The sequence below is a fragment of the Megalopta genalis genome, chromosome 12, assembly GCF_051020955.1.
Source record: "Megalopta genalis isolate 19385.01 chromosome 12, iyMegGena1_principal, whole genome shotgun sequence".
In the NCBI taxonomy this organism is placed as follows: domain Eukaryota; kingdom Metazoa; phylum Arthropoda; class Insecta; order Hymenoptera; family Halictidae; genus Megalopta; species Megalopta genalis.
Genome location: NC_135024.1, coordinates 13,532,388 through 13,676,566, shown reverse-complemented (window position 1 = coordinate 13,676,566; position 144,179 = coordinate 13,532,388).

Here is a 144,179-nt window from a genome sequence, read left to right as displayed (position 1 = left end):
TTTGTTCAAAACATGGCATTACTGACAAAAGAAATTTTACTGAATTGTAAATCCAGCGAAAATGAATTATCATTAGACAACGATTTAGATGAATTTATGGCAAAAATGGATCGAAGTACATAGCAGGGAAGCCATGAGAAGGATTTAGGGATGTTGCTATATTATTTCAATTTCTTGAAACTAGTAAACAGAGAAATATACTGTGACCTAAAGTTCATATTTTGTCAACAATTTCTGACGATATCGCGTTCGATATTTCAGTGTAACTGTTTTTTACTCCTTTTTCTTTTAAAAGCGAGAATGTAACATCCGCGAATGAAGTAATAGGTAGCAGGTGGTTGGACATAAAATTGCGAACACACCGGGAAGAATCGCCTATACTTTCGGCCCACACAGTAGCACTTTAATTTCGTTCGGCTCGGTCTTGCGCAGAGAGGCAGGCCATGCATGAGGGAACAAGGGTCTACATCGGGTACAGACACCATCACTGTGGGGTTAATCGTCCGAAACGACGCATCCGTCCGTTGATCGAACGGTGAAACGTTCACACAGGACCTCGCGGAATGAGAAAAATCGCGAAAACGCGTGGATCCGCGGCTTGAAAGAAAGAACTCGAGCGTGGCGCATTTCGAACACCAAATGAACAGGATTCGATAAAGCACAATCGACGACTCGGTTAGACCTGCGTGATTCACTTTGGGCACTGATGGCGATGCAGTCCGGCAAAACAGAGTTTCAATCTTTATTAATACGTTTAGTGCCGAAAATCAATCCGAAAAATTCCCACAAAATCAAAGTAATTTGATCAACGAAACTGAGATTGGAAAGTTAAAATTTATTATAGCGGGCGGTATTTTAACCAGAGTTTGACAAAATTTGATTCGGACGACGGATATGAGATAAAGGGTTAACGCATAAAATTTTATTCGCCACTATCGAACAGATACGCAATGGAATAAAAATGTATGCTTGATAAAATTTTATTAGAACAAGAATTTATTCGTGCAGGAATTCGTTCGGAAAATGATCGGTTCGAATGAAAATGATCTAAAGTTTCATAGTTTTATCGATTTATTTCTCCAATATTCCATTTTTGACTAGATTTACTTTTAGGCAGATTGATCATAACTAAATAATCTTTCTACGGATGCAGAGAAAGATGCAGTTTTATAATTGTATAAGTATCTAGTTGAAATTGAACTGTCCCTGAATGTGTATTTGTCTCTATATATTCTTATGAAATTTCATAAAAACAAACACAGTCAACAATTATCAGCATTATATCTATATATTATCGCATTATATATGCTATATATATATAGCAATAATAATATAATATAATATTATAATATTAATAATATAATAATAATAATATAATATTATAATATAGGCTAATATATCGATAACATATATCGATAATAATAATAATTGTAATAATAATAATTTTAATAAATTATAAGTATATGTGTGTATATATATATCGCATTATCGCATTATACATATATATATACACACACACATATACTTATAATTTATATACAAATACAGTAAGAAGGAAAAGTGATCACACCAGTTTTAAAACGGTATAACTTTTTTAAAATTGGCCTAAATGACTTAACTTAATTTTTGTAAATGTTAGAAGAACTAGTTTACTGTAGAATGACTAAAATACTTTTTTTACTAATTTTGCTAGTATTTGGAATAAAAAAATTTAAAAAAGCTCTCGTTAAAAATGCTGTTTCTTCATTAAGAAATATATTAAATCGCCGTATTCCGGACAAGTACATATGAAAAATTTTCGTTAATATCTCGTTAACTATTAGGTTTAGGACGTATAATGTTACATTGCATGTTATCCATACATGTCTATCCAGAATTTGACACTTTATCGATTTATGGTACACATTTAAAAAAGCCATTTAAAAGCCATTCATTTAAAAAAGCCAAGGTGATATTGAAATCTCTGAAACGCCTCCACCTATGAAAAGGGGAGGTAGCTTGTAAAATGTGTCCCTTCGCGCCATTTAACCCTTTGTACTCGGATGTCGCCGATACGGCGACACAATGTATTCATGTCAAAGTGACATCTCTTTTTAATTATTATTTTTCTTCATAGCGTAAGGTAATCACGTGAAATGCATAATTATATACACAAAATCTTTTATTTATTAGTTCTTATAAAATTATAAAACTCCCAGCAGCATAATGATTTTTCTTTTAATTCGACTTTGTGTAACGAAATCGTAATGTTTGCAAAATTTGTTCCGAGTGCAAATGATTAAATTCCATGTCTCAAAATTTTTATAAAGTGTAACATTAAGTCATTAATTAGCTGGAATACCCTGCAGATATAATAAAGAATTATTCGAATATATAGATGGAATAATTTATAAGGAATAATGAATAATTGTCATTCGAATAAAATATTCGACTAAAGTGTATTTATTCGGAGAATTATCTTAGATAAATACTTATTCGAAACAATTCGAATAACTATTTTGCATGCTACACATTCTGGTAAACTTGAATTTGTTCGAATATATTACACTAAAAATGAATTTCGAAAATTAGGCAAAAATTGTCACCCGGCAATAATATGACCGGCAAATGTGTTGAAAGTTCTAACACGTTGGAAAGAAAGCAGGTATCGCAAAATTATACTAATCCTCTGTAATGTGTATCTTTACGGTCAAAACTGGGTAATATTTATAAAGAAAAAATATTTGAAATACTGGTTTAAATAATAGATTCTTCACAATTCAAATCAAACAGTGTACTTCAAGTAGGACATAAAATTTCTGTAGATAAAATATTTTATTTTCATAATCCACAGCTAAAGCATGAAATAAATATTTTATTTCGATAATGTAAAACGTAAAATAAAATTGTTTACTTTGGTAATCTAAAGTTAAATGATGAAAATAAATATTTTATCTCGATAATCTAAAACATAAAATAAAATAATTTTTATTTTAATAACATAAAACATAAAAAAAAACAAATGACATTTATTATCTTTTTAAATACAATTATTCGCATGTAACAAAATGCATTTTTATGTATGTTTATAGCGCAGAGAAAAAGTACCTAGTTTGTTTTAGATTATCAAAATAAATTTTGTACTATGATTTAGTAAAATAAAATTATTTCATTTGTTGATAATAAATTAAATAAATCAATCTATTCCGAACTATGACGCAAATATCTTCAGCGTTTTTCAAATAAAATACTATTCGAGATATTATCTTGAAAATTTATTACAACGAATAAAATATTAGGTCTACCGGAAAGTTCTGTCCGATAATGTCATTGCAAATTTCGATAGATATGCACATATTCATTTGAGACATATATTTTTGAAAAGTGTTGCTCACAAATTGCCATCACGCTGGCAAGAGATCATAAGTAACGACGGAAATTATATTGTACAATAAATATTACGAAATTTATGAAAAATCTATTATCTCGAAAGGACAGAACTTTCCGGTAGACCTAATATTTTATTTTTAGAAGCACATGCATGATCTAAAATAAAATATCTACTTACTATTTGCCATATAATAAACTATTTTCCTAGTTCTGTTTACAATCGCATATGTATTATTTGTATCTTTAAATTTCAATTTGTCCATTGCGATGTTGTACCTCGATCAATTTCATATACGTTATACGATTGTTCAAACCGTTTTCAATTTAAATAGTTCCTGTTGCAACTCGATTCATGGTTAAATAATAGTGGGTAAATACACAAATAATATATTGTGTACAGTTCAGAGACAGGCCAGTACAAATTTAAGTTTGTATATCGCCAGAGCCTGTCGACAAGCGGTTACAGGAAGCGCTCAATTCCGTTACAACAAAACCATCAAAACTTTCAGAATAGTGAAATGATCTCGAAATGTTTACTCGTTCCATGCGAATCCAAACGATGCACCGTCTCACGTTTGCGAATAAAATAAACGGTTCTCGATATCCAGACATTATCATTCCGGTTATTCCGCCATATTTCACGTTTCAAAATATTATATAATTTAATCTTGATAGGTTATTAATCCGTTCGACTCTCTTTGGTTATCGTTACACGGCGGATTTTCCGCATTCATGACGGAAACGAAACTGCGAGAGCATTAAAAGAGTTTCAAAATATTACTAGGCTGCAGGACAAATATGCAGAATGCATGTGACATTTTTGCAGGAAAAATATGCAAAATTTCCACGAAAATATGCGAAATATACACGAAAATACGCGAATTCGCACGATATTAAGTATATACTGCATTAAGTGTTAAGTCTAATATTAACACTATGCCGTTCGCAGATCTTAGATATGATTCTTTTGTTTGACGCCGGCATAATAGTTTGGAAATTTTAGATTTTAAAAAAAGTTTCGAAGATGGCGGTAATATAAATTCCTAGAATTAAGATATGTCATCCAAGAATTTTCGTACTTTATTTAACTAAGAATTATATAAGTACGAAAATTCTTGGATGACATATCTTAATTCTAGGAATTTATATTACCGCCATCTTCGAAATTTTTTTTAAAATCTAAAATTTCCAAACTATTATGCCGGCGTCAAGCAAAAGAATCATATCTAAGATCTGCGAACGGCATAGTGTTAATATTAGACTTAACACTTAATGCTATAGTTAGTTTGCCGCCTTTTAACACCCAAGAAATATAGTTCAAATGTTATTTCAGTTTCTTAAAATGGCACCAAAGTGGTGCCACCGGCATACAACAGATGGTTTTTGCATGGCACCAGCGTGGTGCCACCGGACGGCATAGTGTTAACAGAGTGTTCTTTTCACATTTTTCACATAGAATGAAAAGATGTGCTGGACAAACTGCTTTTCCAGTGTTTTCGCTCTGTCGTTTGCTATTGTTGACATTCGAAGAGCTATAACAAAGTGACTACTGTACTGATTCCGTCCTTTATTGTTGCTCATCGTTCAAGATTTTACTCACTTGTCATCGGTCGCATCCATTCAAAATTCTTTCAAAGTATTAGATTTGAGCTTTTTACAGCTTCTAGGTACAGTAATTTCTCCCCAATTCGCGCTCAGATTGCGCGATTGTGCCACCGGACGGCATAGTGTTAAGTTCAAAGAAACATTTTACAGTTATTCGGACGTATCGTGTTTCGAATTACAGTATATTACATGCATTTTTCCTTTCGATGGTGTTAGTCGATGGCGTTTATCGGTAAATTTGTACGCCGAAAATGGACGCTCCACATCGCGTGACGTTATCAGTAGATATTTAAATTTACTCGGACAGTGTTGCGGCACGTGCATCGGACTAATTGTGATTTTCAATCGCAATCAACGCTCGTATCACATGTTTGACAATAAACACTTTCACCAGTATTTTCATCAATGATGTTGATTTTATTAATGATATTCCATATTTTCGAACATTTGGAATTTTAGAAATATTGAAACGCGCTCGCACAAAATTCACCGTGGCGCCGCTTCAATAATAAAACCGAACCGTTCGAATTCGAAATACTAATAGCTGCGCCGATTGTTCAATCATCAACTCAATGTTTCGAAAACATGGTACATATACTGTGACGTACATTCAGCGTATTCAGCGTGATGTACAATTGCTATCAAACATAATCTGGTTATAACGTAGGTGCTGACTAATGGGCTAAATTAATTTAACAAGATGTACGATTCAGGTGAGCATGATGCATGTATGCAGTATGTGCACGGTAATAATATATTACTGCATATGTTCTTAAACATAGGTACGCAAAATATGCAAAATGAAAAATATATTTTTAGGATCACATAATCATGACATTTTCTGTCCAGGTTCCATCGGTCTGCCTATTTTCGACAAAAATATGCATTTGCATAAACATCCGCGGTACAGTTATTGGATTACTTTCGACAAATGAAGTAATGCATTTATCATTATCCCCAGCTGGAAAATGTTTGCTTTGCTGCTTATTATAAAGGGGAAAACGTTTTATTATCGGAGACTCGAGTTTACGAGAAATCGCAATATCCCACGGAACCTAATTCATTGCGAGTTGGATTTCATTTGAATTTCGGGCTGAATTGAATTCTTAAAACAGATTCTACGTTCCCGTGGTAGTAGATACGTGACTGTCTGGATGTCCTGGTTTAAATATTTCAATGCAATGTATGCTCGTAGCGGTCCTTTGAAAAATTCACGTGCTTCGGACGAAATAAATTGTATTGAGCTTCGGCACGACACAATGTGGGTTTCCTCGAGAAATCTTTAAAGCAACAGACACACACTCCCCTCCAAAGGCATTAGAACATATCTATATAAATTCTAATTTTTCATTCAGTTTAGGTAATGCCTGCGAGTTTTATGGCATCGTATTATCATAACTACATATTAAGTTGTAAGTGTTAGTCACTTATACGTTTAGTTTTCCCATTTATTTTATTCTATTCATTGAAAACGTATGCTGCGTTTATTTCGTACTCCTTGCTCGGCAAGACACGCATCGTTTTCCAATGCGTTTTCCAAATATGTGGAATGTAGTAAAAAATATATGGAACCAAATATATAAATTCTAATTTTTCATTCGGTTTAGGTAATGCCTGCGAGTTTTATGGCATCGTATTATCATAACTACATATTAAGTTGTAAGTGTTAGTCACTTATACGTTTAGTTTTCCCATTTATTTTATTCTGTTCATTGAAAACGCATGAGTTCATTTCATACTTCTCGCTCGTCAAGACACGCATCGTTTCACGATGTGTTTTCTAAATATGTGGAACGTAGTACAAAATGCATGGAACCAAATAGGAACGAAAATAATAGACGCACTAATAATAAGACGAATGCCGAAATTAGTCCAAGAAATAATTAAAAACGCGGTGGATGTATTACCGAAAAGAATTTCTTATTTTCCTGATTATAAGATATCTATTTATAAAATAATATATAATAAATTAATTAATTTATAATCATTTTAATATAATAAATATTTTTATTTATTATATTAATTATATAATTATATTATATTATTAAATATTATATTATAAAATTAAATAAATTTATAATAAAATAATATATAATATATTTATAATATTATTTATAGAATTCTTTATTATCTTAATTTTTTGTAAGTATCCCAATATTTTTGAAGGGATTGTATATGCGATGGCCTCCAAAATGTGATACTAAATCGTTAGGAAATAAACATTAATCTCTGTGCAGTTATTGGTTGTAATACTTGAACTCGGTTGTACAATACAATCCTTAAAAATAATAAAATTCAGGAATCGAGTTAATGTATATGCTCAAAAAATAAGGGCACACCGACCTGGATTATAATATTTTGACTTAACGACATCTATGTAGATAAACTATTGCATTTGCAACGACGATTCTGATGTGAACGTGTTGCTTACTTATTTAAGATTTCTGAAGTACAGTTGTTTTGTTATACATCTTGGAACATCCAAATTATTATCAAGACCATTATTCGAAAAAATTATAATAACACATAAAAAGAGGCAAAATTAGAAATACAGAATGAAAAATTACCACGTCTTTTCTTCATTATTCAGTGTCGCAATTGTGGCAAACATATAAATTATTTTAATCGGTGCAACCCGCATGTGCACTATCTTTGCAATGACAGCAACGGACCAATTTCTCTTTTGGTTTGATTTTGATGTAAGGTCCCTGGCACACAAGACAATAATATTTCTCTTGATTTTTGCATATTTTTCTTTATTCTTTTCCCTTCTGTTGTTACAATCGTTCCTGATTTCACTTTTACGCTTTAGTTATATATTGTCATTAATAACACACTTATGAATGTTAAGTAACAATGAACCTTTCTTGAGGAAAGCTCTAATTAGAGACTGAAAACAAGAAGGAAGGATATATTTGCTAAAAAAGCAGTAACGTCACAATTTTAAAGCGGGAAAATACCTTAACTTTTGGATACCAAAAATTTATTTTTCTTGACTTGCATCTACTTTTCCTATTTCGAAGGTGACGTAATCCTATGTCACTATTTTGTTTGCAAGTGTGCGCTTGGAAGCTCCGCGAAGATAATCTTTATATTCTTTAACATAGTCACACACACACACATATAATTTTTTGTGCACAATTCGCAGCACCTCGGAATTTGAATAAAACTGTATTAACCTATTTATGTCGAGAAATTATTACTTTGAGAGATATTCTAATTTTAATATTGCCAATTTTTTGATGCGGTTTCATGAAATTATGGTAAATTTGATTGTTCAATATTAAAGTTTAGAAACTCCTTTACCGAAAAATACCGCACGAGTGTAAAATCTGTAAAAATTTATCGATTTTACAAAGCGTTCATCATGCATTGAATAAAATGTGGATAAGTAGGAAGGTAAATAAATAGCTTGCAAATCATGTTTCCTTAAAAAATATTCTACTGTTCGTGGAATGGAATATTATTGTATCTTCACTGGTCGTTTGACATATTTTTGAGTAATTCTTATATTACACTTTGAAAAAGAACTACAACTACGACTGCTAAAACTACTACACTGCTAAAACAATGCTCAGGATTGTACCAATTTTGTAATAAAACAGCTTGATCTCGATAATATCGTATCAGAGGATTAAATAACGATTTGTGAATAATCATTTAAACAAACATGCGGCTTGAATGTTCATCTACTGTGCACTCTGCAACTTTTAGAGATAATTACTCCACTTAATCAGTTAGCTGGAGCGACCTCTTTGACAAATATGTACCTAAAATGTGTCGCAATAAAATGCAAATAACTAAACGAATAATTAAATCGCGGATAACTATTTGATCACACTATTTTTTTCATAATAATAACTTATATTTTTTTATTGGACTGTTTCATTTCGTCTTGCCCTCCAAACATTCAAAACACTTGAAAATTTATGTACCTTTTAGTTTTCACAAAAAATTGCAATTTAAACAGCAAATTGTAATTACCATTTACGCATGACGAGCGTACTCGTCAGAAACAAGTAACTGATTAAATAGTACTCAGTACATTGATACACATGTCGTGAAATCAAAATTCTTCGACACGCCGGACTACGAATCGTGAAAAGTAAACAAACCGTTACGTCAAATATTTTGTACGGGATGCAAATTTTTGTAAAACAGTCGGCGTTTTGAACGGTCCGGTAAATAAATTTCCGAAACACCGGATCAATTATCCGCGGTTCCCACGGTCGGTGAAACAGTAAGTTGTCGTTAAAATTCATTTATTCTAGGTGCGTGCAAAAATATCGGGAGCGTAACGCGAATCAGTTTACACTTTCGCCCGACGAAAAACGTTGCCGCGCGAAATGAAAATCAACGACGTTGCATCGAAAACAAATTTGTAACCGGCAATTTTGAGGATCGCGAACTTCGGGCAAATGGTATTCCCGTGTTTTCGATATTTCGCCGGCCGTCAGAAAATGTTGCGCTCTTTCTCCGCCATCCCGGTAAATTTTAGCGTGCGGACTCGCCGGAATACGCGAAGCGTTGCGAGGCTTGGACTTTCGCAAATTAAAACATCCGCAAAAAGCTGCTGTAAACAGCCTGTTTCCGTCGACTGTTAGCTATATAGCGTGCAACCGACACCCCGAATCGACAATACTTAGTCGAACAATTAGTACTCTTCTGAAACGATATGAGCCGTTTATTTTGAAAGTGGCATAAGTCACTTTTATTTTTTAAAATGAAAAGATACCGTTCAACTGTAATTAGTGTTAGCATTAACTCGATTTTTTTGAAAAAGTGACTTATGCCACTTTCAAAATAAACGGCTCATATAATAATAATTTATACCATGAACATATTCAATATAAAGGTTTGAATTAAGTATTTTTTATTTTAATATTCATAAAATAGAAAAATAATTAGTACATTTTGAAACATAAGTATAAGTAATTTACATGAAAATACATCAGTTCAATTTAATTTTCGTCATCAATAGGAGTGATTAAGTCCTCGGAAATCGTGTTCTGTTTCAAATTTTTAAAATAACTGTGGTATATTGGAGGTATATAATTAAGCAAGTCCATCATGTCTTTGTATTTTGCTGAAGAAACAGGACGAGATCCAGCGGATAACGGATCCATTTCTATTTGTGTATAACGCCTAGGTCTTCCTCTTTTTGGTGACAAATCCAAAGTTAGAAATTCATCTTTTTCATCCAAAGTTAGTTTATAAAACATTTTATAGCCATCTGCTGGCGGGTCTGGAGGTAGCCGCCACATCACTGGAATATAATTTACAAAACTGCACTATTCTTTCGCACTTATAAAAATAAGTCCAGTGATCACAACTTTTTTAAAAATACTGAAAATAATTCACAACAATACTTCACACACACTTATCACACGTTTCTATTTCTTTTACACTAAGCCCCGCAATTAATTTCCTGAGTACAGCGACTTACGCCACTTTAAAAATAAACATGTTTGTTATACCGTTAATTAGCAAAACTTCTTTCGAACAAATCTCAATAGTTCTCAACTTATTGATCGCAAATTTTTAAAAAATGAAAAGATACCGTTCAATTGTAATTAGTGTTACCATTACTCGATTTTTTTGAAAAGGTGACTTATGCCACTTTCAAAATAAACAGCTCATACGTCGAATTAGTTTCATCGTAGACTCTCTTGTAAAATTCCAGTCCAAATAAATTGCAAATTTAATTTCGTTTCTGAACCGTAAGCCATTTGTTGGGTGTACAAATAAGTTTCAGTCCTCCATCTTTATCTTTTCATAAATATTATTTTGAATAAAAAAACGACTGTACAGGATGATCCAAAAGTTACTCGCACTCGGGAAATGAGCGGTTCCTGAGGTTATTTGAAGCAACTTTTTCCTTTACAAAAATGTTCTCCGAGGCATCGTTAACGAGTTATTAACGAAAAACAGTAACCAATGAGAGGCGAGCACGACTGGCGCGAAGCCACCGAGCCAATGAACGGAACTGGGCATCGTCCGCTCGTTGGCTCGGCCACCTTGCACCAGTCAAGCTTGCCTCTCATTGGTCAGTATTTTTCGTTAATAACTCGTAAACAAAGTCGCGGATCGCATTTGCGCTAAAGGAAAAGTTACTTCAAATAACCTCGGGAACCTCACATTTCTCGATTGCGAGTGACTTTTAGCATACCCTGCATAATAGTTGAATTGCGTTGCCCTTTAGCTTTCTGGAACGCTACATAAGTGCATCACTGCATGCGTGTCGTCTGTGATAACAGTGAGAGAATGTATGGCGTATACCAAACAGCATATTCGTTATTGCATTTTGCTTTTCAAGAAAACACCGACAAAGCCGTTGAAAAGATTTTTGTGGTGCTTTCCTTTTTTTTTAATGTCGAAATCGATCGAGTAAACTTATTGCTGAATTGGACAGGAAAAGGACATTTACAAGAATTGGACCTCGGGAAGCGGAATTCTCGGCCACATATCGCGAAAGTCACGCAAAATGTAAGTTTGCGGCCTGCAGCATGCGGCTTATTCACCGGATCTGGTACCTACAGATTTTCATCTGTTTCGGTCACTGCAATCTTTCCTAGCGGATACGCATTTCGCCGATGTTGAAAGCATTAAAAAATGTATCGAAGACTTTATCGATTCGAAATCGTCCAGTTCTTTTAACAATGTTATTCGTCAATTGCCCGATAGGTGAAGCATGATCGACCAAAGCAACGAATATCACTTGAATGATTTAAACCATTTGTATATTTCCAGAAATAGAATTTGAGAAATGAATTTTTGAAAAAACTAGGAATGACCTAGAAAAAACTAGAACAGAAGGGCTGATATTTATTTGTATACGAACAGAGACTGTCCTTCGAACGGAGATTGTTTGATACTTAATTTATTGCTTCCTTTCTTTTTATCGAAACATCAAAGTCCCCTTGAGAGAATATATTTTAATAAAGAAGAGAAATAACAGAAAACTAAATGTTGCCTTGTATGCTCCTTTTTATGCCAAACAACTTTCGTTTGAAACATTTTTCTATACAACATGTACAGTGTTCGGACACCATCTAAAACACAATAACTTTGGTCAAACTGAACTAGACGATTTGAATTATTTTTAGATGATAGAGGGACTAGTCTACTAGACAATGAATAAATTACTTTTTCTCTATTTTTCCATTATGTACTTGAAATGACAGAAATGTTCTGAAAAGCTCTCGTTTTTTGACTTTTTTATCTGATTATTATATGTATATTAGGTCATTAAGCATGAAATGTTCGATTAGCTAAAGCATCAAGTTTGATATCCGATGTTTCCGATATTTCACTTCAACCGTTTTTTGTTTTCTTTTTTTGCAGTGAGAAAGGATATGCCATCTGGCTTTCAGACGCACTCTTTTGTTTTTAATATTCTATTGTATTGTCGTCTGAGGGTTAAATATTGTAAGCCATAGATATAATAAACTAAAATAAAAATAAATAATGCAGCGCAGACAAGTCGAAATGTTAACGAGGTGTTCGGCAAGGATGTGGCTAATGAACGTACAGTACGTCGATGGTTTGAAAAATTCCGATCTGGAAATTTTGATATCCAAAATGAACCACGCGGGCGACCTGAGAACAAGGCCCGAGATATAATAAACTCTAAAATGTCTCAAAATCGGACATTTCATACTTAATGACCTAATAGTAATGAGAGAGAATAATATATAATAAGAACTAATTTATTCTCCCGAGATATAATAAACCAAACTTTCAATCTCAAAGTCGGACATTTCATACTTAATGACCTAATCAGTAATGAGGACAATATAAGAATTAATTTATTCTAACAAGAAACAAGCGTTTTTATTTTTTGTTAGTCTATTGTATGCACATGCATAACAGATTTGTCCTGTATAATAAATTAATAATAATAACAATAATTTACGTTCACTTCCCAAAAACGAGTCTTTATTGTACAAATTGCTGAATGATCGTACTTGGAATAGTGATAATGATGAAACAGTGTTACCTAAACACCTCCATTATTGATTCTCCTATGAAAAAAAAACATCTCCAGACGAAGTCACATTATTTTAAAGAACAGAAAAGATGTCACAAGAAAAGACAAACTAATTTCTCAAGGTAATATATTCATATGTTTTTCAGAATTATAAATCTTTTCATAAATTATATTTTATAATAATAAATCTAATTATAAATACTTTCTCCTTTAAAAAAAAAGTCATATACGTATTTATTATTATATGAGCCGTTTATTTTGAAAGTGGCATAAGTCATTTTTTCAAAAAATCGAGTTAATGGTAACACTAATTACAATTGAACGGTATCTTTTCATTTCAAAAAAATTTGCAATCGATAAGTTGAGAACTATTGAGATTTGTTCGAGAGAAGTTTTGTTGATTAACGGTATAACAAACATGTGTATTTTGAAAGTGACGTAAGTCGCTGTACTCAGGAAATTAATTGCGGGGCTTAGTGTAAAAGAAATAGAAACGTGTGATAACTGTGTGTGAAGTATTGTTTTGAATTATTTTCAGTATTTTTAAAAAAGTTGTGATCACTGGACTTATTTTTATAAGTGCGAAAGAATAGTGCATTTTGTAAATTATATTATAGTGATGTGGTGACTACCACCAGACCCGCCAGCAAATTTGATTTGTCACCAAAAAGAGGAAGACCTAGGCGTTATTCACAAATAGAAATGAATCCGTTATACGCTGGATCTCGTCCTGTTTCTTCAGCAAAATACAAAGACATGATGGACTTGCTCAATTATATACCCCCAATATACCACAGTTATTTTAAAAATTTGAAACAAAACACGATTTCCGAGAACTTAATCATTCCTATTGATGACAAAAATTAAATTGAACTGATGTATTTTCATATAAATTACTTATACTTATGTTTCAAAATGTACTAATTATTTTTGTATTTTGTGAATATTAAAATAAAAAATACTTAAATCAAACCTTTATATTAAATATGTTCATGGTATAAATTATTATTATATATGTAATTTATTCAACAATTTTAGTAAATCACTGTCCTTTCAAAACATCACTTCAGTAAAATACGCCGGACAAAATTAATATATGTCAGTCATTTTTCTAAACTATTTATTTTGAAAGTGGCTTAAGTCACTTTACCGTAATGAAAAGTGCTGATTTTTTGATGTTTATACGAAATTATTTATACTGAGAAAAATATCAGTATCCTGAGATAACAAATACAAGTAAATCTTCTCGAAAGTTAGCATCTATATTTTTAAACGTGTTAAAACGCAAACCCTTAAATATATCGACTTAAAAACAAAGTGACTTATGCCACTTTCAAAATGAACGGCTCATATATCATATCAACGTGAATTGCAGTAAGTATCACTAAAAATACCATTTCTTCGTTTTCTGTGAACAAGGACTCGTGTCGTTTGACTTTAAACAGTTTTAAAATTCGAGCAACAGCACGAAGATCCTCGTTTGTTCCGCCACAGTGATTCATCAAAGACGCTAATTTTTCAAGGGAATCATCGCATCATGTCCGTCCGCGTGATAGAAACTTCTTCCACCGGCGACGCCGCGTCGTTCCGCGTCCCGCAATTGCAAGGCTAACGCGCACCGAATAATTACGCGCGAAACAACAGCGTTGTTCTGAAGCACGGATCGTGTTCTCCTTATTCTTTCACCGCGATGCAATTAACACATTCGTGGGCCTAAAGGAACGGAAATCCGGTGTCTTGCTACGGAATAATTTTTTAAACGACCACTGGCCGTTTCTTCCGTTCCGTCGCTCGATTTAACGCGTCACCGTTCGAAATAATCCCGCTGCGCTATCCGCGAATTAACCCTTCGAGGACGATGTCCAATTGTCGATCTCTTTTCACACAATCGTTACTGTAAAATGATGCAAATTTTATAGATGTTACTATAATCTCACGACTTTGACATTCTGATATTCTGATATTCTGACATTCTAAGATTCTGTGATTCTATGATTCTGAGATTCTGAGATTCTGAGACTCTGAGATTCTAAAATTCTGAGCTTCTCTAAAATTCTGAGATTCCGAGATTCTAAAATCCTGAGATTTTGAGATTCTAAAATTCTAAAATTCTAAACTTCTATGATTCTGAAATTCTGAGATTCTAAGATTCTAAGATCCTAAAATTTTGAGATTTTAAAATTTTAAGATTCTGAGATTTTTCGATTCTGTGATTCTGAGATTCTGAGATTTTGAGATTCTAAGATTTTGCGATCCTGAGATTTTGAGATTTTGAGCTCCTGAGATTCTGAGATTCTGAGATTCTAAAGATTCTAACATTCTCACATTTTATCATTTTTATATTGTTCACAGCTGTCCTGAAATTCTCGGAAGCATGCATCATGCACGAGAGTGCGTCGTGTCGTGTCGAATAATCTGACTCTCTGTATGTAATAAATTTTTAAATATATTTCGAAGCCTCGTGAGAATTTGTAGTTTCCAAAATTTCTATCCTATTTATTTGTTATAATCACCGTTAACAATTTTTTTTCGAAATATTCAGATCATTTCGTTTATTTTATTTCCACCCCAAGAAAAACAAAACTGGATCGTTATGCAAAGAATTATTAAAGTGGAGAATTAAAATTAAAGTATTACTGTTATTTATGATAACACTGAGTACATCATATACAAAAGAGTGAAACCATTTGAAGAACTTAGAACTACTGCTGCATCATTTTCATTAAAATCATTGAGAAACCAAATATATGTGTATGTAGCTTCACTATCTCGAAATTAATACAAACCATTTATTTATTTAATTTGTTGCATCAATACTTCAGCAAATTTAAATAAGCTTACTCTTCATACAGAGAGATGATTTTTAATGTCATTCCAACAATTGGATGGCAGTGTTTTATTACTTTTATTTATGCATTCGTCAATATTGTCAATATTGCACACAAAAACTGTGTTTAGAAAAACGAAGGTCTGCAATAATTTCTGCTTCGTTCTCTCTTAAAAATTTTGTTTACCTAAAAGGTACAGAAATCGTTGAGCTCCTCATAATATAATACTCTAAAGTAACTTACGGTCGGTGTAAAAAGTATTCGTACACCTTTTAAAGTGGAACAACTTTTATATAATTGAGCCAAGCGATTTAAATTTTGGTGGAATGTCATAGAGATTTATTTGCTAGAGAATTGCTAAAAAGTTGTTTACAAAAATTGCAATTGGTTGGGATGATAACAAAATTCAGAAATAATGTGTTCTCAACTTTTTTATTCGAGCCTGAAACGAAAATTTTAAAAATACATTTTGCAAACCTTCGCAACTTATATGCATATTGGAAATGTCATCGAAACATAGTCGAGTACATCGGCTGAAACATGTAGAAATTATCCGTTTTTTGGTGGAAATTCGTGGAAAACGAACGAAATTTCCACAAACTTTATATATTAACAGCTCATAACAACGTCAACCGATTTCAATGCAATTTTCAATATGCATGTAAGTTATCGAGATTTGAAAAATGCATTTCTGAAATTTTCGCTGCAGGCTCAGACAAGAGAGTTTTGTAAAAAAAACACTATTTTCGAATTTTTTGATCATCCCAATCAATTGTAATTTCTTAAAACAATTTAGTCGCGTTATTTAGAAAACTAATCCCTCTAACATCCCAAAAAGAATTTAAATCGCTCGGTCCAATTATAAAAAAGTAATTACGGTTTTAAAAAATATACGAATTCTTTTTACACCGACTGTGGGTAATTGTCCAAGTCACAAATGATTTTACAGCCCGAAAGAAACAGTATGTAAACCATGATAAATGCAACTTTGATTACCGCACGAAAATTACAACGTGTCAAAGTGTAGAGAATTATTCAACCATTTATTTCCCATTAACCAAGTAAATGTGAAGAAACGAGCAACCCGCTGTACAGCGATTCGAGGATAAATAAAATGAAACACCTTCAATTTCCGACAGAATACGCCTTCGCCAGAGTGGAAACGGCGGGGAAACACGATCACCGATTAACACTGCGTTTATTGACGTATCGACGAACGGCAGATCAGGAACCGGAAACGGGAGAGGGGGGGGGAAACGTCGGGAGCGTTCTTACAGCCTGGATGGTACGAAGTTAACGAAAAAACGAAGAAAAAGGAACGGAAAAAATGCCACCGCCTCGCCTAATGCGCCATCAGCGAGGGCGTAAAGAGCGCTGGGTGTCCGCAGCATCCCCTCTCGTTTGCAACAGCTGCATCAAATCTAGTTACACCGGCGGCGAATGAAATTTTAGCAGGCCGGGAGATAGTTCAGATATTACGGCGGAATCCTCTTAGTGGCACAATTAGATGTACGAAGACGTTTAAACTTTTCGCTCGTAGAAGTCGTTATGGTTACCCGTAATACACTCATCAAATATTTAACGAGCCAACTTCCACCGGAACGCGAACGCCATTAATTACGGCCATTCCGCGGCATTAACAATGCGAAAACGCCCGCCGGAAATTAGGCGAAACGCTACGGTATCGAGACGTTCGATGCCGCACGTTCGCCGAATTTTTGCGTCTTCGCTGTTTGTCAACGCGGCTTGGACTCGCCGCTGCAGTTCTACGCTATCGATGCAATTGCCGGAGTCAATGAAGCGGGAAATCGAGTGCACCATGCCTCGGACTGAGATTTTAATCTAAATAAGAGGAACACGATAGTCTGCCGGGTTTCCTCCGGTTAATACGGGAAGTTGGAATCTGTTTCCTAGGTGTGCATCGTATATCACGGCTAGCATGTCGGCCGGGTATTGAAACGTGACAGAGAAAAGCTGACATTTGAATACTTTATTGAAAAGTCGACACTTGAATATTTTATTGAAAAATTGTAACGCGAAGAAGCAGCCGACTTTTATTTTTCAATTACAAAGAGCGATCGATACGCGCCGGAAAATTCAATGTTTTCGCTTTATGGGCTACTCGTTTAAGTTTGAAACCGTATCGTTTAATTGTGTGTACTATCATCCGTTTGTAGAAAAAGTATATCGAAATCTTCAACATTTATTTTGTAACGAAACTGTTCACTTTATTCTCGTTGGTATGTCAGCAGACCTGTATCAGGCTAAAGAAAATTGTCTTCGACTCCATTTTCTGAATAAAATATTATATAATATAAAATATAAAAATTATATTTGCATCTATGTGTATTTGTATTTAAAGCAGGGTCGGAATTGACCAGCAGGCAACATAAGAGTTGCGAGAGTTACGCCTCCTGTCGTGCGTCTCGCTCTACGGTGATGGTCTAAATGCTACACACACACATATAAAGCAACAAACTTACGCGCCTGAGGCGACGACGCCCAATAAGAGGCAACGACGGGGGCGAGATGCGCGACAGGAGTCAGGAGGCGTAGCCCTCGCGATCCCTATGTTGCCTGCCGGTTAATTCCGAGCCCTGATTTAGAAAGATTCCTACTTTTATTTGGTTACACACACTTTAGGCTGTACTATAAAATTTCAAACATCTTCAGCAAATTTTGTGGACCCTTAAATAAATATTATCTTAAAGTATTTATAAGATGTGATTCATGGTTAACTTATAAGCACAGTTTATTTAGATTTATTATTTATTTTAGGTGATAGACTTATACGCAAATGTGTATCTACAGTATGATTTATCCCAAAAGTACAATGCAAAGTACAACGTTATACAGTTGGGCCTCGTGTTCGAACATTTACAAATAATGTGATTTTAGATTGAAATTATAAATTCAAATTTGATATTCAAATTTTAAATTCAAATTTTAATTTCAAATTCTAAATAGGATGCTGCGAGTATAACGTTCGATGTTCCCTTAATTATACATTCTTAAACATTGCCTTGATATTGGGATAGCAGGGACAAACACCCTCAGGCAACTCTGAAAGTTAAGAGAACAAGGGTCCTCTCTGTTGTATTGGAACAAAGTAATTATTCAAATTTTAAAAAGCGATTTAGGGAAGACTTTTTCAAAAACTTCGACATTTACGATAATATTGGATTGGCGAAGAAAGTTACGTTACAAAGAAAATTTAAACCGAAGTTCTGATTTAAAAACAATCTCGATTTCTCCTTTTATTAAACACATTTTTTACTTTGTTGCTGATGAAAATTGGTTTTACGGTTTCAGAATGAGCAAATTACGTACTTTGCGCATTTTTATAATAACCGCGATTTTGTAGAACGGCAGAACATTGAATAAAATTCAAGAATCTTAGATGCTTCTATTAAAAAAAAAAATGAATTTTAAAGTCTCAGAATTACTAAATTGCAAATTGTATCCATTTATGATAATTGCGACTCTATAAAGTAGCAAAAGATGCAATAGGATTGATTAACCTTTCATTTTCTTTAACTTGTGACTTACAGTAATCTGTAAAAGGTCTTTATAAACGTCCCTAATTTCATAAAGACTTTCCATAAAACGCCTGCTAACGCTTGTTTCGGTTCCTGTTCTTAACGAATGTAACCATCGTAACCGTAGTTCTCATTTTATTATTGCTATTATTATTATGTCGAAGTTTTGTAGAGAAATTAAAAGAGCATTTGTCCCGTCGCACAGTGTGTCGCATATGTGAGCATTTGGGACAAAACTCGTAAATTATAAACCAATTAATTTTCGATCTAAGGTATACTAATACCTTTTAAAGAGAATACAAAGTTACATCGATTATATGTATAGTTTCGATGTATCTTAACATACATAGAACTTATCTTACATAAGTTTCAACCCTTTCCAAGATAACTTTCATATTATCAAAGTTTAGATTTAAGAAATCTAAATTCAAAGTGTAATTGTTATATGAGTCACAAAACTGAATTTCATATGCATAAAGTGCACTTTGTTATATAAAATAATAATTCTGACTATAAGTCAGAAAAATTATTTTAGATATACAGTTAAAATGGCTTCGAGTGCAAAGGATTAATAAATAAGTTCATTTAAAAAAATTAAACTGATTTTAATTATTCATAAAATAAAAATTCTTTTGGCAATACTGACTATTGTAATGTCTTATATATACTAATTGAATACTGATTAACTTTGGTTCGAAACATTATTTTATCAAATCAGTGAAAATGTCTGAAAAATTGTGGCTGCTATAACAGTAGAACACACGAGCGGTGCACGCCTTAATTACGAATTTTAGAATTTTCCTTATTTGGGGCAAATTCAGACAGCTAAAATTGACGTCAATGTGAAATTCATTGTTTCGCAAATTAATATATCAAAAATTAAGGAGATCATTATTTATAAAGTCTAATCTAAGTTGATGAACGTTTAACTGAACAAATTAATGCAAATTGCCAAAACATTTCCCAAAAACGACTTGGCAGTTTCGAAGACGTTATAGATGAGAGATTATACCAGCTTTGACAAGAAATTGATGAATTTAGCAAAAATTGTGGGCACTATTAAAATCTACGTTCCTTCGTAAACACCTCGCGATACACAATATTGTGAATCAAACATTCCAGTTAGTTGAATTTTATATTTTACGCGATACACTGCGCGTAGACGCTAAACAAACAAATAAATATAAACAAGCTCACAGAAGGATATTGGAAACCGGTAAAATCCGCGACCAATTATTTTACGATCAACAAGATCATTTTCCGCGGGAAACACGAGATAGAAAAAATAGTGGAACCGATCAAGATTTCAATATGGTGGATCGACGAGGTTTCCGGCGTATCGATTCGTTCGCACGGCATGCGGCGGTTCGAAAATAAATTAGCCTCGGTGGCGAGACATGAAGGAATTCCGACGAATCGATAAACTCCGACACAATGGCTGGTCCTAGCCTGTCCCTCGCCGGAGAATAAATGTTTCAGCACCCTCCACACCGGACCCAATTTACCGGGCCACGGTTTCGTTAACATTTATTGGATTCTTACGTGTACTGTTGTCAACGTCGTCCCCCCCGGTAATTTACGACTGTCAATAACTCCCCCGTGAATATGACCGGTGTAGTTAGCTCCCGAATTCGACAAGTAATTGGGACAGACTCTTTCATCCGAGCAAATTTATAGCCGCGTGAGAATGCACCCCCTGCGGCCCCCACCCCGTTTCAAGCAAATAATGGAGCAGGTTTGTCGATGATGGATAGCCGAGCTCGTTGACGATAGAACATGGAACCGAATCAAATATCTTATCAACCGAATGATGAATGTATCATGATCCCCGTGTATTTGGACGGGATCGGATGCTTACTGGCTGTGGACGGGGAAACAAAAGATAACTCTTCTTTCAAAACATAATGGATCGGTGATTGCTACAGAAATTTGTCGATATGAAGAAATCAACGAAAAAGGTTTTATTTTTTTTGTACTATTGCTATATTGCAGAGAAGAAATGATAGTCGGTGGACCTATTTGATAGCGAATTTGATTTTCTGAACAAAAGCGAGCTCTGTACAATCGATGCGGTGGAGAATAAAGGAAGATTTTGTGCATCATCGAGCTAGTTCGAGCAATTTATAGTCCCTCTAACGGGGCAAAAATTGTGATATAATATAATTATTTTAATATAATATAATTTATTTTAATATAATTATTATTTTTTGCTGACATAACTTATGTTTAGTAAGACAGATTTGGGGTATATAGATCGCTAACTTCGGAACCGTTTTGAAAAGGGAAAAAGTTGTCAAAATTTTAAGACGGTCATTTAAAAAAGAAAATTTCATTTGTCAGCCATTAGGGAAAGAAAAAAATCAATTATGTCTAAATTGTAAGACATTCGTTAAAAAGAGAGAAAAATTAAATTTCGTTGAAATTTCAAGACAGCCACTAAAAAGACGAAACATTAAATTTCGTCAAAATTCTGAGACAGTCGTTAAAAAGAGAATGTTAAAATTTGTCAGAACTTTAAGACAGTCATTAAGAAACGAAAGAAATTAATTATGTATAAACTACAAGACATTCATTAAATGGAAAAAAAATTAAATTTTGTCGAAATTTTGAGACCAGTCGTTAAACAAAAGCAAAACATTTTTCCACATTTCTGCACGTTTTTCCGTTTTCAAAACAGTCGAACAACGTTCTCTTCCTGTTCCAACAACCCTTATTTCTCGTATCAAGAATTGTGCACGAAGATCCCAATGCAAATTCGTCGAAAATAGATTTGAACGTGAACGTTCAGCAACCTCTCACGAAACAATGGGAACGTCTCAACGTCGCCGTAATCCGTAGCAATAGGAAGACGCGTCGCGACGCGGCGATCCAATAGCGTTGCGCCGTCAAAATGAGACCGAAGCCGGCATACGATTCCCAAAAAATTGAATCGCGTTCAGCCCGATTTTCTTTCGGGAACCTGGCGGCGGGATCTGCAAAATCTCCGGCAACCGGAACAGCCGATTCGCAGCGTTCCATCCGGATTCAATTATTCCAGCGAGCGCTTCTCTTAGCAACGAAAAGAACGAGTGGCTTCGCGGGACTCGAGCGTCGATCGTAAACTTCGTGTAATCATTAACCGGTTTATCGCGATCTCGTTACTTCGATCCGCGCAAGACGGATTCAGCGTAACTGCAAAACTGACCGCGACGATGACTAACCGGTCGCATAATTTATTCACTTAATGATTCAAAGCGAGTGCTAAACTGCCGCGTCGTCGGAGCTTTCTGATTGATCGATTAACGTGTTGCTGGTAAGCCCAGCACAGCACTTCAATATTGTCTTTACCGAGTATTTCGCTTTTTAACTAATAAGCTAGTTAACTATTAAACTAATTGACATGGGTTTCCATTCGTGGAGTTAGCATTCTTCGAATTTTTTAGGAATTATGCAGGCAACTGTCCTCTTTGGCTTTTGTACAGATCGGTTTAGCGTTAGATGTAACAGTTTATTCATTTGGAAGCTTTGTGTACCGAATTGTGATTGCTATTAATCCCTCGGACTTTCACGAGATTGACACGTGATGAAGATTTCTAGTAATAACTTGTTATAATAATTAGTCTCAATTAAATTCTGATTTCTAGTCATCAGTATTTAAAAATTTAAGTAAATGTAAGTAGACACACAATAAATAAAAACTGTCTTTTTTCTTCTCAGAAATTATTACAATCGAGAGACTTCTGATCATTGTAACTGCGAGGAAAATGATACGGCAAGGAGTTAATTTTCGTTTTGCAAATTTATGACTAGGTTATGGATTATACACAAAACTAACCCGCTCATTCGTTTACACGCTTTCCAAATAAATTAATAAATAACTTAAGAAACTTAAAGGGTATGGGATCAGCGTTAACGTGCTAGTATGAATAAGTAACTTTATATTCTTTTTCCTATGCCATTAATGTAACGTCGGGAGATCCTCAGGGATCCACGAATTTTTATACTTTTCGTCAATGACGTTTACAAATGCTTTCATTATTCTTACTTTCTGCTTTTTATTACTTATTCAGCGCGATCTTGATAATCTTGTACCCTGGGGTCAACGTAACAAACTTAGTTTTAACCCTTTGCACTCGAATGGTGACACCGAAGCACCACTAAAAATTGCTATACCATTTTTCAAAGAAATTTTTATATTACTATATCGGTTTATAGCTACAGAGTTGTTAAAACTGTAAGTATTCTACAAGTAAATAATCACAATTTTATATGTATGCAATTCAAAAATCATACAAAATAAATATACTATACGTTGGAAGAAATATCTTAATTTTTATGTTAAAATAGCTTCGAGTAGAAAGGGTAATGTATTGAAATTTTCACCAATCCGCTTGTCGCTCTCAAAAACAAATATATCACACAATTACAATACACGGTGCCCCAAAAGTTACACAAAACCGGGAAACGAGGAGTTCCTGAAGTCATTTGAAATAACTTTTTCCTTAGCGTAAATGCAATTCGCGGTTTCGTTTACGAGCAATTAACGAAAAACGGTACTTTATTTAATTATTTTTATCGTAGACGCATAAAATACGAGTTATTACTGTACAAGTAGAATAAAGCGAAATCTACGAAGTGGGCTATTTAAATGAGAACACCTAAATATCTCTTTTATTATTAATCCTACGACAAAATTCCAAACAATAAAATTGCACTGCCTTAAGAGGCTAATTCATTGACGGAATACATTTGCCTCGATGCCATTTTTTTTGCAAAATTTCCAAGTCATCGATGTTTTCAAAATGCATCCATATATATTTTTTTGTTTATATTCTTACAGTGGATGAAATTACAAATTCAACAGCTTGAAATATTTACCGTTATACTCATCCGCTAAAGAGAACAATTAATGAATTAATAACGCAAAACAACCTCGAAGCGTTTCTCTATATATTCTCGACGATTGTGCAAACACTTACGCAACATTCAATATTCCCACAACGAGAGGACAAATACAGTCCGCCGGTGATTGATCTCGATTGATTCCTCGAACTCGAAAATGATAGGAAACTTTGTATTCGTTGCTCGAGCAGAGAGTAATTTCCCTAACAGACTGGAGTCGTAACTGCCATGAAAAAAAAGACAGCCTGAAAAGATTTGCATAGCCCTTTCTTTCTGCCCGGTTCGATGCGCAGAAAATACAGTTGATGTTTGAATATTTAATTTGTCGAACGTGCGCGATTCGCCCCGCGGAAAATCGATACACGCACCAGCAGAGCAATTTGCGCGCGGATCGTGATTTGTCCTTTGTGAAACCACTCGTAGGCCCGCGTGTGTGTAAATTACGCGGATTTTATCTGAAATGGAAATCAGCGACATTTTTCTCCGCAATGCGCGATTCATCGCCGGCAACGGCATACTAGGCGTAATTAGAGTCTGAAATCCAGGTTGTCGCGATCGAAATGAATACAACTGTGCCTGAGCACCTACTTCTAGTCCCAGGTGAACCGGTGGCGTGCCTGTTCGCGTTCTTCAATCGATTTCCTCTGTTCGCGAGATCGTCGAATTCTGACCAATGGAACACTTAATTATCCGTGAACATCGATCAATCATACGCGTTCCGATTTCTCAATATTTTCCGCAACGAGTCTTGAGATTATTTCGTGGAGCCTCAGATTTCTTCGTTAATTAAGGAAACGGGTGTTAGGAGAATAATTTCTTATCGACTCGCACAAAGATTTGCTAAGATTTCAGCTAATTCTAGAAGATATAATTTGTTTAAATAATTGAGAACTTCGAGTACATGTGGTTCTGTTGCAATTGAAATTATTATGCGACAGTATACCCATTGTTAGAACCTAAGACACAAAAAACTTCATTAGAAGCTATGCATTGCAATTTCTGTTTGCGATTGTTCGATCAAATTATTATTCGAAAACACGCACCATAAATAAAAATTAACGAACCGTCCACCACAAAATGAATATTGTGTGCTTCGATGACTCTTTTAAATTTTTTGAATATTATTTCAAATCTATCGAAACAATATATTGCAGCAGGAACGGATCAAATTTAGTAAAATGACAATGAAAGCAGAAGAAAGATGTGTCGATAAGAATTTTATTTAGATTAAAGTTCAAATTATACAGGGTGTCCTAAAAATGTCTCGCAATCCGAAAGTGGTGGGTTCCTCGGGTCATTTGAAGCAACTTTTTCCTTTACAAAAATTTTCTCCGAGGCACTATTAACGAGTTATTAACGAAAAACCGTGACCAATGAGAGACGAGCTCAGCTGACGCGAGGCGACCGAGCCAATGGGCGGAACTGGGCTTCGTGCGCTGGTTGGCAGGGCCGCCTCGCGTCAGCCGTACTCGATTCTTATTGGTCACTGTTCTTCGTTAATAACTCGTTAACGGTGCCTCGGAGAAAATTTTTGTAAAAGAAGAAACTGACCGGTCGCGAGGCAGAAACGTAACAAATTCGTTTATCGTCGATCAGAAAGATTTATGCGCGAACTGACAGCGTAAAGCCGAGCGAACGAAGAGGCAAATAGCAAGAACTTGGTGTGTTACGGGTTTTCTGCGGGTTCGGAAGCCGATTAAACGGCTGTATAATCACCGTGTTTGCGAATAGCCCCATCGGATAATGATTTTAGTTAATTAGCTTTGAAATCCGTACGAGTGGACAGCGGTAGACTAACACTTACGTCCGTGCGAGCTGCTCTAATGGCCGTTCCGCGGGATTAAAGGTGCGATATATCACTGCGAGCTGGGACAGAAACGAGCGTTTCGATTTTTTCCTCCTCCCTTATCCGCCGGACGTTTCTTTTTTCGAAGTAGGGGAGGACCGGGGCTGGTTGTGACATTTTCACCGAAACGTCGGTATGAGAGGAGAACTGCCATGAATGTGACACTTTTGTTTAGGATAAGATAACAAAAGAACTAAACGACCTATCTAATTCCAGTTTGAAACATTCGATAGATCCGTTCTTTTACTATCAGAATGTGTCTATCGTAGTGTCAATGAGTTTCTCCTACGTTTATTTGTTGTCTTTTTAATTTGTTTAAAAAGTGCATTTTATCCTATTCATCAATTGGGTGCATTGAATGGAACAGGCGTATTCATGAATGGGACAGTGTAACAAAATAAAGTAATATTGATATTACCGATTTTCTATTTATTTTAAGTACATGTAATATTATGAACATAAGAATCTTAAATTATAAAAATTTCCATTGCATCTTTGCAATAAAACATTTTAGCAGTAGTTTTCAAATAATTAGAAAAACAATTTTCTTAATCAATACTAGCAATATTTCCTATATATATAAATGATTTATTTTCTTTTTTTAGTCATATTAACCCTTTGCACTCGAGGTTATTTCAACTCCAAAATGGTGATATTTGTATCAATCTACAGTATTTCCATATCGTATGATCGTTTTTATTGGATGCATTGGAAATTGAACCTGTTGGCTTACAGAAGACTTCCGCTTTTTTCTTTTTTTTTTAATTTACCGAATATAAGCTTGAATAATGTGAAAATTATTTTAAAATATAGTATAACAATTTTTAATGTCGCCTCAGGGTTGCCGATTGAGTGAAAAGGGTTACAAGTTTTAGCTGTTGATCTTATCGAAACTCCTAACGCGATTTCGTTTCGAAGACATTTTCAATAACTCAGGGACTAGCTTTAAATAAACCTCAATAATTTAAACTTAACGGGTGATGCAATGTGACGACGTTGTATTATTGCGACAACGAGACACCAATGTCATCCCTAAATGTTCTGTGTGCCCCATTCGTAAACTTAGTAATAACATTAAAAATGTAATCTGTTTAAGAACTATGATAAAGAAGGACTATACGATGCTATATGTCAATATTCTTTGAAGGAATTTTATTGCGTTATTGCGACAACGAGACACCTATGTCATCCCTAAATGTTCTGTGTGCCCCATTCGTAAACTTAGTAATAACATTAAAAATGTAATCTACTTAATAACTATGATAAAGAAGGACTATACGATGCTATATGTCAACATTCTTTGAAGGAATGCCTGATTCAATGCAATAAAGACAGCATAATAAATTCTCCCTAATTGATGCTAAAATTGTACACGAAAATGGACACTTTGGGAAGAGGAGATACGATTATTAGAGCCTTGCGGCTCTAGTTTTTTATAGTTACCGATTGTCAACAAGTATAAAAACGAGCCGCATGGCTCTAATAATCGTATTTCCTCTTCCCAAATTGTCCATTTTTTTTGTACAATACGAACGTCAATTGGGGAGAATTTATTGTATTATAGACTAGAATACCGCCTTATATATATAACATGACATTACACATGTGGCGTGACAGTCAAAGGCGTCATAGCAAGGATTTGTTGCTTTATAAAATGTTGACAACTACTCGTACGTTCTCTGATCGGAAATTTTGCACTGTAACTTTTTATCCCTGTAACTTCTAACGGTAACTTGACGGTCGTAAAAACAGAGACATTCATTCGGTAACGTCGCGGCGGTTACATCGTTGATGTTCGTAATCGATTCTCATAGTCGCGACAGCTATTGAGAAATTAAATGTTTTCAGCTCTGTAAAAAGTGCCCCTTTCAGGATGCAACTCGCGTAAAAGAATCACGATCAAAACGTTTGGATAGCAGTGGTCTTCGGGTGGAATTGAAATCGGCTGAAACCGATTCAACGAACTGTTTGGTTACACGTAACAATTTTAATTAAATCTTCACTTCCCCGATGAACAGAATCGTTTACAGAACATTATCATTCAAGGGGTGCGTTCGAGTGTGAAATAAAAGACAGTCGAAGTCGAAACACTTTTAAAACGATCCGTAGAATTGGTTTTCATATAATCATGGTACCACGCGACTCACAGCGGGATATTTGCCCGATTTCGCTGGCGAAAGAGGTATTTGATATTACGGAACAAAGACAAGATTATAATTTTGATGAAAAATTGAAAAATATACAGAAGATGATAAAAGATTTAAGGGGTGTGGCCCCTTCGAAATTTTGAAAATATTTAATTTTTTTACTTGAAACAGTAGTTTGAAGTCTTAAAAGTAAATTGCAAAAGGTTTCAGCCTCAAAAAAAATTAATTTTAGAAATTACTTTAGAAATAAGAAGCCTGTTGCCGATTCGTATACCTGAGTGCAGTAGCGTTGAATATATAAAAAATTACGTTCGGGACTTCAAACGCGTTTTTCTCAAAACTGTGTTTTTAAAAACGATGTGCAAGATATCTCGAGATCTAATCAAACGATTATCTTGAAATTTTGCAAATACCTTTTGTACAATATGTATTAGGCATTGACGATCCATGTTTTTCTAATTTTTAATAATTTCAGACAATATAAACAAAAAGCATAGAAATTTGTACAAATTCAATCAGTCAAACACGAACAGCTACCATTTTGATAATTTTCACAAAAATGAAAATGTTCGACCGTCAATGCCTAGAGAATGTATCCTAGATTTGAACATTTTTTGAATTTTTGCTCCAGATTATCCCGTTTAGCAGAAATCCTGCACACTGTCAAGCCACCTTCAAAAAAAGGAATTCAGAGCAATGCCGTTTAAAATGTACATAAACAGCACTTGAAGCAAAATTAACACTGTTGTATTTTCATAGTTCATAGTATTGTAAAATAATCTATAAAAACTGTATATCAATCAAATGTTTACTTCTCGTCTGATATTATTTTAAAATATAAGCAATTTTTGATCGCATCGACGTAATCAGACCCCTTAAAACACAAAATTTTCGTACGTGAAATCTGAATTTTAACGTAGATGGATGGCAGTCATATTTTTATGAAAGAATCATGATTGGCTCAGTGGGAATCACAATAGAAAGGAACATATCGCACAACGGGAAAAATTCGCTACAATAAGGCAGTGACTTCAATTGGACAAAACCAAAGTATGAAATTGTTTTTAGTATCCTTTACTATTTTCAATAATTTATAATACTTTGCACTAGGTTACAGTGTTTTTTAATACGTTTTGATAGCTTCGCATTGTCTTTCATGATCAATAAGTTATTTTTGATTGTCTTCAGTTCCTTTTACATGTTTTCTCAACAATCGTATAGTCTTCGCACAATGCAAATAGTAATAATATTTATTTTCTAATATTCAAAATTAGTATTCCTGTTATGTTAAAGTAGTATAAATAAACAGGCACGTTTCGAATCCATTAAATAATAGAAATAATATTTTGAATATCTTACTTAAGGGTCACTTATTTGTTTATAATTATTGTGCCTAAGTTAGAACGCTACAAATAAATTAGCAGGTACATTTTAAACATGTTAAGCGAAAAAAAAATAATTTTGGCCAGCGAAATCGGGCAACTCCCTCGGTGTACGACGCGCAAAATAAAGCACGACACACTTTTGGGCCACACGAAAATTCGGATCCAATTACCCTTTATGATAGTGCACCCTTGCTGAAGGCTAATCGAATGTTAACAAGCGCCGATATAATAATGAGCCTTTAATCGCAGTCAAGCGTGTTTAAAGTTTCACGCCGTTTACACGTACCCTGAAAACGGAGGGTGCATTTGCGCGAAAATAAGGGGATTAAGCTCGATCCCCCGTCAATGTCATTATCAGCCATTAATTAATTAATGTTTAGCGATCTGCTCGACATAACCCGCATTTTTCATCGCGTTGAAAACAGATTTTACGTTGCATTCAGCTGGATCTCCTTACAATCGAACTAATCTCGTTCGATGTGCAGAAAATCTTGTTAGAAAAGAGCTTTTAAAAAAGGTATAACATTCGTGTGTCAAATTGACACTGTCGTAAAAAATTAATATAATCAGAGGCAATTTCTTTTACCAAATATTTGATCGAAAATAAAGGAAAACATATTTGCAGGGATGTTCTCTTCACATTTTTCACATAGAATGGAACGATGTACTAGACAAACTGCTTTTTTAGTGTTCTCGCTCTTGTCTCGTTTCTTGTCAATCGACAGCAAAGTGACTACTGTATTCCATTCCGTTCTTCGCTGATGCTCATCGTTCAAGTTTTCACTCACTTGTTATCGCTCGCATCCATTCAAAATACTTCCAAAGTATCAGATTTGAGCTCTTCATGTATAGCTTCAAGCACTTGGTTAAGTAATGCCTTCCCAGTATACACTAGGTTACTAACTGATGCTGAGCACTTTGGGTTCGAAACGAGAGACACTGATACGAGTCTATGTACACTTTAATACACAATGCTACAAGTTATTCACGATTTCAGATATGGTATTGCGGTCTACACACCACGATGAAACTATATAAGACACTCCTGAATTTCTAGTGTTCCTTAAAACCACGGACACGTACAAAGTTTTTGTACATGAACATATACAGAGTATCGCTTCTGTAGAACCATATAAATAATTGACCAGTATTCGTCTTTTTTACTACTTCCAACATTCTTTGTAGTAAAGATTTGTGCAGTTTTTTAATTGTGTTTTATTTCAAATTCTTCCACGTATCCTCAAACAAACCTTTTTAATTCTTCTAAGTCGTTAAACTGCTTTTCTCTTAAATATATTTCCTCAGCTGGCATTCCTGAATAGTTTTCAATAATATTCAAATCCTGTCATCTTGCTGGTTACGGTTAAATATCTATCTTTTCATCTTCGAAATAAGCTCGTGTTATTCTTACAAGTATGCACAGCTGCGTTATTACGTTCTTTTATACTTTTGCTTAGCGATTTTTTGTGCATGTTTCGATAGTTGAACTGTTAATGATATTCATGTACGTTAAACAATTCATTTTTTGTAGAAACAAGTTCAACATCTGTCTTTCCATAGTATCCTATTATAGCTGCTCACATCATAATACTACCGCGACCCACTTGCCTTTGAAACATGATCTGTTCATTCCTCAGATCAGGAAAATAATAATTTAGGAAAACAGGTCCATCTAAATTAACCTCTTAGGCACGACGCGCTACTATAGTGGCTTTCGCGGATATCATCTCTCTGAACGAGACGCCACTATAGTGGCTTTCGCGGATGTCATCTCCCTGAACGACGCGCCACTATACCGGGTATCCCAAAAATGTCTCGCAATCCGGAAATGACGGATTCCTCGGATCATTTGAAGCAGCTTCTTCCTTTACAAAAATTTTCTCCGAGGCACTGTTAACGAGTTATTAACGGAAAACAGTGACCAATAAGAATCGAGTACGGCTGACGCGAGGCGGCCCAGCCAACCAGCGCACGAAGCCCAGTTCCGCTCATTGGCTCGGTCGCCTCGCGCCAGTTGAGCTCGCCTCTCATTGGTCACTGTTTTTCGTTAATAACTCGTTAATGGTGTCTCGAAGATCATTTTTGTAAAGGAAAAAGTTGCTTCAAATGACCTGAGGAACCCGCCACTTTCGGATTGCGAGACATTTTTGGGACACCCTGTAGTGGCTCACTCTAGTAGCTCACTCGCTCTCCGTTTGAATGAAATAATCATCTTCCTATGCATTGTTTCACATTTCTTTTGTCTTCACATCGATTTACAACAGTGTTAACAATATACAAACGGAATACATACAGTATCAGACTCTGTACAGTACATATCAGAATCTGCCGTCCATCGACTCCGTCTCGCGCAGAATTCAGCCGTACCTAAAAGGTTAAAACGCTTTTTGTCGGAAAAGATTATTTTTTTCCACTTTTTTCATCAATGTATCCAATGCTCTACAAATTCCAATCTGGCTTGTTTATGTTTATCTGATATTGGCGGTTCCTTCTTCATCGGATTTCGCTGTTATTTGCTATGCTGTTATTGTAGAATTTGAAGCGTGTCCTAAAATTTGTCACCTTTCTCGTATAGTTCTTGATTTTGGATGACCATCGGGGTTCTTTTTATCATATTTTTCTTTATTTTTTAAATAGTTATAAACTGCACAACGACTCTTCTCCCTAATATATGGGCAATTTTTTGCACTGAATAGTTTTCCTTCTTTAAATCGTTAATTATGTTGATCTCCGTTGCATATAGTTTTTTTTCCATGCGGTATTTTATAAAATCAAAAACTATATGCACACATAACATCACTTTAATACTTTAAACATTGCAACAACTTATTAAGTTGTTATTTTCCAATTTTTGAATTGGAAACGAAAATCTCTTTTCGTAGTGTTTAGTTTGTCGGTTTACCGGAGACTGTCTTATAATTTTGTCGCGGATCGAGTAAAACATTTAAATTCTTTGCCTCAATTTTCGAGATCGTTGATTTACGTATTTCATACAATTGAACAACATGCTTTTTTAGAGTATACACAATAATACTACCAGTTATATAAATATATAGTAGTAGTATTATATAATAATACTACCATTCACAATGTTCGTGAGTGTCTTATTGTTTTGTTGCGGTGTGTATTTTCGAAGACGATGAGATTGCGTTGTCGTCAATTAGAATTCTATCTATCTCACGTCATGTTTTGTTCGTCGTCAGCTTTTGTTGTTGTTTCATGATTGGTTAAGAATGGTTTTTGGTGGAACGTTTCCTAATTGGACCGGAGTGTGTCGGAAGGAGTTTAGCTTGAGGAGTAGGAAACTGTCAGGAAGATCTTTTTGGTATTGTTTTCGGTCGTCAATGGCGTGATTTATATCTGTACTTCCGCTAGTCGCTTCAGTGGATCTGTCACGCGTGTTGTTCGCCTATCGAAAACGAAGATGTCGGAGTTTGCCAGTCATAAAATAATAAAACGGTTCCAGGCATATCGTCTAATCTGGTGTTGCCGTCCCAACAATGTATTTTTCCGGCAGAAAAAGAAGTGACCTTTTTGTAACTAATAGTGACACATCTCTGCGATATTTTGGTTATTTACGTTACAATTTTCCTAAAAATAGCAGAATAATATACTCCGAAGCTTGAAAATACGGTCAAATTGACACCAAGGACAAATGAGGGTTAGCTGCATGATAATAGTGACATTTGAATGGGTTAAAATCATAGTGGTTTAAGTTTCATTTTCCACATTATGAGAAACAAGGGGTGTTATTGTTTACTAACATATGTATTGTATCTGATTAAATTTAATGTTAAGATAATGTAAGAGTTAAGCTAATTTATAGTACCTTTATAATTTATTTCACTGTCCTTTTTAACCTTTTGGCATGTATAGATTGTATTTTAGTAAATTGCAGAATAGTCGATGGATCGACTCGAAATGTTTTTGAAGGAAATGTTTTGAAGGAAAATTTAAAAAAAATCATACCTTTGAACAAACATGTGATGTCATCCATAGCTGATTAACGAATGAATCTTCCCACCGTTTTCTTAAAAATGTAGTTATAATTCTGATTTCTTTTTCAGTCTATTAAATAACTATACTCCCTGTTACATGTAAAATTTAAAATCGATTCATCATTTTCTAAACGAAATGTATGTCAACCAAGAATCTTCTGTGCAATTTTTTGTACGATTAACAATTTTTTGCACTTTATAAAGTCGCAGATGCTACACATGCATAAAAATGATCAATTATTAAGTTACTGATTTAAAATTTAGAATGAAGAAGAAACTTCTGCAGCCGTAACGAATGTATCGATCACCGCGCAGCTATATATGTAGATCCTAACTACGCGTTTACTAATCTAATCATACCCTTGACAAATCGATTGTTTGAGTTGAGAAGTTCCCCCAATTCGCGGTTAAGGTAAAAGTTCCTATCATGAAATACCGTTCAATCATGACCCCTTCTTGAAACAATAGCACAAATGAAATAATGCAATAAAAACTAGATAGACCATATGAAAGTGGACATAAAAATTCTTCTCATATTTTTGAACATGTTCTTTATAAATTCACTTATGCTAATACATTCTGTTCCAAATTGTGTACCTCAATTTTTGCATTGTTCCGATTTATGGAACACGGGAACGTAATACAAAAACGGTGTTCCATAGTAGGTACACGCTCGTACTTAACTATTTTATTCGTTTTATTTTTTTTTTTCACATCAAATAAATATTTCAAAGTCCATTATGGTTATCTAAAAATATTAGACTACTTGACGCGGTAGTATATATATCCAATAATAAACACTTTGAGTTATAATAAAATGATGATTATCTTATGAAACGCGTTTCATAACAGATACTTTTAGCATATCCAAACTGCTATGGAAGACATTTTATGTCTAAAATCATCTATGTCTAACTTATTTCTTTTCTTCATACAGTTCAAATGCATACTTGATTTATTTTTTAGTCTTTCCTGATGCCCCGTCACTTATGCAATTACTATTCTTAAATGCTGTTAATTTACTTTTAGTCTATTTAACCTTTTAGGTACGGCTGAATTCTGCGCGAGGCTATTTCTCTGGACGGCAGAGTCTGATGTGTACTGTACAGAGTCTGATACTGTACAATCCGAAAGTGGCGGGTTGCTCAGGCCATTTGAAGCAACTTTTTCCTTTACAAAAATTTTCTTCGAGGCACGATTAACGAGTTATTAACGAAAAACAGTGACCAATGAGAGGCGAGCTCAGCTGGCGCGAGGCGATCGAGCCAATGAGCAGAACTGGGCTTCGTGCGCTGGTTGGCTGGACCGCCTCGCGTCAGCCGTACTCGATTCTTATTGGTCACTGTTTTTCGTTAATAACTCGTTAACGGTGCCTCGGGGAAAATATTTTTAAAGGAAGAAGTTGCTTCAAATGATCCGAGAAACCCGCCATTTCCGGATTGCGAGACATTTTTGGAACACCATGTAGACTGCTGTAAATCGATGTAAAGACAAAAGAAGTATGAAACAATGCATATGAAGACGATTATTTGATTCAATCGATGAGCGAGTGAGCTACTAGAGCAAGCCACTATAGTGGCGCGTCGTGCCTAAAAGGTTAAATATCAAATCTTACATTTAATTTCTCAAATACTCGTAATTTATCAGGATCGTTAAAATTTTGTGAACATGGATATTTTAGTTGATAATACAGTAGTATAAAACAATTAGGTAACATTTGTAGACAACATTCATCATGCATTCTTTTTTTCAAATAATTAAACTCAAAAAATCATGCTTTTAAAACGTTCTCGAGTAAAAAATTGTATTTATCATATAAGTACACTGACATTTTAAGTAATATGTGCATATTATATTATATTTTATACATTATAACGATATGTTCTATAATATATTATTTAATCGTGCGCGCGCGCGTGTGTGTGTTTGTGATCAGGATCTATTGTTGCCGCATTTGGCATGCGATTGCCCGATATTGCGACGCTGCGCGGCGAACGGGTTCGGAAAGAATGCGTCGAATCTCGACGTTGATAAAAGTGTTGTTTCCTCGAAGAGAAATAACACCGACGCGAATATTTAATGCTGAACTCCGCTCGTTCGCTGGCTGCTTCGGATGCTCCTTTCCCGCCGAATGCCGGCTGATGAAATCAGTTTCCGGCACGGTGTGTTGATTCGAGCCACGAACTTGCGAAACGCGTGCACTGCAATGAAATTTCGCGACGAACGGAACGCCGCGATGCCGCAGCGCCGCGCCGGTCTCCGAAATAAAAGCAGCCTCCGCCGCGAAACTTTCCGCGGATCGTGCAAATTTAATGGGAATTAATTCCGTGGCTGAAGAAAAATAAACTAGAACATATTAACGAAGTTCGACAATATTTGCGTTATCATTCCTATATGCATAATTCCGTGAGCGTCGCCAACTGTATTTTTCTCTCCGACGCGTGATCAAACTTTACGATGGTCCTCGAATATTCGCACATTTCGCGGCAAATAAATATAAATTTGCCTGAAAATGGCCGAACGATCGTTGGAAATTAAATAAGAGCCCGTTTAACTGAGAACGAACATTCAGCTTCGGATTTTCCGATGATTTCCAATCCCGGCCGCTGCGAACGATTTCTTTACGGACAATCGCAATTTCGAAAACGACGTTCCTGATTTTCGCGATTTTTAGACGACAAAGAATTGTGTTCTGGGTCAGCGAGAATCCAGAGAATGCATTTGCCGTGTATACAGACCACGAAACATTAAAATGGAAACATTAACATATTTTTTAGTCTTTGAAATTTGTTGAACCCGAAACGATGCATGCAGCAAATGCACCATACTTGTTTTTCTTTTTCTCTAGTGGTTCGTGTTTCATGCGACCATTCTCTTCTTTATAATTACAGAGGCCGTTTTCAGCGAACACATTTCTACACATCGATATACCGATTTGTTAATGTTAAAGCAAAAAGCATTTTCACATTTTACTGTTAGCTTCGAAATCATATGCTCGTAGATGTTTTGTTTTTCATTGACGAAATTATGAATCAACTACTTTTTTAACACCTTTACGAAACGAAATATTTAAAAAAGAAAACGGAACAACTTCCCAGACGATCCAATATTATTATTATAACTATTACTATTATTATATATCATACGGGTTATTGTACAGGGTATCCCAAAAATGTCTCGCAATCTGGAAATGAGGGATTCTTGAGGTCATTTGAAGTAACTTTTTCCTTAGCGAAATTGCAATCCGCGGCTTCGTTTACGAGTTATTAACGAAAAACAGTGACCAATCAGAGGCGGGATCATTTGGCGCGAGACGGCCGAGCCAATGAGCGGAACTGGGCTCCGTGCAGTCGTTGGCTGGGCCGCCGCACGCCAGGCGAGCTCGCCTCTTATTGGTCAGTGTTTTTCGTTAATAACTCGTAAACGAAGCCTCGGAGAAAATTTTCGCAAAGGAAAAAGTTGCTTTAAATGACTTCAGGATCCTCCCATTTCCGGATTGCGAGACATTTTCGGGACACCCTGTATTTCCAGATATTCTCAAAGGCTAATTTTCCACTCGAAAAGCACCGTTGAAACGAAAGAAAAAAGAAAAAAACCCGACGCATAAAGAATCGATCGCGAGGCACGCGATCTATGCGACCGGTACACATCGGACCGTCCTATCAGAGTGAATCCTTTCAGCCGTTCTTGTCTGCCAGATAATGAATCGGCTCGTTTACTCGACTTTGCGACTTCGTTTACGAGTTATTAACAAAAAACACTAACCAATAAGAGGCGGTCCAGCCAACGAGCGCGCGAAGCCCAGTTCCGCTGATTGGTTCGGTTGCCAGCTGATGCCAGCTGATCTCGCCTCTCATTGACCACATTTTTTCATTAATAACTCGTAAACGAAGTCGCGGATTGCATTTTCGCTAAGGAAAAAGTTACTTAAAATGACCCCAGGAACCCCTCATTTCCGGATTGCGAGACATTTTTGGGACATCCTGTATATCATATCCATTAATAATCATCTTTTTGCCTGACAAGATTTCAGAAGATGAATTAATTGAAAAAAATCAATGAATTAAATGAAAATCCATCTGTGGCGGTGACAACAGGCCGAATACAAAAAGGTGGGGGAATATAGTGAGCTGGCTTTGGGAAGGGGTTTGCTTAGGAACTTAACCAACGGGAGGGGGAATCGATGTGCTGCCAACAGCGACGCGAGGTTATACAAATGCAAAGCACTATGCGCGCGTCGATTCCCCCTTCCGTTGGCTACGTTACTAAACAAACTCCTTCCCAAGCCAACTCGCAATGCCCCCTCTCCTTTTTGTATTCTGCCTGTCAACACCGCGCGAAGTAATAAATTTTTGGAACAATTTGGAGCAGAGTGATATATGAAGTTCTATGAGGTGCCAGGGACGTATAAAAATTCGCGAGTCCGTTATTAACCCTTTGCACTCGAGACTATTTTAATTCCAAAATGAAGACATTTGTTTCAACCTACAGCATTTCCAAAACAAATTTAATAATGTGAAAGTTCTTTTGAGAATAATTTAGCAATTTTTAGCGTCCCCTTAAAGTCGCCACTCGAGTGCAAAGGGTTAAAGATACCGAATTTATGGAAATGATGAATTTAATCATTTCGTACCCTTTTTTCTTCTTGTTCTCACAAGATTTACACTCGTACAGCGGTGCTCGGGTCCATTTCGACCCAGAGTATAAATATTGTTATTTTACCGACTCGCATTTAATTAAAATTCTCACCTGTTTCATTAACGCCTACTGGAAAAACTAGTGTGTCTAGAAGGAGTACACTAAAATACCTTTAAAGCCATGGTTAAATAATATTATAAATGATTGCAAGCATACTCAGTTCGTCGAGTGGTTCATGAAGAAGTTCGTCGTTCGAGTGTTAACGTCGCATAAACAACTATTGCTTTAGTTACTAGAAGAAGATTCTTGCTGTGGTATAAAATAAAGTGCAATCGTCAGTAGGTTAACAAGTTCTAGATGTAGAATGTAATATCTCTTGTTTACAATATTACATTGTATAACAACTTTTGAATGTAGACTCTTCGAGTCTAACAGAAACTGGGAAATACATATATTTACAAAAATAAGACTCCGAAGAAAATAATGAATGAACTGCATACGGTATTTGAGCCGTTTATTTTGAAAGTTCATTTATTTTAATATTCAGATATTTAAGGATTTGCGTTTTAATAAATTTAAAAATACTGGTAAAACTGGTAGCATAATGATTCGGCGTTTTTAAGGGTGTATAATTTACCAACTTGGTAGCATAATGATTCTGCGTTTTTTTAAGGGTGTATAATTTACCAACTCAATTAGCACAATAAACATTGTTTAAAAAGTAACATGTTTTTGATGGCTATAAATGGTCTTAAGCCACTTTAATAATTAATGAACAATTTTTATATTTCTTAAAAGGGTATAAGATATGCATATACAATTTCATTTTATGCAATTAAAAAATACCCATCTTTTATTCTGTATTAAGGAAATGTTACATTAAAATTAATAATATTTTACGATAAATTATTCATTGTTCTCCAATTTGCGTATGCGGGAGGGATTTAAAATAATAATAAAGAAATGTTACATTAAAATTGATAATATTTTACGATAAATTATTCATTGTTCTCCAATTTGCGTATGCGGGAGGGTTTAAAATAATTGTGGTGCGTCGGTGGTACATAGTGTAGTAAATCCATTGAATCGTCGCATTTTACTGTTGCGATTGGTCTTGTTTTCTCGTGCACATTGATGTCAACTCGATATTATTAAAACTCCTTGACAGGCTTTCGTGTCTCACCGGTTTCGCGAACCAGTCAATGGATCGTCAGAAAAATCGCTCACGGGTCAAGAAAATATTAGGTCTACCGGAAAGTTCTCTCCGTTTTTTAATTTAAATATAACACAATTTTCATACATTTAATAATATTTACTGTAGAATATACTTTCCATCGTTACTTATGACTTCTTGCCAGCGTGATGGCAACTTGTAAATGCCATTTTTAAAAAATGATTTATTTTTAGAGGCGAGGAACTCAACTAGTGCTTGGTTGACATCAGCTTCAGTTTTGAATTTTTTTTCCTGTAAAAAGTTTTGCAAAGAGAGAAACAAGTGATAATCGGAGGGTGCTAGGTCTGGGAAGTATGGTGGATGTGACAGAATTTCCCAGCCTAGCTCTGCGATTTTCTGACGAGTCGCCAAAGCAGCATGTGGTCTGGCATTATCATCGGTAGTCATGTTTTCACGATCGCGTCTCGCTTAATAATGACACGAGACATCTTTGTTTCAGTTTATTTAGGAGAGTACATGTGTGTAAATGCAATGATAAAGAGAGATAGTCATATATGTCTCAAATCAACATGTGCATATGGATTGAAACTTGAAGCGACACTATCGGACAGAACTTTCCGGTAAACCTAATATTTTGAAAAGGGAAGAAAAGTTATTGTACGAGTAGCGAAGATCCGTTGCGAAATCGGGATTCGCACTCAGCGGGCATTCGCAACTGCGTTTCCGCACAATGACCAATTGGTGTGTCAGATAAGCGTGGCCATCCTTGACAAGGGCGGTCGGGTATTGAAAAATATGCAAAGCGTTTCGGGCGAAGAAACCGAGACGCTGACGGAACAAAGATAGAAATTATTCTCATTTGCGAGAGAGATACTGCACGCTTTAAGTGGGACTATTAAAAGCAGCGAGATGAAAGGGGGTGCCGGTTCTCTCCAATTATTTCTGGAGCTTGATAGACCGACTTAGCGAGCTTTTCTCATTGTGCCGAGCCGGCGTTGCTGAAACGACCAGAAGGGGGCTCGATTCTGGGGCCTCCTCTTGGAAATAATTTCGCCGATACAATGACGGAAGATCAAACGATAATACGTCGAGAAGCGGTTCCTGTTTCATGTTTTCGATATTACTCTTTAGCGTCTCGCTTGTCATCCCGTTTTATACGGTTTTATTCGGCATCCTAGTCGTTTTTTGCCGGAACACTCGTATCCCGCGGATCGACCGGGCTGTCGTTTAATTCGCTATGGTCACTTCGTTCGATGATTAATCGCGCTGCGAATCTCGCAGTGTATCAAATACACTCGGCGAAAGGGGATCTACAAGTGAGTCATTTTTCATCAGGCTCGTGTAATTTATCGGTTTCCGGTCGGACTAACCAAGTTGCGTAATTTTATGTTCATAATTAGCTTACATATGCTGTAACTATAACACAAATGAACCGTTTATTTTGAAAATGGCGTAAGTTCGTTCTCCAAAAACATCAAGCTAGCTATTTTAACCCTTGCACTCCGTTGCCCCCTCTCAGGGGCATTAAATTATATTATATTATATTTGAATGCTTTAAAATTTGTCATACTGTACAAAATTATAAGAAATAAAATATTCATTTTTTTTGCAAATATATGGTAGATAACGTTCGGGGTGGCGCGGAGTGCAAAGGGTTAATACTTATATTTTTACATTATATATAATCTCATTTCAACAAAGCCTCTGGAACGCAATGTTTAGAAGGTTAGAATAACACTAACTGGTTAAAAATATGTTGGATATGATTTTTGAGAACTGATCCATATAAAATGTTGTATAAAATATCAACAAATGATGATGCACTATTCAAAACTCTAGACTCACTATTGTGTCGAGGGAGACCAAGGAACTTAAAAACGGGATCATTTTCTTAGGATTGAACCAAATTACGTAAATTTTTTTAGATGATAGAGGGAACTAGTCAACTAGACAATGACTAATGCTTTTATTTTTAAATTGTGCTATTACTTGGAATGACAGAAAAAATAAAAACCTCATATTTTTTTAACTTTTTTATTTGAGCCTAAAACAATTTTAAAAATGCATTTTGTAGATCACGGTAAACTTATTTGCACTCTGAAAATTCATCGAAACTAGTTGATCTTGAGATGAGCTCTAAACAGTTAAAGATTGAGAAAGTCGCAGTGTCGTCTGGTTTTTTGACATTTGCGAGTAAAAACTGTAAAAAATCTTCAGTTTCTGAAATCTTTCAACGATTCTAGCTCGACTATGAGTCTTCGACTTACTGCGTGACATGATTTTTCTTATATAGGGTGTCCCGAAAATGTCTCGCAATCCGGAAATGGGAGATTCCTGAGGTCATTTGTAGCAACTTTTTCCTTTGCGAAAATGTTCTCCGAGGCTTCGTTTACGAATTATTAACGAAAAACACTGATCAATAAGAGGCGAGCTCGGCTGGCGCGCGGTCGCCCAGCCAACGAGTGCACGGAGCCCAGTTCTGCTCATTAGCTCGGCCGTCTCGCGCCAAATGATCTCGCCTCCGATTGGTCACTGTTTTTCGTTAATAACTCGTAAACAAAGCCGCGGATTGCATTTTAGTTAAGGAAAAAGTTGCTTCAAATGACCTCAGGAATCCCCTACTTTCGGATTGCGAGACCTTTTTGGGACACCCTGTATATGCAGGGTGTTCAACGAAACGTTCGCACCGATTTTTGAGGTATTTGCGATAATCTGGGAAAAATCTTTCGGATAAAAGTTAATACGTTTCTTGAGAAAAATAAATTGCAATAATAACAATTTTGAAAAATCTTTTTATACGACAAAAAACGCAGGCCACCTTGATCTTCTTAAACGGCGCTATGTACTTTTGATGTCACAGTATCTTAGCTGAAGAAGAGACAAATGCAACGACCTACTACATAATGACCTTCGGGTGACCTTCAGCTTAGAAATTCGTAGTAATTGAGAGAATAATTTTCCTACTCATTATGCATAATTTGCTTCATATTTGCGACGCGAATTCAATTTTAAAGAATATGTGCATAATAATAATAGCGTATAAATTTCCAATTGAGTGTGTAAAATTTCCAGTTCAAGTTCTAGGCTAAAAAAAGTGAAAAAAAAATGAAAATAGTAGAATAGTAATGAATTTCTGAAAAATTCGGAATCAATAAATTCCACTGAATTTCTGAAAAACGAGAAATATATATATATATATATATATATATATATATATATATATATATATATATATATATATATATATATGTCCAATTATATATTGCAAGAAAAATAAGACCGCAAACGTTTATTGTACACGTAAAAAATATGTTTATGAAAAATGTTCATTGGAGATCTGTAAAAAATGCGGTGTATAATAATTTTTAGTTTAATTTGAACGGTATCTAAATGTATATGTCCAAAATGCAAAATCTAAATGTTTTCTATTTATTATAAATTGTAATAAATTGTCTATTACTTATAATCAACCGGGAAAGAATATAACGTTTATTTAAAAATTGGTCATCCGACACTTTCGCTAGAAATAGATATGTGCATATACACAAAATACCAAAGCAATACAAATTAATCGATTTTAGTGTTCGATAGTTTTAGTGTTAATAGTCTGCAGTTCGATACATTGGAGACAATAAAACTTTTACAACAAGTACACAAAATTTGCCGTCTATTGAAAATGTTGATCTTTACGCGGAATCAAAATTTTCTATATCGATTGCAAGTCAAATACAAAATTCTTTGATGTATTAAATCGAAAATAATACATATATCGGCACTCTCACGTTCTTTGAATTTTTCTACTGTTTTAAATTGCATCTACTCATTTCTATTAGAAGTGCATAAGCTCCAGAATGAATCGTTTATAAATTCATTTCTTGCCTTTGTTATTGAAATAGTAATTTACCTGTTGCTTTTTTCAGGTCTATATAATGTAAATTAGATCTTTAACCCTTTGGCAACTAAAAATTACATTAACATCTAAACTATTTTCACTAGTTTACAATAAATTAATATACATGAATGAAAGTTTTGAGACTCGGATAATACAAAATAAATTCGAATCTCTACGTAAAATAACACCTTTACCATTTATAAACAATCGAAGGCCACCTTCATTTCTAAAAAAAATAATGCATATTAAATAAAATAATGCATAAAAAAATTGCAGACACCATTACGTTACTTTCAAAAAACACTATAAGTTTATTCTCTCCCAGTTTGTTTACTTTACTTTCAGTTTACTGTATACAAGCAGAACGGTGGCTAGCATTAACGCGAACACCCTGTATATGTATACGAAATACTCAGCGAACCAGCAAAGGCTACGGAATCCCCCCAAAGTCGATCATCGAGCCGTTTCATTCAAAAACATGTTTCCTGGGAAACCATAAACTGATCAGAAGCACAGCTTCGAGTTCGATAATTAATCAGGAATTAATTCAAACCCGCAGAGAGTACCGCCAGTGAAACAAGTAATTTCCGAACCGGAATATCTTCGATACGGTTTCACGGGTACATTGCCGGACCACTGTTTTCCCGGCATCGCGTGAAACAAATCGCAGCGATTTTATTTAATATAAATTCCACCGGGAGCGATTCGGTTGAATCGCGTTTCGTCCGGTTTTTTGGGAGCCGGTCGGCGAGGCACGCGTCAAAGGGCTCCGTTCGCGAGGCTTGATTAGAAAAACCGCGGTCTTTTAAAGAGACAGCGACGTACATATGGACCGGAGAGATAAAAAGTGTGGACCGCGGAAAACACGGCTGGAAAAATCGTCGAGGGTAAACTGACCGATGCGGGCCGTATAAATTGCAGGAAATAAGAGAAATGGGCTTTTCGATTGGGAACATCGGCGAGAGGGCCGGACGAGGCCATCCGGACACCTGTGATTCGTGGCGAACGGGAATCAAGCTGATCCGATTTAGATCAGGCTGATTCCTCGTTGCCGAAACCAGCGTCCTGCTTCCAATCGACGGCCGATCTGCTTTCCCTGCGTTTTACCCACCCGGAACCACTTCATTCTACGCAGACAGGCTTCGTCGTATAAACTTCCGCATCGATCGTTCCGAACGCTTTCGGGGCTGGAAAATACGCCGGATAATGATTACAAGAGAATTTAGACGGACAATTTAAGGTCAACTTATACAGCCGTGCTCTGAAAACCATCCGCGAAAACGGACAGCTCCGAGTACCTGTCATGTACACAAAGTACCCGGAATTTGTAAACGAAACTACAGTACAACTCCGCTTATCTGAACTCCATTTATTGGAACGAAATTTTCGGCTTTGCTCGATGCAGTGAACTTCTGCTGTACTACTATTACCTGAACTATCGTCCAACGATACAACAATTATGTGAACATCTACGATCCGCGACAAAAAGATAGTTACACTTTCAAATTAACGTGATTTTTATTTATGTAACAGTAGAACCAAGGTTTTATTTTTATATAAACTTGTGAAGCGTCACTATAAACGTACACAAGTGACGCTCGAATGATATTCTTTAGTGATCGTTCGCCCGTTCGGAATTAATTCCGGACGAACAATACTGCAATAATCCTAAGAAGCAATTAATCTTTTAGGTACGGCTGAATTCTGCGCGAGGCTATTTCTCTGGACGGCAGAATCTGATGTGTACTGTACAGAGTCTGATACTGTATATACAGGGGGTGTCCCAAAAATGTCCCGCAATCCGAAAGTGGCGGATTCCTCAGGCCATTTGAAGCAACTTTTTCCTTTACAAAAATTTTCTCCGAGGCACCGTTAACGAGTTATTAACGAAAAACTGTGACCAATGAGAGGCGAGCTTAGCTGGCGCGAGGCGATCGAGCCAATGAGCGGAACTGGGCTTCGCGCGCTGGTTGCCTGGGCCGCCTCGCGTCAGCCGTACTCGATTCTTATTGGTCACTGTTTTTCGTTAATATGTCGTTAACGGTGCCTCGGAGAACATTTTTGTAAAGGAAGAAGTTGCTTCAAATGATCCGAGGAACCCGCCATTTCCGGATTGCGAGACATTTTTGGGACACCCTGTAGACTGTTGTAAATCGATGTGAAGACAAAAGAAGTGTGAAACAATGCATATGAAGACGATTATTTGGTTCAAACGATGAGCGAGTGAACTACTAGAGCAAGCCACTATAGTGGCGCGTCATTCAGAGAGATGACATCCGCGAAAGCCACTATAGTGGCGTGTCGTTCTGAAAGATGACATCCGCGAAAGCCACTATAGTGGCGCGTCGTGCCTAAAAGGTTAATTCTGGACGAACAATACTGCAATAATCCTAGGAAGCAATTAGCAAGACCTTGTGTTTTCAGCGAATATGATGGAATTTTTGTGTTTACGTTCGTTTTTCAAGCGATATTGCGAAGATTGTTGATTTATTTGCACGTCGTACTCGTAAATCCATGTTTCATCACCAGTTATGACGTGTTTCATGAACGTAGAGTAGTTTTCGCATATTTTGCATACAAGTTGCATATTCTGCATATTACATGCATGCATAAAATTTCTTTACAAACTAGCTTGGAAATTGTCCGAATTTGCTTAAACTCGTCTCTATCACGTATTTCTAACGTAGCATTTAAGGCAGGGAATTTTGAAATTAATGCGGACAGAACACCCAATGATGTTGCAAGATGCAATTAGGGTCAATTTAAATATGCTCCAGTTACATCGTGTGATGTTGAAAGGTCATTTTCTGCGTCCAAACTAATTCGTTCCGATAGAAGGCACAAATTTTCAATTGAAAATTTAGAAAAGAATGTTATAGTTTACTGTCGCTTAAATTATGCATGAAACCTAATACATGCAAGTAATCAATATTTAAGACTGACGTCATATCTCAGCGAGTAGTGGGCGATATCTGTTGAGCGTAGGCATTTTTATAAAGGTCAATCGTTTGTTTGTTTAACGCATCGAAGTTTATGCCAATCGAATGATAAATGACAAAGTTATGACAGTTCTCTCTGACCAAGTCTTTAATCGATGTTGAAATTGTATTATGAAACAAAAAGCGGTTATCAAATTGAACGCAAGACTTGCTAAAAGTGCATCGGAAATATTGCAAGTGTACACAGCAAGTGTATGGCGATGCTTGTTTAAGTCGATGAAATGTTTTCATATAGCATAAACAATTTCTGGATGATAAAGAATCGGTAGAAAATAACTAACACACGGGAAAATCTGATTAATTATTAATTAATAATTATAATTATATATTTAAAATTTATATATTATATCATTATTATATATTATATAATAATATATAAATAAATGACACCAATGCTTCGCTGAGCATGATGGAACCGAAAGATGATCGTTGTGATTTTTTGAATGAGATGGTATATTTTCGTTAATGCAATATTGTAGTTCATACAAAAAAAGCGCATTCAACCATATTATATCATGATTTTTAGATGATCTTGAACAGTCTAAGAAATTGACAATGATCGTACATGTTATCGTACCTTTATATTCGTTCATATACTCATACAATTAGGCACCTACGCATTTTTTTCTAACATCGGGCATAACACAGATATGACGTGTGCTCAAGATAAAATGAACACCATGTATATCCATCCCAATCATCAAGATTCAGACAGCTGGACACTGTTGCACGATAACGCATAATCTCACTTATTGTTCGTGAATTTTTGGCGAGGAATCAAGTCTGTGTGCTCAATCATCCGCCATATTCACCTGATTTGGCCCCGTACGACTTCTCTTTATATCGAAAATTGAAATTGGAGATAAATGGATGCTTTTTCAAAGATATTCCGACCAACCAAACAGTTTCAACATGGATGCTAGAGGCAATACCGCGAAATGAGCTGAATCGTGCATTTGAATCCCTTTTGAATCTCTGTAACATGTACATACATTGAAAAACCGGGAGATTATTTTGAATAAAGCAGCATGAGATTTTGTGTGTTTTGTTCCTATCGTGCTTTATTGGTTTAGTCTTAAAAATTAATTGTCACACTGTGTATTACATCTTTTTATTCAAAAATAAAGAAAATAAAAGAATAAAAATATTAAATATGTTTTATTCGATAAATATGAAGAAAATTATGCCCAGGAATTGGTCATCTCACAGTAACTGGCTCCACTACACTAGTCCACTATTTTTTAGTCGATCAGAGCAATGGCTGCTCTTTAGAGAAATATACCACGATTGTAGAATCGAATCAATGCATGTGAACAATACATTTGAATGACTAAGAGTGCATATTTTATGCATTTACGATAAGATTGAGCGGGTGTTTTTACACCAATAGAAAAATATTAATAATTTAACATTGTCAATATACCATATCCAACCTAATGAAAATTATTAAAGAGAAAAAGAAATTCCTGAATAATCCCAGATTTTAGCAATAAATACAGAAAATTTTTATTTCGCTTCAAAATTCGAAGTCTATTGTTGATTGAAGTTAGCGTCTGTTATATGAGCCGTTTATTTTGAAAGTGGTATAAGTCATTTTTTCAAAAAAATCGAGTTAATGGTAACACTAATTACAATTGAACGGTATCTTTTAATGAAAACAAAATTTTAAAAAAGTGACTTATGCCACTTTCAAAATAAACGGCTCATATGCATACAATTTGCTCAGAGTCAACTTTTAGCGATTGGAAAGTTTGATGTTATCCAAATGTGCATATCGTGATCATCGTGCAATTGTTCATAATTACAGATGCCTACAAAAGTGTTCGTATACCTTTTAGAATGCAATATCTTCTTTAAAGCTGGACTTGAATTGACTTGAATTTTTTTTCAATTTTGCTATTACTTGGAATGACAAAAAAAAATAAAGAACTCTCGTTTTGAAAATTTGATCTAAATCGGTTAACCCAGATGTCAAGCTACAGACGTTGAAAGATTTAAAAAGCTGCAGAGTTTTTACAGTTTTCGGACAAAAATGTCCCAAATCGTGACAAAACTGCGATTTTTGTGGTATTGATTTTGTCGTAACTCATAACAACGTGAACCGATTTCGATGAAATTTTCATCGTGCATATAAGCTGTCGAGATCTACAAAAAAAATTTTTTTACATTTTCGCTATAGGCTCAGATGAAATAGTTAAAAAACGAGAGTTCTTTATTTCTTTGTCATTCCAAGTAATAGCAAAATTAAAAGAAAATCATTTTAGTCATTGTCTAATAGACTAGTCTCGTTATCAATAAAAAAAGAAATTCGAGTCATTTAGTCCAGTTTTAAAAATGGTATTTTATACAATGGCTTCAGAAAGTCTCCGTAAACTCAATTTCCGATTTTCAAGACATTGTCGATATAACACACTGTTACAATTTCCCGAGTTAATTATTTCCATATTTAGAATATTCATCGAAAATTCTTAATTATCCTCTGCGTATTTAAAATTGATACCGGAAAATGCTTCGAGTACTATTAAAGTAATTGTTAGACAGTGGATCTTCGCGTAAAATAATAATTTACCAAGACGATTGTAAGAATCAGAAATATGAAACGAAAAGAATTTATTCCTTTTAATTATTTTGATACGTTGCAAATAGTGTAACGATGTCATTAAATTCTTCTCATATCTTCACAATTTTATATTTCAGCTACTCGATTTTGCCATAAACGCATACAATTCACAGTTTTGTAATTATTGCTAAAAAGAATATCCAACCTAAATAGAAATGCACTCAGATGAGTTACTCAACCCTCGAACGGCAGACCTTTCTGATAAAAAATAACTGGGAACACTTAGAATCGTTTATCTTTTTATTTATCAATGTTTTCAACATATTTCGTATGATATTCCTTCTAGATACGTTAGTCTTTTTATAGGCTTTAACGAAACATGTGAAAATTGAAATCAATTGTCAGAAACTTGGCATTCGAATATCAATCTCTTCGGTCTAAGTCCGAATGGACCCTGAGAGTCCGTCGTTCGAGTGTTAATCTCGAAGTCTAGACGTCCTCTGGGCAATGTTGGCGAATGTAGACCTAAAGGGGGAAGTTTAATGAACCAACAAGTGACTAATTGTACTCGCACCAAAGTACTTTCGAATTCAATTATCTCGAAAGAATATGTACTGTGAAAACATTGATCTACAATTTGTCGCTGATTCAGTGGACTCGGTTTAAAAAGCAAGTTGTGCTCGTTTCTGTTGGAATCGAACATGGCGAAGCATTTGCCATGAAATTCCACTGAATTGTTATATCTGGCAAGCAATAGAATGTTTGCTATCGAGGACACAAATCCCTTGACCTTTTTTTTTGTTTGCTTTCATCGCTCGTTCATCGGATCGTCCTTCGGCTAGATATTGTTTCAAATGCGCACGTGATCTACGAATTGAGATCACGGAAAAATGATGGAGCATGATGAGCACGTTGATACGGTCGGAACGATTCAAATCATTTAAAGTCGGTCGCCATTAAACGGAATCAGTTATCACAGGGATAAATGCCTCGTTTTAAATGCTTCGTTGTTTCAATTGCTAATGTATATCGAATGAAATAAAAATTTTAACGCTCACGCGATTTTCTTGGAGATTGTTTAACCAGAATTCATATTCAACCTGCAACAATGCGCATTAAAAATATGTGCAAGATCAATTTATGATAGGATTAAATGACTTTTTAATTGCTTTTCTAAATAGAATTAAGTAAATATGTCAGGAGGAATAAATCGTAAATTATTTTACTTGCATCTCTAAATTGAATTAACAATCAATTGATTAATTTTTAACCAATTCTATTTAGCATGGAGCCGCACTAAAATTCTGTAGCAATCAAAATTCTGCTCTTTAACGAAATCTACGCGAAGTATCTTTATATCCATCATTTTATTACCGTTTAATTGAACGTTTTCACGTTTCACTTAAATGTTTCGGTACGTTAAATGGCAAAATAAGACGTCGCATATTATATTTGAAATGCGCAGTACTCGTGGCGTATTGCTGAACTTACTTTTCGATTTATTTCCGAGTAATTTGCAGTTATTGGGTTAAATAACTCGACCCACATTCACGTATAAACTCTCTAAGTGCCGTAATTTCTCTATTTTCAAGCACGAATAATTTTCTATCGCGTGCATATTTCACGATCGAATCATTTTATAAAGCTTCGCAAAAGGCCGGCACTCCGTACGCTATCGCCGCATTCCCTATAAAAACGAGCATAAGATTCATAAAGATAATTTGTGAACTTCTCATCAGGACTTTCATCGCGCGCTCGTCCGCCATTCGAATCGAGAAACTTCTGCGACGGCGTCCTTTTAAAATTCGATTTTTATAGATCTCCGTGTATTTATGGGCTGTGGGAAACTTAGGGACACGAGATTTCTCATTGGAAATAGTAGCTTCAAGATGAAAATGCTCTGCGTAGTTTCACTATTTGCAGAACTTCGAACAGTTTTCACAACTAAATTTTGTATCATATGAATTCTGAAAAATCTGGGCACCGTGGAATGTTCCCAATCGGATGAAATCGCTGGATTCGACTCTCTGTTTTCCGATTGGCTATTATGCATTTTTGGCAAAAATGAGTAGGTACAATTTAAAACAGTGAGATGATTAAACGAAACTAAATTCGTTGAAGTATTCATTTTGTTGCGAAGATAATGGCCTTAGCGAATCTATAAATCTGCCATTCCAGTATGGCTCGTTTTTGTTATTATCGATTAAGTGTAAGTCCATTAATCTTAAAATTGAGACGAACAAGGACTTCATGAATTAGCTGTAAGAAAATAAGGACGCCACTAATAATGCAGAGCACAATTTTTATTATAAGAAGACATACGATTAACCTAACCAGAAAAGAAGAATGTGAATGCATTTTTAGAAATAACAATTCCCTCTGAACAATTTTGTTTATTCGTTCCGTGATCGATATAAGTGCTGCTATCTATTGTTTATTTGTGAGGAAATCGACAATCTTGATGTATCGATTGCAAGATCCTGTGATAAAGATGTGTTTGCACGGTGTAACTCATTTTCAAAAAAGAGGTACACTCGCACCGATTGGCTTCCTAACTGTCCGTATGGCTTTGTTCGTCTTGGTTTCGTTCGTTTAGTGTATTAACGCATTATAACAAAGACACACTTCTGTATAAATACATCTTTTTAATAAAAACCCAATAAATTTTAACTTATTAGAAATATTAAAGAATGGAAACAAATTGTGCTCGACTCTCATGTCTTGCAATTGATGCAGGCGACATTTATTTTGCATGAAGTTCCATAGTCTATTCATTAACCCTTAAATGCATGATTTTTTGTTTTGAATTTTAAAAAATCGTTTTTTATAGGAATGTAGTCATAGGTCACGTAAAAAATAAATGAAAACATCTAGGTAATAATATTGAGTATTTATTTTGAAAAAAAGTTGAATGTATACTTTTGGCAACAATATGCGTTTATTACTAAAATTATTGTAGACGTAAACAAATGGTCATGTATTTATATTAGCTATTAGTATAGAAATTTTCACATTATTTATAAATGAAATGCAGCAAAGCAATTGCGATTTTCGTTGTGACACAAAGCAACCTTGCATTTGATGCACTCAGTCCGTGAAAATCCTTTGCAACCTGGAAGTTATCACCCACCACATTCAAATGTCAAAAAACGTATAACTTACTCGCCAAAAGTAATGTCAAATCTTTTATTTCACACATGGTCTATTGTCTATTGTTATTAAGTGGAACTGGAATGTGTAGACAATTGGCAACAATATGCATGTAAGGGTTAAGAGTGCTTCGACAGTAATTAATAAAACAGAACGAGCCACATTTGAACGAGATTAATCAGAAATTTGCTGTTTATAAATTAAATCAAATAAAGTATTACCCAAAGCTAAAGATACCATGAACAACACACGTTCGGAATCAGTTCTGAACTCGTTTAAATACGACACTATTAGGTGGAATATCGACAGTGTAATGATTATTTTATTTGTGCAACATGCATTGAAGGTATTCATCATTTCGTAAATATCGACAATTTAGCGATCCTTTAACTCATTTGCCTCATGACCACTACTTGCACAGGGTCAGCTCAGAGGCCGTTTAAATATGACTCCATTGGGCTAATCAGACTCAGTTTTGCAAGAGTGTAGCACGTGTAGTACTTGTAGTACTTTTATCCTTATTAACGCAATAAGCAGCCAAGGTCCCCTTTGGGAATCAGGCATAATTTAACACCATTACTTTCATTTTAATATTCCCGACCGTGAAATTGATTAACAAATACTTTCAAAGCAGATCGGATCTGTAGAACGTGCACAAACGCTTCTCGAGAAAGACCTGGGACTTTGAAACGTCAATGCACTATCAATTTAACAATTTATATCTCGGCTAACCCTCATCCTGTTCTCATTTCTCCAACTTAAATGTGTCACTCGCGTGTCAAATCGATACTACCATAAAAAAATAATATAATAAGAAACAAACAATTTCTTCTACTCGATTCATTATTGAGAATAAAGAAAAACATATTAACACTATGCCGTCCGCAGATCTTAGATATGATTCTTTTGTTTGACGCCGGCATAATAGCTTGGAAATTTTAGATTTAAAAAAAAATTTCGAAGATGGCGGTAATATAAATTCCTAGAATTAAGATATGTCATCCAAGAATTTTCGTACTTAATTCTTAGTTAGATAAGCACAATGCTATAGTTAGTTTGCTGCCTTTCAACACTCAAGAAATATAGTTCAAATGTTATTTCAGTTTTTTAAAATGGCACCAAAGTGGTGCCACCGGCATACAACAGATAGTTTTTGCATGGCACCAGCGTGGTGCCACCGGACGGCATAGTGTTAACAGAGTGTTCTTTTCACATTTTTCACATAGAATGAAAAGATGTGCTGGACAAACTGCTTTTCCAGTGTTTTCGCTCTGTCGTTTGCTATTGTTGACATTCGAAGAGCTATAACAAAGTGACTATTGTACTGATTCCGTCCTTTATTGTTGCTCATCGTTCAAGATTTTATTCACTTGTCATCGCTCGCATCCATTCAAAATTCTTTCAAAGTATTAGATATGAGCTTTTTACAGTTTCTAGGTACAGTAATTTCTCCCCAATTCGCGCTCAGATTGCACACAAAAATGGACAACTTGGGAAAAAGAGATGCGATCATTCGTGTCTTGTCTCGTTTTTATAGTTGTTGACAATCGGTGACTATATAAACGAGTCGCAAGGCTCGAATAATCGTATTTCCTCTTCCCAAATTGTCCATTTTTGTGCGCAATCTGAGCGCGAATTGGGGAAACATTACTGTATTTTCTCAGCAGAAAAAGAAATAACATGTCTTCTCTCCCATTCGTGAGATTCGTATGCGTCAAATCGTCACATGAGATCCCTTTTGTAACTAATGTTGTCACATCTTCACGTTTTATATTTTTTCATTGCTAATAATATTAGGTCGTCTCATAAGTTCGTGCCGCGAATATGTTTATATTTTTTGACACGTTTAATTGATTTCGTAAAAGAAATTGCTGTCTCGAAGATCAAGCACGTTCTAGACGTCCAACTAACGAGATCTCTGAAATTTTGATCGTTTTAAAATTAACTGTCCACAGATATTTAAACAAAAATGGGAACGACAAACGGCACGAACTTATGAGACGTCCTAATAGATACACATACATACTTCAGGTTGAAAAAATAAAAGTCATAAAATTTGAAATCAATTTTCCTAAAAATATAATATATTCATATACTCTGAAACTTGTAATTGACTTGTAATTGACGCTCAGCTTGGAAAAAATGGACAATTTGGGAAGAGGAGATACGATTATTCCAGCCTTGTGGCTCGTTTTTATAGTTGTTGACAATAGGTAACTGTAAAAACGAGATTGCTCTTCGCATACTCTTCTCAAATTGTCCATTTCTGTGTACAAGCTGAGCGTCAATTAGGGAGAATTTATTGTAATGTGAAATTGACACCAGGAACGGATGAGGGTTGATTAGCCAGACCTGTTCAATTCTAAAATACGCGACATAAACACGATCATTCGCCTAACATCTAGCATAATTTCTAAGCACAAGGTGTTCGAGTTTTAGCATTGATGGTTACTTCATTAATTTAGTGCGACTCGGGAAATTCAGCGGTCGCCTCGTATAGTTCGCAATACACTGTTCAAAAGCGGGAAAACAAGCCCGCTGTTTCAAAAGCGAGACGCTATCGGCGCGATCTAGATAGAAACGGTTCTGTTTGAAAACACAATAATAAATCAGCAAGGTATCATGACACACATTGTCCCGGTACTACGCGAACCGGTATCATAAGTATGTTATTAAGGTCAACGGGGTAATGGCGTTTGCCTTGACGGTACAGTTGTTGGCGGCACACTAATGCAACCACCATGTTGCATTAGGTTACCATCGAACCAGCTGAAATTTTTGCTACCGATACAGTCATCGATCCATTCACCTAGGAAGGATTGTACAGCCTGCGCGTGGTATAGTGATTCATGGCGACAACGCGGACACTTTCTGTCGGATGGAGAGATCCGTGACCCGCGCGATCGCGGTTCCTTACCTGAAACAAAGAGAACGTGATCATTAGCTTCAGATAGCGCGGAACAATGGTCCGAAATTTTATTAGTCATTTGCCAACGTCGTTGGTATAAATATTTCGTCTTAAATTGCATCGTATGAATTCCTCTGTGAAATTTTGTCGCGAACCTGAAGGACGTTAACACTTGGACACCGAAGCCTGGGTCCCTTTCGATCCACAGCATAAACAGGGTTATTTAAACACACATTGTTTAAATAACAATTTAATATTGTGTTAAACGCAATATAACTTTGTACGTCCTATATAACTTTTAAATCATGCATCTCATTAAAAATTGTTAAAGACAAAAATTGTACAGTTTTAAGAGGGAGAGGTGATGATTTATACACTTCTTTTTATATATAGTAGAGTTTCCGAAATTTCACACACACGCGCACGCACACGTACGCACGCGCGCGCGCGCGCACGCACACACACACACACACACACACACAGAGTCAACTTTCTATTTTTTAAATTAAAAAGTATGTTATTTTCTCATTCTAGATCGAAAAAATGTTAAATTCTAAGTAGAAAAGTATAAACTTATGTTGGTCCTAAATTTAATGATTAACGAGATTTTGACATAAATGGATTGAAGCATATAAGCCACGTGACATCGTCAGAGAAATTGTTCACTGTCTAATATCTGGTTAATCATTAAGTTTGGGATCAACATAGTTTTATACTTTTCTACTTAGAATTTAACATGTTTCAATCTACGATGTGAAAAATATACCTTACCATTTAAGAAAAAGATATTGACCCTCAAATTTGAAAATATGCACTATATACAAAAAAAAGGTGAATACGACATCACCTCCCCCTTATAAAACTCTACAACTTTCGTATTTAACAATTTTGAATAACACGAATAATTTAAAAGTTATTTGGGGTGCGCCAGTTATATGACTCACCCTGTATCTCAGCCACACGTAGTCTCACGACTCGTTTTCATAGTTGACAATCGGCAATAATTGTTCGAATAATCGTATCTCCTCTCCACAAATTTTTACGGTACGTCATTTCAGAAAACGAAAATTTAATTCGGTGTCATTATCGCTACTGTAATTTAAATCGATCGATATTTTCCTTTTAATTGGCACAAACTCATAATTTTGATCATTTGAAATATTTGGAAGACCGACTCCATTTGCATCGTTAATGTAATTGTTAATGTTAATTTTTTACGACAATTTTACCTCAATATTTCCTTTTGCTCGTATTCGCTGCAACGCTTCATTAAATTTCGTTGAAGTTTGATGGCTCGTTCAATATTTGAATTAATGTCTATAATGATGCTTTTAAATTTTTTGGCTAATTCAAAGGTTTTACAGATATTTACTGGCCGCGTAAATTCTGATCGCTTATAAAACATACCGCGCAATAGCGTTATAATTGATCGCGTAAAAAAAAGATTCATGTAAAAAAAAGTACCCCGTAAATTAGCTCTTTGCAGTCGTATTAAGTTTACACGTGGGTATCATGCTCGTCGGAATAAATTTCGTTGAACGAACAGTAATACATAATATACAAGAGATTATAAAGGAGAAACAAAATTTATTAATTCTTTTTTAAACTCTAGATATATGTAACGCAATAATATAATAATAATTTTATGTAAAAGCTATATTTTATAGTTCTCCATCGTGTGGTTATCTTTTGAAACAGTTTCCAATAGGAAGCCCCGATTTTCGAGAACATGTGTCGCTAAAATAATTAGTTTAGCGTCTTCCGCCCTTAATTTTTCTGTTTGAACATACAGAACGATCTTTACTCTTTACGTGTTCACAGTGCCGCAATATATTAAGTCTACCGGAAAGTTCTGTCCGTTTTTGAATTGAAATATAACACAATTTTCATACATTTAATAATATTTATTGTAGAATATACTTTCCATCGTTACTTATGACTTCTTGCCAGCGTGATGACAACTTGTAAATACCATTTTTAAAAAATGATTTATTTTTAGAGGCGAAGAACTCAACTAGTGCTTGGTTGACATCAGCTTCAGTTTTGCTTTTTTTTTCCTGTAAAAAGTTTTGCAAAGAGAGAAACAAGTGATAATCGGAGGGTGCTAGGTCTGGGGAGTATGGTGGATGCGACAGAATTTCCCAGCCTAGCTCTGCGATTTTCTGACGAGTCGCCAAAGCAGCATGTGGTCTGGCATTATCATCGGTAGCCATGTCTTCACAATCGCGTCTCACTTAATAATGACACGAGACATCTTTGTTTCAGTTTATTTAGGAGAGTACATGTGTGTAAATGCAATGATAAAGAGAGATAGTCATATATGTCTCAAATCAACATGTGCATATGGATTGAAACTTGAAGCGACACTATCGGACAGAACTTTCCGGTAGACCTAATATGTAATTTGCCATTAAGCCCTTCCTCTTTATTCGAGGACTATAGTCTTCCTGATTTTGATGATGCTCTATCACGAAAATCACCTACAACTTGTTCCACCAATTTCCGGACAAACATAAAATGTGACATGGGCTTCTTGTTTTCTCTTCTAACTTTCCACCATTCACATGATTTTTTCATAAAAGAATATAAACAATATAAACATTATATAATATTGGTCAGCCTTATCGACACCTCCCATATTTAAACTGTAATTTATAATAACTTTTGGTTTGCTAATGTTGACGGTGTTAACTTCTTTTAATCTTCTTCGCATAGTTTTCATATCCGAGGTATCGTAGCTAATATTAATAAAACATCACCTGATCGATAGACAACAGTAGTATTATTTTTTGTTACAGCTAATTTCTTAATCACATCTGGAATATATTTTCTGTTTGTTTGAATGGTACCGGTTAAGTAGCATCTTAGTTTTAAATATTGATCATTTGCAATGCATACACTTAATAATATAATATAAGTATGGGTCTTTGCTGTGAAATTGACTGTGAGCAGACATACGATTGAAACGGTAAAATAGCTTTGGCGGCTGAAGGTAGACAAAATGTTAAAAAACAGTTGCGCATACAAAATTCGTTCGATAGAAGTTCCGACAAAAATTCGCTGTATGACGGAAATTCGTCAAACGATCGAACATTTCGCACACGATCAATACATGTCTGGCCCAAATACACAAAGCATCGCGTTCGAATTATCCCGACAAAGAAATCGAGAGGATAAGAACCGTAAAATGAACAACAGTTTCGTTGTCCTCGTCAGGATCCGCAGAAGAGGACGCGTTGTCCATCTTGCCGCGGACAGACAAGCTTCCCCACGGTGAAGCACTCAATGCAATAACCACTTGATTTGCGCGGCGTTTCCCAGTTTTCTACGGCGGTGAAAAAAGGCTCGGGACCTTCCACATAAATAAATGATTCAGTTCGCCGCGTCCTGTCACGGTGGGACGCGACGAAATTAATTTCACCGGCGCTCGACGCGCGCAATATTTCATGCGGCACGTGTAAAGGAAGCGGGCTGAAGCGCGGGTGCTGAGCGATAGAGACAGAGGGAACAGGAGAGAAAGAGAGAGAAAGAGAGAGAGAGGAAAAAATGTAAAGCTTGAAAACCATTACGGAAGAGGACGAAGTTGATCGCGTTACAGAGCGTTAGCAATGTTATTGGCTGGTACATGTGTAGCGGGGTTTCGCGCGGCACGAGTGCACGCATTGTTATTCCGCGAAAAAAGACCGCGCGAGATGATCAATTTGCGAGCAACGCGACGCGACGGTCAATGCCGATGTTGATGCTGATGCTGACGGTGCACCGACTGACAGCGTTGCGCAAATGTCGAGTCATTGACAGAGCGCGGAAGATGACACTGTAAGTTGGGGAGAAGTTAGAGGATATTGGTTGACGCAATTCCAGTCGGGGAAGATCAAAAGAAATATATTAGGTCTACCGGAAAGTTCTGTCCGATAGTGTCGCTTCAAGTTTCAATCCATATGCACATGTTGATTTGAGACATATATGACTATCTCTCTTTATCATTGCATTTACACACATGTACTCTCCTAAATAAACTGAAACAAAGATGTCTCGTGTCATTATTAAGTGAGACGCGATCGTGAAAACATGGCTACCGATGATAATGCCAGACCACATGCTGCTTTGGCGACTCGTCAGAAAATCGCAGAGCTAGGCTGGGAAATTCTGTCACATCCACCATACTCCTCAGACCTAGCACCCTCCGATTATCACTTGTTTCTCTCTTTGCAAAACTTTTTGCAGGAAAAAAAATTCAAAACTGAAGCTGATGTCAACCAAGCACTAGTTGAGTTCTTCGCCTCTAAAAATAAATCATTTTTTAATAATGGCATTCACAAGTTGCCATCAGGCTGGCAAGAAGTCACAAGTAACGATGGAAAGTATATTTTACAATAAATATTATTAAATGTATGAAAAATGTGTTATATTTCAATTCAAAAACGGACAGAACTTTCCGGTAGACCTAATAATTTCATTATATTGTTACATTGTTCGCCTCATCTGAATTCCTATCTTGTCGTATTAGTTTGTGGGTCGAAAGGCTTGGACAACATGATATTTCATAAAATAATGTCTGCCCTTTGGAAGCTCCGTTGAGAGAATTCAGGGAAAATCAAATGAAAATTTATAGTATGCATATTAGTAATTAGAACTCTGTGTATTAATCCTTTGCGGTCGGATTAAGTTTATACATAGGTGTCATGCTGGTCGGAATTAATTTTCGTTGAACGAACAGTAATACTTAATATGCAAGGTGATGAAGGAAAAACAAAATTTATTCATTCTCTTTTAAACTTTAGATACATGTAACGCAATAATATATTTTAATTTTATGTAAAAATTATATTTTATAGTTCTTCTCCATCGCGTGGTATCTTTCAAAGCAATCTCCAATATGAAGCTCTGGTTTTCGAGAACATGTGTCGCAAAAATAATTAGTTTGGCGTCCTACACCCTTAATGTTTTCTGTTTTCTGATTTCTATTTGTTCCGAAGCATGCGAAATGATTTGGCTGGCACACGGCCAATCTTTCGAAGATATAAAAAATTGGATCGATTTGTGGACCGCTTCGAAAGAATCATAAATTCAGATGGGCGATACTTTGAGTAACGTGTTTTTCTCATTTTCTTGAATAAATAAAAGGTTTTCCTCCCTTAAAAATCCGTCCTTTTCATAATAATATTCACCATTTTACCTAATAATATAAAATAAGATTAGTATGGTTTTTTGCTGTGGTATCTGAGAGCAGACATAGGACTGGAACGGTAAAAAAAACTTTGGTCACTGAGAGTGGACATATGGCCGCAAAGGGTTAATCATATGTTATTAAAATATATGTATATGTGATGATAATATGTTAAGAGTACAGGAAATATAATAGACCGGTCTATGAGAGTTCTTGCGGTTTGAATTTCGATTTGAATTTTCCACAGTTATGTCCCATACGACATTCGATAGATTTAATGTTTTCTTCTGCTGTGTGATTGTTCACTTATTTGTTCCGCGTAAATAACGAAGTAATTAATTTTTTGAGAACTATAGAGCGTCAAATTAACAAGAACATCTTTTGCTGAACTACTAAATCGTAAATATTTAATCTTGTGAAAAGTTTATTAAATTTCTCTCAAAACCATTATTTATAATATAAATCATTGATTTGTTTAGTAGTTCTAGTGTTAAATAAAAAAATATATTTAAGAAGTCGATTGTATTATTATTTTTCTGTAATTTTATCCAGTTTTGTTTTGAAAAACATCGTTCTTGTATTGTTTTTCATCTTTATTTGTTAAGTCTTTTAACAAGATCAAGGCAAAAGCACATGAAACCATTGTCAGAAATTTGAAAAGTTGGTTTCCGCATTTTATTGATCTTAAGAAGTTAACGTTTTGATTCGGATATAAAAATTACAGATCAAATTTTATTTAAAAAATTCAATATCCTTAATTTAATAATGTTGTTTTCGAATATAAGTAAAATTATTGCGAGTGCACAATTAACCAGAGGAGAAGACAATAATTGATACACTTACCCTATTGTGTACAAATATTAAGACTCTTAAGTCATAAAGCATGAAGTGAGCAGTTATTTTATGGAAAGTTTTCTAACGAAACTGAACCCATTGTCTTTGCCCTGTGACAGCGTAACAATTAATATCCAATAAAAAAAGTCATATTTAATGCGATGTTATCTAAATAAAAGCAGCTGATACTACAGATCGATGTAACCAAATCATTTCTATCGTTTTTGATTGATCAGTCTTATATGTTGAGACATTTGCATGCAAAATAAAAATTGTCCAAGTTAAATTGTAAGGAATGTAAGCTACATGAAAACGTCTTTTTTCTTTTAACAATCATAATAAGTTGAAAATAATGTAACGTTATCCTTGAATTTTTCCAATGTCGTTTCAGTTTTGTATTCGACATTTCTCATTTTTGCTATAAATGAATAAAATTCGCAATCTAATGATGAAAAGATCACATAGAACAAGTAATTCTTAATTCTATTGATAAACTAGCAATAATCGAGATAAGAGTACTATACGCATGAAATTGTCAAGACTACTAAACAACGTCTCACGAATTAGTTCATTTAATTATCTGATCTGAGGAAATTGAACTTTTCGCAAATAAACAGCCAATTTCTCAATCCGGACCACTGCGCGTCGAGGCCAACAAAATCCGAGAGCGTAGTGTTACGGACTTAATTGACCCTTTCATTCTCGGAACTAAATGTGCAATCACGATCCGCTGACCGGCTAATTATTATGTTTTTGCGAGCCGGCCTTCCTTGACGGCCGCGGACGTGTATCCGTGAACCACTCGCGAACACTTACTCCCGCGCGTTCCGCGATCGACGCTGCCATGCCGAGAGAAAGTTAACGATTGTCTGAACGAATGCGGACGTTTATATCTGCTGCACTGTTGCCTGTGTTTAAGTCCGGTTAGATCTTTAGACGTTCAATGATTGCAATCCGTGTGAAGCGATCAAATTTTTGTTACGCGCTCGTATAGTTTTATCCAAAGGAGACCTATTGTAATTTCGTTGTTTAGAAAATAGAAAACAATTTTATTTCCGTGAATCGAGAATCAGATTTTTGAAAGAATGTTTATTAAAGCTAAACCTACCGAGTAGTAAAATTGACCGGTGGACGTTGCCTCGAAAAAATGGGAAGATCCAATTTATTGAAATTTTCTACAATCTCCATTGTAGTAGGTACTGCAATAATCTATAGTGTTCTTACGTGACAAGAAGGCACCTTTATGTTTACATTCCCCCTCTTACGAGTTGCCCCACTGCCGCAGCTGTCGGCTATTCCCCGAAAACGGTGACGAAGATCGCCGTCGGCCAATAGCGATCGACGGCTGCGGTAGCGGGGCAGCTAATAAGAGGGGGAATATAAACACAAATGTGCCTTCTTGTCGCGTGAGGACTATACTTTATTCAATCATTTCCCATGAAATTGTCTTTACAATTTTTATAATTGTAAAATGAGAAACTGGTCATTTGACTGTGATAAGTTTAGTGTTAATTAAATTATCGAAATATAAGTGTTCGAATTTTTTGAATGATGCACAAGTAAAGTAACTAGAAAATTAGACATCAAAATCTTAAAGACTAGGAGTGAAAATAAATGTTTGATGGTCTTTTCTCATGTAAACGTTAAAATTTTTTAATAACATATAATATATAACACAATCGCAATAACAGTTTTACAATGTTTTCACCGTTACGTGTATTAACTGACGACTTTTTTCGTCATAAGTGCATAAAATCCGCAGAATAGTCATCAATCTTCATTAAACATTTCTCCAGAAACTATTTAATTTACATTTAACGAGTTAAATTGGAACTCTAACTGGCATCCAATAAAATTGATTTATTATTAAATTAATTAGTATTAAATTAATTCGAAAAATGTCTGCAACTAATCGAAGTTTATATCCGTGGAATGTCAAATGTTTCGTAAAAATATTAATGTTGCATAATTTTGTTTTATCGTAAACAAACACGTAACTATAGTCGCAAGTAAATCACTATAGTGTGTACTATGAGTATCGATATACTAGTCTCGAAAATTACCAAACCATGAATTAGCAAACAATCGTAACCATGAATTAGCAAACAATCACTGGCACGCGGAGAAAGAGAGAAGATAATAAATAGACCGTGCGCGCTTCGCCGGCGAACCAGTTTCCTCGTGAAAAGTAACCTACTTTAATTAATTACGCAGCTGAGTTGCGATCACATCGAGCGAGGAGTTCGATCCTCGAGCACGATGGTTACATCTATTCATAAAATTATGCTTTGCTCCGCTTCTTCGTTCGATGGGGTTACCGAGAAAAAATATTGCTTTCACGTTGATTCTCAAAATGCACGTCGAATTCACTCGATCGTGTTGCATCTCGCAAACCTCGTAGCATATTAACACTAAATCTACCGATATTTTGTATGTACCAGGCCTGGGCATTGTCGAAATAAATTATTGAAAAAATGATAATTAAGATAATACGTTATTTTCTTTGACTACATGTTGTTTGAAATAACCATATGTTAGTTCATTTGAGCGGTCAAATAAAATTTTCAAATGATATTTCGTTATTTGGATGTAAAATGTATTTTTATTATATTTTATTTGTTACTCGCTCAAATATCTATTGAAATATTTTTTCAAATACTCTCTAATTCTAACATGTCGACTACGCCAACATGAAACTTTGTATGTTGAAAGCAAATGCAATAAAAATACCATTCCAAGTATAATTGGAATCGTTTCTGGTAATGTTTGGTGTTGCGTTGCAATTAGATCATCTATTATTTGAAGATGCGAATGCGTTCTTGTTCCATCTTCCGTTTTATATAATATGAGCCGTTTATTTTGAAAGTGGCATAAGTCACTTTGTTTTGAAGTCGATATATTTAAGGATTTGCGTTTTAACACATTTAAAAATATGGATGCTAACTTTCGAGAAGATTTACTTGTAGTTGTTATCTCAGGATACTGATATTTTTCTCAGTATAAATAATTTCGTATAAACATTAAAAAATCACCACTTTTCATTACGGCAAAGTGACTTAAGCCACTTTCAAAATAAATAGTTTAGAAAAATGACCGACATATATTAATTTTATCCGACGTATTTTACTGAAGTGATGTTTTAAAAGAACAGTGATTTACTAAAGTTGTTGAATAAATTACATATATAATAATAATTTATACCATGAACATATTTAATATAAAGGTTTGATTTAAGTATTTTTTATTTTAATATTCGTAAAATACAAAAATAATTAGTACATTTTGAAACATAAGTATAAGTAATTTATATGAAAATACATCAGTTGAATTTAATTTTCGTCATCAATAGGAGTGATTAAGTCCTCGGAAATCGTGTTTTTGTTTCAAATTTTTAAAATAACTGTGGTATATTGGGGGTATATAATTAAGCAAGTTCATCATGTCTTTGTATTTTGCTGAAGAAACAGGACGAGATCCAGCGTATAACATAAATATATATAATATATATATTTTATATATTTATAATATATATAATTTGCAAAACTGCACTATTCTTTCGCACTTATAAAAATAAGTCCAGTGACCACAACTTTTTTAAAAATACTGAAAATAATTCAAAACAATACTTCACACACACTTATCACACGTTTCTATTTCTTTTACACTAAGCCCCGCAATTAATTTCCTGAGTACAGCGACTTACGCCACTTTCAAAATAAACATGTTTGTTATACCGTTAATTAGCAAAACTTCTCTCGAACAAATCTCAATAGTTCTCAACTTATTGATTGCAAATTTTTTTAAAATGAAAAGATACCGTCCAATTGTAATTATTGTTACCATTAACTCGATTTTTTTGAAAAAGTGACTTATGCCACTTTCAAAATAAACGGCTCATATGTAAGCATTCCATACTGGTTGATCTAAAAGATGTATTATACGAAAATTTTATGATAATATTTATTCCCTCTGCTACGTGTTACATCATAGTATTTGACATTTTCATCCGATTTATCAACGCCTCTCATTGTACAATTGTAATCGCGTATGGTCTCCGGAATATTCTTGATTTTATTATCTTTTTCTGTCGACTGGAATGAACGCTGCATTGTGAAGAGTGCTCAAGAAAATCTACAGATTCTTCTTTTGGTACTTGACGCTTCGCCCGAGAATATCTCGGGATTCACTGCGAAAGGGTTAATGGATTCCATGGATTTCTGCGAAAAGAAAAAATCGAAAAGCGGAAATAATGTCTCGTTTTTCCTTGCGCCGATGGTTCTCGCAGCGGCGCAGTCGATAAATAATAGGAACTCGATATTCGGACCGTGCCAGCCAACTATTTCCATGAAGAATGCATTAAGGTCGTCGCGTCTCGAGTGTACTTTTACCGCGGCATCACGCATCGGGGATGCAGGCTGCATCCTTTAAGATCGCGTTATGAAGAACGGCTCCGGGAGCCAATAACGTAGCAAGAACCACGGCATTAAGGGAACGATAATTTACGGGATGATTAACCGGAAGAAAAACGCGTTGATTTAGAACCTCTGTGGGAGCAAAGTCGCAGAAAGCTGTCTAGTTGATATTAAATACGACCCGGGTTATCATTTTAATCAGATTTATTCGCCGAATTTCGAAACGCTGGTAACAACTACCGAGCGCCATTAACATGATTCAATGGCAATTACTCGCGGAAAAGCGAACAATAAGCGTCGACGTTAAACAACTTGCATGCGAGAACGATCGTTCGTTCCCAATGCCTTTTTCAGTATCGCAGTATTTTCTACTTAATTCTCGTGTTGCAATGAATTACTGCATTTTAAGCAAATTGCGAATGTTATAATACAGTTCATATTGTTTGACAGTGCTCGTGATTCATAATGCTCAAGTAAACTCTGAAAGCAGTTCGTTCCAAGTGTGAAAATGTTGGCTAAAATTCGGTCGTTTTAAAAACTTTCATGCCAAACTGCAAACATATCATATAAATCGTTTGGTTCAATTTTAGAAAAGTTATTCCGTTTTAAAAGATGTCCGCACATTCGGTTGTTCGAAAAATAATTTTCTCTTTTTACCAAACACTTCGCCGTTATTTTAATCAGCCAACGTCATTCCAAACCGTATTTTCATTGCAAAATTTTTCAAATGCAATTTTTATTAATTCGTCGAAATTAATTTTATTTACTTTCTACGTGATATTACCGGAAGTTCATCTTCAGACAGTGCATTCTATATGCTACTAACGGGTATTTCTCGCGCGATATGAACGCGAATTAGAAAGAAATTACTGTATCTCGTCGAAAGCGCTAATCGGCATCGGATCGCGAGATATCTCGTCAAAAGCGTTAATCGGTTAGTATCGGGTCGCGAGATATTTCGTCCGGGGTTATGAAGGGATTAAATGCTTTTTGCCAATTTATAGTAGCGTAGAAAGCGTTGTCTTTGTCCGAGTTCAGGAAAGTTTGGTACGAGAGCGATTTTCGATTGGGGCGAGCGACTTTTCCGGCGAAGGCATCATAAATGTTCGGGCTTTTGTGCGTGCGGTACGAGTGTATGCGTGAGGGAGAGAGAGGGGGAGAGAGAGAGAGAGAGAGAGAGAGAGAGAGAGAGAGAGAGATAGCGATCTTCGAAGACTACGCGTGCAGAAATTGGAACGATGAAAACAAAGTGATTTTAAGGAGTGTGACTAATGTGTACGAGTTCAGTAGATCAGTCAGACATCTTGAAGACAAAGGGTATTTAAATTCTTTTTGTATATTATTGTCTCTTCAATAAATTTTAAAAGGTATCCGCATATTCGGTTGTTCGAAAAATAATTTTGTCTTTTTACCGAACACTTCGCCGGTTTTTTTAATCAGCCAACTTCATTCCAAACCGTATTGTCATTGTATATTTTGACAGCTGTCATTTCAAGGCTTACTTGTAATAAATTTCGTTTGATTCTGTGCAATAGTTTTTTTCAGGTATCCCATCAAATATACAAGTTGCCTCAAAAGTCTGAGAAAGCACTGATCAATGAGAGGCGAGTTCGGCTGGCGCCAGGCGGCCGAGTCAACGACGGGACGAATCCCAGTTCCATTCATTACCTCGGTCACCTCACGCCAGCTGATCTCGCCTCTCATTGGTCACTGCTTTTTATATAATAACTCGTAAACAAAGCCACGGATTGCATTTGCGCTAAGGAAAAAGTTATTTCAAATGACCTGAGAAATCTCTTATTTCTCGATTGCGAGTGACTTTTGAGACATCATGCAGAAACAAAAACAACATTTTCGGCATATTTTGCTTTTTTATCACTGAAAAGGGTTATCTTGCTGTTCAAGATAAAAATTGTGCGTTGTGCACGGAGAGATGTGTTGACAGAACGCCAGTGCTAAAATGTGATACAGTTTAAAAGTACTTTCGATTCTTCAACGGAAAATGAAAGCGATCGTTTAATATTTATTTGTTATCTATAAATTGTATTCAATATGTGCTAATTGTGGTAACTGTGAAATCCCATGTTCGTAGAAGTTCAGCTCTTTATCCACAAAATATTGAATCAAGCGTTTTCTGAAAAACGAAATTACTTTCCAAACGAACCATTGTATTTGTCCACGACTGTAATTTTACCAATTGCAAAATTTTATGATTTTCCGCTCAGTACAACAACGTTTACAAAAACAAATGAAAGTACCGAAAGATATCAGCACGTTATCAAATAAAATGAACACTTCGCACGCAGTTTAATGTAGCAGATTATATATTCAAGTCCTAAAATACAGTACTTTTATCGCAACGTAATGTTCAACGTCTGTAATTATTACCACTGGCATTTCAAATAGTTAATAAAATCACTGGAGAACGACGATGCATTGCCGAGCGAAGCCCAAATTTTCAAAACTTTCGACCATTACAAAATCCGCAGTTTCGGAACGTTGGGAACGAGGCGGCCACGCATCCACCAGAAAACTGCGAACAATGCTTCCATACCGCGAAACTTGCGGCCACGAAACAAACCCTGTAAAAGGAAAAAGGCCAAACAGAATTTTCCGCGTTTCGCGATCGCATAAAGGCCGCGAGCAGCGAGTAGGGAAATGTAGAATTGCTTCCGCGATCTCAATTACATATTTAATTATCGAAACTCCTGCATCCTCGGCAACGAGGCCGCTGCGGGCGTAACGGGTTAGAGAGGGGGAGAGAGAAAGAGAAAGAGAAAGAAAGAGAAAAGAAAAAAGAAATCCTGAAAACGCGCTTTCGCGAAACACGCAGGTAGTACGCGCTGAGACAGAAAACGAAACGCGACCCAGTTTCAGGTTTCGATGCACCGGGTTATGAAGTTCCGCGAATTCTCTTTTTTCCCCGTATTTCGCGTACCTTTCGGACGTCTAAGATAGTTCTGCAAACAGACTGTTTGAATGTAGAATATTTCTGGAATGTCCACGAGGCCGAGAAGTTAACGATATTTTCCTTTTTCCATGTATTTCCGCGGTACTTCGACCGTCCGAGATGATCCTGGAGATCTTTTCTCGTTTGCTGAAAAATCAGGAAACTCGCTGCTTCAATAAACTCCGATCTTTCGGGAAAATTGTTGCTATTATAAAAATTGATTGCTGATTGTGTGAATTTTGCTGGGAAAAAAACAGCAGAGTTTCGATAGAAATGAATTTAACGTAACATGGAAACGAACAACATGGAAAAATGTAATTGATCTATCTATGAAATTATTAACAACTGATATTAAACATCTGGGGCGCTTTTTAAATTGGATACGATATACACTGTACACGTTGTGTTAATTATTATTTGCTATTTTCTTCACTAACTTATTCCTAAATTAATTGTTCTCACGGAGATAGAACGTTGTGCATTGTACAGTGACGTAAATACAGTTTCTTCTTCTGAAGTCAGACAATTATTTATTGTTGAACTTATTAATATTTGTCCTACACAATGTTAGGTTGTACCTTTTATTTATTGAGCATCTGAAAGCAAATTCATTGCAACTCCGTACAAATCTATTTGCAATGCACGTTAAATTTTCGAGGTGCAGTTCTCGGGAACATCGGATGCAACTCATTTCAGTTGTGCATAAATTAATTTGTAATATTTATTAAATATTGAAGACATTATTTTTAGGAAAATGAAGTTTTTTAAATGCATTTGTGTTCTATAATATATGTATAGATGCAGATGCAATATAGTATTCAATTTACAAGATGCAGTTTTAAAAAAGGTCAAATTAAATTTCAGTTACATTTAATTTAAAACATAATTTTCAGAAAAATGTGAATAGGCGAACTGAAAATGATGTTTAATTTAGTAACTGATAATTCAACTCGTCTTGGTTAATTCAATATTCTGCAGATGATTAATTGATTCCACGCGTTATGAATTATAATGTCTTCTGCTTGACAAATGAATTTATCGCACCAAAGAAATTTCTAATTAATCCTTCCGAGGGTGAGATCTGAATATCTATTACTATATTATCATGTATTCTCGAGAAAACGTCGCGTCAATTCGAAATTATAATAAGAATTAACTAATTTTGTATTTTTATTACAAATGCATTCAATCATTTGCAACATTGGATGAAATTGTTAAACAGTATTCTTTGCTTCTACGAGAACAATTTAGGCAAAAAGACTTACTGATTCATGCTTTAAATATAGTTATTAAATTATATGTTCAGCAGAGTGGAAAGTGACCCATTTTCTTTTTCTAGATACTGCAAAACATTTCATTTATTTCTGTTTGCATCGTAAAATGAATTTCTTTAAAATGTGACATTTTATTACTACTTTATTACTTTCAAGTGTGACATTTTATTATTACTTTCAAGTGTGACATTTTAATATTTCTTTAAAATGCGACATTTTAACATTTCTACAAAATCGGGAATTTTTATATTTTTTTACAATGTGATCTTTTAATAGTTTTTACATGCGTGATATTTGAATATTTCTTTAATATATGATATCTTTTAACATTTCATTGAAATGTAACATTTTAACACTTCTCTGAAACATGTCATTATAACATTTCTTTTAAACGTGTCATTTTAATATTTTTTTTTAAAGATATGACATTTTAACGTTTTTTTTTTGAAAGATGTGACAATTTAATATATCCTTAAAACGTGTTACTTTAACATTTCTTCGAATATGTGACATTTCACCATTTCTACATATATGACGTGGCATTTGCATAAGATGTGACAATTGACCACTTCTTTCGTGCCCCCCGAAAACAGGTTCCGAATTTAATATATGTCGATCCTTCGGCGACAATGCGATCGTAGAATGGCCGCATTGTGTCCCGATGCGTGGGCAAGTATGGCGATTCGCGCGGTCCCGGCATTCCGCGGTTCTGTTCTGAAAATTTGAATTTGCAAACGAGAGAACGGGCCGCGGCATTCAGCGGGGCTGGTTCCGCAACGGCCTTCTGGCAATGGAAGTAATCATTTGCGCGACAAAAGCGACGCAGATCATAATTTCTGTGAAAGACAGCCGACCCGTTTCTCGCGATGCAATAACGCCCGCCGCTTTTCGCTCGGGCGAAGTGGCACGGCGATACCTCGAGCTTGCGTGGAAACTGCAAGGCGAAGAGTATGGCTCCTTCCTTTTGTTTTCTTCTGTGAAAGTATAGGCAGCGAGTGTCTTTCGAATTTTTCATATTTTTCCACGTTCAACACGGTTTCGCTGCGATATACATATGTAACCTAGATCGTGGCGGCTGATTGGTCGGCGGATGTTACCGTATCTGCGGATGTTCGTTCGAATTAATTCTTTTTCATCGATCTGCAGGAAATAGTGTCGGAATAAATTCTCGTTTTTGTAATCGAGATTTCGACGTATTTTTCATACTTGATTTGCAGTGCTGAATTATATTGTACTATTTATTTTGCTGGCACAGGTTATACATGAAATACGCGAAACACATGGAATAAATAAAACAATAAATAAAGTTTGTTGCTCATTTTTTATCAATCCCTCCGTAACCCTGGACGACATATCTCGCAAGTCAACATCAATGATCCGATATTATAGACAAATATATTTCATAATTTATTCCATTCTTACTATAGCTGAAAGGAAGACGCCTAAGCGACGAATAAGCATCGACGTTAAACAACTTGCATGCGAGAACGATCGTTCGTTCCCAATGCCTTTTTCAGTATCGCAGTATTTTCTACTTAATTCTCGTGTTGCAATGAATTACTGCATTTTAAGCAAATTGCGAATGTTATAATACAGTTCATATTGTTTGACAGTGCTCGTGATTCATAATGCTCAAGTAAACTCTGAAAGCAGTTCGTTCCAAGTGTGAAAATATTGGCTAAAATTCGGTCGTTTTAAAAACTTTCATGCCAAACTGCAAACATATCATATAAATCGTTTGGTTCAATTTCAGAAAAGTTATTCCGTTTTAAAAGATGTCCGCACATTCGGTTGTTCGAAAAATAATTTTGTCTTTTTACCAAACACTTCGCCGTTATTTTAATCAGCCAACGTCATTCCAAACCGTATTTTCATTGCAAAATTTTTCAAATGCAATTTTTATTAATTCGTTGAAATTAATTTTATTTACTTTCTACGGGATAATAACGGAAGTTCATCATCAGACAGTGCATTCTATATGCTACTAACGGATATTTCTCGCGCGATATGAACGCAAATTAGGGAGAAATTACTGTATCTCGTCAAAAGCGCTAATCGGCATCGGGTCGCGAGATATCTCGTCGAAAGCGTTAATCGGTTCGTATCGGGTCACGAGATATCTCGTCAAAAGCATTAATCGGTTAGTATCGGGTCGCGAGATATCTCGTCCGGGGTTACGAAGAGGTTAAATGCTTCTTGCCAATTTATAGTAGCGTAGGAAGCGTTGTCTTTGTCTGAGTTCGGGGAAGTTTGGTACGAGAACGATTTTCGATTGAGGCGAGCGACTTTTCCGGCGAAGGCATCACAAATGTTTGGGCCTTTGTGCGTGCGGTACGAGTGTATGCGAGAGAGAGAGAGAGAGAGAGAGAGAGAGAGAGATAGCGATCTTCGAAGACTACGCGTGCAGAAATTGGAACGATGAAGATAAAGAGTGATTTTAAGGAGTATGACGAATGTGTACGAGTTCGGTAGATCAGTTTGACATCTTTAAGACGAAGGGTATTTAAATTCTTTTTGTATATTATTGTCTCTTCAATAAATCCTTTTAATTAAGGCTCTGTTTTTCATGCGGAAATGATCCTACAGTAGTTCCATTCTTCTGCGTTGAAATGAAATATTCTTGCAGATTAAAGAGCAAATGAAAAAGCTTGTCGTGTACGTAGAATTGAATCTTGTGCACTCGAAGTGCTATGTCATACTCCAGTTACAGGGTGCGACCTCATCGACGTATGAGGACTAATTATCGGACGCACCGACACATTTCTAAATCGAGTTTACACTTCGTCGTCCACCGTGAGCGATGCACGTGGAAAACCGAAACTTGTAATCGCTTTATAAATACAAATATGTAGTCGCGAGAATTTGTAGCTGTCACCACGTAATGGACTTAGGTCGCGATTAAAATAAAATAATAAAGAGCGGCGAAAAATCGCGGCTGAAGAGCTCGAGGTAAACACGTGCTATACTAAAAATTGTCGTACGACACATCTTGTCGCAAGACCTAACTTGCGAGAATGGTAAGAAACCGACAAACAGCGATAATAAACTTAAAAATGAAATAAAATTCTCGTCTAGAGAAATAGATGTCAATATTTTCTTTTTTAAAATAAAATTCTTGTTTGTAGAAGTATGCATAGATTTTTTCAAATAAGCATCACAAATTGAATTTAATAACTTGCACTTTCATGCCATATTTTAACACATTGACTGCCACGCGTATTTACAACAAAATTTCCTACAGGCCACCCGTGCCGCTATAGGAAGCGTGCGCTGTTAATTCATGTCTGTTTCTGTTTCTGCATGAACAGTTGGAATCTTTGCCGAGTACCGAATGGTATAACTTAAAATTTCTGTCCTTATTTTTTTCAATAATGAAAAGAGATCGGATTGCCCGGGAAGAAGAAGCATAGATAGAATTACATCGTCAGATTCTGATTCGGATACTGATAAATACAATCTTAGTGATAATGAATGTTACGAAGATACTATTGACGAGATTTTACGAGAATTGGTCATGGAAGAAGAAAGAAATGAGCCGTTTATTTTGAAAGTGGCGTAAGTCACTTTGTTTTTAAGTCGGTCACTTTGTTTTTAAGTCGATATATTTAAGGGTTTGCGTTTTAACACGTTTAAAAATATGAATGCTAACTTTCGAGAAGATTTACTTGTATTTGTTATCTCAGGATAATGATATTTTTCTCAGTATAAATAATTTCGTATAAACATTAAAAAATCACCATTTTTCATTACAGTAAAGTGAAGAGCTCAAATAAAAGATACGAAATGGACCGATCAGAGGCACGAGCATATCTGAAAAAAACCAACAACTTTTTGTCCAAGCTGTCCTGATCAACCTCAACTTTGCAGAGAATGTTTTAATATTATACACTGCGAATAATTTTTTTGATAAACCATTTTTATAAGAATTCAATAGTTTCATTACTTCCTGTAGAATATTTGTCCAAATATTTTCGTAAATCCTTTGTAAGTAGTCAAATCAGCGTCACCCGAATTACGGGTGACGTGGCCTGATGAGAACATTTTGCTGTCACCCGAATACGGGTGACACGGCAGTCAACGTGTTAACCAAGACATTGATTTTCTACTCAATTCTGATACTCGCGAGTTCGTTTATTATGCTTCAACAGACGATTTAGGTCAAACGAGAGCAAATAAGAGAGTTGTGTGACGACGCTTATTATGACACCGAAATCCCTAATCGGAATAAGATGGTTTCCCAGCAAGTCGTATGCTGGAGATAACAGAAACTATTTGAACAACTTCACCAGCTGAGGGATTACGAATGGACCTCGGCGGGTCTCAGGCTGAAATGGAAAAAGTGTTTCGAATACGGAAGCTAGATTTTCACGGCTTTCGCGTCGGAACACGAGAGGAGATATTTGCGGTAAATCCTTTTCCCCAGGTGTCGTTTATAAGTAATTTATTTACACACCGCGCGCGCCCTTTCTCGAAAAGCTACAGTAAATAATTGAAAAAAAGGGCTTTAACCAAGGTTGCATATTTGCGCCGCTTCGCTCTCAACACTGAACTCACCAGAGCGGTGAAATCACCGCTTTATAAACATTCTTATACCCATTTTAAACTCACGGAAAGAAAAAGGATCAAGCGGATAATAATTTCAGAAGACAGTGACGATAATTGTTGAAGCATCTGACCACTAATTTTTGGCAATGTTGGAATTTGTACATTTTAGTTTTACAAAAATGTTCGATGTTAGTCTTTGTTGTATGGAATCATTAAAAATACTTTAAAAATAAATTTCTTGACTTCTATTGTTTCGAAATTTATCTCAATATATGACAGAACATTCGGAGAACACGGTTTCGATACAACGCGAAACGCATTTCTTTGACTTATATTGTTTCTAGGTTTTTAATAACACGATTTCGGTAGAACACGAAACGAATTAACTATGACATAGGAGGTTTGACTGTAATAGAATATCACCGAATTTCTGAAAAACTCAGGATCCACAGATTCCACTGCAATTTCTGAGAAACGAGCAAATTGTTAAATTGGATATTGCAATAAACATGAAATTCCAAATGTTTGTTGTACGTGTGAAAAATATGTTCGTGAAAAATGTTCACTGGAGAAACCCACCATCCGTAAAAAATATGACGAATAATAAATTTCAGTTTAATTTGAAAAACAATATCTAAATTAATAAAGTGAGGATATAATTTTTTCAATTTCTAGAATCTTTTTTCTAAAGAATGTATATGTCTAAAATGCAACATTGTTTGATCTGTTGAAATTGTTAATTACATCGCTATAAATAGTTATACATTAGTTACAATAGTTGTACAGTTATATTGAAAAGATACAGTTGGCGAAATTCGCATAAACGCATTTCAAATTGAAAGGATTTTATGGCTAAAGATTCAAAATCCGAATAAGACCAACATAACAAGAATATATCATATATCTTATTGCAAAGCCACAGGTGAAGAAATTATAAAAAATATTTTCAGTACAAAATATAAGTAGGTTTAGTGTTAATAAAAGAAGAAATCAGTTGCTTTTCCTCTCTTTCACGTTTCAGTTCGAATACGTAAACATTTCAAACTGGTCATTTCATTAGGTAGGAAATTATTACAAAATTAACAATTTCATTACGATGATTTTATTAGTTTTTATGTTTCATTAAACTACAGCTTCCTAGTCTCTCTCGTGACAAATAATGGTGCTGAATGTTCCCCGTAGATTTACAAAGTGATAAATTTTCCGGCTTATTCACCGTGTATACCGTCCCATTTCGAGTTTCCAAAGTATTATCATATAGCTAATGAAGCAGCATGGATCACAATTAGACTGCAGATGTTTGCGCAAACTTCCATTTATGTTCGCAAACATGAAGAAGCCGGAATAAAATGGCTACATCCCCAGTAACTGTTTTATTACGATGAACTTTACAATTCAATATCTTTTCAAATTTTCAAGATTTCCCACCTAATTTCAACCAAAATCATCGGAACAAAGAAGTTTTAAAAATGTGGCGCAAAAGAGGAACATGTGCAACATACATTAAACTTACTAACTTATTTTAACGTTAAAAACATAAAAAAAATAATGGATGTAAAATAAGAACAGTTACAGAAATAATTCAAAAGATGTTTAAACATGTAATGCAAAATTTCAAAAATCCTTTTTCTCTTGTTCCTGGACACATAAATTAAACATTTCTAATTATTTCACTACATTTAGAAAACTTTTTGTGCAAAGACACGCAGCTCCCTCAGTTTTCATATTTCTTGAATCAAAAAGTATTGTAACTTTATTGTAAATATATCCTAAAAATTTAGTGGCAAAAAGAAGAAAAAATATTCTAGAGAAAATAAAAAGACTACTAAAAAGACTTCTACACTATCAACTATCACGACTGAGCCAATGAATGTTTTCTGTTACAAATTAATGAAAAACGAATAAAAAAAGGTTGAAAAGTGTTTGAAGAAAATTAAATTCCGAAAATCGTTTATGTCAGCTTAAGGGAAGATTCTCGTATAACAACGTGGAAATCGAACTTGTTCCTTTTAATTTTTTTATACAGAACTAAAAGTTATATTACTATATACAATAAAGTTATATTATAATATAACTAAAGTTATATTCTGGAATTTGGGGGGGGGGGCGTAGAGAAAAACCTTTAAACTGCACAAAAAAATTTTTTAGTTGAATTTTTGTTACTTCTTTTTAAATAGTGATTCAGCCTTATACTCGTTTTCAATGATGTAGCCATGGTTTGCGAGCAGTGTAACATCTATGACACACACTAGAAAGCAACAAATCAAAAATTTCCTTAAACTTAAATAATTTAAGCTGGGATTGAATCTATTTTAAATAAGAAATTTGACAAATTAAACAAAATCTAGCGTTTATAAGCAAATTTTGCATTTTGGTATACAATTTCAGCTTAAAAGCGTTGTTCAAAAGTATTACAAATGAAAAATAAAATCTAACTTTAGGTTCAATCCCCGAACAAAGTTGTAACGAACAAAGTAAGCTCTGTTTCAAGTGAATTAGTCGATTAGTTTTTGAGTTATCCCGTCCGCCAATTTAAAAAACACGGTATCGAGAAAAACGCGTTTAAAGTTTTTGCTGAGTTTTATATGTAGTTTTTACAGAGTTTAAAATTCGATGTAAAAATTTAGTCCGCTATTCCAGGGACATAGAGTAAAAAATTGCATGGGTAGAGTAAAAAATATACATGCCACATTTTTCATACATTGTACTATTGATTTATGCAACAACAACAAAATCGACCTTTTTACTCGTTACACGAGAATTCCCCTTTAAGCTATACGTTATTGTGACTGCAATTGATGCTTCCTCGAATATTGCAAACTCGTATGCCGAATTTAACGACGTCGTAAGTTTCGCTTCGCTCACTTGCGACAATATTAAAAGACCGTTGATCTGAATGCTCAATTTAACGATTAATATACTATAGTTGAAACTTTAAAAACGTGCTAAAAATACGTGTTTTATCGTCATGTTTTCGTATCCTTTCCATACTCATTATTTATTGTGATCTCTCGATTCAGATTGCGTTATATTCGTCGTCAATTCGGTTCTGTCCTGATTAATTACGTATTAAATACATAATTATTATTATGTAGAATAACATCAAATTTGCAATAATAAGAAGGCTAAGAGAATTGAAGAAATGAAAATGTGGCTTCTGTTTCTTTACCTGTTAACCAAGTATGACTATACAGGGTGTCCCAGGTTTTAATGTTCATACTTTGTCAGTATATTCTACGGCACAAAGTAAGAAAAAAATATTATGTAAACATAGATCATATAGAGCTTTATTGAGAAGTTATAACAAAAATTCAGAATAGGAATAGTAATCAACTAAAAAAAAAATAAAAAATAAAAAAAAATCTTCGATCGATGTCAATCATGTATTGTCAACAACGGTTATTAATACACATTTCGAAATGTATTAATAAACACAGCTTACATAAACACACGGCATGTGCTGAACTAGTGAAGCCAATGCTCGCAGTAACAGCAAGTTAATTACTATTCCTATCCTAAATTTTTGTTATAACTTCTTAATAAAGCTCTATATGACCTATGTTTACATAACATTTTTTTCTTACTTTGTGCCATAGAATACACTGACAAAGTTTGAACATTAAAGCCTGGGATATCCTGTATATTTCGTCATACCAAGTCATACGACATACGAACTCCAACGGGCATGACGACTTAGTTTCATCATGGAAAATTTTAAAAATACATAATGTGTACAGTGCATTACATTTCACATCGTTCTCACCCATTAAAACAGATTAGTTCCAAATACCACTACAACATCTTCCATATGCAGTACTACCCCTAAAAATAAATATTTGGCCAGATACAATAGTAAGGAATTAATTTAAGGAAACGAAACTATTTGCACCTAAAATGCTACGACATGAATATAAAAGTCTTGGCAACTTTAAATTGGACATATATTAAGTAAATACGCGACACATAATTAATATTTTAGTTTATTTTCCTGAAAAATACAGTGAACAAAGAAAACGATGCTTGGAAAAATGTATTTGACCATGCGAAATCCAGGAAAAAAGTATTTGTCCATTCAAGTTCGCATAAAGACTAACAATAATTTTCTTTATATTCGCAGTATTCCAAAATTTCGGTATACATTACGTGTATAAATGACTGTTTTAACGAGTGCTGATGTTATAAAATTTTCCATTTTATTGATGAAATATTTCACCATGATAATGTATAGCTTTGCCATTTTTATCCTTACCTTCTGTTTTCGTTTTAATGTATCTATTTCTCTGCGTTGTTCACGCAGGACAGTGATAGAAATTAGCCAATTTTGGTCTTGACTATGGCAAAGAAAGTTTTGTACGGTATACATCCTGACGAGTTCGAAATACATAATTGTTACACTCTTATTACACCCCGGAGATGATTGCAAAGTTATAAAGAATAAGCGTAAACTTCAGACTTAAACTTGTAGACTAAGAGATAATTAATATAATATAGACTAAGTGTCAAAATTGTATTCAGGAAAGGTGGCTACGTAAGGAGTGGGGGTAGGCGACGCATGCGCCGGAGCTCCGCCAGCGGCGTGGCGCGTTTACAGGGTGGCACCTATTGTATTGTACAATCTGTACCGCCGCTGTGCAGAACTTTCTGCGCATGCGTCGTCACCCCACTCTTTGTGTAGCCACTGTTGCTAAATACACTGGTCAGGATCAGTGAAGTTGCAGCAATGGAGCGGATACGTAACAGCACTAGATCGTCAATTGATGATGCGTAAGTCAGCTTTTTAGCCATCACGCATCCTCATCATTTCAATATCTTCTTATCCGAGACTTTCAGGTAGAAGTGAGGGAAAAGAGAAGCTTGTGTACGACTGCGGGAAGGGGAAAAAGGAGGGTGACGACCGGGGAGACTGACGCGCCATCAATTCCCTGGCAACACTGGTCAGGATAGAGATACTAACGAAAACTGCTTCGCGCGTTTGTTGACTCAGCCGCCTTACACTAGTTGATCTCACCTCTCATTGGTCAATGTTTTTCGTTAATAACTCGTAAACAAAACCGCGGATTGCATTTGCGCTAAGGAAAAAGTTACTTCAAATGACTTCAGGTATCCGTCATTTCTCGATTTTGAGTAAATTTTGGGACACCCTATATACAATAGTTTTTACATTAATTTATCTCTGGCTTTAACATTATCAGCTTAATCTATGTTCATGGAGTTAGTATATAATTTCGTTAAGCAATTTGGTGTTTTCTAAATAGGACACAAGTTTTGTTGTGTGTTTGTAGCTTCCAAAACATTCTTTAATGATATTGGCCGCGTCTACTGTGTCTCCTGATATTTCAATAGTACAGTTAATTCTCTCCAATTGTGCCTCAGTTGTTGACAATCAGCGAGTACAAAAACGAGCCACGAGGCACGAATAATCGTATCTACTCTTCCCAAATTATCCATTTTTGTTTACATGCTGACAGACTCTATTGGAGAGAATTTACTGCATTCTGCATTGCTTACAACAATAATGGAAAAGCTTTCTACGAGTTGTTTGACTCCTGGTTCAATTTTCCCGTATTTCTTTCCCGAAGAGCAATATATTTGGTCCGTCAGTGAACCCCGCTGCGACAGAAGCGAGAGGCGTGAGACAAGAAGCGCGAAGAAAACGTGACCTACAAATTGCCGAGCTGCACAAAGGAAAGGGCGCGTGTTTCCCACAAAGACGCAATTATCGCCGGCGACGTTGCGACACCGCGAGATCGCTCTTTCTTCCGGAAAGCGAGGAAAAACCGATCCGCCGTGTTGGATCCTCGTCGAAATAGTCGCGATTCTTTTCCGCGCTAATGGCGTGTCCCCGCTCGATAAGAAGCCCGGCGAATTTCTTACGACCCCTCGGCACGCGAATAAAAGGCTACCTGGGACGGGCCGAGGGGAAAGTCCCTCTTTCCATTAAGCCGGTAAATACCGTCGACGTTCTCGCCACGGTGGTGTTGCGAATGCCGCGGAAGTGCCTGCCACCCACGATGTTACCGACGCGACACAAATTCCAATTACGCCCGTTTCTGCTATTCCGTTTATGATTAAGCGCGATGAATAAGCAGCCGAAACTAGCGATCACCTTGGTGAACTCGCCCTGCCTTCACTCTCTCACTCTCCACTACCTGCCTCTATTCGAAACACAGCGAGTACAGTAAATTCTCCCTAGAATGCTAAATTTCGGATTGCTGTGAATCTCCATGTGCTAGTCCTATGCCTATGTAATTTATTGCTACGTCGATGCTAAGGTACGACGGAGTCGGCAAGCATGTGATGCGGCACGCGACGCCGTTCTTTTGTCTCGAATTTCCGGAAGACAACTCAAAATGGTCTGTTTGAGTGTGAGACAGGTAAGAAATATCGCGAGGTAGGTACTAGAATTGCCTTCGAATCGTGTTATGTGGCCTCCGAATTGCCTTCTAATCGTGTCATGTGGACTTCGAATTGCCTTTGAATCGTGTCATGTGGCCTTCAATTTGCCTTTGAATCATTTCATGTGGCTTTCGATTTGCCTTTGAATCGTGTCATGTAGCCTCCGAATTGCCTTCGAATCGTGGCATGTGGCCTCCGAATTGTCTTTAAATGGTGTTATGTGGCCTCCGAATTGCCTTCGAATAATGTCATGTGGCCTTCGAATTGCTTTTGCTCGTGTCATGTGGCCTCCGAATTGTCTTCGAATCGTGTCGTGTGGCCTTCTAATTGCTTTCGAATCGTGTCATGAGGCCTCCGAATTGTCTTCGAATCGTATCATGTGGCCTTCGAATTGCCTTCGAATCGTGTTATGTGGCCTCCAAATTGCCTTCGAATCGCAGCAAAAAAATATAAATAAAAAAGTTGAGTAGTCGTTTTTATTCTACTATGTATTCATTTTAGTGTTCACCGGCATGCTGACCGCTGATTTTTTTTGTCGATTGCCCCAAGTTTCTATAAAAACGAGTCACGAGGCTCGAAGAATCATTCCTGAGTTTCCACCGATTACCGTTTTCACAATTGCAAGCTCCGGATCTTCTACGGAGAATCTACTGTACCGCGTCCTGAAGATACTTCGTGAGAAGGGTCAACTGTGCGACCGAAATTGTTTTATTCATTTTTTGTTGATCGCTATGCAAAGTAACTGTCCTCATCCTCCAGAACAGGGACAGCGAACTTTTTGTTCGTCGAGAGCCACAGAGTCCTTACTCCCCACCACCAGTCAAACTGTACCCTACTCTTGTGCGAAAGCTATGCCACGGTGGAGTCAAAGAGAAGATGTGAGAGGGGTCATTCTTTTGTGACTTGGAGGGGAAAGAGGTAAATGTGGCCCGCGGGTCACCAGTTCGCGGTCCCTGCTGTAGAACACGCTTTATGTGCCCAAAACACAAACGAAGATTCGAAACAATAAAGTACCGTCGTTTCTAAGGTAAAATAATAAAATAAATAATAATAAATTTTTGCTTTTGTTACATAACCTTGTAAGATAAAATCTGATTTAAAAAAATGTTTCATACAAAAGTTTGTTCTTTTTTTCGCGAGGTATAAAAATTTGTAAATAAAATTATTTCGTTTCATATTAAGAAACGAAGTTATCCACCGAATAACCGTCAAAGCAATCGACGAAAATAAATAAATAAAATAGTTGTATTTCTCTCCTGAAATCGAGTAACTTTCGTATTTAGTATTTTTACCGAAAATGTGTTGTTTTCGAGATGTTTAGATTTACTGTTTTCGAATGAATATTGTCTAATTGGTATTTAGGTGACACTAGTAAACATAAAATTCATTTTTATTGCAACATATTTGAACAAACTAAAGTTTACTCGGGTGTTCTTTACTATTTTATTATTTCATTATTTCATTATTTCATTATTTCATTATTTCACTATTTCACTATTTCACTATTTTACTATTTTACTGTTTCACTAATTCACTATTTCACTATTTCACTATTTCACTATTTCACAAATTCACTATTTCACTATTTCACTATTTCATTATTTTACCATATCACTATTTTCCTATTTTACAACTGGTTAAAAAATTGAATTTAATTAGCGCGCTCTAATCTCTTTGCAAATTACGTCTTATAATTGTCTACTCGCAAATCGTACTTATAGTGCGACCATATGTAAGGAAACAAGCAAAGCAAGAAATTTAACCGTTTATTATTGCTAAAGTTTTATTATTGCCTTTTGTTCTCCTCAAAGTACTCATTAACTTTTATTACGAACATTTTTTGTGTGTCAAATTAGTGTAAATGCTTCAAAAATCGGTGTGACCGTTAGAATGAACACCCTGTGATTTTCAACTCAATTCAGTGTCTCAAGTACTGATTAAACATTTATCAATCCAGTCAATAACCTTATCGTCTTTTACTGCTAGTAAATAAAACGAAGTTTATTTGAACCTTCATTTTCCGTTCTCGAAACCCAGCCATCCTGATCCAAATCCGGAAATCGTACCAATACGACACCACAGTGAGTACCATTGAATAATCAAGATTTCACACCTTGGGTTGTTATTGGCTGGGTAATTGTTAGCGCTGCCTTGTACCTTCGGAAACGCTGCGTTTCAATTATTGGCTGGCTGAGAAACGGTCAATTTTAGGCTGACCGAGTTCTGTTACTAGCGTGAACAGTTGTCGCTTCCCTTTTATTATTGTATTCTTCTTGCATTGTTTTACAGTTTTCCAGCCTTGGTGGTTTGTTATTGTTTGCGGAAATGGTGTATTTGTAACAGTGGCCTGGAAAAGTATTTGAACGTATTTTCATATGAAATAACTTTCCTAAAATTGGACCAAAAGATTTAAATTTTGTTGAGATGAAGAGGGACTAGTTTACTAGACAATGTCTACAAAATTACTTTTAAAAATTGCAATTAATTGGAGTGACGAAGCATATAAAGATACACGCGGTGTTTAACGTTGTGATCTGAGTCTAGTTCGAAAATTTAACACTTTGACTGCCACGTCAAGCATTTCAAACATTTTATAAAAGTGCAGTATTTTATTTAATCAAATTAAGATCGAAAAGTAAAGTTGATCGACATGAATTATTTTTCCAACATTCTTTCTTTTTGGGGTTTATAATGAAATTAAGAAGAAGTAATCAATTTGCGTAAAAATAAATTTACAATGCGTTTTGTAGATCTCGTTTATGCATGCTGAAAAAATTCATCGAAATTGAAATCACGTTGTTATGAGCTACAATATTAAAACAATTAAAAATATCGAAAATCGCAGTTTTCTATCTGTATCCTAAAAAGCTTACGAAAGTATCTGAGTGTAAAGCTTACGCGTGAAAGTCCATCAATCTCAATTCCTATAATCCTTAAACGAATAGTGTAAATCGAGATAAGAAGCGGAGCGTCGAATGTTTGCAATTTTTATTAAATTTACCTTGTCACGCCAGCGCATTTTACTCTACGTTTAAACTGATGGAATGCGGTAATTAATTTCGCGCCACGAAAATTCTCCAGCGAGAATCAGATATTAATTTTCCACTTCACGGAGCATTTAATTACGTTATAATTCCGTTTATTATATAATTACCCTTTATTGGTAATTTTACCTGCATTTCAATGACGAAATAATTTGATAGTTTCGGTAGTTGGGGAAATTACCGAACGGACACCTAAATAGCACACTGCATGTGATTTAACGTTAAAACAAAAATTTATGCTCATTTGAAATATGCTAGAAAGATAGGACAACGAGAAAAATACGGAAAATACAGACAACGAATATATTGAAATTAGTAGGACGTTGAATTATATTGTACGCCTTTTAGATGCTTTGGCACAACGTAACCGAAAGAGTTTCTAGTTCGCTCGACTTCACGCCGAGAAATTAATTTCGAATGATTGATTAGCCCTGGGACCCTTAAGGTATTAGAAGGTTTAATTGTAAGGTCTACTTAAGGGTGGGTCATTTTGTACCATGCAAGGAAAAGTGCAATAAATATTATTTTTTCTATTCGATATACATTTGTTTATAGAATACTGTTAAATAATACATTTAGGTACCTGCAAAAATAAAATATAGACAATTCCTAAAAGAACATTATTAGAACAAAAATACGTGTTCAAAATTCTATGGACACCTTTTTACCCTCCATTAACACGTTGACTGTCGCGTCACCCGTGTTCGGGTGACAGCAAAAGTTCTCATCAGGCCACGTCACCCGTAATTCGGATGACGCTGATTTGACTACTTACAAAGGATTTCCGAAAATATTTGGACAAATATTCTACAGGAGGTAATGAAACTATTGGATTCTTATAAAAATGGTTTATTAAAAAGATTATTCGCAGTGTATAACATTAAAACATTCTCTGCAAAGTTGAGGTTGATCAGGACAGCTTGGACAAAAAGTTGTTGGTTTTTTCAGATTTGCTCGTGCCTCTGATCGGTCCATTTCGTATCTTTTATTTGAGTTTTTATTTGAACTGTAGCTTCCTCAGTATCATCAACATTTCTTTCTTCTTCCATGACCAATTCTCGTAAAATCCCGTCAATAGTATCTTCGTAACATTCATTATCACTAAGATTGTATTTATCAGTATCCGAATCAGAATCTGACGATGTAATTCTATTTATGCTTCTCCTTCCGGGCAATCCGATCTCTTTTCATTATTGAAAAAAATAAGGGCAGAGATTTTAAGTTATACCATTCGGTACTCGGCAAAGATTCCAACTGTTCATGCAGAAACAGAAACAGACATGAATTAACAGCGCACGCTTCCTATAGCGGCACGGGTGGCCTGTACGAGATTTTGTTGTAAATACGCGTGGCAGTCAACGTGTTAAAGATGTAAGAGTTAAAAAAATCAGTCGATTGCATTGAATATATAATAATAACTTTTGCACAGAATGTCCCAAAAATGTCTCGCAATCCTGAAATGGGAGATTCCTGAGGTCATTTGAAGTAATTTTTTCCTTAGCGCAAATGCAATCCGCGGCTTTGTTTACGAGTTATTAACGAAAAACACTGACCAATGAGAAACGAGCTCCAGTCCAGCTCCGCTCGTTGGCTCGGCAGCCACGCGCTAGCCGAGCTCGTCTCTCATTGGTCAGTGTTTTTCGTTAATAACTCGTTAATGACGCCTCGGTGAAAAGTTTTGTAAAGGAAAAAGTTACTTCAAATAACCTCAGAAACCCCTCATTTCCTGATTGCGAAACCTTTTAGGACACCCTGTATAAACATTTGAACATCCGAGGTTTAAGTGATAATTCGATTGACAGCGATACTTCTCGATACGGTGGTTGTCGGTTAAGTCTTCTCAAATTTTGTTCGTTATGCTTTATATTGTAAATTGGTAGCCAAAGGGTGCATAAATCAGCGCTTAGCATCTTTTCGCAAGGAATATGCTCGAGTCTTGGGTATTTCCCGGGAGCCTCGTAAGCATTACATCGGCGGTCCACGTGTGACCCTTCTACCTGCTGCTTCAGCCACGTGTTTCCCTTCAGTATTCTTAGAATTCCATTGAAGTAATTTACTTTGTTTGACCACTTCGCTGAAGATCTGAGATATCATGTTGTTGTGCGCCGTAACGCTGTTATTTATTTTATATGTAACTGTATGTATAATTCATGTTCGAACAAGTTCGAACAACAACGAAACTTACATTAAAAAATTGCGATTTTAGTATCTGTATTACTGATATACATTTTTTAGAATTTTATTATGCTCTTATCTATATGTAATGTAAATAATGTAACTAATATATAAGACCCATCTTTTAAAGAAAATTATAATTTTCGATTAGGAACACTTTTATTACAAATTTTATATAGATAAATATAGGTAAATATAGGTAAACGATATAGAGATAAGCGATATAGATAAACGATAGTCGTTTAAAAACTAAAAAACATGTATTCTTTTACAATCTACTGTAAAATACAGACAAAATATCTGCTTCTTCGTAATAAAGGAAAACTAAAAATATGCAAATTAACAGAACTGAAAAATGGGTTCCTAACATGAGTCCTAATTTGGCTTTTTCAGGAAATCTATCTTTTTGCCATTTTTCACACGTTGGGCATATAAGATTTGTTTTTTCAGCACAAATTGAATGCGCTATACAATAGTATTTATGAAAATAATTATTCATTTACCATTTTTAAGATATATGTGATACTATGGAACTGCTTCAAAACTGTCGCAACGTATTTTACAAATATGGCTGGCCACGACACTAGACAAGCAAACGAAACAACAAAAGATGCGAATTAATACGTAAGAAAAAAGTGTCGATACATTATGTAGGCATGCAAATTAACCAAGTACGGCTATACATGTCCAAGGCGTCTACCGGGTGAACATTATAATTCTCAACTACGATGCCGACGCGGCGCAGAGCTGCAGATGGTTTTACAATGTGCACTCGGTAAACGCCCTGCACATGTATTGTCGTGCGTGATTAAATTGCACGTCTACACTGTTCGGGGCTGCGTTCGCAGGAAAATATGCCAGATCTGACTTATTTTCCTGCGAACACTGCTCGGGACATCTACAGGGTGTCCCAAAAATGTCTCGCAATCCGAAAGTAGGGGATTCCCGAGGTGATCTGAAGCAACTTTTTCCTTAGCGAAAATGCAATCCGCGGCTTCGTTTACGAGTTATTAACGAAAAACAGTGACCAATCAGAGGTGAGATCATTTGGCGCGAGACCAACCAGCGCACGAAGCCCAGTTCCGCTCATTGGCTCGGTCGCCTCGCGCCAGCTGAGCTCGCCTCTCATTGGTCACTGTTTTTCGTTAATAACTCGTTAACGGTGCCTCGGAGAAAATTTTTGTAAAGGAAAAAGTTGCTTCAAATGACCTGAGAAACCCGTCACTTTGGGATTGCGAGACATTTTTGGGACACCCTGCATAACGGAAATAAGCTGTGAGCTCTCATATCAACATAATACAGTAAATTCTCCCTAATTGGCGCTCAATTTGTACACAAAAATGGACAATTTGGGATTTTTGGGTTTTTTATAGTTAGGTTCGAATAATTGTATCTCCTCTTCCCAAATTGTCCATTTTTGTGCACAATCGGAGCATCGACTGGGAAAATTTACTATAAATGGCAGAAACAAATTAAAGAGAAACGTAATTTAGAACGATTCATTAAGTTTCACACAAAATATGAATATTATTCAAATGTAACTGCGAACGGCAATTATACACACAAGTGCCATCGGAGTTAAAATAAAATGGAGATATTATATAATTCGATTAAAATGAATACTTAATGACATTTTAAACACGTTTTTTGATACAAATGTGGTATTGACACTTTCCTCCACTGCCTTTCGACTGGCCAAAATTTATATGTTCGCAAATAATGCAAGGCAGAATTTGAAACGGCATTGCCGTCGCGACGTTTCCACCACCGCTATCGGCTCGATCGCGGTAATTAAAGGCGAAAATGTAAGGTCGCCGCAATAACGACGCTATTAAGCTTACTTATTTCGCCGTAGCGTCGTTACACCCTCGCGACGCTTCTGCTCATTAGACCAGCTGGGGTTCGAAGTTCTAATATCGCGTTTACGATGCCACAAAGCGCGTGAAAAGTTTCCGAGATAACGGCCTATTCCGAGCACGCGCCGCGATTACTGGTAAACAGTCGAAAAGTGGAGGCCGATGAAGCCGTTGCCCCGAGGGAATTTCACTAATTTGTCCATCGGAACTGATTTATCTGACACTTTTACGTATTTTTGGCGAACGAGTGTGCAGTAGCGGACAACAGATTAACCGTCGGGCGACCGCGCCCGTGTACCACGTAAACGTGGATTGGTTTTATGGAAATACAGCATGAAAAAACCTTGTCTATCGATTTGGGGATTTTTGGATATTTTTTTAGTCACGCTTTGTGCTTCGAGCCGTGTCGTTGCAATTTAGATGCAATTAATCGTGAAAGATATTTTAGCTTCAAATGAGAACATCGTGCAAACGTCTTGAGGATCTAAATTGCTTAATATGTTTATTAACGCGTCTAGTGGTTTGGCATTCTCGTGTCATGGCACTTTTCTCGAAACTGTGTTTTTAAAATCGGTGTGCGAGATATCTCGAGATCTAATCAAGCGATTACCTTGAAATTTTCCGGATATCTTTAGTATAATATTATACTATAAATATTATATAATATTATATAATATTAGTATAATATTATACTAAAGGTATCTGCAAAATTTCAAAGTAACCGCTTAATTAGATCTCGAGATACCTTGCACACCGTTTTTAGAAAAAAATATATATATTTTTTCTAATTTTTAATAATTTAGGAAAATATAAAGGAAAAATATACAAATTTTTTACACAAATTCGATAGACCGAACACAAATAGCTGCCATTTTGGTAATTTTCACAAAATGGAAATGTTCGATGGTCATTGGCTAGAGAATGTATCCTAGATTTAAGCATGTTTTGAACTTTGGCACCAGGTAATCCCATTTGGCAGGAATTCTGCACACCGCCAAGCCATCTTTCAAAAGTGGAATTCTGAGCGATGCCGTTTGAAACCTAAATAAATAGCATTTAATACAAAATTAACACTGTTTTTCTATAGTTCATGGGATTGTAAAATAAGCCGTAAAAACTTATGTTAATCAAATATTTATTTCTCTTCTGTTTTTGTTTTAAAATGTAAGTAACTTTAGATCGGGTTAAAGTAATTTAACCCCTTAAGTAAATATCTTCAAGATTGACCAAAATTTCCATGCATTTAATGGCAGATTTTTAAGTTGCAACAAAACATATAATGTAACACGTTTTAATTATTTTTGTTTTTTTTTTTATAACGAATGATATTTTAGTTAATGACGGAACGTCTCTTTGATTCTAATTTCTCTAAAATGGCATATGAAAATGAGAATTTGCATAAACATTCGCAGTCCAGTAATCAATATTTAGTATAATTTTGAGGAATAATTTCAAGGATAATATATGTGTGTGGCAAATGTAAATATAGTATAATTCTGTTTCCGCGTTATGGACTGCACAAAGAGCGTGGTCATTGATCAAAGCTGAAACTTTTCGTAATTTGATTTCGTCTAATGTCTAATCGATTTTTCGGTGTTATTAAAATGAATGACAACTACACTAAATATTTATTACGAAATAGAAACGAAATTTTTGTTACTCCTGATGTTATTTACTTAAACAATGCGTGGCTTAATGGAAATTCTGCACTTGCATCAAGACTGTCGAATTAAACGGCGTTTGGAAATAGTATATCAAGGGGCTTCTTGCGAAACAAAATCGTTACACGGGATGACAGACACTCGTTAAATTCTGCGAAATTTTCCTCGGAGATGTTTTCCAACTTTACTTGGATAACTGACCCAGTTGCTAGACTCGTCCTGGTTACAGATATTCGAAACCTTTAAGTGTCCCGCTTAAGGGGATGAGCGCAGAAACGGCGAAAATACATTTTTCAGTTCTTATTGCTACATGCACCGTGTACAGTGGATTCTGGACAAATAATAAAACTCTTTCGGGAATAAAGAATTCCATTAAGCTTATCGTCTGTTACCGAGGAAGTGATATCGAGAAGCGCGTGGCAGAAAATCTTAGATTCTACCGAATTAAATCACCGATTTTATGTTACATTCCTTACAATTAGACTGCGGGTTGTTGTTCAAGATAAAAATTACTCGCGTAAATTCTAAGGAACAGACAACGATTCTTCAATCGTTTTTTAATAATCTTAATAAGCAGGAAATGGCATGATCTTAAATCCATTTAATCTTATTACAGTTTTAAATACAACTTATTATTTTTGTCACAATTGCATAAAACCTCCGGCCTACTTATAATTATTAGAATATAATTTTTATGTTACAGTATACGGTTTATTATTGTGTTCCAAGATTATTCTAAGAATTCTGAGAATATTTACTTTTATATTATATTATATATTGTGTTTCAAGATTATTCTTAGAATAATCTTGAAACACAATAATAAACCGTATACTATAACATAAAAATTATATTCTAATAATTATAAGTAGGCCGGAGGTTTTATGCAACTGTGACAAAAATAATAAGCATTCTAAATAGCATTCTCCTTGTTACTGTGCTGGGGATTTCGTGTATTTAGAATAGAAATCTGTAGGTGAAGCACAGAACAATGGAAACATTGGGCAAGTTGAGAATTATTGTGATTCTTAACTGATTAAAATCATTAAGAGAATAAATAGATTATTCTGTTTTTTGTATGTACAGACAATTCTAATTTTTCGTAAAGTAAAATCTATAATATTATCAATATGCACAGTGTCTTGAACTTTTTCATAGATTTTCCATTGCATTCGAAATAAAATTGTTATGTTGCATTTGTTACGTTTAACACAAAAAAATTATTTCTGTGAATTTTAATTAATAGAATGATCATAAATATCCAATATCGTCCATAAATACAGTGTCTTCAAATTTTGCACAGTGCGTTTGCATTTTATGCAACGTACAGCACCCATACCAGTGTTGGACAAAATTTGATTCGGATGACGGATAAGAGATAAAAAGACTAACGAATAAAATTTGATTCGACACTCTCGAATAAATATTCATACCCATATAAATTTGTCCGAATAAGATTTCACTCGAATAAAGGATTCATTCGGATCAAATTTTATTCGAGTAAGAATACCATAGTTTATCGATTTATTTATTTCATATTACTTTTTAAAATTAACTTTTTCCGGTGCTCATCGGTGTGTCATGCACACATGCATCCCTAAACGTTGTGCGGGTTTGCTCGACGTCGGAATAAACTGATATCGGATCCACTGTGACCACGGTTTATGTAATTGAAATTGAACTAAATGTATTCGTATAAATATATTTTTCTAAAATTACGCAAAAACAAAAAGAGTTAACAATTATACGTATTATTATTCGAGCAATTTCACAATCTCTATTCCAACAATTTCTTCGAATAAGTAGATAGAATAATTTACGACGAATAATGAATAATCGTTATTCGAATAAAATATTCGACTAAAAAGTATTCATTCCGATAATTATCTTAGATAAATATTTATTCGAAACAATTCGAAAAATTGTACATTGTATTTAATCTTTGTCTCGAAATTACCTGATGCGTTTATTACATTTAGCACACAAAAAATGTATTTCTACATATAAATATGTTTTTATAAAAATACGTAAAAATAACAACAGTCAACAAATATTCGCATTATTATTCAAATAATTTTACAATCTCTATTCGAATAAAATATTATGCGAATAATTTGAATAAAGAATTAATCGAATAAATAGGTACAGTAATTTACGACGAATAATGAATAATTGTTATCCGAATAAAATATTCGACTAACAAGTATTCTGATAATTATCTTACATAAATATTTGTTCGAAACAATTCGAATAATGCCCATCTCAAACCCATACATACACTGTATTGAATCATTGTATGAAAATTACCTGTTGCATTTGTTACATTTGGCACAAAAAAAATCGCTTTAATTCATTTCAATGAACACATTAATCATAAATATCGAATGTGTTATCCATAAATACAACGTCTTGAACGTTTTCACAACGTTTCCGTCCCATTCAAAACACAAGACTCACAAATCCATTGCATGAAGTCTATGCATAAAAAATGACTTCTGCATTTCCCATTACTTAGCGAATTTATTATACAGTGCACGCATCGAAAGGGCAGGCAGTGCGGTCGGATCCGACATAATTCAGAAGGATATCATCAAGAGGAACGATAATCTGAATTTTTTTGTCGGCGTGTCGGCCTCGGTCCCCGGTTCCCCCGCCTAGGGAATTTAAACGCGATCAAGATACCCGCGTCCTAGGTATTAATTTTTCGGTCTGCGCTCGCCTATTTGTAAACGAGAGCGAGCCGATAACAACGAAGGGTGTGTCCCGCCGGTGATATATCGGCGGAGACGCATTACCCTGATGAGTCTCCGCACATCGAAAGTCAGCTAATTCGCAATTAACGAAACCCGCCTCCGAAGCTCTTCTTCCCTGTTTCGCCCGGCTTGGAAATTTGAATATTTCTGCCGGCAAATTGGCTCGTCCCTGGCCGCCCACGTTCCGCGATCAAATCGAATCCGAATGCCATTAAAAAAAACCGCTTCTACATCGAGCCGGCCTATACGTGTTTCATATAAAATTTGTGCCCCGGCTTCTTCGTTAGGCACGCCACTTCATTTCTCGATTAATGAACCCCGGTTACGCGCAAGGCTATTCCGCCCACTGAAATTTCAATATTTTCATAAGCAAATTACTGACTACGCCGCTCCGATAATTAGGAAATTTATTGCGTGTTACAGGTAATGAATGAAGCGCCAACTTTTTTTGTTAATTGTGCAGTTTTCGGGAAACGAGACGGCCGGCACGCTGTGCCGGAAAAGTTGATGGAACGCTGGAAATTAGAGAGCGAAGATTAGCTCGACGAATTAATATAGCACATAGTTTGCTCTTGTTCGGTATGAATCCGTTCGCTAAACTGTGCATTCAATTTTCGGGTAATCGGACGGTATTGTTCTCGTTTGTTTCTGAAGCGAATAATTGCTTTTCTGTTGACGGAACTCACTGAGACAATTTATCGGAGTTCGGCAACATTTTATTCGGATGAAGGATAAAATTTTATTCGATATCGTCGAATAAATATTGAAACGAATAAAAATTTGTCTAGATAAAAATTTATCAGAATCAGATTTTATTCGAATAAGAATTCGTTTGAACGACAATTTATTCGTACAGGAATCAATACGGAAAATAATCGATTTTAATGAAAGTAACAGAATCTGAAATATTTTGTTCATAGTTTATGGATTTATTTCTTCCGTATTACTATTTAAAATTAACTACTTTTTCAAATGTTGCGTCGGAAAATTTATTACTTCTGGGTAGATCGATCATTGAGGCATAATAAATAATAGGCTAAATAATCTTTCTACGGGTGCATATTTTATAATTATTAAGTATCTAGTTGAAATTAAACTGATCCTGAATGAATTTCTGTAAATACATTTAATATTTTATTACGTAAAAACAACAACGGTTAACAAATATTCGCATTATTATTCGAATAATTTTACAATCACTATTCGAATAATTTATTATACGAATCATTAATTTGAATAAAGTATTCTGCGTATCATTTATTTGAATAAAGAATTAATCGAATAAATAGATAGAATAATTTATGACGGATAATGAATAATTGTTATTCGAATAAAATAATCGACTAAAAAGAATTCATTCGGATAATTACCTTAGATAAATATCTAATCGAAATAATTCTAATAATGCACAATTCTGCAATTTATTCGTGGCCAGCTTTGAGAACCTCCAATTTCATCGTTTTAATTGTACAATTCTATTTATATATGTTATTTATAATAGTATAACAAATATTAGTGTATAAGAATACAGTAACCAACTTTCAGTAATTATCCATTTCTCAATAAGCAGTATCTTCCTTCGTTAACTTGCTTACGTTTAACACTTTACACAATATTTGCATTCTGATGTAATAATTTTCAATAAAAGTCCGCAGAAATATAAAAATTATAACAAATCTTTGGTATTATTTTTGTTTAAATTGACTCCGCTGTCATACTGGATCAAAATGACCAACACGTTATTCTTCGAAAAAGTGAAATTAACAATTAATTCAGCATACTTGGAAATGAGATGTCGAGTTCTAATAAAGAACACGATGTTTTAGAATGTTTGAATTATATTCTCAAATTTTTGGGTCTCAATGGTACCGCTTGTTTTTGAGTGACAGCTGTTTAAAAATTGTATGGCATAAGTGCTTCGTATGTGCAGTGTGACAACGGAAAGTTAATAAATATTTTCCAAAATTATACGACAGTAGATTCTAATGAAATTAGTCAAATCAATTTCTGAACCGTTACTTCTCGTTAATCGATGACAAATAACTCATTTGGACAAAATTCATACACGCACATATTCAAATACGTGCCTTCATTTATATCCTCCATTGTTCGAATAGCAGTCAGCTTTCGTAAAAAAAAAGAGAACCACCAGTTGCAGAACGATCTAATTTAACTTCGATGTTACAACACCTGCGTTACAACATCTTCACGCTAAATTGCATCGCAAGAGCGTTCTAGAGAGTAAATATTAAGATTAATTATTAACGTGCCCGTGTTTGCCTGTCCATAGTCAAACTGGGAAGCAAGCTTAACCTGTTTCCTCACCAAACTTATTTTTCGGTTCATTATGAAGTTTGCTTTAAAGCTATTTATTCAAATATCTGGAGCTCCTAATTATAAGCGATATACAAGTGTTTTACCAATGAATAAAGTGGAACTGTTTGGAACAGTTTTCACGTGTAGGTGCAATAAAGGTGCAATAAAGAACATATATGTCAATGCAAATTAGACGTTGAACGAGTTCAGTGACAATGTTTTCTTATCGAATTATTCATAATTCAGCCTAATTCGTAAGAAAAAAGACATGTTATACTGTCAAATAAAGCTCCATGAAATGAGTTAATAATAAAAATATTTCATTGAGGGCACCAGAATGCAATTTCTACTGACGTATTAAAAATTTGTATTTAATAATTTTTTTTTTAAACTACCGTAGAAGATCTTCAATGTGCTTTAAAAATCAAACAGCTAGTAGTTTGATTAGTTTACGTAATTAGTTCTCTATATGATTTGATATTATTATATTATTGCTTTCTCGAAATTATTTTCTCCATATTATTCCACAACATTTATCTATTCTATTTTAATTTTTGTATAATATGAAGTAAAGTCAATATTAATAAAAAAAAATAGCAGTATTTTCATTTTATATCGACAAAATATTACCTTCTAGTATATGAAAAAAAAATGTTTAATTACATCGAACTGCATAACTCGCAACGATCTGTATAACTGAATTTCTATAAAGATTCACAGTCTCGTGTCTCGAATGTAACAAGTACATCATATTAACGTCTGATTTCTGGGTCTCGCGGCGCTGTGCCGGGGTTATTTCTGACTCACACCGATATTTCACTAATCCAGATGCATTTACGATTCCTCGAGGTGCGAGGATTCGTGCCGGTGGGAGAACAGGTATATGTAGAAATGCATACAGGTGTCTCCGCATCTTCGAAGTGAAGATGGCGGGAGGAGAGCCTGAAGCCAGCGCGGGTCAAAAATGATACCGGCACAGTACTCGAAAAATTAACCGAGTCGAGAAGTATTCTCACAGCTATAGACAACCAAAAATCGCCAAATCCAATCATTAGACGAATTATTCAAAAATACAACAATTTCATTAAAGACAAATCTGATACTGAAATTTTACTCGGATGGATCCTTGTTCATATTGGTATTAAAATGAACGAAACGGTTGTTAAATTCGCCAAAAAGAAACAGCGAACCAATAATCTTAAAATCCCCTGCTTCCACAAAGAGATAAACGTTAAAAAAATCTTGAGCAACATCAACTTATGCAAAAAGCTGTTTAGAATTTCTTAAGTCCATTGGTATACTTCACCAAATCTATTGAGTTGGCCAATAAGTATCGAACTACAGTAAATTAAATGACTATTGCAACTGTGTGATTGCTAATAACTAGACCGCGGATTTCATGCATTCATGGCCAAAATGAATGGGTGAAACTGAAAACAATGAAAAGATTGAAAGAAACTAAGAATGTCGGTGTACTAATTTCAACTTAATAACATAATAATAAAAGAAAGGAAGAAAATTATACTTGGCTCGTCCGTCTTGCAATCGATCCAGACGTATTTTATTTTGCATAAAGATCCGCAGTCTACTGATAACCCTCGGATTGACGAAACTTTAAAAATAAATTAAAAAGCAAAGGACAAAGCGAATCAAAATAGCCGCATGAAAAATTGTCCCGATAATACTCCACGTCGTTTTGTTTCGCACTCTAATCCAGCAAATATCTCTCTTTTCCAATTTCATATATCAAACAAATAAGCGAAATTCAATGAAACCTGCAAAAAACGTCGATCATTTTACAGTACATAAGCACAAGAAACGTGTCAATTTTTCGAAAGGACCGTGCGAGATGTCGAAACTTTCTCGTGCAAGGAAATTATTCGAAAATGAAAATAAATTGTGCGGAATTCTCCGGCGAGGTTCGAGCCTGTTTACAGTACACTTTATCCGGCGCCCGGTCAAAAGCGCGAAACACAAACTCGTTGTACGTCGAACCGTTCGGAATCAGAATCGCTTTCAGCGGCGATTAACGGCGGAACAAGAAATCCCCATTAATGCCTCGCGTGGAAACGCGCATTAAATATCGGCGGCATTTTCCCGGCTGTTGCCGATCCTATTACACACGGCGAACAGGTTCGGCCGAATAAAAATTCACTAGGAAGCAACACCTAACCGGCGCGGCGCGGCGGTCGCGACCGGTTGCCATCCTATCAAATGAATACCAACCAGGAGAATAAGAGCCGAAGCATATCCAGCAAATTTCTAGACAAATCGGTTTGTAGGTCACATTTATTGTCTAGCCCTTTGTCAGATGTAACTGTGAATCAGGTCTTATCTTGTGTAACATACATTCGTATGCCTTTTAACCCTTTGCACACGAAGCCATATTAACTGTAAATTTAAATTAACTTTCCCGACTTACGGTATTTCCATTTTAATGACAAATTGCATTTTATGCACATGACATTGAGTCTTGTGACTTAGACTTTTAACAATTCTTTATATGTAAGCTTTGTTATTATAAAAATTATCTTGGAACGTGGTGTAACAATTTTCGTGGTGCCTCGGAGTCACCACTCGAGTGCAAAGGGCTAAAATCGTGCAACATTTTTAAAACTGGACTAAATGACTTGAATTTCTTTTTTTAGATCATAGAAGAAATAACCCATTAGACAATGACTGAAATACTTTTTTTTTAATTTTACTATTACATGGAATGAGACTGAGCTCATAACGGAAATTTGAAAAATGCATTTCGCAAATCTGAGAAATATGTAATTTGTAGAAAGATGTAGAAATCTGCAGATTTCGGACAATTATTGCTCGAAAGCAATAATTATAAATATGCATTGTAATGCAATAATTGCAAATAACGCAAAACATTTGTGACAAAATTGCAATATTTGATTGTTTAGAGTTTGTGTCAGGATAAAACGATTTCGATGAAAAAAGACTTACGAAGGAAATTTTCTAAACTTTCGTTATAGATTCAGATAAAAAAGTTAAAAAACCGAGAGTATCTTATTATTTTTTATTTCAAGTAATAGCAAAATTAAAAACAGTATTTTGGTCATTATCTACTAGATCTTCTGTCATCTAAAAAGAATTCAAGTCGTTTAGTCTAGTTTCAAAAAGTTATACCGTTTTAAAAAAGGTACGAATACTTATTGTTAGATTGCGGATTTTATGCATTTACAATGAAAATGGATAATTGAAATTTCAAACAATAAAAATATTCGAAGAATTTTCGTCCATCCATGTATTATTTTCAGCTCGTCGAAATGATCAAAGAAAGAAGGATACTTTTGTTTTTCACTCATCTTTGTCGCAGTTGATCAAGTTTTATTTTGCATAAAGATCCGCAGCCTGCTTATGGTACTCACTGTATATCGCTGAAGTAGGAGTGGATCTGTGAACATTGTATTTGTGTGACATTTATTGTCTTGCTACTTAGGTGATTGTCTTTTGTATGTTTTGCGTTATGCATGAGATCCTCGACCGCGTCCTGAGAAGGTTGGGACGCAGAATGCGTGCAGCCGTTGCACCGTTAAGACTGTATAAAGAGCTTTTAAATAATAATTAAAAGTGAGACTAAACACCAGTGTTTAACAATTAAATGCTAATACCAATTAACGTCCTTGTTGCATCGCAAGATCCAAAGGAACAGCTAAGAACCATAATGATTTATTTGTAACGAGGCGAAGAAATTCAGTACTGTAATAAATAGACGGCGAATATTTATTAATTAAAATAATTATAGTATTATATAATATATATATAATATAATAATAATAATAATAATATAATATATTATAATATATATTATTAATATAAATAATTTATGCAGAACAAAAATTCTCTGCTTCGATCGCAATAAACAGGAGTCGACCAAAATCTTCAATTTTCCAATCATTATTATTCTCAATAATTTTAATAAGTTGAAAGTAATCTGACAGCATTGTTAAATTTATTTTCCGCATTTACTTCCGCATTAAATTTATTTTCCGTACTCTATATTACCGATTTTCGTTATAAATGTGTGTTTGAACTACTGCAAAATTGTGCTACATATTCGTCTTCTGTCAATTTTCTTGACACGCTTTCTGTTCTCCACGTTCGTCTTCCTACGCGATAAGTGCAATCCCTGTGTGCATTAAAATGATCCACTGGCGTGTCACGACATACTGTACAAATTAAATGAAACTCGAAATTATATGATCGCAGATTTGATACGTTTATTACAAGAATGAATAGATGAAACACGAAACAGTGAGAGTATTCGAACAATTTAAGAGTACTGTCATGTAATCGTCAACTTGTTGAAATTACTCAAAAAAGAAATAACTTCCTCTCGTCGTAATCGATGCAAAAAATTTACATTTTGTAGAAAGATCTGTAGTTTAGATATGATCGAAGTGTGGATTATCTCGATCAAGTAATCACATCAATGTGTTTATAATATAAACTGATACGATTGACCGAATAAAGTGAGAAAGAGAAGAGTCGATCTTCACATGTGTGTCAGACTATTTAGAATGTTTTCCATAATCATTCGAGAAAGTGTTTGCAATCTGATTTGTACAACATAATTGTTCCAATTTAATAGTGCATTTAACCAAACTACTTTGTGTAAACTTAACAAAGAACTTTCGTACAAATTAAAAACCGTGATCACATAAGACACGTTGCAATTTTCATTAATTCGTTGAAATTAATTTTATTTATTTTCTACATAATATTAACGGAAGTTCATCATCAGACAGTGCATTCTCCACGGTGTCCCAAAAATGTTTCATAATATGGAAATCGAGATTCTTGAGATTTTTCGAAGCAACTTTCTCCTTTACGAAAATGCAACCCGCGGCTTTGTTTACGAATTATTAACGAAAAGCAGTGACCAATGAGAGGCGAGCTCGACTTGCGTGAGGCGGCTCAGCCAACAAAGCCCGGTTCCGCTGATTGGCTCGCCGTCTCGCGCCAGCTGATCTCACCTCTCATTGGTCACTATTTTTCGTTAATAACTCGTAAACGAAGCCGCGGATTGCATTTTCGCTAAGGAAAAAGTTATTTCAAATGACCTCAGGAATTCCCCATTTCCGGATTGCGAGACCTTTTTGGGACACCTTGTATATGCTACTGACGGATGTTTCTCGCAAATCATTATTGCTTTTACTCTCACTTACTATTTCAGTAATTTCTCCCTAATTCGCGCTCAGATTGCGCACAAAAATGGACATCTTGGAAAGAGAAGATACGATCATTCGAGCCTTGCGTCTCGTTTTTATAGTTATTAACTAATCGGTAGCTATAAAAATAATCGTATCTCATCTTTCCAAATTGTCCATTTTTGTGCGCAATCTGAGCGCGAATTAAGGAGAAATTACTGTATTTATCTTATTCCTTGTCTTAATATTAATTTAAGAATTAAATATTATATAATCTATTATATAATATTATATAATAGATATTTATAATATTATATTATATTATTATATATATTATATTTATAATATTATAAATATCTATTATATAATATTGTATAATATATAATAATAAAATACAAATATTTTACATTAATGTGTACAATGGAATATCGAAGAAAAAAGTGTCGATAATATTTGTATAACGGGTTCAGCAAGTTTTCAGGAAAACGTGTTAGATTTGAAACGTTATATACCAGCTTCCGAGAGAATCGAAGCGGAAAACAAGGTTGAATTCGCAGTGGGGCGCGATTAAAAATCTCCGAGACCACGATTCATGGTGGAATAGCTCCTTTACCGACTATCGTCGTGGCATCGATTGGAAAGCAGTTCGACGGACGCCAGTCCCGATCTCCGCTTTCAAAGAGCCCCAGCGTCGCCTTTTCCGTTCGTTTCACGCGGAACTCGTCGCCGTTCGAGATTTACAAGTGTCCAGTCGAAATTCCTGTATTTGGTCGGGCGTCGCCGTTTCAGAAGGGAACGCCAATTAATTAAAATTGTCAAGCTTCCTTTGATATTCAACATCCTGGAACCGATCGCCGTGGATTAAGTTCGCCGAGCGGAATTTACGACTGTCGAGCCGTCGACGGGACAGTTCGATTAACGGGAAAATGTTTTCCCGACGGCTTTTGGTTTTCCGCCGCGGATTTTTCTGCAGAATAAACATTTTCTCAGCCAATCGCGGGGAACGAGCTCGATTTTCTTTCGTTCTCGGGGATAAGCAGCTGCAGCTACTCGCTTTAGATGTCAATACGTACAATTTACTTATCGACTTTGGGTATTTGCAGCAACTTCGATTCGAAGCGATGCTTGAAGATGCGAAACCAAATTTAATATTTCTCTTCGTCGCGAGTAAAAATTGTAGAATATAAGTGAAGCTTATTTTGCTTTAGGTATAAACTTATTCCGCGTATCCAGTAGATGATTGTAATTGTTACGAAACAGGTCGTATGCGATAAAGATTTCAAGACAAAAAACGCGAACACAGCTTCACAGAAAATAAAACACGATGTAATCGATCTATAGCGGGTCTATTTAAATGTCATCGTTTTATTTCAACAAAAATATTCATTAATAATATATAATAGTAACATAATAGTAATAGTGTGGTAGTGGTAGTATAATAGTAAGTATAGTAGAGAGAGAGAGAGAGAGAGAGAGAGAGAGAGAGAGAGAGAGAGAGAGAGAGAGAGAGAGAGAGTGTAATAGTAATAATAGTAATAGTATCTAGTATAATATTCTCTATTCTATTCTATTAGTATAATATTCTATTCTAGTATAATATAATATTCAATAATAAATTTCTTATGCTCGATTTTATCGATTATTAATGTTATTGTTGCGAATATCGCTTATTCTACGCGTCGCGGCATTTCATTTACAATCTTACAATACTCAATTATTAACGATCGTAATTATGTAACAGATATTTGGTATCGATAGTAGGTCGCTCGACGATCCGACCTCGACTCAAGCATGGCAAGTCGATACAGCATGGGCGTAGCAATCCATATCTTATATTATTTCCTTAGTGGCAAGCCGTTGTAACATTGCCTTTTCTTCGAATGAGCGGCCGTCCCGGCCCACAGTGGTATAAAAACCCGAAATCATGATCAAAATAGAAAACAGTGACGGATTTAATTGAAAATTTGTATGTAAGGGTTTTCACGATCGCTGATTACGAATCTGAACCTGAAAATTCAAAAAACAAAATGGCGGATAGATTGTTGAAAAACTGATTTGATTTTCACAAAAATTGTGAATGAATTGAAGTTCTGATTACGAATCTGAATTTCAAATTTGAAAAAACAAAACACTTGTTGCCATTTAGTTCTTTTTAAGCAGAAGATAATTTCTTTAGCGCCCGTATCATGTCATCGTTGATGTCGATGACATATCCTTTTTGATGCAATATTTCGCGCTTCTTCTTTAAATGTTCTTTATTTATAAGAAACACTTCATTTCTACTTAAACAGCATTCACTGCCATTTTTTCTCAATCTAACAAATTTCAATTTTTTTTCAAAATAATTTTCGACATTACCTAATAAAGTGGTTTTTCTAATATCTCAAAATATTTTAAGTAATTTGGCACAATTTTGAAAAGGTTATTTTTTTTGTTTTAAATACTCTCAAATTGCCTCACGAAAATGTCTATAATGGAAAAATAGGCACTTCGATGCAGCCAGTTTTTAAGTATAGCTAGATGAAAATGTAAACTATGGCCCCAGTAATATTGAAGGCAAGACCTCCTAAGACCAAAAAGTTACAACTATAACTTTACAATAAATGCATTCCATTTACTCTTATAATTTGTATATACAATTTATCGATTTACTAATGTAATAGTTAACAATTCTTGATATGCCAATACTAAAAAAAATGTTGTACTTACCACCGGGAACAATATTCATTTTACACAATTGAAAAAATATACTTCCACAAAAAGATGATGATGATTGCCCAAGAAACTCGAAGTTCGAAGTGCAATTGCCATTCAGATATAAAAGTATGAGTCATTTCGTTTTTCCCACCATATGAACACACCATTAAAGTAGCCAATCCGTTAGTTAAAAACTCCCCACCGACAACTATGATTTTTAGGGTTTTGGCCATGATTTCGGGCTTTTCTACCACTTTACGGCCGCGACAAATTTCACTCCTTTCGACCAACGACAATCGAATTACATTGGGTTGGCAACTAAGTTCCCGCCATTTTTTTAAATTTTAACATTCCGCATGTCATTAAATGTTTTAAATCATTCGAAAGAGGATGTTTTGTTCTACCGAAATCTATGTTTTGTTTTTCTGTTTGAGTTAATTTATGTTAATTTTCAGATCGTTAAAATGGAATGTCAAGTTGAGAAAAATGAGAATTTTCGACACCTCCTTCTTTTTGCTTTGAATCAATTTAATCAATTTAATCAATTTAATCAATTTTTAAAAAGTTTACTTTTCAATAAAAATGTTCAATACCTCGTTGGTAGAAATCACCCGATTTTGACACGAAAAATTCAATCAACCAAGCTCGTTGATTTTTGTTATTGTCATTTAAAGCATGCCGAATCCATGCTCCACACTTCTGAACCTTTCCCATTGAATGAAGATGCTTCTCTATAGCAGTGTGGGAGCATTCTATGTTCTCTGCCAGTTCCCATATCGTTTGAAGCGAATTTTCGTGCAAAAGTTGCTTTAATCGTTCTTCATCGAACTGAACTGGACGGCCAGAACGAGGTGCGCCTTTGAGGTCAAAATTTCCATTTTTGAACTTGACGTACCAATCACGAGCGGTACTTTCAGCTATGGCACCCGTCTCCATACACAGCACAAATGTCGCGAGCAGCTTTTGCGGCCATAGAACCTTGATTAAAAGCAAAAAGAAGGAGGTGTCGAAAATGCTCATTTTTCTCAACTTGGTATTCCATTTTAACGATCTGAAAAGTAACATAAATTAACACGAACAAAAAAACAAAACATACTACTGTGATCAAAAAGTAAGGTGAAATTGTCATTTAAAACACCCGGACATTAGGAAGGCAGGCAATTGTTTTTTTCCTAGGTTGGTAGGACTGTCTATAACAATTGCCAAGCGTCTGTTTGTTAAAAGGTTTAATTATCTCCGAGTTACACGTGTTTTAGTAAACGACCAAAAGTGAATTTTTCGATTTTTACAATGGGTGATTTTGTTGAGCAAAGAACTTGCATCAAATTTTGTTTTCGGAACGAATATTCTTGTGCGGACACGTTGAAAATGTTGCGGAAGGCCTTTGGTGATCAAACTATGGCACAAAAAAACGTTTATAAGTGGTACAATGAGTTCAAAGCGGGCCGAGAACGCGTTGAAGACGAACCGCGCTCTGGACGACCATCAACGTCTACCGACGAGGGTCACGTCCAAAAAATCGAAGATTTGGTGCTTGAAAATCGTCGATTGACAATAAGAGACCTCGCTGATAGTGTTGGAATATCATTTGGTTCAGCCCAAACCATTTTGAAGGATGTTTTGTGTCTCAAACGCGTCAAGTCTCGATTGGTGCCATGTCATACTGCATTGGTTCTTCGCGACTTTTTTGCCAAAAACTCGACTCATATCGTTCCGCAACCACCGTATTCGCCTGATTTGGCTCCGTGCGACTTCTGGTTATTCAGCAAACTCAAAAAGCCAATGCGGGGACGCCGTTTTGACACGATTGAGGAGATAAAAACCGAATCGAAGAAGGTCTTGAAGGCTATACCGGAAAAAGACTATTCCGACTGTTTCGAGGACTGGAAAAAGCGTCGGAAACAGTGCGTTTTATCGGACGGGGATTACTTTGAAGGGGATGAAATTGATTTGGAAGAATAAATAAAGAATTTACATTTTATAAACAAATTCACCTTACTTTTTGATCACAGTAGTAGATTCCGGTAGAACAAAACATCTTTCGAATGATTTAAAACATTATGCCAAAAACATTTAATGACATGCGGAATGTTAAAATTTTAAAAAACTTTAAAATTTAAACAAATTTAGAAATATTTACTTCTCAACCCAATACATTCCGCCAGCTTCGGTCCTATAACTTCGAACTATCGTTCCATCAGACAAGGTAACAGACAGGTAAGCTTCATCGCAAATACTTCTGTCTGAAAAGTAGATAAACAACGGAAGAGTGTTATCAATTACCCAGGTGGCCTCTTCTAGACGGATAACGTCCCGACAATGCGCCCTCTGTCTTCGAAGTAAATCGGCGAAAACCTTGGGCAGAACGTCGGTTGTACTTCTACAACGCGCGTACAACCCTAACCACTGTAACTCGCCCTTTCTCTCAACTCTTTGTTTTGCGGCTTGAGCATTTCTTTCTTGAAGAAGACTTGCGAACTTCAATCTTGCAGACTTCCCGGGATTTTCCTCCTTCAAACATTCGCCGAAACTCTTCCCCAGATGCACGTCCAATTACCACAGCATGCTACCTGCCGTAATATGGGATCCGGTGCACCACTTTTTGTGGTGAAGGCCGTGGAAGGGTGTACCCTCTTGAGAATGCAACCTCCTTCTACAATGGCAGGGCACACCCTCTAGAGAACAGAACTCCTCCCTCGCCCCATAGATCCGTTTCTTCCACAAATGGCCCGAGTTCAGCATGCCGGTACAGAGATCACTTCTCCGCCCTCTGCGAAGACACGTCGAGAGACAGTCAAAGATTTCCCTGTACAGCGTCATAGCGGGCTAAACGGTTCACGTGCACGACCTTCGGCTTCAAGTTCGGAGAACGAGCTACTCGATAGATGATATCGTTGAATCGATATTACACCACATCCGGATCTTCTCACACGAACTGCAATTTCGGACGATTTCCTTTCGTTCTTCATGGATGGGACAACCATACTTTCTCGCCTGTAGCAAAACGTGTTTGAATCGATGTAAACATCGTATCAAGATTTCATCTTGTCTCGGTTAAGTCTCGGTCTTCGACGAATAAATTCATGAATTCCAGCCAGTCTGGAAAGCGTTTGCCGAATAAACTCGTCTTCCACGTATCTCGTATCCTCGAAGTTCTTTCGCAGTGAGAATCATCGATCGAGCGTCCTTCATCGTCTTGTGTCTGGATGAGCGACAAGATAGTAAAAATAAGAGAATCCGATCATCCCAATCCCGCTACAAATATCGTCGGATACTGGAGCAGAGTCCGAATCAAACTTTCAACGAGGCCATCGGATTGCGGATTTAAAGGTGCAGTGCGAGTTTTCTTGATACCAAGCAGCACCATCAACCGCTTGGAGTCCGCCGAATCAAAATTTCTCCCCTGATCCGAACGGAGTTCCAGCGATACGTTACGACGACTTACAGCTTCTGTAAGAAGGACCTACGCAACAGTCATCGCGCGCTTGTCCGGCAACGGAACCAGCTTCGTAAAATAACACTGTCCGACAGGATTTCTGTTTTCCTACAGCCACTATGAAATTCTTGTAGAGCTTCACTTCCCGAACGAGAATCCAAAAACCGAATTGCTCCATCATCCTCAGTTTTCGAGAAAAACGAGCTTTTGTAAAAACTTAGAATTTTCGACGAAAACGAGGTATTGCATGATAAGTAAAAACGTAAGAAGGTTCTAATCGGTGTTAACCCTTAAATGCATATTGTTGCCAATTGTCTACATTCCAGTTCCACTTAATTTGATTCAAAAACCTGAGTATGTGCGTTTCCGAACACACGTTGATAACAATAGACAATAGACTATGTGTGAAATAAAAGGCTTGACATTACTTTTGGCGAGTAAGTTATATGTTTTTTGACATTTGAATGTGGTGGGTGATAACCTTCAATGTGTTACTTGGAGAGATATTTTCTTTCTTCGAGTCTCACGGACTGAGTGCATCAAATGCAAGATTGCTTTGTGTCACAACAAAAATCGCAATTGCTTTGCTGCATTTCATTTATAAATAATGTGAAAATTCCTATACTAATAGATAATATAAATACATGACCATTTGTTTACGTCTACAATAATTTTAGTAATAAACGCATATTGTTGCCAAAAGTCTACATACAACCTTTTTTCAAAATAAATACTCGATATTATTACCTAGATTTTTTTATTTATTTCTTACGTAACCTGTGACTACATTCCTATAAAAAACGATTTTTTAAAATTCAAAACAAAAAATCATGCATTTAAGGGTTAAAAGATAGAGGAGAGTTTTCCGAATATACTAGCATACAGTTTATTAATTGTTTTTGGTCCAAAATAACTATAAAGTAACGTCAAAGTTTAAAAAAGTGCCGACGCAAGTAGTTTCTCCGCAATATTTTTGTATTTTTACGGAAAGTTCTTTGTCCAGCACGAAAACTCTACCCAGAATCCGATTCTGTAGACATTTCTGAAGAAGAAACGGCTCGATAGATGTGACGAAACGATTTACATTTCGAGCAGGCCGAAAAAATATTCGTCGGCAATGCGCGCACGTTTTGCCGCCATGTGCTCCGCTGTTCGCTTCTCTCCGGCTCAGCGGGATCGAAACTATACGTAATCAATGCCGATGGAGAGATCAAACAGGGCACCTACTTCGTATAAATAATATTTGAATTTGCCTTAGTACTTCAATATTCTGCCCTTTTTATACATTTCTGTATAGACACTAATGACCAAACTCTGATGTATTTTGCGACGATAAGTCACACCAGAGTGCAGTAAATTCTCCCTAATTGACACTCCGAATTTGCACAGAAATGGACAATTTGGGAAGAGGCGATAGGATTATTCGAGTCTTGAAGCTTGGTTTTATTGTTGTTGACAATTGGTAACTATAAAAACGAGCAGCAAGGCTCAAATAATTGTACCTCTTCTTCTTGCCCCCTAGCCTGACACGCTGTACAATTGCTGTCGTGTGGCACTTTGGGGGCAAAGCAAACCACAAAACTCCTTACACGGACGCGGAGTTAAGACTGGGTCTTCCGTACCCGGCCTAATGACCGATAAGAGAAGGCGTTGGTTTACCCACGTTCGGACCCCTCGTAGGTGTTCCGTCGGGGGGTGGGTACTAAATTTCTTGTGTATGCCAGATCTGGCGAGGAAACATATCTGCGCCACTTTCGCGGTGGCCAGATTTGCAATAAATGTACCTCTTCTTCACAGTTGGAGTACGTAGCACGGCCTACCCAACTCAAAATAAACTTGAACACTCCTTACACGGACACGGAGTTAAGACTGGGTCTTCCGTACCCAGCCTAATGAACGATGAGCGAAGGCGGCGATTTACCCACGTTCGGACCCCTCGTAGGTGTTCCGTCGGGGGGTAGGTAACCATTCATTGTGTATGCCAACATTGGCGAGGAAACATATCTGCGCCACGTTCGCGGTGGCCAGATTCACAATAAACTGTACCTCTTCTTCCCAAATTATTCATTTTTGTGGACAATCTGAGCGTCAATTAGGGAGAATTTACTGTATTTACAATTTGGGTAACGAAAGTATTCGAACACTGGGATAACTTTGTCTTCTACACCACATATTTAACCCTTTTAGTGCCGGAGGCCGATATATCGGCCCGCACCTTGTAGCGTTACAAGTAAATAAATACGTTATAAATAGTCTAATTTCATTACGAGAGAAAAATTAGCGTCACTGTTTTATTCTCTATTTTGTCCTTAATACACTGCTTTTTGAATTATGTAAATATTGCTTTTCGTTTGGTTTTGATGAGCCTTTTTCCAAATTCTAGTAAAATCGTAAAATTCGGCCGGTCATCTTCGCATAAGCACCTCTTTTTCGCCCGGCTCTAGAAGGGTTACATAAATATACCTTGTAGGAAATGCACCTGAAGAAATTTGCAAAATTGGAATGCATTTTTGGTTGATTTTTCCCATATTACATTAATATTAGCGGGTAAATGGGCCAACAATGCATCCTAATTTTACAAATTTCTTCATGTGCATTGACAAACTGAGATAACAAATTATATTTACACGTGTCTTAAATATGACTGTCCATCTCCATAAAGTGGATTCGGTCATACAAGTTGCAACAAAAAATACAAACCGTAAACAAGTCATATAATCGTGTAAAATACAGATGTAAAACGACATCGGTCACAAATAGATAATAATTTTTAAAATGTTAAGGTTATATTGATCCCTTGAAACATATTTTCAAACAATAGACGTATAAAACTAGTAATAAAATATTAAAATATTATTTACACGAAGTAGGTGCCCTGTTTGATCTCTCCATCGGCATTGATTACGTATAGCTTCGATCCCGCTGAGCCGGAGAGAAGCGAACAGCGGATCACATGGCGGCAAAACGTGCGCGCATTGCCGACGAATTCTTCCTCAGAAATATCTACAGAATCGGATTCTGGGTAGAGTTTTCGTGCTGAACAAAGAAGTTTCCGTAAAAATACAAAAATATCGCGGAGAAACTACTCGCGTCTGCACCTTTTTAAACTGTGACGTTAATTTATAGTTATTTAGTACCAAAAACAATTAATAAATTGTATGCCAGTATATTCGGAAAACTCTCCTCTATCTTTTAACACCGATTAGAACCTTCTAACGTTTTTACTTTTCATGCAATACCTCGTTTTCGTCGAAAATTCTGGGTTTTTACAAAAGCTCGTTTATCTCGAAAACGGAGGATGATGTAGCAATTCGGTTTTCGGATTCTCGTTCGGGGATTGAAGCTCTACAAGAATGTCATAGTGACCATAGAAAACCAGAAAAGAAGTTTGATTTTTTCGAACAGTGTAATCTACAATGACTAACGCGTACTCGTTACCAGCCGCAGACTTTGAAAACGATCCCACAATGTTGAGCGCTACCCTCTCGAACGATGCCCCGACATTACAAATCTTGAAAATTCCATGTCCTCTCTGCCTCGGATCGTTCCTTGCTACATAAGTATGTCATGAACGACACCAGTCTTTAACATCCCTGCGATTATCAGGCCAGTAAAACTTCCGACATACCTTATCCAAGGTTTTATTTACTTCGAAATGGCCGTCCGCTGGTGTATCATGGCAATCCGCCGTCACCGAGCTCGTCGTTTCTTTCAAAACTGTGGTTACCAGTAACCACTGGTTTCCTTTCCCATCCGGAGATTTTCACTTACGAAAGGGTGTTAGTGCTCGTTGATGCTCCTTGTGAGCTTCGAGCTTTGTAGAAATTTGCACGTGGTGTGCCGTCCGAATAATATGGTTTTTTCTGTGTCTTGTGAGTCCCTTATGGTCTCGTGTCCAGTGAGTCCCTTGTGGTGTCGTGTGTAGTGAGTCCCTTGTGGTCTCGTGTGTAGTGAGTCCCTTGTGGTCTCGTGTGTAGTGAACCGTTGGCGCTGACGAGGTTCTTCTCCTGACTAGGTTGTCTTGTTCTCTACTCTTGTCTATCTACTAGAGGACCGGAGTCATCCCTAATATCACCTCGGTCCTCCCTACTCCTCTTGGCCTAGGGTGGGCGGCAAGGAATTACGGTCCAATCACTGCAATCCCAAATCCAGTGAGACTGCCCCAAAACGGTGGGCCGGGAGTTAGGAGGGAGAGTGGCAAAATAACTCCTGCTAGACATCCCGCGCTGATGGGCCTACGTGCCCGAACAATGCCAGACCCAACCGTAATTGACTGGACCGTAATCAAGGACCAGGAGACGTTATGACGGTGCCGCATGTGCCCGGGAACGGCCCGGGACAGACCCATACCGTCCGGGTACCCAAGCACATGGCCCCTGCCATAAATCCTGGCCACTTGGCCGTAACAAAGGGTATATCCTCGGGCACCTCCAAGAAATCCCAAATCGATACGAGATATCTGATTTTTCAGTTCGTGTCCGAAATCTCCCGCCAATCGGACCTCTCTCACTCCTCTTTTGACAAAGTGAAACCCACTTCTTCATCCTCCTCCTATTTTCTCCTCCACTCTTCGAAGTCGAGTGCTTCGCAGAGTGTCCGTAGGACCACGCCAGCAATTTCCTGATTCTCCTCTAAGCGCTCGCATCGCGTACAATCCTGCGATTTGCAAGGCCTGCGAGAAAGACCATTCGCGTTCTGAAAGAATCTTCATTCCCGCTGTCTCACCACAAAGTTATACTCCTGGGACCGACTCGATCCATCGCGCTACCTGTGCTTCCAGATTCTTGAAGGACAGCAACCAGCGTAAAGCAGTGAGGTCAGTTCTCAGAAGGAATCCGTGCCAATAAAGATAATAATGAAAATGTTCAACAGATCTCACTATCGCCAGTAATTCCTTCCGAGTAACGCAATAATTCCTCTCAGCTTTTCCCAGCGTCCTGGAGAAATAGGCGATTACTCTCTCTCTCTTTCTCGACCTCGACCTCGTTGAATTTGAGAAAAAAAGCTGTCACAATTGCAAAATTGGAGACATCCGTGTCCAAAATAAATTCCGCAACAATCGACGGATAAAGAACGACGGGAGGATCTGTCAACTTTCTTTTTAATTCTTGGAACGAACGCTCCGCTTCTTTCGATCACACAAAACACTCCTTGTCCCCAGTTAAACGATGTAAAGGTCTCGCAATATCGAAGAAATTCTTAACGAACCTCCGATAATAAGTGCAGATGCTCAGAAAACTCCTCAACTCGGTCTTATTCCTCGACGCCGATCAATTCTTCACTGCATCCAATCTCCCAGGATCGATTTGCACTCCGATCTCGGATATTACGTGTCAAAGATATTTTACTTCCATGCGGAAGAAATTACGCTTTTTCGGAGTCATCGATAAGCAGGCTTCCTTGAGGCGAGCGAATACCTTCCGCAGACGCTGTACTTCCTCTTCAAAACTTTGACCAAAAATTATGACGTCGTCCAGGTATACCAAGTTAATTTTCCAATTCAATCCTCTCAAGACGTCGTCCATTAGACGTTCAAAAATAGCTGGGGCGTCCCAAAAACCAAAGGGCATAGCTCTGAACTGCCACAATCCGGTACTCACACAAAAGGCAGTCTTTTTCTTATTCGCAGGTTCCGTGGATATCTGTCAATAACCACTTTGCAAATCGATCGTCGAAAGCCAACAGGAGCCATCCGAAACGTCCAGCGTGTCTTCCATTCACAGAACGGGATACGAGTTTTTCTCGGTGCTATTGTTCAGACGCCTGTGATTCATCCAAAATCTTATGAATCCACGATGGATCCATCTTCCTGACCAACGTAATGGGTGAAGGACAGGAGCTTTGAGATTTGGACCGTTTATTTTGAAAGTGGTGTAAGTCCTTTTTAAAAAAAAAATGAGATATGACGTAATTTATGCTTAATTTAGTGTAAACTTTTTGTTTATAACTAGTTAGTATTTAATATCTTAAAAAATGCCAATGCTTTGTTCAATTTAAAATTGGCCGGTAAAAGAAATTGCGTAACTATCGATTATGAAAGTGGTGTAAGTCCAATTTCCATCACGATGCCAAGCCTACTACATACGAAAAATATAAGAATATCTAGCAGCTATTAGCTTATATACCCCCTGTGCATCATAAATATTTCAAAACACTGCCACTTGAAGAGCATAAATAATTAATAATACCAATATCTTGTGTTAAATTGAACAATATATAAATATAATTAACGTTCAAAGTAAAAAATGCTAATCCTATTTTATTTCTTGTTATTATTTATAAACAAAATTGGATTAATATGAGATATATTTTAAGTGATATTTGTTATTTCAAAATTGAAATTAAATGATATTTAGAATTGACTAATTATGAAAGTGGTGTAAGACCATTTGCAGCCTGGAAATTGTATATTATTTTAGTTAAATTCGTCTAAAAGAAATTTATATAATCAAATTACATATTGATAAATTAGTACAAACATTCCCAGACTTCACATAATTAACCTATATTTTTTAATTGTCAGATCTGCTAACATTCAATATTCTCGAAACGAAAGAAAGTGGACTTGCACCACTTTCAAAATAAACGGTCCATTTATCTATGACTCCTTGTCGTTCCATTTTCGACATTAATTCGTCTACTTCCCAACGTCGATGAAGAGATAATCGTCGGAGTGCGTGTTTTATAGGAAGAGAGTCTCCGATATCTACAGGATATCCCAAAAATATCTCGCAATCCGAAATTGAGGGATTCCCGAGGTGATTTGAAGCAACTTTTTCCTTAGCGAAAATGCAATCCGCGGCTTCGTTTACGAGTTATTAACGAAAAACAGTGACCAATCAGAGGCGAGATCATTTGGCGCGAGACGGCGGAGCCAATGAGCGGAACTGGGCTCCGTGCACTCGTTGGCTGGGCCGCCGCGCGCCAGCCGAGCTCGCCTTTTATTGGTCAGTGTTTTTCATTAATAATTCGTAAACGAAGCCACGGAGAGAATTTTCGCAAAGGAAAAAGTTGCTTCAAATGACCTCAGGAACCTCCCATTTCCGGATTTCGAGACATTTTCGGGACACCCTGTATTTTATGACACACCACGTCAACCACTTTCCGACCTCCTCGGAATCCTTCGTGAAAACATCTGCAAATTCCGTCAATAATTCGGCAAAAGTTTATCTCTGCTCCTCTGACAGCTATTTAGAGCATCTCTGATGAAGGTCCTGAAGATGATCCGGTACTCACGCATTGTTTTTATCTCCTTTATAACCGAGTCTTCTCCGGACTTCAACAACGGCACTTGTTTTCCCTTCAAGTGGATGACCTCGTTCGCGAACTCCAGTTGACAGGCATGCTTTTTCAGGTACTCTCAATTCCTAAAATACATACTTCCATCATACTGGCGAGGAAGAACCCCTTCGGTTCGAACTCCTCCTCCTCCAATGGAAACAGGAAGGCGCTCTTTACCAAAGACCGGAAATTTCTGACCAGAGACCGAAAAGATCTTCACTTCTAGTCCGCCGAACTAGTCTGTCCTGCAGAAGGTTGACCGATGAACCCGTATCGAAGATAATTTTCCTCTTCACGACTCCACCGATGCCTTCGACGAAGAGAATCCCTCGCTTCAAAGCTTCCAAACGCAGCACTACAAGGAAAAAACAGAAGATGAAGTCGGATAGTCCTCCTTTATTCCGTCTTCTTGGCGTTTCTTTGCAACGTCCTTTTCTTTCCATTCTTGGGACACTTTCATTACCGGTGACCCTTCTTTCCGCAGTTCCAGCAATGCGGCAACTCCTGTTGTTGCATACGCTCCGAATGCTATTCAGTCGCATGCTCCAGCATTCCTTCGGAAGGAAAGGGACTTTTTCGCTCCGTTCATACATTTGTTTCTTTGACGTTATTTTATCCAGAGCTTCCATCTCCGGAACACTGCTGACCGAGGCTCTGAAAGATGCAACACCCTCGTAACGTAGCATACTCCTCATATCTTTTCATTGGCCAACGCAGACATAAACTGAGAGGCGGCCAAACGATCCCGAACATCAACCGGGCATTCCAAAAAAATGGATGGAGCCAATTTCCGCGACCAATACAGAGATTAACTCCCCTTGCCACTGTTTATAATATTGAAACAGCGCATAAATTAGGTTCATAAAATTTTTGTGTCCAGAACGGAACTCAATTGCTGAAACCATTTCGCGGAAGTCCAAACACTTATCGGCGAGATGAGAAGTCAGTACTCCTCGAGCCGGATCATCTAGCGAAGCGACTAAGGCAGCGGCCTTTCTCGCTTCGTTCCAGCCATTTATATTCGTGACCATTTCGAATTGAATCTGATACTCCTCCCATGGAAGGAATATCCTTCCTTCCACGTTTCACGTGGAACCGTCGTAATGCGTCGGCTTCAATAAGTATTCTAAATCGGATACGGAGCGCATCGTTCCTCGACACACAGGCAACGATGGCATCGACTGCGAAGTGACCATAGAAGCACCCAGAGTAATAGACACACTCGCGATATTTATAGTATTCATATTACTTGAGCCGTTTATTTTCAAAGTGGCATAAGTCACTTTGTTTTGAAGTCGATATAACACGTTTTAACACGCTTAAAAGTATGGATACTAACTTTCGAGAAGATTTACTTGTATTTGTTATCTCAGGATACTGATATTTTTCTCAGTATAAATAATTTCGTATAAACATTAAAAAATCACCACTTTTCATTACGGTAAAGTGACTTAAGCCACTTATAAAATAAATAGTTTAGAAAAATCACTGACATATATTAATTTTGTCCGACGTATTTTTCTGAAGTGATGTTTTGAAAGGACAGTGATTTACTAAAATTGTTGAATAAATTACATATATAATAATAATTTATACCATGAACATATTTAATATAAAGGTTTGATTTAAGTATTTTTTATTTTAATATTCATAAAATACAAAAATAATTAGTACATTTTGAAACATAAGTATAAGTAATTTATATGAAAATATATCAGTTCAATTTAATTTTCATCATAAATAGGAGTGATTAAGTCCTCGGAAATCGTGTTTTGTTTCAAATTTTTTAAATAACTGTGGTATATTGGGGGTATATAATTAAGCAAGTCCATCATGTCTTTGTATTTTGCTGAAGAAACAGGACGAGATCAAGCGTATAACGGATCCATTTCTATTTGTGAATAACGCCTAGGTCTTCCTCTTTTTGGTGACAAATCAAATTTGCTGGCGGGTCTGGGGGTAGCCACCACATCACTATAATATAATTTACAAAACTGCACTATTCTTTCGCACTTATAAAAATAAGTCCAGTGATCACAACTTTTTTAAAAATACTGAAAATAATTCAAAACAATACTTCACACGCACTTATCACACGTTTCTATTTCTTTTACACTAAGCCCCGCAATTAATTTCCTGAGTACAGCGACTTACGCCACTTTCAAAATAAACATGTTTGTTATACCGTTAATTAGCAAAACTTCTCTCGAACAAATCTCAATAGTTCTCAACTTATTGATTGCAAATTTTTAAAAAATGAAAAGATACCGTTCAATTGTAATTAGTGTTATCATTAACTCGATTTTTTTGAAAAAGTGACTTATGCCACTTTCAAAATAAACGGCTCACTTATAACAGTGTCCGAATTATTTACACGCGTCTCCGAGTGTTCGACCGACGAGAATGCCGCGGAGTTTATTACAGAACTTTGCAACGAATTCGATAGACCAGTGACAACTGACGTTGCTTCTCGATCCTCGCTATCCTCACTTCTGCGAGCTTCTTCCATGGAAACAACGACCTGTTCCCATTTCTCGCGCTGAAGCTTATCCGCTCCAAGTCGCGCCTCGAACTGTCTCTGCTGCTCCTGCAGTTGCTCGCTAATTCCTTGTCGAAGGTTTACGAACGGGATCTCCAATGCCGGTGTTACATCTCCCATCGATTCTTCGATCCTAGACGAGCCTACAATGTTGCGAATTCCACTAACACTACGCATCCTGCGACATGGCATTTTGTTTAAAATCTTACAATACTGAATTATAAGCTATCGATACTAGGTTTGATCGCTCAACGGTCCGATCTCGACTCATAACTATCGATACAACAGATAGAACACATTCTTCTATTATTCTATTATTTCATTGGGGGTTGTCCACCTCAGGACCGTATTATACTATAACGATTTGATTTGAACAAGTCGCCGTAACATTATTACGTGAAACTAGAATTTCCTTGACACTAAATGTCGCCTAACCAAACCAGTCCAAACGACTGGTTTCTCATTTTTCTTTCACAATTCCTGGCGTTACAACAATTTTCCTATGCACAATTTTTAGATAAACTTCTTTAGTCGAACATATATTATCGTAGAAATATAGTGCGAAGTTTAATACTAAATTTACGGACTGAGCTAATTTGATTCATTTAACATTTTATTGCTTTGTATAGGGGTTAGCACCGGGTCTTTGATTCATTTGTAAAAGGCAGTTTTTGTAAGCTTCGACAGGAACGTTGCTTCTTATTTATAACGAATTATACGAAACCATTTTTAGGAATTTATTACATGAAAACTATAGTTCAATATTAATATTGTCACCTGAAAAAATCCTCATTCTTATTATTTGTTATAGTGCTTGTTGTGGAATTGTTTTTATTATGTTGGTATAATTTGAGTGAATTAAAGTCATATAAAGTATAATTTATATGTGCCGAAATGTTGAAAAGCCAAGTGGAATAGATGTTACATATTATATATATAAAATATTATTTTTTAAATACATATGTTGATTTTTGGTTAGATATTAATTCCTCCTCTTCGTCAACCCGTTTATTTAGCATTGTCAAACGTGGTGTACCTATTTCTACGGTTATGAGCTAATTTGGCTCATAAAATAATTTACATAAAGAAAACTCTTATCACAATTCTAAAAACAACCAATGCATAAACATTCATGTTCAATCTTGTCAATTTATTAGTTAGTTGGACCAAAAGATCCTTATCTACTCATCTTTTTCATCATTCTGATTTATATGTATCACGCGTGTGGACGAAGCATTTTTAGTGAAATAATATAATTTTATAAGATCAATTTTTTGCAATAAAAATTTGATCGAGCAGCGTAATTTCGATATTTATTTGTAAAAGGTGTTTCTCTCAATTGATATTTATATTACATCTAATTACGTAGAGTTGCTATTATGGAAAGAAATCAGAAAAATTTTCTTTTGCTAAAAAAACTAAAAGAAATAAAGGAAGACCATTCGGATAATGAATCGGCAGCAATGAACATGGAACAAGGTGATAACGAAATTGAAATAGAGGAGGAAGTCAATAGAATTAAACTTCGAGTGAGCAGTGAAGATGAAGATCTTTGTTACATGTCTCCTACCAAAAAAAGAGCCAGATTTATTTCTAATTCCGAAACTGAAAGTAAAAATGAAGTTTTTCATTATATATTATCAAAACTGTTTTCAATGAAATTTTTAATAGTAAATCTTTCATTTGAATTGATTCAAAAGTATTTGTTTTTGCAAAAAACTTAAATTTTGTAGTATGAGTCAAATTGGCTCACTTTAGTAAAAATAGGTTTACAATCAACATCCGCAAATCGGGTGTTAAATAAATCCAATCTTGCCATTAGTATAAAAAAACATCATGCATATTAGTCGTGCTTAGAAAACTGAATAGCTCTGGTGTCAAACTTCTTTTTTTATCACAGGGGCGCTTTAGTTACGATCTGTACTCAGAATAATTCTTTTTACATCATTTGCCAAAAAATAGGAGCAAAAGCAGCTTCAAACTTCACCTATTGAATTTGATCACAAAATCCGTCTAGAACAACGTCTGAGCGAATACAGTTTAGAACAGAAGGGAGAACAATTCATTCTGTAATTTAAACACTATAGAAAATTCAGACGCGTTTATGGCTGCGTCGTTACCGTGAAGTCTCTTCAGCGGAACGTTATAATTCCGAAGCGTTCGAGTATTCTGAAACAATCGCCGACACTAAAGCGGTAGCATTGACGACACAGTAATAAAGAAGAGCAGAGATAACGATGGAGTAGAAATTGGCTATATTCCTGTGATTATATGGCGAGTGAAACGGCAGACAAAGAACGTTCAAGCGAAAATACTGAACAGCGGATTAAGGCCATTTTTATCGCAGCACGAATGTACCTTCCGCTCAAATTATTATTTTCCTGGCGCGATATCTTATGTTAACAGTAAAGCGCTTGTTGGTGACGGATAGTTTCCGCAGATGGATTTCATAAATTAATTATATAATTTCGTATATACACATAGAAGCAGTTCGATAATTATTAAATTAAAATTTTTATACAGTTTACCTCCGGAAACTGTCAACAACTAATGCTTTACAATTATTAATAAAATCATAGTGTCAGGAGAGCAATAATTTGAGCGCGGGAAGATTAATTATACAATTATAAAAATTAATTATAATTATAATATATCTCATCTAACTCGAGCATCTGAAATAACTCGCTTGTTTTTTTATGATTGGAAAGAAATGTTTTATGATTGAAAAAAGCATTTATTGGTTAGAGAGGCAAATATGATAAGCAAACAAATTTCTTCAAGGTTATAGCCTTTGAAACGTCAAGATCATCGATGTTTTTTTTAAATGGAATGATATATTTTTATCATTACTGCATAATAGCCGAGGTCAATACGAATTCAACGACCTATAATGCTATGCCCTTCGCGTGACCTAGAGCACGAAAAATTCATAAAGCCAGGGCAATCGACGTAAATAGTGAAGTAACGATGACTGAATAAATAGTGAAGGATTTATTTTAGCAAGTGTTTCAAATGACACTCATTAACTTCGATACATTTATGTAACTGATTAATGAACGATACTCCTTATAACTCGACCACCTATATTAGCGCATGCGGTTCTAATCCGGTCTCTCGTATTTTCCGGTGTTGCAGGAATGCCGTTATAAACTTCTGATTTTATCGCAACCTACAAGAAAAATATCCAGAGGTGTAAGATCCGGCGGACGCCCAGGCTATCGAATATCTGCACCACGACCGTTCCAGCGTTGCGGAAATTTTTGGTCTGATTCTTGGCGAGCTATTATGGAGGTATTCTAGTGTGAACTTTTGAAAAATCATTTTTTTTTGTATATTGTTAAAGGATATGGTTTAAAAAATACATTTCTGGAATTTTAAAAAAATTAACGAAATTATCGTTGTTGTGGGTCGCGACGACCTTATGTCATTATCGATATACTAAAGTTTAAAAGCATTTTTCTCGAAACTAGGATTTTCCGAACGGTGTCCATGATATCACGAAACCTATTTGACCAATTAATAAAAAATTTTAAGTACGCATTTGGTACATATATGTATGACTAGGATCAACCTAGCTGAGATCAACCACAAAGTTTTATTTTTTCTATTTCTTAGACCTCCGAAGTTTAACGAAACATGCAAAAATCGAAGATCGAATTTCAAAATATCGCCACTTTTTTTAATTACTAACATTTTTCTTTTGTTCTAGTACCTAATGTTATACTATATTAATTAAGAAATTTTCACGTATTTTTACTTCAGTCAAGCAAAATGATCGGAATCATGGACACTGTGAGACAACCTTTTTAAAAGGGACTATGCTTGAGATTATGCAGTGTCATTAATTTTAACTACTTTTTCTTCCCAAAAGTTTCAAAACGTCGTTGAAATAAGTACAAATAAACCTTGTCAATTTGACTGCAAAAGGTATAACAGTTTCTTTGCAAAAAATTCCGAAGCAGAGTTAAAAAAAAACACGCACTTCACACTAGAATATTCCCCTAATGCATTGTATGTCGGACATCCGCAATGTTGAAAAAACATTCGATTTCTTTGAAGCAGGGAAACTTTTTCCAGTAGAGCAGGTAACTCGCCAGTTAAAACGTTAACGTATTTAAGGCCATTCAAAGAGCCATCGATGAGAAATGGTCCAATAATATTATCATCAACGATCACTATTGCGATAAAAGGGGACCAAATTTTCCAACACACCCTGTCTCTCGAAAACGCTATCCCCGCAATATGCTCTCATACTCCTGCATCGCAACGAAGAACCAATCAACGTGCGGGCTGCTCGCGAGGCCATAAAATGGTCTAAATCGAAAAATTAAGTGACATTTTATTCAAATATCATTTTTTTTATATTCATACATTGCCGTTGAAAAGTACGTGAACACTTACCAATTTTATAGAAGTTATTATTATTGATATTATTATTATTGTATTATTATTATTGTATTATTATTGTTAAATGAGTATTGCTCAATTCAATTATGAATGCATGTATATGAAATATACCTTGATAACATCAATGTGAACGATTTAAGTATTTAAATCCTTTAAATAAATGAAAGTTTACGTAAGAAAAAACTTAAAAAGAAACATTTATTCGTAAAAAAACATTTAAGGGAAATTTTACAATCGGAGTGGAACCTAATTAACAGTGAAGTAATGAAAAAACTAACAGCCAGAATGTCACGACTAGTAAATGCGGTTATAAAATTGTTTCTTATTATTATTGGTGAGTTATTTGATTAATTATTGGTTAAACGCGATTTCTAATATGGTACAAACTAGCATGCATGAAATTTAATCAAGTTCATTAAAGATTTCATAATTTTTTTTCAGATACTAGTAACTGTACAATTACTAATATTTAGTAAAAATATGACCGTGACCAAACTGTGCTCATCGTAATATTATATGTATGCAAAATAAAACCGTGCTCATCGTAATATTTGCCCCTATGAACCAGCCAATGTTTTCCTCTGACATTTTGTTCTGTCATAAAAGACAAGCGAGATATTTTAGATGCTCGAGTTAGATGAGACACTCTGTATATTGGGTTGTTCGAAATGTTGTTTCGTTCTTCCACGCGAAAATGAAAGACGATTTTTTCATAGTTAGAGTAATAAGAACCATCTGATATATTTCTGGTAACTTTGAAATCTTATGCTCGTAGAAGTCCTGCTTCTCATTGGCAAAATACTGACTACAGTGCTGTTTTAACCCTTAAATGCATGATTTTTTGTTTTGAATTTTTAAAAATCGTTTTTTATAGGAATGTAGTCATAGGTTACGTAAAAAATAAATAAAAAATCTAGGTAATAATATCGAGTATTTATTTTGAAAAAAGTTGTATGTAGACTTTTGGCAACAATATGCGTTTATTACTAAAATTATTGTAGACGTAAACAAATGGCCAAAAATCTGGCACATATCCAATACAATTTTCAAATGCAATATCAAACATTCATAGCTTACCTGACAACAGATGAGAAGTAATTTCTTTTTCAATTAGATAAATCACTCCTTTATAGGAAACTCGAAAAAAGAAAATATCTCTCCAAGTAACACATTGAAGGTTATCACCCACCACATTCAAATGTCGAAAAACATATAACTTACTCGCCAAAAGTAATGTCAAGTCTTTTCTTTCACACATGGTCTATTGTCTATTGTTATCAACGTGTGTTCGGAAACGCACATACTCAGGTTTTTGAATCAAATTAAGTGGAACTGGAATGTAGACAATTGGCAACAATATGCATTTCAGGGTTAACGCCACTACGAAACGAATTTCTTTTTTAAAAACGAAAGAACTTTTCGATGCACACAGTAGTGTGCACAATTATAGACTCAAAATAAATTTTACATTGTTATCGACATATAAACAAAAATTTAACGTAACATCATATTTATATATTTCTATTTTCTGTTATTTCTAATATTGAAATATATAGATGTTTTGTTAGGTTTTTTATTTTAATATACAAGGTGTTTCAGCGAAAGGAGGTCACCTATAGTACTGGGAATAATTATAAACTCAAAGTAACTTTTACATTCAAACACAAAGGAATTATAATTGTATATTTCTGTTCTCTATTATTTCTATAATATAGAAATATACAAATAAGATATTTCGTTAAATTTTCGTGTAAATATCATTAGGGACGTAAAAGTTACTTTGAATCTATAATTATTGACACCAATATATATGTATGTAGTAAACATTAAAATTTCGGTTCCCTCAAGATTAATTAATTGTATTGCGCTCATTAAGAATCAGTGACATCGTAAATCGAATTACCAGAATTACGAGCTGTAATTTCGATGCAAAGGCAAACCCAACCAAACGTTTGCGGATTGCAATATTGGGCAATGACATTTATAAAATCGGTTTCTACGAAATCAGAAGCAAAACGTGAAATCATCAATATGCATGTCATTTAAAGTTTCCGATGAAATAACGAGACTTGTAAAGGTAAAGCCAATTTACATGCATATTACACGAAACTCGCAATAATTGAGCAATGAGATCCGATCGATCCTGCGAATGGTAAAAGTTTAATTAAACCGCCGATAAAATCGATAAAGTCGTAAATAAAGAATTAATTAACAGTCGCCTCGTCCACTGTATCCATTCGTTTGTTTCCACGTTGATTGCACGATTTAGATACAATTGTCACTCACATATATTGCAGCGAAATTAATCAATCCCATTAGTTCGTTAAAGCTGTTCTAAAACTCTATTCGAAATTAAATTCATATTATAACGAAATCTAAATTTACGTATATTTACAGGATACGGCGAGAATTATGTCACTATATATTTGTATATTTATATTTAGCTGCTTTGGGAACAAGGACACTTCAATTTAATATTCTATATATTTTACCAATTTAACAATCACGAAACAGAAAATCGCAACACAATCATAATAATCACAAAACTGAATAATAAAATTTAAATTATACATTCCAAATTTGCCGTTTCTGCTGTAATACATTTTCGAAGCTTCTTTCGACAATTATTCATAATTTTCGCGCCCTCGGTTGTTATAATTTCGTTCCACGCATTTTCTAGAGCTATTTTTAACTAATTCGCCGACTTGAATAATTGATGGGAGATTTTCTACCTTCGATAATAATAATTTTAGTTCTTCTTTTTCATCGATTTCTCTATCTTTCTTTTTCCGTATCGGGTAGACATAACAATATTGGCGTTCTTGTTCAATTCAATCATTGTAACTCGTTTTTTTTATCGTTTGTACAGTGTCGGACACGAAGATAGCACAATTTAAAATTAACATAATTTTTATTTATTTAACATTACCGCCAAGATTTTATTTTTATACTTTGCAAGATACCACTATAAACATACACAAATGAAATAGACATTGAATTTCGCCAGTCTAAACAATTTTATTTCAAGAAAAGAATTATATTATAGAAAATATTTTCGAAATACACAGTGAGACAAAATGATGGTACATTCAACTAAAAATTATGTATAGCAATAAATCAGTGAATGATATTTAATGCTTAATATTTCGGGACTCCTCCTTTACATTTATTAACAGTCATCAAATCATTATCATTGACAAAGATTTATAGAGTTTTTTTAATGGCTTTTTGCATTAATTGTCTGTACTCATCTAGAACATAGGTTTTTCATTCGACAATATTTTGAAATTGCCTGCCATTTGCATACACAGTTCGGTTTAGATTTCCATAATAATTTTCAACGATATGACCTTGCCGACTAATCCAAAACGCGATTTTTTTCTCGAGGAAAGTACTCTTTTACTACTTTCGCAGTGTGAAGAGTACTTTTCTCAAGAGAAAAAGTCGCCGTATTTCCATAAAAATTCTTTTTTTTTCAAATTAAATTGTTTAACGTGACAAAATTCAATTTCTGTTTCATCTGTGTATGTTTATAGTGATACTTTTCAAATTTGTACAGAAGCAAAACCTTGGTTATAATGTTAAATAAATAAAAATTAGGTTAATTTTAAATTGTGTGAATAGTACTAGTGGTTATAAAAAAAATATAATGAATTCGAGAAATGAAATAGATTTAGTAGGCACTGAACATTCACAGAAGAAAGATGTGTTTTGCGTAAAAGGATAGAATTTTCTTCGCACCCTGTGCTCTATCATACGTCAATAAATTGACGTAAGCAATAATAGTCTAATAAGAAGCCTATTTTATAGAATTTCAATTATACTGTGCTATACTATTGCAAGAGAAACCTTCAAATAGCTTTTTTACACGACAATGCAAAACGAAATTCTTAGCTTACGTTATCGAGGACAGCTTGATAGTACACGACTGAAATTGCTATCCCTATTGAACGATTCATTACGAAATAGCAATTTTAGTCTCTGAAAAATTATGGAAACATCGTCGGTGGATAATATGATAATCGGTTGTGCAGCACGGAAGAAAATGTTCGCAGTTCACAACAGCGTTCCGAAATCTAACTGGATCGTAATTCGGTGCAGAAAGGCCGCTCTAGCCTAATGTAGTCGACGTTTCAGTGTTCACGGACAATTAACAAATGTACCGTGACCATTATTTCGCTACGGTAAGAGGCGCGATCGTGCTTCGAAATTTCTAAAATTTCATCCGGCTGGCGACAACGCTTGTTAGCCCCGTGATACGATTTTATTAGAAAGTTTCTTGTTGCCGGGAGAGCTCGTTACACGGTGCTACACGATCGGCCACCGTTCATTATTAGCGCGCCCGGCAAAATAAAATAATCGTTGTCGTTCCAGACGTTAAAGCGCACGTTTCTCTATCAAAGCGGCGATTTCACAGGCTCCGATCGGTTGCACAATGCGCGAGCCGCTTGTTGCGGTCCGCTCTTTTTTTCTTGCGCGAGAAAAATTGCGCATAATCGGTGGGCATTATGCAACGGAACAGCGTCGCAAATCCTTCGAAAATCCGTGATCGCTCGCCGGATTGCTCACTGTCACGACTTAGAAAGGGAAAGTTCGTCGCGATGACTTTCGATTAAAATAAACAAGTTAATAACAAGCTTATCTGCAGCTTCGAAGGAAACTGGTAATTTTAGTGCATAATATTACTCGATCATTCGTAGTAATATTATTAATGCCGATCGCATTTTATAAATGATCAGTTTGCATTGCATTATAAAAATAACAAGATTATATTTTTTTCGTTACAAAATACACCCGAATAATGGATATGTCCAGCGATTCTCCATCAAAGAATCTTCGCCATTTTAATGATTATTAACACTTAATAAAAGTCAACATTTTCTAGTGTTGAAATACTTTTCAGAGCAATAATGAATGGTTTTCATTTTAGATTATTAAAAAATATCGACGCGCATGTACACTTAGCGACAAAAATTAAGAAACATTACACAATATCTTTAACATTTGATATTTTAAATTAAAAGTAAATATTATAAATATATATAACTACATCATAAATATATTATATTATATTATAATATATATAATATATTATTATATTATAATAAATTATATATATAGGATATATAATAATATATTATAATAATTAAAATAATATAATATATATATAATAATATTTATAATATATTTATAATAAAAGTTAATTTCTTATTAAATTAAAAGGATATAATATAACGAAGCATATAGCACATTATTTAGTGCATACGATAAATCAAATAAAAATGAAAATTAAGAATTAAAAGTCACGAAAAAATAAAGTGAATATTGTCGTTAACACAATACAAATGTTTATGCATTGGGAAGGTTTACTACAGCCTAGAGTATGCATCTGTCTAATATGTTTCTTAACTTTTGTCGCGATAAGAGTACATATTAAATTAAATAAAGTTTTGCCTTCTTATATGATCATAATATTTTTCGTTTCAATTAGAAATTGTTTAAATCGTACCCATCAAATTTAAGTACAATAGAACTCCATTCGCATAAATCTGTTGGGAGGCAATACAAGTTCACGTAATCGAGTGATTCGTATTATTGAAATCCCATTGTTCCCCGCCAGCGAACATGATTTCTTGTTCATTCGAGTAATAGAAGTTCACGTTCATATAAAAAGGATTCTATTCGGAATACAGTTCAATTAAGCAGGCATTGCTAAAATTTTGTTAATCTATACGAAGTTCCACTGTGCTAACGAATTAAAAACATTTCGAAAAAATTCATCCTTGAAAACAGCAATAACCGTAAAGTATCGCTGAATTCGTCTCAGAATCGCTGGGAACTGTAATCATACTTTTAGTACTTGTTATTCTCAGGAACGTTATATTAAGTATCCTTCCCTAAATTGCCGTGATTAATACATACAGTTCTGAGACATTTCAGTCTGTTTCTAAAAAAAAACCTGTTCCTCAGGAAATTAAGGATGGCGTAACGTAGCTCCGCTTGGTTTCAAATGACTTCCAAGCTAAATATATAGTCCATTAACTTCTTCATTCAAATCACCATGACTCTTGAAAAATTCCTTCATGAAAGAACTCAGGAAAAAGTTATGGTAGTTCTTGTTAAGATTTTATTAAATCTATCGCGACTCGTGAACGAGGAACGCGAAGACATTTTTCTGTCCATCCCTACGATCTATTGAACTTTGAACACTTCTGAACAAGTTTTTTCTTCTTCTTGAAACATTAAAAATCCTACAGAAGTATAAGTAACTCTGACTAATTTGTTATAGAAAAACTAAACAATGGAAAGTTATGGTAGTTCTTGTTAAGATTTTATTAAATCTATCGCGCGACTCGTGAACGAGGAACGCGAACACATTTTTCTGTCCATCCCTACGATCTATTGAACTTTGAACACCTCTGAACAAGTTTTTTCTTCTTTTTGAAACATTAAAAATCCTACAGAAGTAAGTAACTCTGACTAATTTGTTACAGAAAAACTAAACAGTGGAAAGTTAAAAATCTTTTTACCATGTATTCAGGCACGATGCAGTGTTCACGCTGTATTCAGTTGTTGACTGAGAAGTTTGATCAAAGAACAAGTAGCTAGTCCCTATTATTCTCATATGCGATGAAACCGTAATACTGCTAAGGTAGAAAGATGATTAACCATTTATCGACTGATAAGTTGATAACGCATCGACTCCGCGAAGCCCGGCCCGTGAAAGTATTTTCCGATCGCGGTCTTCCCGGTGACAAAGGAGACTCATCAATAATTTTTCGCGGTACCTTGATCAACGCTCGATAAGCGCCGGCCTCTGGAAGCTATTCGAGGCAGCAAAATAAAAATGTCACAGCGCGCAGAAGTCTGGGAACGTGGCGATATAATAGGATCATGGGCGAGAAACATGCGGCGGAAGGTGGAACACCTGCGCGATATCACTCGTCCTTCCGGTCAACATATCCTTATCGCGCCGATAATGCGTGCAATGCTTCGCAGCTCCAAGGAGAACTACTCTGTCCTTGATTCCATTAAGCAATTAGTTGCGGAAAAGCGAAGCGCATCCTCTTCCTGGTAACGAATTTATCAGCAGTCAGCGGATAACGCGAATCATCTTAAACGCGCCGGATCAATAAAGTATTTCCATGTTTACGCGATCTGCGTTCGTTAGAAACTGCAAGGCTTTCCTGAACTTGATGATTTATCGCTCGAGAGTACGGCAATATGGAAGTGTATTTGCACATCGATAAGAGGGAATTCCCATTTGCAGATATTTTTATCTGCTGTACAGGATCTTTTATACTTACCGCCAATATTGACGAGACTCGTCGAGTGATTCATTGTTTCGTTGGTCAATAGCGTTGCTTACCTGAAACAAAGAAAATTTTATTGTCGGAGATGTCGGCGAAAGTTGAGTGTGTATATTGCGTTAATATTTCAAAGTTGATGGACCTCGATTATTATTCGAACATGTTTTACATATTCATTCTCGAATAACTGACGTAAATGGGCGACGCGGCGAGCCAATATATCAGATCACTTTTGACCTACAGTTGAATTTTTATTACATTTACTTTGCATCTAACTTTTTGGTACAGATCGTTATCTAATAATGCTATAAATATGGAGAGGAGAGGAGTTTGTTTAAAAAATCTAAAATTTTATAAACGTGTTATCAAGTTCTCGGTCAACGATGACCCGATGTCTCTTGTGCGAGGGTTAACACTGTTGAACCTCGTTGATTTGGTGTTAGATCATTTCAAATAGATCCTTCGAATAAATTTTTCGAACAAAATTTTATTTATTATTATTGTTTCGAATAACATTTTATCCGAATAAGGTTTTGAATGAATTCTTCGAATAATATATCGAATAAATTTTTCGAATCGAACTTTATTCGAATAATATATCGAATAAATTCATCAAAACTAATTAAGTGTTTCTTATCTAAATATTCGTTTCTCGGATAATCGAGGTTCCATTATAAATCGATCTATGACTATGCATGCGGAACAAGAATTATTGCAGAAATCATAGTAACAGTTCTACAACCTCTGACAAAAAGTATTCGATCACCTTTTAAAACGCAATAACTTTTTTCAAACTGGTCTAAGTGACCTGAATCTTTTTTAAAATGTATTTTTTTATAAGTCTACTATACGGTATAATGACTAGCTAGTACTTAGACTAGTTATTACTTACTGCTATTACATAAAATGACAAGAAAAGATATAAAATCACTCGCTTTTTAACTTATTTATCTGAACCTGGAACGAAAATTTAAAAAACAAGTTTTGTACATCTCGGTAACTTATATGCAAACTGAAAATTTCATTGAGATCAGTTGACACATAGTCAAGCTACAGCTATTAAGAAATGAAAAATTACCTGTTTTCCATTTAAATTCGTAAAAAACTGCGATTTTCACGATCTTCAATTGCATTCAGCTCATAACAATGTTAACCAATTTCGTTGAAATTTTTAGTATACTTATAAGTTAGCTAGGTTTACGAAACGCATTTCTTGAGAATTCTTTAAGAAATTCATTTTTTAAGAAGTTCCAGATTCAAATAGTAAAGTCAAAGAACAAGTATTTCTTATTCTTTTCGTTCATTCTAAATAACAGCAAAATTCACAAGAAGTATTTTAGTCATTGTACAGCAAATTAGTGCCTTTAGTGTTTAAAAGAAATTCAAATCGTTTAGTAGAGTTTTGAAAAAGTTATTGCATTTTAAAAGATGAACGATTACTTGTTGCCAGGGATTCTATTGTCCTCGATAATTCCACGATCAGTTCGAATAAACAACGCTCTACTTTACCTTGCAAGAAGAGAGCTTCCCCGAATGTACACATTTTCATTTTACTCATTTCGTATAATTCAATAGAGTATAGTGCAAACTACAAATAGCATCTATTGGGTTGGCAACTAAGTAATTGCCGATTTCAGTTATAGATATCTCTCACTCCCATTTTTATGATATCCGTAAATGTTATATTATAAAATTATTATTATTATTACTATGTTATTTTTTATTATCCGCGAATGTTAGCAACTGGACAAATTGAATGCAGCGGTCAAGGAAAAGCGACCAGAATTGGTCGATAAAGGTGTCATTTTCCACCAGGACAATGCTAGGCCGCACACGTCTTTGTCCACTCGGCAAAAATTGATGGATATTGGTTGGGAATTGATGTTACACCCACCATATAGCCCTGATCTCGCGCCATCGGATTACCACTTATTTCGATCTCTGGACAACTCCCTTCGTGGTCAAACTTTTAATGATGATGACGCTGTAAAATCTCACTTAACTCAGTTTTTGGCCGAAAAGGATCAGACTTTCTACGAGCGTGGAATTTTCAACTTGTCAGAGAGGTGGCAAAAGGTCATCGAACAAAATGGAAAATACATTACAGATTCATTCCAAGTAAAAAAAAATTTTTTATTTCATTGAACAAATCGGCAATTACTTAGTTGCCAACCCAATACAAACGACGGGGGTATTTGTATAGTAATCCTGCCGGTAACAATCTCAGCGGATTGGCGCAGAAGCTGGGGTCAGCCTCGGACCCGGCGCTAATCATTTCCACAATTGAAGCTGATCTCATGGGTAAAAAGTTTCGTTTGAACGAAGAAACGAGAGCGACGCGACGCGAAGCGCCGGTTTTCGAAGAACAAGGACTCCCCGAAGAATAGCATTCCAAAACTTATTAATCGTTGGCGCGAGTGTATTGAAGTTGCTGGTGATTACGTGAAAAAGTAATTACTCAGGACTGCCGGATAAATGTTTACCGAGGATTTTTCTTTTCGTTTCACTTGGGATAGCTTTCTCGCCGGTCGATTTTTTATTCAGCCGGCTGGCGAAACTTTTTAGACCATCCTCGTAATACGATATTTACCTTCTCGAAAGTTGATGCTCAAAAGTATGTCTTTCAGCCTGAACATGGATCTTTTGGTCGATATTAATTCTTCCGGGCTGCTCGGAAAAATCCTATCGCCGCGTTCCGAATTGGAAAGACACCAATTCCTGCTGTCCGTTTACTATTGAATTACTTTCCATGGTTTGCAAAAAAGAATTACCGGCGAACGAACGCGAAAATTTAATTCGTAAGAGAACCGATTCGAGGAGAGAGAAAAAAATTCTGACGCCATTTTAGACTTGAAAAGGGAACTAGTTCCTTAAATTCGTTTAACTGAAAATTAATTTCTACGTTTCCAATTAAAATTACAAAAGGACGTTCTGATATTTTCATTCCCGTTTTAACAGCTTCTAAACGATTTTGCAAAATGTTTTGCTCGTTTTAAATTGGATAAAGAAATCAATTTCCTGATGTTCATTTGTTTAACTATTGTTCTTTTCATTGTTTCTAATAATAATGACTAAAGAGTGTTCAAAAACTTGGGATCTGAAGCTATCTTGTAAAATTTTCAGACCATTTCAGATCGAAATAAGAACTCAATTCCACATTTTCATTTATCAAACAACTAATTTCCATCTTTGAAATAAAAATGATCAAGAAACGTTGTTCAATCGGTTCTGAAACTGTTGTTAAAAATTTTTTAACGTCTTCTAAAATCGGAACAAGAACTATTTCTCGAGATCTATCCGTTTGAGTAACTAACGTCGAGTCTTTAGATGCAAACGGCAACGCTAAAATTCAAATGCATCGGTAAATAGTTCGCAACATAAATCAAGTAGTGTGTAAAGTAGAGTGGAAACGAATACTAATCAGGGGCCGTATAAAACAAGCGGACATCAAAGGGGGGACATAGAAAAGGAAGGGAAAATGCAGGAGCCAAGTTGTACGATGCAAAACAGTCCAATTCGAGATACATTCATTACCATAATTTCAGCGTTTCCGCGGCACTCTTTCCGTAATAGCTGTCGCTGGCGCAAACCACACGAAAGAATCCCCGGAACTTTCGGCGGATCGAATTTGCATAAAAATTTCGCGGGCCGGTGTTTCTCCATCAAGGAGGCTAACGCGAGCGCGAAAAACTGCTACGTTTGCCAACTGTGTACGAACGACTAACTCGTTTGTTTCGACTTCCTGAATTCGGAAAGAACATTATTTCTCAGCCAGCGAGTGCCACTCGATCTTGGTAAGAGCTATTCGTTTGCACCAGAGTTGTGCAAAATTTCGATTGTATTACTCAAGGAATGATAATTACAAAGTAATTTAATTACATTGTAAAATTCGTAATTTGGATCGCCATTCGATTAAATTACAATATAATTCGCAATTGCAATCGGAGTACAATTACAAGATACTACGTAATTCAATTACATTAATTACGATGTAATCAGGAATGATTTAATTGAATTAAAATTATGAATTAAAAGATAATAAATTTATAGGCAATAATATAGAAGAAAATACGCAATAAAGACAAAAAATGAGTATACGATAGATGAACATTTGAAATTGTATCTCATTTGTTCGAAATTCTAGACTGTAATTTGAAGAAGTGTAGTTCAATTATACTGTATTGGAATTACACTGTATTTTAATTACATTGTATTTGAATCACATTGTATTTGAATTGCGCTCGTGATTAAAATAATTAGCAATTGAATTACAGCGTAGTTGAATTACTATGGAATTGAAATACAATGTAAATAAATTGCGAAATTGAATTACAATGTAATTGAATTAGCTCAGCTGTGTTTTGTACCAAAACCTTTGTAATTCATGATTATTAAAATTGTAAAAATATATTTATGTATTGCGACAAAAATTTCTAAAGATTTAAATAAATATATGCTTGTTATTGTTATGAAGCTATATGTATAAAACAGTTGCTTTTGAGCTTTGTAAACCTAGTTAATAGTTTTCACATTCTATTTCAATCTTTGATTCTGTACGAATGTTTATCTTCTGATTACGACTAATCATTTTAATTAAGCCGCTGCTAGCGTATCTCAGAGTTAAAATATGAAATATTAACCCTTTCAATGCTGACTAAAATAAAAAAGTATAGTGAGAGAAATACTACTGCTATATTGCTACATTAGTATAAATACTACTACATTATTTTCATGACTCTAAAATTATTTTCATATTATACGAATGCCATTTAGATCATGTTACTTGCACTTTTACTTGCACTTCTATTCATATTATAAAACATATAAAGATCATTGTACAATCAAATGTCACAAATTAAATAATGTGAAAGGATTAATAAAACAATTATAGAATATGAACAATGTTATGTATAATAGAATTAGAATTCTAAACTTTAACTCTGAAATAAATTGATAATAAAAAGTAATTGTTTGCAACGCTATCTGTACGGATTCACAGTTTTAAAGTGTAAATTCACCATCAAAAATTGTGAAAGTCGATGTATTTGGTTGTTGTAAAAGTAATTTCGGTTTTGCAAATAGGTAGCTTATACAAAACCGAAATTGCTTTTACAACAATCAAATAGTATATAATTGCAATTAATCATTTTGATTGGATAGCTAATAATCTACATCGAAATTGATTCATTTTCCACATTAGTAATCTTATCTTGATCATAATAATGTGAGACACCCTCTACAAAAGTATTAGAACACCTGCTGATTTAGTATAAATTGTAATTTTTCATTCAGTTCAGGTAATGTTTTATGTTTAGTATTAAGTGTTATGACATCGTATTGTCGAAAGTACATATTAAGTTAGAAGTGTTTGTCACTTATGAAGTTTGTTTATCCATTTATTGCATTTCGATCAATGCGAATGTATGTCGAGTTCATTTCATACGATATGTTATTGAAATATGTGGAACATACTACAACATGCATATAACCAAATAGGATTAGAAATACTTGTAGACGAACTAATTAAACGGATGCCGAAGTTGGCCCAAGAAGTAATTAAAAAATGCGGTGGATATATCGACGAAAAGAAAATATAATTTTCTTTGATAAAATTGACGTTATTTTTATTAAAATGTTACAGATTAATACAATTAACTTCGAAGTCAATTGAGAAAATTATAACAATTTTCTATAAGTTTCTCAAATTTATTTAAGGCTCTGTAAGTGCGCTAATACTTTTGGAGGAGAGTGTACGTACAGATCATTTCATGCCAAATGGATCACTTTTGTGCTTCGATGTCGGCAATTTTAAGGTATTGAAATATGCGTGTTATGTCATGTATGTTTTATAATTTCGAAATTGTTTAAAAGCTACAAGCCCCCAAGGTTTCAGCTTTTGATGATATTTATGAAAACTACCTATTTATGAAACTATTAAAGATACAAAGATGCGATCATTTTCTGACATAATGATGGCTTAAACCCCCTCTAATTGCATACGGACCACAACATATTTCAATATCATAAAAATCCCTAACATCATTTATCATGGAAATGGCATGTACTGTTAATTCCCTGTTTTAGAATTTTTAACTCGGCCAGTTCTGCAAAAATGGTATTAATGGTGTGTCGATCGTAATTAGCTGAATTTTATATGTACGTAATCATGAATGGGCCCATTCTCGGAACGCTAATCGCATCTTTCAGTTATCGAAATGAAAATGCAATGTACTAGGAATTACGAGATAACCTATAAACTAGTCGCAGTCTAAAGTCTACTACACGATATCATTAAAGCCGATTATCAACTGACCTTCTTCCATAAAATTACACACGTGCGGTTATCGCTTGGTTTAAACATTCAATCATTTTGTCACGTTTCATTTTCCCCCGGTCTGCGTGATTCCCACGAATCGCATTAACAGCTTTATCGAGTATTCAAATTGGTGCGTAGATAATTAGGGGACGTAAATACTTTATTCCCCCTGTGTCGGACGATTAACATTCTTGGAAAATGAACGGGCAATTTATACAACAATCACGGCTCGAGTCGACCATCGATCAATCGATCCGTACCACGCGCGCGTTTAGCTGAATTAAATTTCAAGGAAAACAATCAGCGAACACATATTTAATCCCTTGCTCTACAATCTCTTCATTCGCCGGTAATAAATGGACCCTGCGAATTTTATGCACTTACGGCAAAAACCAAGTGGGTGGAAAATAAAATTGCGGAGACGTAACGAGAATTTAATAACATTGGTAGATCATTTTCAACTTACCAAAATTATCGGAAGAGACAATTTATTTCGTTCCTTGTCCCTGTTTCTTGCGATCGTCTTTGAAAATGTTTATTTTGTATAAAGACCCGCAATTTAATAACAAATTCTGATCAAATAAATTTGCCGAGCGTCAATCCTTCTTTTAATGTTTATATATTCACAATAGAAGGGTAGAATTTTATTATGCTTTATAAATTTATGGTGTGTGCAGATTTTTGAAATGCAAAAAAGCGTATAAATTAACAGGATCAAATGATAGCTTTATTTTCTTTTTACGATTAATAAGCTTCTAGTTGATGAAAGAAATTTGTCTTTAATGAGAATTTAATAACATTGGTAGATCATTTTCAACTTACCAAAAGTATTGGAAGAGACAATTTCTTTCTTTCCTTGTCTCTGTTTCTTGCGATCGTCTTTGAAAATGTTTATTTTGTATAAAGACCCGCAATTTAATAATAAATTCTGATCAAATGAATTTGCCGAGCGTCAATCCTTCCTTTAATGTTTAAATATTCACAGAAGAAGGGTAGAATTTTATTATGCTTTATAAATTTATGGTGTGTGCAGATTTTTGAAATGCAAAAAAGCATATAAATTAACAAGATCAAATGATAGCTTTATTTTCTTTTTACGATTAATAAGCTTCTAGTTGATGAAAGAATTTTTTCTCTAATTCTAATTCTTGTGAAATGACGTACAAACATGAGAATTTGCACAAAGATCCGCAATCTAGACATGAATAACATAAATATTAGTTCATTCAGTAGTTCGAATTCTCTTCGATACAGACTTTTCTGTGCGAACCAAGAATTTCTTTTTCTTCTTGCACTTCGCTTTTGTTATAAACATTCTTCGTATAAAATTAATGAGTAGACTGCGGATATTTATGGGATTTATAGTTTTCATTGATTGGTTTGTTAAAATTAGAATAAGGCGGACACTCCTACGAACAATTAGATGATTCCTGCTGATAAAAATGAAAAATACATGTAATACTTTTGATTAATATACGAGTTTCCTTGTGTTTTGTAAATCTGCACGTACGATGAATGTGTTTCATCGATGAGAATTTCGTTTATGCGTTCGCGATATTAATTACATGACACTTTATCTTCGGTGTACTGGTTGTTCCGCTGATCACGTTTATTACCTTTTCAGGGTTTATATAATTATGTGACGGCTTCATTCAAAGTACGACCCACATTAATTCCTGTCAAAATGCATACAAATCAGCAGTGAAAAAATGAATGAAAAAGTATTACAATTGAAAGAAACGAATAGAATTCGACGAAAATGTATGTGAGAAAAAAATTTTCTTCGCACCAATTGGGCTCGACGAATTTAGAAAAATGTTATTCGTTTTTAGTCCGTTTTTCGGGAAAAACGGTGACTCGCATTAATATTCGGACACGATATTATTAGAAAAATTATTGCTCCTTTTTATTGTTTATGATAGTATTATTGAATCAATTGTTTTCTCATATAATAAAGCACTTCTTAAAGTAAGTATAAACATAAATTTTGTTTATTTATTGCGCATGTTCTTTTGTATAATAAGCGATAAACAAGATTGTGACAAAATTTAACGTTGCAAAAATATTCGGACAGTAAATGAATTACATTAATTTTATGTAAAATGAAAATCTTTTTAATCATGTTATCATAATATTAATATTTTGTCGGTTGACCCTTTTGTTTTATTACTTCATGTAATCGCTTGGGCATGTTACAGATGATTTTATTTAAATACTCTGGTGAAATCCGTTTCCATTCATCTAACAAACGTTTTATCTCTGTTCTTTTGTACAATAAGCGATAAACAAGATTGTGACAAAATTTAACGTCACAAAAATATTCGGACATACATCTTAGATGCCAGAGTAAAATACTGTACTACATTGACGACGACGCTAACACACATTGTTTATAAACACAACATCTAATTCGTTATGAGAACTCTGTACCACAAAAATTATTGCTGATATCAGACGCTTTACTTGTGAAAATGGGACGAAAAGGAAGAAATACGTCTTTTGAAATCCGACAATTGGTTATTTATCACAAAGAAGAGGGAAAATCATACAGAGATATAGCAAAATTATTAAATATAAGCAAGAGTAGTGTGGCAGATATTACACGTCGGTACATTCGTGAGGATCGAATCGATTTGATCTCTCAGAAAGGTCGTCCAAAATTATTAGACTCTCGCGACCAACGCTAGATAATAAGAAAAATAAAGAAATATTCTGCACAAAGTGCTACAAAATTAACAAAGGAGATGTTCGTAGAATCTGGGAAGAAGGTACACCCGGACATAGTACAATGGGTATTAAAAACTTATGGTTACAACGGAAGAGTGCCTCGTAAAAAGGCATACATAAATGAAGCAAATCGCAAGAAGAGATTGAGCTTTGCAAAAGAATATTTTTACAAAGACAACTGGTGGTGGAATATATATTATAATATTTTCGGATGAAAGCAAATTTAATCTTTACAGATCCGATAGTCGAAAAATGGTGTGTGGCGTAAAGTAAATACAGAATTAAACATTTTAAATTTAAGACCGACAGTGAAACACGGTGATGGGAGTGTAATAGTATGGGGTTGTATCTCGTCTGCAGGTGTAGGTGAACTAGTTTTTATCGATGGTATTATGGACAAAATGAAGTGATCAGACATTTAAAAAAAAAATTTCATTACATGTGCTATAAATATGAGTATACGTAACAGTTTTAAGTTTTATCAGCGCAATGATCCTAATCACAAGGCCAGAATTGTACAGGAATATTTATTATACAATTGTCCAAAAGTACTGCATCCTCTTCCTCAATCGCCTGATTTAAATCCGATTGAAAATTTATGGGATCAATTGAACCACAAAATTCATACAAGGACCTACAAGGACAATAACAGAGCTAAAACAACGTTTGTTAGACGAATGGAAACGAATTTCACGGGAGTATTTAAATAAAATCATCTGTAACATGTGCCCAAGCGATTACATGAAGTAATAAAACAAAAGGGTCAACCGACAAAATATTAATATTATGATAACATGATTAAAAAGATTTTCATTTTACATAAAATTAATGTAATTCATTTACTGTCCGAATATTTTTGCGACGTTAAATTTTGTCATAATCTTGTTTATCGTTTATTATACAAAAGAACATGCGCAATAAATAAACAAGATTTATGTTTCTACTTACTATAAGAAGTGCTTTATTATATGAGAAAACAATTGATTCAATAATACTATCATAAACAGTAAAAGAGAGCAATAATTTTTCTAATAATATCGTGTCCGAATATTAATGATACTGACAATTGTAACACGCTGCTCAATCAACACAAATTACTTCAGACTTAATACGATAAATATGTGACAAAAATTGGTAGACGAAATTTAAAACGATGAGAATATTAAAAGAATTTAGGAACATTTATGTACTATTTCCAAGACACTGAAATTAATTTTTATTTTAATCACGTTTGTTGCAACTGACGAAGATAATTTTTATTTTCATAAAGATCCGCAGTCTACTTAACACTTACTATTTAGTTTCGTTCGAAAGATAATTCACTTTTACATTGATACGACGAAAAACTGAAAAATATGTTCTCAATTACGCAATCTCTGAACTACGAATTTACAGTAGAGGATTGATTAATTTAAAGTAGGAAATTTATTGATTTAGAATTCCACTACGCTTTTACATATTTTATATTCGTGTAAACCGTCGACCTCCTTTCGGATATTCGATCATAATTCTTTTCTTTTTTACATCGACGTTTTACGTCACTTTTTGACAGCGCTTCTTGAGGCGCGGTCTCTCTAACACGCGCCACAAGGTAATTTGAACGCCTACGTTTAATTTCCCCATCGGTTACAGGCAAACATTAACAGCAGAAAAGAGGAAACGTTCCAAAACGACTCTCACCTCATTACAGAATCGTACAAAACAATTGCGCGTCGACACGGGTCTTTCTGTGCATAAGAATTAACAAGGCCGACAATTTGCTCGCTGTTCCACCTAACAAGATTAATTAAACGTTTCACTTGCCCCGACCGCGTTTCCTTCGCATTAACTCCGTCAACAAAACACTTTAAACAGAAAACACGCGAACCCGTAGAACCTTGGAACAAGATTAGAAAGTTTAATGTTGTTAACTCGCCGGCGTGGCGCGGTGCAATTATATTTTGAAATAGATACGATTGCGTCCAATTCGTGTCATGAAGCTTCATAAACGTTTCCGGCATTTAAGCCACAATCCCGCGGTTAAATGTTGCTTGAAATTTTTCAATTGGACGTTTCCGCTCGCAAACATCGTCGTTGTTATTCCCGAATCATGTTGTTGGGTATCGGTGCTTATGCACAAGCGAGGAACTCAAACTGTTGTTTTAGAGCAAAATAGTATTTTATTTAGTTAACAGAAACAAGGTGAGTAGAAGGTGTGAAAGAACAGGATAAGGAGACAACCGAGTAAATGCAATTACTCTTGCGAAGGCTGTCGTTCGACTGACTAGGCAGCGTAGTTTTTCTTTCTAAAGTTGTCAGGGGCACAGGATAAACGCATGCAAGTGATTATCCTTACCCTGTGCATTTATTGCCCTGGTAGCGTCGTCTCCGGCTCGAACGTCGCATCGGTGAGCCGACCTATAAGTGTACGACTCTCCAAGGGTCATACCGCAAGATATAATAAAACTAGAATCTAAGCGTGCATTTAACCCTTAGCACTCCGAACCATTCTGGACGTTGGCTACCAGCTACTCGGCGCCACTTTTCGGCAGAAACGGGCGTTTACAGACCTTCGTATTATTTAGTATGGTTTTGGAACTAACTAACATATTATAATGATATTGGACTTATATGAATTTGGCTGAAATCGAGAAATTTGCAAAAAAATCAATATTTTATTTTTTATAATTTTGTTATTGTTTGTTTTATAATTTTGTTTTGTTGTTGTAATCGCTGTCTATGCGAACTTTTTCTCTCGTCGCCTTATTGCTTGGACGATATCACTATCACTGCTATCAAAACGATAGACTGACTGTAGAAGAAAACCTTTTACAGTTAGTCTTTCTAACATATCTGTATAAACGTCTATCTGGAGCTCATCTTCACTACTACTTGTGCCATGAGACTCATTCGTGTTTGAACGTTTTGCCATTGTTCTAATAAAAAATATGAATAAATACATAGGTTGAAAATTTCTAATTGTTATTACTAACTCACAAGATGATACTTACCAAAAAAACTTTTACCAAACAATTTATTTACCAAGAGAAGGATCACTTTTCCGATTTTCTCACTCGTTAGATCTATCTATACCGCTCGACGCTTCAAACCAGACTGAGTTCAGCTTTGAAAATCTTTTCCTCCAAATTTTATGATTATAAATCTTACTATACAGTGCGTGCTATGTTCGCATACCGATCTTTCTTCTACAAACTTGCCTTATCGGTCTTTTCATATGGCACCTTTGAAGTGCTCGGACCGTCGTGAGCACGCCCCTCACGTTCTCGTCAAAACCCGCTGACATTTCTTGTATATATCTTAGTAATTTTACTATATTTTGATTTGATTTCTTGTGCCATTTCAAGAGAAAACTTCAGGGAAACATGCATGTCTCAAAAAGTTGCGCTGAAATAACTCAATTCCCCGTAATCGTTAATAAACTTCAATGTCCCACGAGAGGGGACATCCGAGTGATATGCTAGAATTACGATGTCCCACGAGAGGGGACAGCGGAGTGCAAAGGGTTAACAAATACTTAAAACTATATAGACATTTCAATACATGTATAACGCTGACGGCCGTCGCGTCGCCGGTCAAAACATTTCCGAATCACCGTCACCGAGGAAATCCCGATGTCGCTGTATCGCCTCTTCAGGATGGAATCGGTGGAGGAACCTGATAATCACGGACTGGTCGATCGTATCGAGCCACGTCGCACTTTTAAGCCGATTTCTCACGGGACCAGGTATGTATGTATTCCGCTGGCAACGGCCGTTGACGTAACAGGCGACGAGGATTCGTAACTGGCATCGCGTGGCAACGGACCAAAAAGGCTCGGACCCGTGTCAGTACAGCGTGCGACAACGCTCCATCATGCTAAACGGCGAACGTTGTTATTAAATCGATCCGTTTTTACTCTGAACAACGGCTAGACCGACGCGGACATTGCGCCGAACTAAGAAACATAGTCGAACAACCGGTGATTTCTTCGTAATGACAACCACACATCCAATGTTTGATTTCCTGTAACGTTTCCCGTTAATTATAAGATCCGGCCAGGCTGTCGAAGCTAGAAACGGACGTAGAAATCGAGTGGAAACTATGGCGATGGAGAAAAAATTGTTGGCACGAGCGTGCTGCAATTAATGAGAATTATCGCCGAGCCAAACGAATATGGTTTACCCTCGTTAGCGTTTTTGTCTGCGTTGTTTCGCATACGACCTCGTCGAGTCGCTAGTTGCTGGAAAATTGTGTCGCGCTGTGTATAATTAGACCGCGGATTTTATGCGTTTACGACAGTATCATATTCTGTAAATAATTAATTTCATACCGACGTACTTGAGCTGACAGAAACAGCACGCACATCGTAGTCATTTATTCGTGGAACACCCTGTGCATGTTTTTTGCAACCTTTTTATTGGCGATTGACTTTACATGACAGTATGGAAGACAGGACAGTGTCCCGAAAAAGGTTCAGATACGCAGCAGGAGAATCTGCAACGATATCATAAACAAGAAAATTGCTGTAAGAACAATTATTGGTGGTTTTAATGCTCGAATTTGCGAATCTTTTTGGCTAAAATCTAATTTCAATTTTTACATGTTTTGGCAAAGCCTATAGAAAAACTATCCGGAAGGAATACCATGAAAAATATGTTGAAAAAATTGATAAATAAAAAGACAAATGATCGTAAGTATACGCAGTGTTATATTTTATCAGAAAGGTCCGCCGTTCGAGGGTTAAGATCATTTATAGTTTTGTTTATCAATTTTTATCAACGTATATTTTAAGATATTCCTTCTGAATATGTTAATATTGTTATAAATCTTAATGAAACATGTGAACATTGAAATTAATTGCCAAAAACTTGATACTAAAATAATGATTTCTAAAGTTTAGGTCCAAATATACTGGAGCACCGATCAGCAAACATGGATACAGGAGAAGAATGCCAAAGAAATGGTTAAACAAATAGGTATAAATTATAATTGGTGGGTGCAGAGTGCAGTGAAGACTGAAAGCGAGTGGAAATACAGTTACATACAGGAAATATAATAATAGAAAAGACAAAGTAGGTAGGATAATGATCGTAACGATAGATCACACAATGTTTCCCATTCTGATCAACATACGTGCGTTGAGCGTCTTCTAAATTGCATATAAGTTATTCAATATCACGGTAAGTATTGTATTTCGGACTCATATTGTGTTATAGTTTTTTTACATAGTTTTAAATACTGTTCCCAGTAGTGTAGTTAGATTTAAATTTCTTAAAAAAGGAATATAGAAAAAAATTCTCTATTCCATACCCTATGACTTTCGTTTGAAACATTTTTATATAGAAGAAACGGTTTTCGAGTAATTTCGATGGTAAATCTTGGTGGACCACCTTGTATAATATTGTCCGGAAGACGATATTGTTAATTTTTCATGCAAAATGACATGAATGATATAACATTCAAATATATAAGCCACATTTTCATGCATTCAAATCTATATAACGTTTATTTTTTGGCAAGTAATAGTTAACTAGTATTTTCATTGACATTGAGTAGCTTGTTAACATTTTTAATGTCCGCAAATGTGCTAAGGAAAAGTTTTGTTCATCAACAAAGAGATCGTTTATTTTAAAAATTTCATTAAACCGTGTCAATTTATATACGATACGATATATTAACGATATATTAACTTTTACGTCTACTATCGATTAACATTAAATCTGCCGGCCAGTAACGTAACTGATATGCATTGCTTCATAAAAGTGAAAAGATTGAGTTTTTTGGATTTTGTAAAGTTTTTATGCATGTATACATATATTTATTAATAAATAATAATACATATACATAATATATATACATACATATATATGTATAAAATATACATATATATAATATATATAAATAAAGTTTCCCGAGTCGGGAACACTCAACAAAACGTGTAGGCATCTGAGCAATTATAAAATTACCCTAAATCTAGTATTGTACACCACAAAGGCACATGACAGTTTTATAGGTTAGTTAAAATGAAATAATGAGAATGAAATAAGACAACTTAATTTAATTAATTACGTTACTTGCAGCTACATACTTAGCCAAGTACCTACATGTAGTTTACGTCTTATTTACTAATTTATCGTACGTCTATATTTCTCTTACATAAACAGAATGTACCACGCGACGTGATCAGCTTAATTTAATGTATTGCTAGTGGCTCGATTAAAAAACTGAAGGTGACTTTGACAATTCCGGGAAAAAAGGGATTAAAAATAGTTTCGTACAAATCATGTTATTTTAGCTCAACAGAATAAATTAAGCTGATCACGTTGCATGGCTCATCCTGTATGTTAACCTGCTTCAATAATGTAATTTGTTCGAGCATTTCTCACGAAATATAGTAAATTCTCTAATTGAAGCTTAAATTGTACACAAAAATAGACAATTTTGAAAGCGGAGATACGGTTATTCGAGGACTGCGGCTCGTTTTTATAGTTGCCAATTGTTAATATCCATAAAAACGAGGCGCAAATTGTTTCCCAAATTGTCCATTTTTGTTTACAAATCGAAGGACAATTGGGGAGAATTTACTGTACTTGGTTCATTGTATCGTGAAAGATTCAAAGTTTAATTATTAGAAAGAAAATTGAAACAAGAAAATGTTATCTTGCTTTTTTCATATATTTGATTCAAGCGGCTTTGGTCATTTAGATTAGTTAACAATTATATCGCATAAAATTAAATGTTCATTATCAATATTATTATCACCGATTATCAACAACTATAAAAACTATAAAATCGTATCTCCTTTTCTCAAATTGTCCATCTTTGTGCACAATCTGAGTATCAATTAGAGAGAATTTCTCTGTCATTTTGATCGTGGCAACAGTTCGAGCGGTTGATGCAATATTAGATAATAGATCTTTTTCTAGAAGCGTCACGAATATTACATGGCCAACGAAATGCAATCAGAGCAGCTAACAAGTATAACCATCGTGGTTGGTGTAAGTCCATAGCTATCACCGTAATGCACCATTAGCCGCGATAAAGGGAGCGAGGTATGATAGTTCATCATAATTGCTGGTCAGAACCTCAAAGGGACAAGTCCGAGCTTTGGGAACCGTAATTAAGAAGCGCATATGAGTTTTACGCACAATTTAGTCACTTATCCACCCACTCTACTGCTCGCCCCTGTAATAGACATGTATTTTTGGAACCTAAAGTGCCTACTTACGATGGGGCAACATCCTTTCGTTTCAGTTTGTATATTGGCAGCAATTTTCCACGAAACTCGATAGTTTTCAGTTCCTGGCATTTTCTAATGCTGCAAGCATAGATCAGTACGATGATTTTTCACCAAGAAACATACACGACATTTTGAACACAAGTTGATTGCAACTATCTGACTACTAGTTTCTTGAGAGAGTAACTCGTTATTTGGTTCAACGTTGTGAACAACTTTTTCTATACATGTTGCCGTTGCAAAAATAATTTCAAAAACATATTTCAAATAGAATATATGTATTTCTTATTTACAATGTGAGCGTTATTAGTAGACTGCGGACATTTATGCAAAATTTATATATCGAAATATGTGAAATATATGCAAACTTAATGCATAATATATCTAGAAATAGAAAATATATATGTAGGAAATATATATATATAGGAAATATGAAAAGTATATGCAAATTATTTCATTACCTGCACTATATACTACTACTTACTACTGCTATTACTATCATTACTTACAACTGCTATTGTTGCTAATGTACTGGCTATTCTTTACCGCAATTTGTATTACAATGTGTGTGACGATTATCTTTTCTATATTCTGGTTTGTCAACTGGTGCCTTTCATCAGATACAATTAATTGAATATTTGTTCAACACCACAGGATGTGATAGGAGCATACGTATACTTTTCACAATATTGTGCTTGATAGTATTATATAGTATTGGTATTAAGCTTGATAGTATTCCAAATCCAAACTTCCTTTTTAAAACATATTTACATTTTTCTTTTGCTTTTCCTACAC